Source organism: Callospermophilus lateralis, chromosome 3 (genome assembly GCF_048772815.1).
Source record: "Callospermophilus lateralis isolate mCalLat2 chromosome 3, mCalLat2.hap1, whole genome shotgun sequence".
Classification (NCBI taxonomy): Eukaryota; Metazoa; Chordata; class Mammalia; order Rodentia; family Sciuridae; genus Callospermophilus; species Callospermophilus lateralis.
In genome coordinates, this window is record NC_135307.1 from 93,989,632 (window position 1) to 94,133,810 (window position 144,179).

Below are 144,179 nucleotides of genomic sequence, written 5' to 3' on the forward strand. Positions count from 1 at the left end.
ATACCATTAAACATCAGATCCTATGCCTGAAGACTTGAACTACTTCATGAAACACACAGGCACACAATCACAACATTTTAATCTATTAGAATGCTTGGTAAAATGCTGCAGTTGGGGTATAGCCTACATTGTTTCACAAACACAACAAATGCTATTGTACTTGCTACAAAAATTGTTTCTCCTCAGTCATCTCTGAGACAAAGTATTTGGAGTAGTAGAAAGGGCACTGGAGTTTGGCAGAGTGAATGTTCGAGCCCCAGTTCTGCCACTTCTGCCTGTAACTCCTTCTCAATCTCTCTTCGGGATAAATAAGGGCAACAATACCTGCCTTGCAGGATAATATGAGAATTAAAAGAAGTATTTTATGTAGAGCTAAGTGCTGTAATATTACAATTTTTTATATCTTAAGGATCCAGCAGGGTTTTAGTCAAAAAGAAACCAGGTAATGATCCTATGATACTAAAATTTAAGTACTTTCAAAATATTCATCATCCTGTTATTCTTTTGTTGTGGTTGAATTTAACAATGAAACTTGATCTCACAGTTCCCAGTCCAGTAGATTCTTGCAAAACTCCTTTAATCAATTTAATTCAATATTTTTAAAGAAGTCTTTATGCTTAAAACAGTAATAGATATATAAGGAACACAAAAGAAGTAGAGCTCTGCTGGGAGAGGACTTTTTTAAAAAATACTTTTGGTTGTAGGTGAACACAATACCTTTATTTTATTTATTTATTTTTATGTATTCTTAAGGATTGAACCCAGTGCATCACCCCTACAAGGCAAGCACTTCACCATGGAGCTACAACCCCAACCCCAGGAGAGGGCTTTTATAAAAAGCACTATTTGAGTGCTATAATAGACTATAAGAGCAAAATATAATTAAAAACTTATTTAGAAAAACAAGAGACTGGACCACATATCATAGTGGGCCAATTAAAATATTTATCTTGATTATTGAGCTTTGGGGCACTCCCTTTAAATTTTGTGCCTAAGACAAATGCTTTACTTGCTGTATCTTAGTTCTGGTCTTGATAAATGCAGGAAGAACAGAGGTAGTTCCTACTGTGGAATCATCAAGTGCTTACTAGAAGAGCTGGCTCCTGAAAGGTAGAGAGAATTGGGGAAGCTTCTGATGAGAAGATAAATTGCTCTATACATTAATCTATATATTGATTTCCTTTCTCTCTTGCTATTAAACTAAATCTGCAAAAGTTACAAAAATAGTTATTAATAATCTATTGCTGAATCCAATTTCTACATTTTCCTCCCCTCCCCAATGTTTTGTTGTTATTTTACTGTATGTATGCACACTGAAAACTTCTTAAATAATGCTTAACTTTTTTCACTTCCTGAAGTTCCCACTAAAAATTGTTTTCCTTTACAATTTCACAAAATGTATTCTGGTACAGTGTCACCTAACAATTTAGTTTTCTTTCTTACAAATTGGAATGTGTGTTTATGAGAGAGGGTGGAAAGGAAGAAAAGAGAGAGACACCATGGCATTGATCAAGAAATTTAACCCTAAAATTCCAAAATCTTTTCAGTTCAAACCTTAATATATGCATCATTTAGGATTTATGTGTTCACCTGCTAGTAACAGTGACTGGAAACAAAAGTTTCTTAAACAAGATACACTTTATTACTCTCTATAGTAAAAAAAAAAAAGTGCAGAGGGAGCACCCCAGGGAAGGTATAATGGCTCCATAGTCATCATGGACTCAGGTTCCTACTTTCTTCATCTTCCATCATTCTCTTGCAAACCTCCCATCATTAAGTTTGTGCCATGATCCAAAATGGCTACTGGAGATGCAGGCATCTTGTCTGTACTGTAGGTCAGAAATTGTCCAAAAAAAAAGAAGAAAGCATCTTACTTAGAAGTCAAACATAGCACTTCCAGTGATGGACTGGAATATAGTCACATGACACATTCAGCTATAGGGGAGGTTGGCAAATAGTTTTGTGGCAAGGCTCGTAAAGCTTTAAAAAGACTTTACAATTTTTAAAAATACTATGGGGTATATTTGAACCCCATTTGGATTTCTAAGAAGTTTATTTATTCTATGATGAAAATGTGGATATTAGCTATTAAAAGAATAATAACAATAGAGAGAAAAATCTAATCTTATTCTGACAATCAAATCTCTCTTTTCTCTGTCTTTTCCTCATTCCACCACCACCACGCTGCTTAATTTAAGAGTTTTTTTTCCAACATTCAGAATTCCAAAAATGCATCCTAAAGAAAGGTCTCTATCAGCCAAATGATTTTAGAATTAAGGCAATCATCTGAATGATCTGGGCTAAAGTCACTTTCACTTCAGTTATTCAAGTACTTCAGATGATCCCAAGGTTACTGCTTGAATTCTTTAGGTTATTATTTTGTTTTCAGATTTATAATCCTCGCATCATTACCCAGTAATAGATTCACATTTGATTTTTGTAAGCAATAATAGTACATATATTTTTCTTTGAAGATGAAGGACTACATAATTCCTAGATATTTATTTGAGTCTCCATTTTTTAACTACTTTCTAATTTCCTAGCTTAAATAACCCTGCCTTTTTCTCAGTCTCACCCTAGTAACACAATTAATAGGCGGATTAGAAGAATAAATTTCTAAGAACCCTGCTCTATTTTTCTTCCTATGTAGCTATGCCCTCCTCCTTAGTAATCCTTGAATTGAACATTTTCTGTTCAAAGTCATGGATATTGCAGCAGCATTTTTAAACTATCTTCAGTTTAGTATCCTAACTCAAAGAGTATTAAGATTTTGCTTTATGTCAAATATTGTTTTTAACCTAAATAATTACACATCTTAGCAACATTATTCTCCATTTTCAATTATAATATTTGAGAAAAAATAGGTTTCTTAAAGTGATGAATTAATAGGGTTTAATCTACATACATTCTGCATATTTGAAAATAATCCTATATGATGATGACAGAGAAAATAACAGACACACTCCATCTTCCCCATTTTATTTGGTGATTGGAAACCAATTTATTTATAAGTGGTGATGAATATTATTAAACTCCATATTTCTTACATTCACTAGCCCATGTGACAATGTTCTTGCCAACAAGATATAAGCAGAGGGGCTGGGGATGTGTGTGGCCTGCGTTCCATCCTCAGCACCACATACAAACAAAGATGTTGTGTCCGCCGAAAACTAAAAAAAAAATAAATATTAAAATTCTCACTCACTCACTCTCTTACTCACTCACCCTCTCTTAAAAAAAAAAAAAAAAAAAAAAATCTTTAAAAAAAAAAAAGATATAAGCAGAAATGTTGTGAGGACCATGTAGGAGATTCCTTAAAAGAAACTGACTTAGCTTTTAAGAACAACCCCTTCTCCTCCTTTGCCTCCTGCGGTTAGCTTAGAGTAGAGAAATGATGTCTATAACCAACAGCAACCAGGTTGGACCATGAAGTAAACTTGTAATGGAAAGCTGTGCTACTGATGGTAGAGGAAAATAGAATCCATGAAACCACAGTAACAACCCTGACATTTTTATCCCCAACTGGTTTTCGCTCTGGATGCAGGGTTTTTCTATTATACACAGCTGAACTTAATGCTGATGACCATCATTTTTAATCAAATGATTGACTTGCTTAATAGTCCCTTCTATACTATGTCAAAAGCAAACACTACTTTTTAAAAGTCAGGTGTGGTGATGCATGCCTGTAAGTTCAGTAACTGGGGAGGTTAAGGCAAGAAGATCACAAGTTCGAAGCCAGCCTAAGCAACTTATTGAAGCCCTGTCTGAAAATAAAAAGTAAAAAGGACTGGGATGTAGCTCAGTAGTAAAGTGTCCAATCCCTACTACCAAGAAAAAAAGAGAAGAAAAATGTCTGAAGACATCATTTACATTTGTTTTTGTTTGCTCCTTTGCTTTATGCTGTAGAACACTACAATATATATATATATATATATATATATATATATATATATATATTTTTTTTTTTTTTTTTTTTTTTTTGTCTGATATCCATTTTTCTTATTTTCTTTACTAACAGAACCACAATTTTGTTTAGGGTAGAAATGTGCCTAGCTGAAATACCAGTAGTGACCACAAGACACAAATCTAATGAGTTGTAAGGAGTATTATACTAGGGATTCTGGAAGGTGTTTGCTTTCTGAGTAAGTTCTTTTTTTTTTTTTTTTTTTTTTTTTTTTTAAGAGATAGGAGAGAGAGAGAGAGAGAGAGAGAGAGAGAGAGAGAGAAAGAATTTTTTAATATTTATTTTTTAGTTTTCGGCGGACACAACATCTTTATTTTATTTTTATGTGGTGCTGAGGATCGAACCCAGCGCCCCACGCATGCCAGGCGAGCGCGCTACCGCTTGAGCCACATCCCCAGCCCTCTGTATAAGTTCTTTGCCTGCCTGCCTGCTTCCTATGAGGCGCAAAGATGGATAATACATCTTGAAACCTTGAGTCAACCAGTATAAGGACAAACAAGCTAAGGATGACAGAGAGGAAGGTAAGAAACTGAAAAACTGATGACATCAAAGAGTGCATAAGTCCTGGACTGCCCATAACCAAACTTCATGTTTGGTAAGAAAAATGACTTCCATTGCCTTTAGGCAATGCTGTTGGATTTCTGTTATTTCAATTCCAAAAAAAAAAAAAAAATTAGTTTATTATGCAAACAGAAATCAGTTTGCAAACTGGGAGATCTCAAACTGAAAATGGTAAGAGGAAACTCAGAGGCATAGCATTAGAGGCTGGTTTATAAAAACAAATGAGAAAAAGGTTTTGTTATTTCAATTTCAAGAAAAGTGAACCTTTTGCACTATTGCAGTCCTTTTCAGCAAGGACTGCACCATTCCTGATGGCTGCTTATCAGCCTAGATTTTGGAAGTAGTGGTTTTTCAATAGTATAAAAATGTTATTTATTTACATTGCAAAAGTATAGACTGAAGAAATTCATGTCAATATACTTCAATTCACAAACTGTTAAAAAGTGTTGAAAGTATATGCTGTACATATAATACATATAGAAACAAACTTGATAACATATATTTTCTTGTTTTTTACTTCTTACTTTTTAAGTAGTCAGAGATGGGGGTTGCCCTTAAATTCAATCAAACATTTATGCATTTCATGTGAGAAAGGATTTAATGCACAATGTTTTAAAGATTTTTATAACAATTAGACTGGGAGAACCACAGTCTAGGAGTTATTGCTTGATTTTAAAAAATTTACAAAATACGGGACTCACAAGGAACCAGCAACATCAATTCATGTGACCAGCAGCAGCAAGGTAGGTCTCAGGACTCCTGATATCCAGAAAAGGCTGGCAGAACGGTCCCATCTGCCATTTGCTGATACCTACAAAGTTACCTGTGGCTCCTGCTGAGATTAATGGTTTCTCCTTCTATTCTTCCTCCCAAATTTTGCAACAGTATCTCTCATTGACAGAATTTAGGTTGGAATACAATTGATAACAGATTTTGAGAAAGGTCTCATAAGAGAGAAAGCATGGAAGTGTAAGGATGATGTTGAGTATCGAGAGTTAACATATGGCATAGTTCCTAAGTCATTTAGCATACTTTCTGAGGTATTCAAACACAAAGGGAGTTATTCTATTCAGTTGTTCATTTATCCTGTCAAATAAAACAAGATCAAATTTTAAAAAATAGTTTATTATGCAAACAAATCAGTTTGCAAACTGGGAGTTCTCAAACTGAAAATGGCAAGAGGAAACTCAGAGGCATAGCATCACAGGCTGGTTTATAAAACAAATGAGAAAAAGTTTTTGTAATTTCTGTTGTTTGCTGTGTTGGGAATCAGACCCAGGATATCACATATTGCTAGACAAGTGCTTTCCCACTTAACTGTAACCCCAGCCCAAGAAAGTTTTTTCAATCATTTTTGCAATGATTGGGTATTACCAGATGGCAGAAGATTGGTTAAAAGTGATTTTATTATACATTGTTGAAAGACAACTTAAGTTTCATTTATGATTATCAGAGCCATTTACAAGAAACAACCTAAGTAATGTTTTGTTTAGGAAGTCAAACGGGTCTTCTCCAGGGATTCTCAAGCCTGGTCTCCATTATACTTTGCTATAGCCACCCATTTATTCATTGTGTCTTTTAGATTTAGAAATGAATACCTGCACCTTCCAGTAAGGTAAAACATGTAACAACACTTGTGACCTACTATTCTCTTAAGTGCACTAACAAATCTCTAGTGAGTTCCCTGTAATATCCTTCAGGTCACTAAGGAGCTGGCAGGGTAGCACTAGTAGGATAGATTCTCCAACAGCCCCTGAGTCACAGAGAAAAGGTAGGTACTAGTTGTCCACGTACTTCAAACCAGACCTCTGCATGTGCACTATTAATTTGTCTGAAAACTAGTGTCAACATTTCTGAAATCTCAGACCTTTTCTACCCAAGTTTTTATTGCTTTGAGAATCTGCTGAAGTCCCAGGGACAGTCATGTAAGAACTACTGTGAGTATAGAATATTTTATGACAGTTATGAAAATTAATTGGTCCTCAAAACATTAGGTTTATAATTTCTCCTCAAAATTGTCATATTTTTAAATGCTCTTTTAAACAGTAGCCAATAACTTCAACTTATTTTATACTGATTTTTAGATAGTATTGAATGATGCCCTTTCTTAGGCCTTTTTAATTGTCTTCTATAGTTACTTCAATTAATTTTGTATCTTACTAGATAAGTATTAATGTAGCTTAACGTTGCTTAAAGTATGAGAGTGTTATATGACCAGTTTTAGAAAACTGATATCAAGTACTCAAATGTTTCTTCTTTAACAATGTGCGCATTCCTGAAGAAGGGGGAAAAAACCCTCATATTTTACAAAATCATGTGCTAAAAATAACCCAAAATAACAAAATGAAAAGACAAGCCATAGACAGGTATTAAATTCTTTACAAAATTTATATATGTTTTGTTGTTGTTTTCTTGAGAGGGGGCGAGGTTTACCAGGGATTGATTACAGGGACACTCAACCTCTGAGCCACCTTCCCAGGCCTATTTTGTATTTTATTCAAAGATAGGGACTCGCTGAATTGCTTAATGTCTCTCTGTTGCTGAGGCTACCTTTGAACTCATGTTCCTCCTGCCTCAGCCTCCTGTATGATCCACCTGCCTCAGCCTCCTGAGTCACTGGGATTACAGGTGTACCACTGTCCTGGCCCAAATATATAAAGAACTTTTAAAACTCAACAATAAGAAAACAAATAACCAGATTAAAAAAATAGGAAGAGATCCAAACAGACTCACCAAAGAAAAGGTATAGATGAAAAATATATGAAAAAAAATCATCAATCTCATATGTCACTAGGGAATTGAAAATTAAGAGAACAGTGTGATCTGGAATTGAAAATTAAGAGAACAGTGTGATCCCTCTACATACCTATTACAATGGCTAAAATCCAAAACACCAAATGCTGATGAGGCTGTGCAGTGACAGGAACTCTCATTCATTTGTTGCTGACAGGAATGCAAACTAATACAGCCACTTTGGATGACCCTATGACATTTTCTTACAAGGCAAAATATAATCTTACCATATAATCCAGCAATCACTCTTTTAGTTATTTTCCAATGTGGGTTGAAAACTGTCCAAACAGATGCCTGCACACAAATGTTTATAGCATCTTTATTCATAATGGCTGAAATTTGAAAGTGACCAAAACATCCTTTATTAGGTGAATGGATAAACTGCAGTATATCCATACAATAGAAGAGTATTGAGCAATACAAAGAAATGAGCTTTCAAACTGTGGAAAGTTATAGAGGAAGCTTAAATGCACATTACTAAATGACCAAACCCATCTGAAAATGCAACAGAACCACTATGACTCTAGAAATACATCCTAGAAAAAACAGAACTATGGAGACAGTTAAAAAAAAATAGTTCAATAGTTTCCAGGTGTTCATGAGGCGAAGGAATGAATACAGCACATTTAGGGATGTGAAACTACTCTGCTTGACAATATTATGGTGGATATATAAAATTAGGTATTTGTCAAAATCCATAGAACTGACCAACACAAAGAATAAACTCTAACATGACCCACAGAATTTAGTTTATAATAATGTATCAGTATTGGTTCATCAACTGTTAACAAATACACTATCCTATTGCAAAATGTTAATAATAGGTAAAACTATGAGGGAAGGGGAAGCGAGATACATGTGAACTTACTGTACTCTCTTCTTGACTATTCTGTAATCCTAAAACTGACCTAAAAACTAAAGTCTATTTAATTTATAAAATAACTGAAAAGATTTTTTTTGGGAAAATCACGATGGAGAAAAAACAATGTTTCAGTCAGTTTTTTCACTGCTATTGTAATGCCAGATTTGTGGGACCCCAATAGACCTCCAGAAGCCAAATCCGATGCAATCACACAAGAGTCTTTATTGCAAGCTCAAGCCTGGACTCACAACCGTTTCCTACGCAGCAGTCCCAAGGAGTGAGTCCCGGTCCTTTGTTCAGTGAGATTTTATAGGTTTGGGGGGAATACTCTATGTGTCACAACATCACACAGCAGATCATTTCACACCACAGGGAAAATCAAACAACAGCTCTTAACATTGATTAGCACATTCACTTGCAGAAACAAGTTGGGTAGATACCCTATCATATGGTTAGTACAAGAGGGGGATTTGTTTGAACTGATTGGTTTAATCCGGGAGGGGTGTAATGCTAAACTACCTGGTTTCCTAAATGTTATCAACCACCATAAACTACTGGGGGGTCATCTGGCATCCCAAGTATTTTCCCTGTCTCATGCTGATTGGTGGTTGCTAGGGGGTTGCTATGGGCCCTCACCTAGCCTAACTGAGTCAGAGACACCTGGTGCCACAGATCTCTCCTATTATTTGCAGACAAGCAACTCAGCATTGGGTTTTTCCAAGGACAAGGGTCACACCCACCTCCCTCTGGACAAGCCTTGAGGTAGAAGCTGTTTTCAAAAATGGAGTCACATCAGTTTCTCACTGTCACTAAAAGACCCAACCAGAATAATTGTAAAGGAGAATGAGTTTATTTGGGGGCTTAAGGTTTCAGAGATCTCAGTGCATGAACAGCAGGCTCCATCATGGCCGCAGAGTGTGATGGAAGGAAGCAGCTCACGTGATAATCAGAAACCAGAGAAAGGGACTCCACTTGCCAGATACAAATGTATACCTCAAAGCCACACCCCACCTGCCCTCAGTTACCACTCAATTAATCCCATTAGGGGATTGATTCACTGATTGGGGTAAGGCTCTCATAACTCAACATTTCTTCTCTGAACCTTCCTTCTTGCATTATCTCACACGTGAGCTTTTGGAGGACACCTCACATCCAAACCATAACAATGAAAAAGCTATGCCACATCACAACCAGAGCACTACAAAAACATTTACAAACCTATTAAAAGTGCTAGCAAAGTTAAGAATAAAAGTTCAAATATAATTTACAATATATGTAAAACTTTGAAAATTTGTTTTAGTTAAGAACAAATGAGAGGAAAATATAAAGACTGAGTAGGAAAAAAAGGGTAAATAAACAAAGATCAAGAAGAACCTGCATTTTGGGGGGCTGGGGATGTGGCTCAAGGGGTAGCACGCTCGCCTGGCATGCGTGGGGCCCAGGTTCGATCCTCAGCACCACATACAAACAAAGATGTTGTGTCCGCCAAAAATTAAAAAATAAATATTAAATTTAAAAAAAAGAAGAAGAAGAACCTGCATTTTCAAGATAGAGCATGTGCCAAGAGATAAAAAGGGGAGTAGATGGGCATTGGGTACAAAACTGCTTTCTTCCACAACTTACTGCATTAGCTATCTTAGTGGACTTGGATTTCAGCTGCTGCTGCTCGATAATCAAAACATTATTACACTGGGAAAAATGTGCATAAAACAATTGATTTCCACATTCTATTCACATTTCTATTTTTCAATTATGTATTAACTGACTCATATTACAAAAGAATATGTTGCAACAGAGTAAAAAAATAATAATTGCTTTTGTTTCTGTTTCTTTAACCAAGCAAAATAATTTAAGCCAATTTCTATATATTATACTGTGGTGACAACTCACGCATTTGTGGACATTGAGCTCAAGATACCCTATCATATGAATTAGATTCAACAGTGAATGTGGCAGAGGGTTTGAAGTACACTTTTAGGAAACAATTTAAGGATTATGTGTCGTAAAATTGAAACCAATTAAATGAAACTTATTTTAAATAGGTCACTCTGAAATGAAACACTTAGGGTATTTTTCTTTGCAGAAAAGTTTACCAGCAAAACATAAAATCTCATTTTCAATGGAATTCATCAAATAGTCCGGCATTAGATCATTATCTGCACTGAAGTGTCATCATGCTCAATTCACTTATGAGTCCACTCACTTAGATAATTTCTTCACTGTTGACAAAATCCAGCACAGTCATTTTCTAATCATGTCTAATCATGCTATTACCACCCTCTCTAATCCTATTTCAGCACATTCAGCATTGGCTACTCTTGAGATATGAGTTTTGTTTTGTTTTTTTAAATTGCTCTATTACTTTTATGTTTTTCTTCTTTTTCTTAAAACAAAACAAAGGACTTTAAACCACTCTATATCTAAATTCAAAACTGAGAATAAGATCATGGTCCATTCATTTTTTTTTAATATTTATTTTTTAGTTTTTGGCGGACACAACATCTTTGTTTGTATGTGGTGCTGAGGATGGAACCTGGGCCGCACGCATGCCAGGCGAGCGCGATACCGCTTGAGCCACATCCCCAGCCCCATGGTCCATTCATTTATAGAAGAAGTTTTGAAGTGTTCTCTTGGGATTATGTTGGATTACAGAAATGAACTTCTTGTGGGTGGTGTCCATGAATGCCTGAGTTTTGAGCAAAACATCTGTATGTGTGTATTTTCAGAGAGGTGGCATATACTTTTTACTAAAATTTCAAAGTCACTTTTAATCCCCCCCCAAAAAAGATTAAAACCACATAGGTGGGAAGAAGGCATGGGTAGCTAAAAATGACACTCAAAATAGGAGTGCATTCAAAAATATAAGCAGTCAACTTTTTAACTTAGCTAATTGCTTAATGTCATCTAAAGTCAAATAAACACTAGATTGATTCAATCAGCTTCTGTGTCCCTGTGATTAAAATATCCAGTGAGAACAACTTAGAGGGCGAAACACTTATTTTGGTTCACAGTTTCAGAGGTCTCAATCCATAGACAGTTGACTCCATTGCTCTGGGACTAAGGTGAAGCAACACATTATAGAGGAAGGGTATGGTGGAGGGAAGGGAAGCTGCTCCTCTCATGACAGCAAGGAAGAAGACAGAGAGAGAGAGAGAGAGAGCTCGTGCACAAGAAGAACAATACTTCTAGGGCTGCCCCCAGGGACTCACCTCTTCTAGCCACACCCCAACTGCCTACACTTACTAACCAGTCAGTCCATTCAAACTTGGATGGACTAATTAGGTAGCAGCTCTTGTAATATAATCATTTTACTTCTAAATATTCCTGCATTAATAGGAGCTTGAACACCTCATATTCAAATCATAATGGTAAGTGATATGTTGACCAAGATTTAGTGACAACGTTGTAATAGACATAGAGAAGGTTGTATAAACTGGGACTTGTTTTATGTAGAATATTTGTATATAAACTAAGAATGTAATGACAAAACAGAAGAAAGACAATTCTGTCTGGGAGGTTAAAACAACGCACATATTTACCTTTCTAATAATTTGTATTGCTCTGAAAATAAATCTTAGACTCTCTGGAAGTATAAATTAAACCATATGTGCCTTAGAATAACATTCATATAGTTCATACATTTCAGAAATTTTTTAATAGAAATTGAGCAAGCATTTGAAATGCAAGCAAGTGTTCTATGTTTTATCTTTATACAATTCTTCATCGCTACTTTAGCAATGGAGAATAAAATATAAATTGCACATTAATTTCTGTGTTTCTATGAAGTTTGTAAAACTTGCCATGTGGGTCTACAATGTATCTCAAGGGCAAAGAACAAATCTCATTTATCTTTGAATCCTAGCACCTAGCAAAAGAAGTAGAACATAATGGATTTCTTAATCCATTATACTTTCCTGACTTTTGAGAACATTGCCACCTTTCATGTAGCTTTAAAAAGGTGAAGGTCATGCACTAACACGAAGGAGCCTAATTTATAGTTAAAGCTTTCCTTTGGCATCAATTCAAAATTATTAACTGGAAGAACAACATAAAGTGATATCGTTACAGATTTTTTTAAAAACACAAAACATGGGGCTGGGGTTGTGGCTCAAGGTTAGAGTGCTCACCTATCACATGCAGGGTGCTGGTTTGATCCTCAGCACCACATAAAAATAAAATAAAGGTATTGTGTTCAACTACAACTAAAACATTTTTTTTAAAAAAAAAAAAAGCACAAAACTATCCAATAGAGCAAACTTCAAAATCTATGTATGTGCATATGATGTCAGTGACTTAACAGATCAGTGTTCACACTAATTATTTATGAAAAACTAGCCCTGTTCCTCTTTCTAAACCAAGTGAGAATTAGGTATGTAGTTTCTAGATTTTAAAAAATCAACTTATGGTAATTTATCATGGGACTGTATTTAAAGTCATAAAATGATAATTCAAAATCCCTAACCAAAGTAACAAATTCTTGGAATGGGGCCCATAAATCAACAGCAGAATCATGTAATTTGGCTCTGTTCCCTTAAGCTAGAATTCCAAAACGAATAGATAATTGCAGATCATAATATGGAATTATAAAATGTAGTCAACTGTAGCATGGGTCCAAGCAGTGTCAAAATCAAAACCCAATAAATCAAACTCATAAACAGTTGTAGCTAGCAAAAATACTTCCAGGATTAACTTCTGGAGTGGTTGGAATGGCTTATTTTTGATACAGTCTAGAAATGTAGAAAAGTAGATAGAAGAAAATTACTTTCTTTCTCATACTGTATGAGTAACTTTGTTGCCAGAATACATTTTCTAGCATTTTCCTAGTTGAAGTGCCCCAAGACTAGCAACATCACCTACATCACCTACAATGTTGTTAGAAATGAAGAATCTGAGACTCCAAAACCACACCTACTAAATCAGAGTCTGTTTTTTAGCAAGATTCCCCAGGGGATTCATTTGTTCATTAAATTTCAAGAAGCACTGTCCTCGCCCACAGTGCTAATAAAGTTTGTGGCCCTTAACAAGTTCATGAAACCATAGTAAGAAAAAATGTCACTAGAAAATGATATTCTTCTCTCTTTCATGGTAAGCAATGACATCACCTATTTTTCAGGATTTTTAATAGTCTTAAATGAAAAAGAACAGGATGATGTTGTTGTTGTTTTGTTTTTTTTTTTGTTTGTTTGTTTGTTTTTGTTTTTTTCCAGTATGGCCTTTTATGAACTCCCAGGTATACTTTGCCCAATTTTTTAAGACTATTACATTTCCTAAATTATTAAATACCCTAAATAACCATTAAAATGTCTTCTTTTTTTAATTAAAACTCACTACACATTATATGTTCTCAGTTTTTTAAAGAATTATTATTATTAACATAGCTTATGTCCTAATTCTGTATCTGTATTTTCCCCCAAATGCCAACAATTTACTAGATCATAAGATTAATAAATTGTAGGGCTGGGGATGTGGCTCAAGCGGTAGCGCACTCGCCTGGCATGCGAGGGGCCGGGGTTGGATCCTCAGCACCACATACAAACCAAAGATGTTGTGTCCGCGAAAACTAAAAAATAAATATTAAAAATTCTCTCTCTCTCTCTCTTAAAAAAAAAAGATTAATAAGTTGTAGGAAACCTACAGGTGCTTGCAAATTGTAGGTTCTGGATATAGAGCAAAACAGGAAAGAAATTGGAAATGTTAAAACTTGAGTTTGGAGAAACAAATAGAGACCTAAATCAGGGATAAGGGAGATTTCTGTTTAAATTTGTTTTGCTTTGCTTTCAAGGCAGAGTGCTTGCAATCTACATATTCAACACTGTTTAGAAAACGTGACTCTCGGCTACCTAAAGATTTTATTGGAGAGTTCCTGACTACTATTTTGGTGCTTTCTAGCTAGTATTTAGGAGGAAGGTCTCACTACGCAGTATTTCAGGACTACGGACAGCGCCTAGGCGCCTACTCCTGCAATGGGAGGGGATCCGTTTGGGTTTGTTTCTCGTAGAGAAAACCGAAAGGATACGGGTAAAAACTCCAAGTGACGCATTCAGTCCCCAGTTATACCAATACACCCTTCACTCCCGTTTTTCCTTTATCCGATGAAATGTAATGTAAAAATCTGGAGACTACCGTTCCACGGTGACTGCTGTCATCAGGCGCAGCAAAATGCCCGCGGCATAGCTGGGGCTGCAGCAAAGAGAGAAAATCAAGGATTTTCACAATAAATTAATGAAACCCTCACGGCCTTAGGAAGCAAAAATGATGATGAATCCTGATTGCTAACCTTTAGGATGTAATGTGGGGAAAAATGAGCGCCTGATTCCTTTTATTTCCTTCTTCTTTTTAGCAGACCTGAAGAATAGAGCCTGTTGCTGCTGTAGCTGATGCCCTTCCCCCTCTCGTTTCCACCTCCTTTCAGTCTTACACACATACACAGACGCTGTCACATTCACACACGCGCGCAAATATTTACAGTGACACACCGAAGAAACCAACACACATTTTCCTACAAAGCGTACGCGCGCACACGCGTACTTCGGCGAGCGCCCACGTCCTCTCTCACCGACAGACACAGGCATTTACACACGTAGGCCAGGAAAGCGCTAACCACGGTCCTGCGACTCCACGCAGGTTCTCAGAATACGCCTTTTACATTTTTACTGAACCGATCAGCGAACGCAGACAAACCTGCCAACACTTGAGTCTACTCGCTGGATTTCATCTCCATGGCAACAAGCATGGAAGGTGAGACATTGCTGCCTGCGAAGTAACTTTCTCTCCCTTCTCCCCGCATTAACCGACAGGGTTCCAGTACCGGTCCAGATGAGGAGCATGTCCTCATCCTCTTGCCTTTCTGAGGCAGGAGAGCCAGAGGAGGGTGGTGGGGGGAGCCTGCGGGTCTGGTGAGTTCAAATTCTTAGGAGGAAAGGGCCCTAGTGCTTCTGGAGCTGCTGATGCTCTTGTTTTTTAAAAAAAAAAAAAAAAAAAAAAAGTGTGTGTGTGTTTGTATGGATTGTTGATGCTTTTCCCATAATATTTGGTAGGAAGTTTCCATGCTTCTTCAGTTTAATATTTAGAAAGAGAACTAGAGACAAACAACGTAGAATAATAATGATGGTCTAGGTTTCTCTAGTGAGACATTTTGAGAATTTCAGAGCATATAGTCTAGTAATTTGGAAAGAATGTCAAAAGAGCCATCCAAAAGGTCTCTTAATAAGAGAGAGAAATTCTCTTAAGATTGAAATCTGAAGGGTTTGAGGGTGAATTCTGGAAGATCCCAAGGTTTGGCTCTATGGGAAACTCTGAAATCTATGCACCATGATGAAGACATCTGGGTTTGTAATTTAAGGTTTTCTTTCAATTCCAACACATTCCATTACTAATGATTAGCTAGCTCCATTCAAAAGTGGCCTCAATAATGCTTCTTTTTCCTCTTTTCTTTTAACAGGACTTAATAATCTTTTTATATTTAGTGCAGGGTGTGTGTGTCTATGCATGGAAGGGCTCATTTTTTTAAGCTTGGGTTTTCTTATATGTGTCATTTCATGAAATTATGAATGTCATATCATTGGTATTAGAAATTATTATCCAGAACATCATATTTCACTTTAATAATAACTATTTCAGATATGCTATTTGGAATACCATTACTAAATAAATAAACAAGAGGAGGGGGAAAACCTGTTGATTAAAATGAAAATACTGGATGTGATTCTTTTTTTTTTTTTTTTTTTGATCCATGTTTTTACCATTGGCTTCCACAATTATGTATTGCATGCAAGTTTAATAACTATGTTTCTGAAAAATGAATTTTTGTCTGCTTATCAGTAAATATATTTCATAGAAGAAATAAACATCACCTTCAATATTCATGTATATGAAAGACTAAATATCTATAAAAATATTAACATTGCTTGACCACTTACAATGATATGATTTGTATGACTAATCAGAGAATTTAGGGTTTTTTTTTTTTTTTTTTTTTCATTTGGTGATTTGCAATTATGAAGCAGCCTCCATGAAATTTGGGCCTTTCGATATCTACAGGTATACCCTTGGCCCAATCCTATGACTCATCAGAACTTCAAATGTCATTTCCTGACATTTGCCATGAAAGAAATGTTGCACTTGCAACCTAGTTGCTTCTTTCAAAAGTGCCTAAACATTAATTTCAATGAATATGGCTCAAAGCAGTAGTTTATTATTTCTAGTAGTATTACAAAAATGTATTAAAACATTTTAATCAATATATGTAGAAACCCTGATATTTAAACTGTGCAATGTTGATAATTTTACATTTGATCTTTTTTATTCATCAAATTTTCTCAACTAATTTTTCTAATATTTTTAAATTTATGGTTTTGTTACTTCATAATCTGAATTTCTCTTATGTTTTTTTTTTTTCATTTTTCTATTTCCTAGTAAACAGGATGTTAAGATGATGTTTCCTCCTGAGGTAGGCATTACAATGTTTGTTGTGCAGAACCTAATGATGTTTTGCTTTCCTATCTCTTTCAGCAACTAGAGAAAGTAAAAATGTATCTGACTTCCATAGTTGTCAAATATTTTGGATTCCTTATTTAGTTTTAAGAAATGAGTGTTGTAATTGAAGACTTATTTATGTTACTAACAGTATTTTTATGTTGTATTGTGTTCCATATTAATAGAAAGGCACAAAGCTGACCCTGTTTACTAACATTTTCTCAGAAACTGTAGACTTCATGCTGAAATTAGACAAGTTGCTCATTTCGTAAGTCAAATAAAATGGAAAATTTGGGCAATTAGTTGAAAAATTTAGACCTCAAATACAAGTATTTCAATTGCTATATACTTAAAATACCAAGAACATCTATTTACTGATTTTATTATTAAGCAAGTGTTTAACTTTTTACTTTTATTTGTTTGTGTAGAAGCAGTGTGAAGCAATGGCCAGACCTTTTTTCAACCTTCGAATATTACTTTTCAATTATTTTCCTTGATCTGTATTTTGTTTTCATCTTTAGTGTGGAGTATAATTTTAAGATGAATATAGAAATATAGGTTTTTCTTTTTAAGGTATTAATAAAACATCTGCTCTTTCCCAACTCAATTTTTTGTTAAAAATGGAAATTTTATAGCCCTTTGAACTTTAGGTGCTAGACTTTTTTTCCCCCCTAGGATTAGACCTGGAATCTCATGTATACTAGGCAAGTGTTCTACCACTGAGTTACATCCTAGTGCTTTTTATTTTGAGACAGAGTCACACCAAATTGCATAGGCAGGCCTTGGACTTGCTATCCTCCTGCCTCAGTCTCCCAAGTAGCTGGGAATACAGATGTGCACCTCCACAACTGGCTTTGTTTTTCTATTGAAAACTGAATACATGATCATGTCTTTATTATTGAAAATGATAAATCTAATGATTTAAGCTTCTGCACCTTTAACTTTTGTGCAAGTAAAACTTATTTGGTCAAATTTCCTCCACCAACCTGACTCCATTCTTTCATTGCTCATCATGCCTAAATACCCTTCAACTTAGTGTCCCAGCATTAGAGAATACTGTTTTGTTTTGTTGGTACTGGGGATTGAACCCAGGGTGCTAAGCTACTGAGCAACAGCCCAGCCCTTTTTAATATTTTATTTAGAGACATGGTATCTCTAGGTTGCTTCAGGGCCTTACTAATTTGCTGAGGCTGGCTTTGAACTTGAGTTCCTCTTGCCTTAGCCTCCTGAGCACTAGACTACAGGAGTGTGCCTGGATCTCTCTATATTTTGTTTATCCCCTTGGAATCTCTCTCTCTTTTTTTTTCATCAAAATGTTGAAGATAATATCAACCACATATGGTTGTTGTGTGGATAAAATAATATATGTAAAGTACTATTTGATACGCTGTCCATGTTGGATACAACTTTTCTTCCTTTTTTTATTGTCTTTGTAGAAACCTGCATTGTTTTATTCTTGTTTGAGCATGGCTCCTCTCCCTTCCTGGTTGGAATGTCTTTGAGTAGAGCTATCCTTCCTAGTACAACATAGTAGCAATGCAATAAATATTTGGGGGTAAGAGTATAGTGCATATATATTATTTCATACTTGCCTGACTGAAGCATAATTACAGTATTGCTACTTTCTATCATTTGTATCTCCATTCAATTTAAGACAGCATTTATTGTCCATGGTGGTGGTGGTACTGGATATTGAACCCAAGGACCCTTTACCACTGAGCTACATGCCCAGCCCTTTTTTAAAATTTCTAATTTTGAGATAGGGTCTTGCTAAATTGCTTAGAGCCCCATTAAGTTCCTCAAACTTGCAATCCTTCTGTCTCAGCCTCTCAAACTCCTAGGATAACAGGTGTGTGCCACTGCTCCTGGTCAGCGTCTGCTTTTTAAATAATATCCTCAGCTTTGACTTATACTAGTATTTGATACTAGTATATTTGATAACTTGCAGACTTATTTCACATAAACGGCCAAGCTGTGTCTCCCCCATTTAAGAATGATACCTCTTCCTTCCTCCCACATAAACACAGAATTTTTAGAAATGTTAAATTCTATTCTCTGGTTTCAACCCAGAATTCTTTTCATCAGAATTGTTTTTTGAGTTTTGATTCTGTGAGCTATCATATAGTTTCAGCTAAGAATTGTATCAAATTTAATAATCATCACTTCTAGGTTTTCAACCTACTTACTATTCAAAAACACTTAAGAGGATGTAGATAGTCCTTTGAGATACTACACTGTAGACCTATCTCCATGATTATAGAACCAAATATTTATTAGGGTAGTACACTGAAGTATGAATCTATATAAAAAATGCTATTATTCAGGAATATCTCCCATGTTCCTTGCAAAGATCATGGGAGACTGCTAAGTGCATTGCCAAAAATTCTAAATCATGTTCATGCTATTTCCCCGACTCACCACGCTGGTAGTAAAATTTCCAAAAGGAAGTGAATTTGGCATTTGCTATAGTTTAGAGCCCATTTGTCAACCAAAGGCCCATGTGTTAAAGGCTTGGTTGCCAGATGGTGGGCTTATTGGAATATGGTGGAACCTTTAGGAAGTGGGGCCTAGTGCAAGGAAGTTAGATCATTGGGGGCAAACCCTTTGAAGAAGATATTGGGACACCAATGCCTGTCTGTCTGTCTCTCACTCCCTCCCTCCCTCCCATCTTTCTGGCTATCATGAAATAAGTATTTTGCTATACCAGATAATACCACACCCAAGAACAATGGAGCCAGCCAAACATGGATTGAAACTTTTGAAATAATGAAATAAACTTTTCATCCTTTAAGTTGATTCTCTCAGGTATTTTGTCACAGCAATGGAAAGCTGACTAAAACAGCATTACTTATTAAACTCATATTAATTTTAGTGCTTCCTTAAATTCTGACAAATTAGATTAATTGTACATTATTAATATATAATTTTCATAATTCTCCCTTACTTCTTTTTTTGGAGGGTATGGGGATTGAATCCAGGAGCACTTTACCACCAAGCTACAGCCCAGCCCTTTTAATTTTTTATTTTGAAGCAGGGTCTCACTAAGTTTCTTAGGGCCATGATAATTCACTGAGGATGGCCTTGAACTTGTGATTCCCCTACCTTAGCCTCCCAAGTCACTGGGATTATAGGCATGCACCACTATGCCCTGATCCCCTCTTTTGAATATAGAAACATTTGTCTGTCCATACCTATAAATGTGGCAGCTCTCTTATAAGTCAGTAACTTCTGAAAGTTCTTGAAAATATATTTGTAAGTTACAAATCATCTGAACTTGGAGTTTAAACTCATTTAATGTGGTTAAACATTATTCTTCTACATTCTTGCCCCCTACATTGTTTGATTTTTTTATATTATTTTAAAAGTTTATTCTACATTGGTTAAAAAGAAAAAAGTAGATAAAAATATTTCTGTCTTTTCTTTGTCACTTGGTACATTAAACTATCTGTACAAATAAGGGATTTAATCCTGTATCAGTTAATTTCTTGATCTGAACATATCATATTTGAAATCTCCCCTCCTACTTCAATTCTTTTGCAATGGCTATTTCCTGAAATTTCAATGCTCTTCACCCCCTGTATTTTCATGTCTCCTTCCTTGACATTATTCAAGTTTGAGGTCAAATATTATCTCCCTAGAGAGGCATTTGTAACCCTTGAAACTAAAAGAATGACCTTTGGTCACTACCACAATTCTTTTACCTTTTAACTTGTTTTTCTTTCTTTCACATTTACAACTATGACCACCTGGCACAATATATGGATATAGATATATAGAGTTAGATTTTTTTAAATTGTGTTCATCTTTTCCACTGGGATGTAACAGTCATTATGGCAGGTATACATTGTTATCAAGTTCATGACTATTTAGCACCAAGGACCGCACTGACACATAACAGATACTCAACATCTATCTGTTCAAAGAATAAGTTTTAAAACATATTATATGTTACCTTAAGCTCATTCTACTCTTTAGAATTCTTGAAACATTTAAAATTTTTGGTCACTTTTCAACATTTACCCTAGTTACACTGCATTTTTTCTGTATTTGTACCAATAATAGAGATTGAGTGCTTATAAATATACATAAAGCCATCAAATAGCCATTTATCTATTCCTCCAAGGAATAACAAAACTAGTGGCTTTATTTATTTACTACGTGATTCTGTATACTCATTTATTGTTCATACCCTTACCTGATTCCAGAAATTTTGGAAGTATCGTACAATAATCCTCTTGCCTAAGGGTAAGAGCCAAGTATTATAAAGGACAGGGCAAACAAAGGGAGGTACAATTATGCCAGAAATCTATGCTAACCAAAGTTGCTACAATAGAATGCCTGGTACAGATTAACACCAAAATAACATAATGACTACATACTTTTCCTTAAAAAAAAAAAAAAAAAAACACAGAAGAACACTTACAAAGTTATTAGGAAAGACTTACTTTCTCTACCTTTAAAAACTAAAAATCACATTCTGTAAATGCTATGTTAATCAATTTGATGGAAAAAAGCAGAAACACTGAACTCTGAAAAAGCTGTTGAATTTTGATATGAATCTTCAAGACCATGTTTTTTTTTAGTAGTAAGGATTTAACTCAGGGGTACTTTACTACTGTGCTACATCCCTTGTTCTTTTTAATTCTTTTTATTTTTTATTTAGAGACAGTATCTTGCTAAGTTGTTTAAGACCTCACTAAATTACTAAGGCTGCCCTTGAACTTGTCATTCTCCTGCCTCAGATCCCCCAAGTCATTGAGATTATAGGAGTACACCATCATGCCTGGTTTCAAGATCGATTTTTGAAATTAAATGCAAGTTCTTTCATTTTTTTGTTTTATTTTAAACTAAATGTTTTTGTGTGCGTGTGTGTGTTTTGGATATTATAAAATTAGATTTTGGTGGGGGGGTACTGGAGATTGAACCCAGAGGCACTTAACCACTGAGCCACATCCCCAGCCCTTTTATTCTTTATTTTGAAACAGGTTCTAGTTGCTTTAGGGCCTTGTTAAGTTACTGATGCTGGCTTTGAACTTGAGATCGTCTTGCCTCAGCCTTCTGAGTTGCTGGGATTATAAATAAGTGTCACCATGCCTGGCCTAGATTGATTTTTAAGAATAATTTTATACATCAAGCATTATGTTCCTCAATGTATTTACTTGAATTCAGTTCAAATATTTATTAGGTATCTATAATGTGCCAAGGACTGTAGTCAGTACTTACTTACGAGGAACTATAACTTCAGTACATATGAAGTACTTATTTTTCCATTAAAAATGCAACTTAGCAAGGCATTAAGAAACTTTGGAAGAAACTGTCTCCAAAAATTGTGGAAGTATCTTACAATAATCCTCTCGCCTAAGGAGATATATATATATCATTAATTCACATATTGTCTAAGACTATAAGAATAGAGCATTATCTGGTATATGTTTAATTTAATAGAAGTAAATGAGATGAGTGGTTTTTTGCTACATCTAGAAAATGCTTCTTTTTGTTGGCTTGTTTGTTTTGTCAATTGGTAAGTTTTACTTAGAATGTTAGAGTATAGTTGATTAATTACTGGCCAACAGATAACTGACTTAACTCTTCCAGTGATTCAACTCTTTCAGTGACCCTGAATTTGAGTCTGTACTATGATCTTTTAAAAACATTTAAATAAAGTTAGCTACTAGTATAAAAACAATCAGTTTAAGCTATTTCTACATGATAGTGAAATGAACTAGCTGAAAATGAACTGATATTTAAAAACACCCAGGTGGTTCAATAGTGCAGATTATTATGTGCTGGGTTCCCCAGAAACCAGACCCTGAGACAAAGGTTAGTGTGCCAGAGGTTTAACCCTGTAGAAGCATGGAGAATTAAGCAGGAGTGGACAGAAGCTGAATTGTGATGTGGACCCGGTGACAGACTCAGCTGATCCCATGTGGATTTTCAGCACTGACCCTGCCTTTGAGTCAAGATGGCCATGCCTTCATACTATCATAGCAACCAGTCACTGAAGATGGCCTTCCCTGGACATGGCCAGGACCTAAGGTGAGGTAGACTCTGAGGTTGACACAATCCATGAAAGGAGCAAGACATTGAAGACTGTTTGCTAACAACATTTCCGGCTGCTGGGCAATGAATCCGTCATTGAAGAGAATCTATTGGGTGCACCACAGTTTCCACCAATAATCCATATTTATTTTCTCTTCTTACCACATATACCCTGAAATATCAAATAGCAAGGATTTTTTTTCTAATGAAAAAACATTCAGTCAGTTATTACAATGCTTGGTCTACATCTCCATGTAGAAACATTCTCATTTTCAATTTCTCCATCCATTAACAAATGGATCAGATTATTTATGTGTCTCAACAAATGACCTTTAACTGACAAAAGCAGAGAGAGAGAGAGAGAGAGAGAGAGAGAGAGAGAGAGAGAGAGAGAGAGAATTTGTCACAAAAAAATAGTTCTGTTAAGTCTCAGGGTCATTAGATATTCAGTACACTCTCTTGTGCCTTTTACACAACAGATAATTCAAGAACTTCGTCTTTTTGTTTTAATATTTATATTTTAGTTGTAGTTGGACACAATACCTTTATTTTAATGTGGTGCTGAGGATCGAACCCAGAGCCTCACACGTTCTAGGTGAGTGCTCTACCACTGAGCCACAACGCCAGCCCCAAGAACTGGTCTTCTGAAAGATTATTCTGAACCACTTAAGTGAACTAAATTTAAAAAAAAATTATAGTAATTTCATGATATTCTTATCAGGGCATAAAAATGATTTGGCAGAAAAATTCAACAGAAGAGTTTGAAACATTTTTTTCTTTTATTAAACAAAGGATCAAATAACTAGCATACTCCAGAATATATTGAATATTTCCGAAATTTAAGGTTTGAAGATAGTGCTCATTTTTAATCCAAATCATTATAAAATACAATACTGATTGAAATAAATTGATTGCATTATTTACTAAATACTTTTGGAAGGCACAAGTCTTGCTGTTATTACTCTCTCCATTCCTTATCTCCCATTGCTTGTTCTCTCTCAATTATTTTCTGAAAACTGAGTCCAAAAAAATATTAAGGTCAGCCATTAAAAATAAACATAATTTAAAAAGTTGTCAGAAGAAGCAACAACAAAAAAAGAGGACACTAATTCCATCATTTTCAGTTATTGCAAGACCAAGATATTTGGTGACAATCTTCTTGAAGGCAGGAGTTACTGTACATTCGTAATCATTTGACTTAATTAACTATTTTAATTTGTGCTCATTAATTTGATTAACATTAAGATGTAAAATGTGGGGGCTGGGGTTGCGGCTCAGTGGTAGAGCGCTTGCCTAGCATGTGTGAGGCATTGGGTTCGATTCTCAGCACTGAATATAAATAAATAAAGTTCCATTGACAACCAAAAAGTATTTTTTAAAAAAAGATGTAAAATGTGAAAGAAATCCTATTTATCTTCAATTCAGCATATATTTCCTGAATACTTTAGCTATTCTTTTAGAATCTCAATATACTAAGGGCTTACAAGTAGAAATCTAGTTGGGACTTGGGAGTATTAAAGCTAAATTTGTTTAACTTAAATTTATGCTTATTTAGGAGGTTCTGAAAGTTAATGGAGAAGATGGGGAGGTAGCTTAATGGCTCAATACAACTGCTGCTTGCCTTGTACAAGCTGATATGTTGGGCACTGCTGGTATTTAACATAATTTATTTAACATAATTTAATAAACACAAGTTCTCTAAGAAATTCACATTGTAGGGAATACGAAAATACAATTACATAAGCATAAAAGTTAAAGGGGTGAAAAAGAAGGATTATATCTGTTTAAAAGAATTGGGATTTGTATCAGCAAAATGGCACTAGAGATAAACCCTGAAATATGAACTTGAAACAGCATGAATAGCATATATCTGTGTTTATGTATGGTATTATCTACACATGCAAAAATGAAGTGAATTTAGATGACAGTTCAGAGCAAAGAAGCAATGACAACCTTCTAGAAATTAATCCAAAGTTTTTAGGGTTGAGTTTGAATATCCACCTTCATGCTTGATTTTATATTTAAATATATAGAAATGGTTTTATGCATCCTAAATAGTAATTCTGTAATTATTAGAAATTACTAGAATTAGTAGAAATATCCATCTCCAATGCTAATTTGGTTCTGATCCATAGCTGATAATGTTGTCAAACATCCTTTGCAAGTTAAGTCAAGAGAGTTTGAAAAATGACAGATTTTATATGAAGATTTCATGTCTGATACAATACAAGGGTAAAACTAAACTGAATTCAATTTTATACCTAGGCCAAAAGTTGACTGCAGCAGGAATTTTGAAGAGCCACAACGATGTGCCAGTGAATAATGAGTAGCACCTACTGTGGCAATTCTTCAGCTAAGATGAGCGTCAATGAAGTTTCAGCTTTCTCATTGACTCTGGAGCAAAAAACTGGCTTTGCTTTTGTTGGGATTCTGTGTATCTTCTTGGGACTTCTAATTATCAGATGCTTCAAAATTCTCTTAGACCCCTATAGTAGCATGCCTTCTTCTACATGGGAAGATGAAGTTGAAGAGTTTGATAAAGGGACGTTTGAATATGCACTCGCCTGATTTCCAGCTTTATGCTTCTCATGGTTGTGCTATTGGGACATGTGGTGGCTACATTTGGGTATGCTGGGTAGGCTGAAGAGAAACTCATTACATTCACTGAATTCAATAAAGATCTATGATTGATTTATCCACTGTGCCATGTAGATGATAAACCACTCTTAGGATTACTACTTTTCTCTGTCCCTTCATCAAGGTATCTAATGAATAGAACAAAACATGGCTCCACTTACAAACCATTTTTATTTTTACCTTGAACATTTGCCTTGAATTTCTGTTCTCTTCCATAGGCCCATGAACTAGCTGGAGGCACCCTCCTTCCTCTTCTCTGCAAAGTCTAAATATCCTCTTCACATTCCAGATCCAGACCTCTAATTTAACTTTAGAGAATCAGATCGTAAACATAAGGGACAGTCAAAAGAATAAACAGAATATGGATTTTTAAAAATGATAATCATAAGTCAAAAAGGTTCACAGGTAAAAAAAAAAAAAAAAAAAAACCTCAAAAAACTAACACCTAAATCCCAAAAGTTTCCACAGGCCCTAAAAGCTTCCCAAACTTGCAGAGCCCTGGCCCTTCTAGTCTTATTGTAGAATCTTTTGCAATAAAGTTCTATAGCTTGGGATCAAAGTGGTCCTGCTTCATATTGATATTCTCTCCACTACCCCTTAGATAAATCACATTTAAGAGGGAGTTTCCAGCAGGATCAGAGCATTCTGCCAGAATAAGAAGTCCGCTCTCAACCCTGCCACTATTAGAGTTATGCAACCTTGAGCAAGTCATCTTATCTCTGTGTTCTTGGTGGGGAAGCTATCCAGAATATTGTTAAGATCCTTAGTGCCATAAACATATTTCAAATATGACATGAAACCCAGAGGTCTAAGAATGAGGATTTAAGGGTTCATGAAAGTTTTTCAGATTAGAAACCTAAAGTCAGACTTGGATTCTAATATTGGCCCCCAAACTAGCTTTTTGGTCTAGAAAGTTACCTAAGGGTAACTTATTTTTTGCATCTTCTGGGGATGTGGCTCAAGTGGTAGCGCGCTCGCCTGGCATGCATGCGGCCCGGGTTCAATCCTCAGCACCACATACAAACAAAGATGTTGTGTCCGCCGAAAACTAAAAAATAAATATTTAAAAAAAAGATTAAGAAACCCATCCTGCAGATCCTGCAAGAATATTAAGAAGACCAATGAGGTATATTTACTGTGAAAGCACTTTGAAAAACATGAAACACTGTTTCAACATACCTTACTATCACTATTTAGTATCTTCATGAGTAGTAGCAGTAATAAAAGTGCTCAAACCCAAAGAAGAAATGACTTATTCAACCTCTCCAGTATTCATTCTCTTCATTTGAAAAATGAAAAGATAGAATGACATCATTCTAAGTCTTTCCAATTACAAAATTTTGACTCTCTGTGATCACTGAATGAAGATAAATAACAAAAAAACATTGGTGTCTCCTGAGACCACAGAACAGCCAAACATACCAAGAAGGAATAAGACTAACATTTACTGAAAACTAGCACTAATTTAGGTGCTTTCCATTAATTTGATACTCTTCTCAATCCTTTGGGACTATTATTTTCATTTTATTTTTATCTCAGTTTCACAGAAGAGGAACTGAAGTCAATGTAATGTAATGCCCTAAGGTCATCAAGTAATGTCCCAAGGTAATCAAGCTGGGGGATGAATATGTTTAGAATTGAACTTGGGTAGACCAACATTGACAGTTCTCCCTGATACTGTCTTTTGCATCTTGCATACATGAGAATTTCTCAGGTCTATGACACTCAAAACCAGCTGTCTCAGTGAGGTTCCCTGATTCTCCACATCACAAATATTTAGAACATATTTGTGATGGCTGTGGCTCTTCTGGACCAAACCCTCACCTCAAGAAGTCTCTTTGTACCCAGTTGATACAAGATTGTAAACACAAAACACATGATAGCCAGGTGGTAATTTAACCCAAGAACACCTCACTGAGTCAAGCTCGGCTGAACTTGCTGAAAACTGTATGTATCAAGACATTAGCATCTTCTTTGCAAAGTCTAAATATAAATACATTAGTAGCCAAAATGTAGAGTTTTGTGAGTGTTCTACGTTAGTAGCCAAAATGTAGAGTTTTGTGAGTGTTTTCCCAGGGAGAAACAAACACAACAGTCGCCAAGTTCCAGGCGACTGTTTGTCTCCCTGGGAAAACACTCACAAAACTCTACATTTTGGCTACTAAGGTATAACAAAGCCAGATATTCGGTTTAAAAAGAGACTCCCCCGCTCCTCAAAAATGCAAGAAAACTTCATGCAGCATGTGCATTATTCCTGAAATTTCAACTCCCACAAACTTCTCAGATAACAACTTCACCACAATATTAGTTTCAACCCACTAAAGAAAACATTTATTAACCAAAAGTGTCTTTACCCATAGCTTTTATTCATAGCCTGTTGTGTGCATTTTATCAGCAGGAATACAAGAGGGGTTATCGTCTGTATTTTCAGAGACAATACTAAGAATAATACAATAAATATAAAATTCTGGTTATAGTATGGATACAACATGGAAATTTCACAAAATGCTAATTCCTTTAAGGAATAGATGTCCAGTGTCAGACCTGGATCAGCGCCTATTACCTCTTCCCTGGATCTTTGTCAGGCAGAACAGGAGGGAAGATAGAAGTACATATCTCCAGATGGCTGGCTTCTGCTACTTTCCTGTCAGAAAGGCCTAAATCAGGTTCACCTTTCAAGGTTGGTTTTATGGATGGCATAATTTCATCCATATCCCCCAAACTGTCTCCCATCTGCTCTAGAAGGTCTGAATCCCCTTAATAAAGAACAAAGACGTTCATTTCACTGTTAGAGATAAAAACCTTAGAATGAAAATGTCTGGTTGATGTAATACCAAGACTAAAACTAATTCACACTACACTGTAGTCAGGCAACAGGGAGAAAAAAGAAATTGACTGGGATTGGAGATACACACCACTTTTGATAGAGGAAAAAAAGTTTAAAAACAAATAGGCACATGGGGTGCCATGGCACACATCTATAATCCCAGCAGATCAGGAGGCTGAGGTGAGAGGATCGCAAGTTCAAAGCCATCCTTGGCAACTTAGCAATATCCTAAGCAAGTTAGTGAGGGCCTATCTCAAAATAAAAAATAAAAAGGGATGGGATATGGCTCAGTGGTTAAGCATCCCCGGTTTAAATCCCTGGTACCAAAAGAAAAAAGAAATAGATGGGAATTGGATGATGTCAGTTTCTGTCCTGGTCTAATAAACAGAATTTGTTTTGGGACCCAGCTCTGTCCTAGTAGTACCCAGTCCTGATCTAAACAACCTACCCCATCTAGCTGAATCTGAAATATGACTAATTTCTACACCTGAAAGCTTTCTTCATTGAACTTAGTACCCTTTGTTGAACAGATAAATGACTGGTATTAGTGGCCTTTAAGAAAATATTGAGTTACATGTTCATTCTTGTAATTCTATCTCTATTTCTGATATAGCCTCATCGAGTTAGCCTGACTGATTAACATGGCATTTACCTGACTAAGAGCATCCAAGGGGTTTTACATCGAGTTAGCCTGACTGATTAACATGGCATTTACCTGACTAAGAGCATCCAAGGGGTTTTACTTAGGTATCTCCAGGCCGTTTCTCTATATCTTTTTACCAATTTACCTTTCCCATTATTCTCACAGGCAGAATACCTATCCTGACTTCTAATGATTAACCTCAGAATTTCAGATATGACTAAGTGAACCACAGCCAAGTATAAATATTGCTAAAATAGCAAAACAAGGACTATGTACTGTTTTAAACCCTAACACAAATATACCCATTTAATCCTCATAATGACTCCTCAGGGTAGGTACCCATATTATTCACATCTACATTTGCAGATGAAAAAAATTAAGGTGCAGAAAGATTCACTTCCTTGAATTCACACAGATAGGAAGTAGCAGCGCCAGAGTAAGTACAGCATTCTAACTCCAGAGTTGACTCTTAACCATGATACTACACTACAACCAAACTACACAGGCAACTGGAAATAACTTGGATAGTTTCATATAAGACACAAGGAGGACTTGTTCGATCATACTTGATTGAAGACCAATAACAGAATCTGCAAGAAGAGCCATTTGTGTTGTCTTAATAATCACCAATCCACAGATTTGAGTAAAACCTTCTCCTCAACAAAACTAAAAAACCAAGTTTGATAAAATGTTTTCCCAGGTGGAGACAAAATGGCTATTTAGTAGTACCATTGGGAATGTACCCATAGCTCTAGTTCTGCTTAAAATTTTTTTCCACTAGATAGAAATACTTTGGCGAATAAGAATCAAAGTAAGATTTACTATATGTAAGACAAAATAATTTCAAATAACATTTTCTATTTACAAAATATAGGAATTACCTCTGGAGGGCTAACAATAAGAGGTCACTAGGACTCATCATTAAAAAACCATGGGACTCAATTAATCTAGTGCCAAACAATTGAAGCAATATTTTTTGAAGGATTGCTGTTGAGCAATCTAATTCTCCTTATGAATTAAAGAAACTTTATTTTATATCCTGTCTAAAAGGATTAATGGTTTACTACTAGTTACTAGTTGATGTGGTACTTAAGGTTCCTCAGGGCTAATGAGTGGGTGGGGCTTCTCGTAGTATTCCAGACCAATCATTGCAAAGTCATCTCTTTCAAGAAAGGCTCTAACCAATAAGAAGAAGCTTCTTGTTCTGGGCTGAAAGCTAAGTGCCCCATATATGTCTGTGTGATGCTGGAGCAGGTTACATTTCCTCAGAAGGCAGCTCCTTGGTGGTAAGTTAAACATTTCTGGGCAGGATAAAAATTGTACTTAATATTATGTCATAAAGTAGATTCTAAGGAGTGGAGTAAAGGGGTGTCAAGACTTTGAGAAGACTTTTTCTTCTTTGAGAAGAAGCGAGATGTTCTGTAAAAACTACAAAGATAATAAGCATCACTTACAATTTCACCAGGAAAGGTTATTTGAATGTTTAAGCTGGCTTCTTTTTAGTCAAAGAAATAGCTTTAATATCTGTGTGAAACAGACAAGTTTTATTTGTATTTAACTCGTCTTACTAGAACTTCCCTTGAAAAAAAACAAAATTTAAGGTATTGACAAAGAAATATTATTCTAAAAAAAGTATTTTAAGATGGGTTCATACTGTAGAATTTGTAAAAATTATTGTTGTAGTCTGTTCATTTCATAGTCAAATATAAATCTCTCAATTATTGAGAATATTTTATAAAAGAGAGTCCGAAGAGCATGATTATTTTACCTAAATAAAGCATAGGACTTTATTAATAGCTATGATTTATCTCCTATCCCAAATACCTATATTTTTAAAGGCTCCATAATGGCATTTATAAAAACAAACAAATATATGAGCAAATGAAACATTCTGAAGGCTAGTAAAAGGGGCGAGAATTTACAGAGACATCATTTTGAAAGGTTGTATTTTTTTAACTGTCATTCTAAAATGTGATTTTCCACTTGTTGCACAGGAAACAAAATATTTTTGAGACAAATTTATTACTTGACAACAAACACATTTTTTATGAAGTAGCAAGAATGCCTTTTTAAAGTTTTCAATATTCATTTTATTTTTCTTATAGGATATATTATCAACAATCATTAAATATTTTGCAGTTTCAGAATTTAGTACTATCAATGAACTATATTTCAGGCTGAGAATATTCTTATCTGTCGTTACTAAATACAATTGGTAGTTCTTTTCTAAAAATCATGCTGGCTCCGACTGCATGAAATCCAAGCAAATACTACAAACACTGTAACATTTTAATGACTTCATTGGAAATGCTGTTTGCTGAAGCAAGTCCTCAGTTATTTATTATAGGATTTAATTGCTCAGGTGACAAAGGTTTACGCATAAGTGATTTTTAGTGAAATGAACTTAAGATTGTATGTCTTATAAAAGAAAACCCTTCCCTCATTCCCCAACCCTACTCCAATATATTTGTATTCTTTGAAACAAGTTTAATTTTCTTTTTCAATGACAGCTTTGAAGAACATTCTGAAGATTATATAGGAGACAATATATCAAGAATCTATTTATTGAGTTCATCTAGAACAAAAGCCAACAGCTACCTAATGTAACCAGATTAGAGTTTGTTTTGAGGCAGAAATTTATAGTTCCTTTCTTTTCTTTTTTTAACAACTTTATAGTAGATAGCTTAGTTCAAGAAATCCATTTTGGAAGATGTCGTTGAACAACTCTTCCAATGTATTTCTGGATTCAGTGCCCAGTAATACCAATCGCTTTCAAGTCAATGTCATAAATGAGAACCATGAAAACAGTGCAACTGTGAATGACAACAGGGACCCACCACATTATGAAGAAACCTCTTTTGGGGATGAAGCCCAGAACAGATTGAGAATCAGTTTTAGGCCTGGGAATCAGGAGTGTTATGACAATTTCCTCCAAAATGGAGAAACTGCTAAGACAGATGCCAGTTTTCATGTCTACGATTCTCACACAAACACATACTACTTGCAAACCTTTGGCCATAACACCATGGATGCTGTTCCCAAGATAGAATACTACCGCAACACTGGCAGCGTCAGTGGGCCCAAGGTCAACCGACCCAGCCTGCTTGAGATTCACGAGCAACTGGCGAAGGTAAGCTTGAAGCCATAGGTAAGTGTCCCCCGTATTCATGCCTCCAGGTCATTTCCTTCTCTTTAGTAATAGTCTGCAATGTGAAAGAATCAAATGTAGAGGTCTGTTCCAGACCATCCATCTTACTTACACACTGTCCCTAGTTCCCCATAACCAGCAAATGCACAAAGAGTGCTTCACAAATGTTTGCTGACTTGGGATAGAGAGCTAAAGAATGAACTCTGAAAGTTAGGCAGTAAGTCACATCTTGTTTACAATTATAGATATTCAGTTCACACTTAGTTAAACATGTCGAACTGAATACTAAACTGCTTCCACCTCAGAACTAATTCATCCAAACCAATTGTTTTTTTAAAAAAATTATTATGGTTGCTATATTTTCATTAAGGGGTGCCAGCCTCCAGTGGGCATGGGTTATTTTTTTTTTATTCTTTACAGAAATAGCAGAAATTTATGATTCAGCATTTATCCCTTCCTCTTCAAAACTTTGCCTGAGGCTCCCGAATGCACCTAGACATATAAAAGTAACTGAATTCAATTTAAGTACAGAGGCAGCAGAAGCGAATAAACTTTTCATTATTTCAGGAATGTATCCAGGGCTCCCAAATCTGCTAGAAGTATGAAGCAGCACTGTTTCTAACCCTGTAGCACATCATTTGGAAGCTTAGTATATTTCCTCTTTTATAACTTGCTCTAAGATATATAGATGGACTTTACCCTCCTGCTCCTCCATTACACAGTTTGCAATGACTACCATTCTTTATGGAACTTAATTTTCTATAAGAATTATAATTAGATTCACATATTCAATTGACGTTGAATGTACTTTACTCTTGCTCAAGTTTTGAGAAGAAAAAAAAGAACAGCTGGAACAATTTCTCTTATATTCATCCCATCCATTCAAAAATTCTTTAAAAAAATTTTTTGTCGTCAATGGACTTTATTTTATTTATTTATATGTGGTGCTGAGAATCAAACCCAGTGCCTCACACATACTAGGCAAGTGCTCTACCACTGAGCCACAGCCCTAGCCCTCAAAAATTCTTTTAATTAAATGATTACCCCCTCCAGAGATTCTAGGAATACTGCTGTCAGGAAAAATGCTAGTAAAGGAGAAGATCTCCTTTTAGTTTCTGCTTGTCCTTCTTTTCACAGGAATACACATCTCCCTGAGCTGCTTAGATACCCAACTTTGGGACCTACTACTTCCTGAGGAGGAGCTCATGTTCTTAACTCTGCTCCCTCATCCTTGCCCCATACAAAGAAGACACAAAGAGTTTCCAAGATGCAGAGAGGGCTGAAAGAGGAATCAGGGCAATAGATTTCAATTTATAGGAAGCAGCAAAATGAACCAAAGGCCCCCACCCACCCAAAGAAAACCCTGAAATTCTATCTCACCATACTCTACTATAATACACATAATTTTTAAAGCTGTCTCTTTTGTTAAAGTTGGTACCAGAATTTAAATATTCTCATTTATCTACTTCCTTATTTACAACAAAAGAAAATAAGATATTAACCCCCGTGAGAAAGGAAATGGAATAAACTCACATTTTTCTTAGAACTGACATTCCAGAGACAGAAAAATAGCTTATTTATAATCTCTAAGCCATAGCTTATGTAAAACTTTAAATAAAGAGAGAAAAGCTCCGAAGGACTATTTTCTTAGCAAACCATCTAAATGACCACACAGTAGGAGAATTACAGCTGCATTTGACAGATTTGGTAGCTATTTGGGATATTATAAATTAGTTTTAAGCTTTATGCCCCGAATGATCATTTTGAATTAGTAAAAAAAATACTTTTTGATGAACTTCACCCTCACTTGAGGGATCTCAACTTGATTAAATCATGTAGAAGTATCCACACAGTCAGGTATGGAGTAAAATTTAAATGCAAACACAGAATCTTCAGCAGGCACATTCCTGTAGCCAGGACATTCAAGTGTCACCGAAGTTCTATGGACCCGTCTGCTTCTCCTCATGTGCTGCTTTGTGCTCTCCATCCATGGCAGACAAAGCAGTCTGGGTCTTATTCAGGTTCTTCTCTTCTTTCCTATTAATCAAATTGACCACCTACTCCCTGTTTTCTCTCCCTCAAATAAGAGATGAAGACCTACAATATATTTTATCTATGATGCCACTTCCTTGATACTGTTTATGGTAATTCCTCAAATCACAAGAAGAAGTGATTTATAGAATGAACATATTATGTAATGTTTATTCAATAATATATTCATTCTATAATACTCAGACACTTTACAGATTTTGTATGCAAAAATAAAACAATAGTATTTAATTAAATTATTTAAAAATGGAAAGACACTAGCATATAGTATATGTTAGGCAATATTTTTTGTATTCATGATTATGTTTTCCAAAGCCATACAGCAATGCTACATCCATACTGAAAGGTGTAACATATTTAGTCAGGAAACCAGTTCGATTTTGTGCAAATCCTGGTTAAAATTTCCAAGTCCGGCCAGGTGTGGTGGTGTATGCCTGTAATCCTAGTGGCTCAGGAGGCTGAGGCAGGAGATTTGTGAGTTCAAAGCCAGCTTCAGCAACTTAGCAAGGTGCTAAACTGTCTCTAAATAAAATATGAAAAAGGGCTGGGGACGTGTCTCAGTGGTTAAACGCTCCTGGGTTCAATCCCTGGTACAAAAAAAAAAAAAAAAAAAAAAAATCCATGTCAGAAAGAAAATTATGTGACAAAAGTTGTCCTAATAGGTAAAATTAAAAACAGTTGTGAAAGACATTATTCTAAGTATCTGCCTTAAATGAAACTCCAGTTGTGATAGATATTGACAGAATTTGTAGTCTCAATGATTTGAGATCATAGTTGAAAAAAATCCTTTAAATTTTCTATGTAATAAAGGGTAAAATGCCTATATTGGTAGCTATGAATTATAGATTTCTGAAATCTCTAGTTAAAAGCAGAGAAAAAGACCTGTCCATTACTTGTTCTGCAATATTGTACAAGCTACATAACTTGTACTTATCTTGAAAAATGCTTATGAATATTGGCTTATAAGCATATAAAGTCTAGCACACCAACACAATGGGCAGGGAGTCAATAAATATTTGTATTTCTAACTAACTTTCTGTCTGTATTCTTTTTTCGAACATGCATGGGGACCTATTTTACTTGTTCTGTACTCTGCTGTTTTCACCAAGCAAGATACTTTGGAGATCTTTCCATATCAAAACATATATAATGATTATTTGGCATCTGGCAAGGTTTACTCTAGTATTTTTGCTTTGTAAAGAGAAATCTATTTTCAATATCCAGCCTCATTCTTGTGGGCACGTTTTCATAAACAATCCCTAACTATAGGGCTAACTGAAATGAAACTTCTTTTCAGCCTAACTAATCACCATTTCTGTTAGTTTTTCAGTAAAATATAATTATAAAGGATTCAGCAAAACTATTTAGCCCTCCTATCAAAGCCATGTGTTCTAATGTCATTGAAATCAACTATGGAAAGTATAGAATACTATAATATTATAAAAATTAGAATGAAAGGTTATTCTTAAGGAAGCCAACTGTATACAAACTGTGCCAAATGAAAACCAATGGAATGGCTTCATATTTGGGGCATCAGTCTGTTTGCAATTAAAAATAATTTGTAATAAAAGTATTAAGATTAACTATAGTGTAATAATAACCAACTTTTAACAGAGTTTTTTATGTGTTAAACACCATGCTCACACTTGAAAAATTATTTCAATGTTTATACCGATCCCTCAAAATAGATACTATTATTGTTGCCATTTTATGGAAGTTGAAAAGTTTTACCTAATGCTATGGTCTTTTAGAAAAGTAAACAAAGATTTAGATCAGTAAGCTTCCAAGGTCAAGAAGCTGAGGTCACATGGCTGCAAGTTGAACCCATGATGTCTTAACTCCAGAGTCCATGCCCTATATCACCGCTCTCCAGGGTCAGTCTGCTCTCCAGTGGCACATTGCTTTGGCTCATTCAACTGCCACAGAGAATGATGGAACTCAGGCACAATGAAAAAAATCTTACATCAGTCACGAGGAGCTGACCAGAAAGTCCTAATTCATTCCTTGTTTCTAGCTGGTACCGACAGATCATATTTCTTCTACTGAATTAATTACAGGTCTCAATCATTTTCATTGTCATCATCAAAAGCACTTATTAGTCATTTATTTACAAGAGCTGCTATGTAAAGTGAGTTGAAGAGATTTGACCTATATTCTCTGGAATTTTATCATATAAGTCAAATGACATTGTTATGGCTAAAAATAAAGGACAGGTAATCAAGCCAAATATTAAACCACATAAATCAGTGTATTAAATACTTAGACAAATAACGATGTACAAATGTTTTCTCTAGAGAATAATCTTTTCTAAAAGTGTTTTCAAATTCAAATTTGGAACTTCAGCATTAAAATTGGGGATACCCAAAGTTAAAAATAATCACTAAACTAACAATAGTCGAAGAAAATAGTCATTAAAATTGATGCCTTAAAGGACAGTGATGATCAGAGGCCACTCCTAAAATAGTTGCTGGAGTGCAACTCTGTAAAAAAGAGTTCCTTCTGATACTTGTTAGAGTTTCTAAGTACCCAAGGCCAGTTTCCTGGGAGCTCTTGCTATTAAAATAATCTGTGAAAAAAATGATTAATTTCCCATTATTTATATATAGTTTAGTAATAAATAATGGGTAGAGTGAGAGTTCTCTTAAAAGTATACTTGGAAAATATTTTTAAAACTTTCAATTTTCTTTTTCATATGCCAGTTTATTGCATATAGTCAACTTTCTGCCTAAGTTATCAAAAACAAGTCAGTTTATGTATGAAAAATGTTTTCAGATACAGCAAAAATGCTATGATTATAAATTGTGACTCTTGGTGATTTAGAGGTATAGTTTATAGTACCTTAAAACAAGAAAAAGAAACACTCTCATTTTCATCATTTAAAATACACTCCTTTATCACAAATGAGTAAAAAATGTATAATCATAATAAGATTGCTCAATAAGATATGAAATATAGTTAGAACCATACTTTTTTTTTTTTTTTTTTTATTCTGAGATGAACCTTAGGACTCTGGTTCTTACTTGTATTAGTTTTAAAATAATCCTGTGGCAGGGGAGTGAGGGATTTAGAAGGGATAGATTCACCATATGTTGATAATTATTGAAGCTGAGAAATATGTACATGAGATTTATTATATTATTCTCTATACTTCTTCATATGCTTGAATATTTAAATAATAAAAGAAAATTTAAAACAATGGGGGATCATCTAGGACTAAATATTTATGAGAATTCTATCACCTTGAGATTAAAGCTCAAAGCTAGAGAGCATGTATAAGTAGCCAACTTACCTAATTGGAATTTAAAGAATAAATATATTTAATTTCCTCTGTTTTGATGATATCTACAAAGACATTTTAGGGAAACTGAAGACCCACATTATATATTAAATAAAATAATCTGTCATTATCTGGAAGAATTTATTAGTGATATGTCCCTTAAACTGCATGTGATTGAAGCCTCACCAGTTTATTGATATTGGAGGAGGAAAAATCTTTTATCAAACACTCTTTCTTTTTTAAAGGTGTATTTAGTGCTTTAGGGGGAAAAAAAAAACTTACCTGTAAAACTCTCAGTAAATAAATAATCTTTCCCTAAAGCTATATAATTTAAAATGCATTTACAAAAGGTTATGGGTCATCATTTATGCTAATGGAGTGTGAACAAACAAATTAATTCAAAGTATAAAGGAAAAAAGCTGGTTTCAGGGTGCAATCATAAAACTTTTGATCTCGGAGAATTTGATTTCAAGAACATATACCAGCCAGGAGGCTATGAGCCACTGGGCATAGTTCATAGCCATCAAGGCCCCACAAACACTCAGCCCAAAGTCAGGTACAGTATTTTGATGATGCTTTGAGTTTATCAAGGAGGCATTTATTAAAGAGTGAGACCAAGTTTAGTTTTGCCATGTTAGAACAGAAAGGTGACCGACATAGAGGAATGATTTTGCCTTAGAGCAAATTATTTCCAGATAAGATTTTCAGAAAACCCATTGGATTTATTCTCATTGGCAGCTTCCAAGAAAAGCTAAGTAACTTACTGGAAGACACGCCCTAAATTAATTGCACTGTCAAAGCTAGTTTCCAAGTTTCCTAGTTTATAAGATGTAGGATTTTTCAGCTCCAACAGTAGAGTAAGCAATGAAAATGGCATCTGTGCTTGTATTTGTACTATCAAACCTTACTAGTGGGGCAAAAAGTATGCATTCAGGTGCCCCCTCCAGCGCCTCCAACAGTATGCATAATGTAAATGTATTTAAAACTTTGAAACTTCAGCAGGTTGCAATATTTACCTAAAGGAGACTTGAAACCCTACATTGGCTCTGTTTTTGAATAATTTAGAAAATGATTGCTTTACTGACTTCCACATGTGGTTGTTTTTCTGTCATGCCCTCATAGAAAATTCGTTTTATATCATATTGTGACGTTCTAAAGATAAATTAAGAAACTGCTAACTAAACTGTGACCAGGAAGGAAATCCATCAAGAAGAAATGTTCATTTAAGGGAAATGTTGAATATCCTATTCATCCTTAAGCTTACTTTGTATTTTTTTCAGTCATTGGTATTCTCATTAATCCAGACCTAAGGGTCACAGTCGCTTTTGGTATTCATCAGAGAGCAGAGCAATTTCTTGGACCAAATCCTCAAGTTCAGTTTTAGTCAGAAAATATGGTTCTAGTCCCAAGACTGCCTTTAAAAAACAAGTGACTGAGACTATGTCTCATGGGGTCTCCAATTAATCCAGGCAAAGAAAATCACCTTCTTTCTGAATGAATATCTGCTGATGATCTGGTCACGAGACTCTTGATTCGATAGAACACTGATAATTTTTTTGGAAATTGTTTTCAAATTAAGTGGAATAAATTAATCCCCTAACCAAATAATCCCTTCAACATTTATGGATATTTTAAAACATTCCTAAATTTCCTGCCTTTAATGATTATAAATTTCAGTTATAAAGAAAGAGTTACGTTTGACCCATGTAGCTGCTGCATCTATAGAATTTGTTAAGAAAAAAAACAGAGTTTGTATTAAATTGAAAATAACATCAGATGTTTAATCCAAAATTGACTGCATTGTATAGATATTTGTTGTCCAATATGGTAGCCATTAACTACTTGTGACTAGTGAACAACAGAAATGTCAGTAATACAAGCCAAAATGTGTTGTCATGGAAAATATACACCATATTCAAAGACTTACTATAAAAAGAATACATAAAATATCTTATGAATATTTTATTATGCTGATTACATGTTTAAATAATACTTTATATTCCATTAAATAAAATATTGTATTAAAACAATGATTCAGTTCCTTTCCACAAGGTAAGGTGCTACTACTATTAACAAATATTTACATAGCAAATGCTAGAAATATAAAATGTGATTTTCATATTATATTTAAGAATTAAATACATCTTTAGATTTTTTAAACTCTTTAAAACATAGCTATAGGGGCTGGGAGTATAGCTCAGTGGTAGAGCTCATGCTTAACATGTGCTAAATGCTAGGTTCAATTCCTGGCTCCAAATATAAATGAATGAATAAATAGATAAAAGTAATTACTAGAAAATTTTGAATTACATACATAACTTGCATTTGTAGCTGGTATAGACCGCCAGTTTCTGCCCTGTGAGGTTGGCCTCAATTTCTTTGAATGTTATTTATCTCTATTTTACATTGGTCTGAATATATTGGTTTTTCATCATCTATGCAAATAGGAATTGAAGATGCTTAAGATAAGATATTACATCGGTAATTCAAAACTAAGTTTTCTTTGTGCTGCTTGTTTTGTGAGATTTTTGTTTGTTTGTGTTTGATACTAGAAATTGAACATTTTACCACTGAGCTACATCTCCAACCCTTTTTATTTTTTATTTTGAGACAGGGCCCTGCTAAGTTGCTCAGGGCCTCACTAAATTGCTGAGGTCATCCCAGAATTTGAGATCCTCCTACCTCAGCCTCTGGAGTATCTGGGATTACTGGCATGAGCTACCACACCTGGTTTAACTGTTAATTTTAATTTCCTCTATTGTTAAAATTTTTTCCCCAATACTGTCAAAAAATAATAAGATGAGCTGACTTGAGATTTATTTTCTTCCTCTCTCTTTTTAAGTGTGGCCTGCACAGAGGAAATGGACTTATAAGGAAGAAAAAGCAAAAGAAATAGGAGATTAGAATGGATAAGAAACTAAGACATCTGATCCCAAGGGGTGGAGATCAGGGAATTTAGGTCCACTTTACAGATTCAACATCATTTATTAGGGCCTTTGTGTGATAAGCCCTTTATTGATGTTGAAGAGCAACGCACACTACTGTCCTTCTCTGATTCAGTTGTCACAGAGTGACTCCTATCATATTATATTTTATTAGTTATCTAAATGTCACACTAGTATCATGAATAAAGTCCTATAGGGAAGAAAGTTAGATATGCATTCTTATTTACACAATGAAGGAGAGAACATGCTGGAAGATAAGAAGTCAAATTCCCTGGAATTAAATAGCCCAAATTAGAGTCAGTTTACAATAGTCAGACTAATGGCATGCAAAAGCCCAAAGATCCAAGAGCCCTTGAGTACGCAAGGCCAGAAAGTTAATTATTCCAAAACAAAGTTTTTTTAATAAAAACTAAATGTTTATTATACACCAGTCTCATTTTAGAAGGAAAAAATAGTCCCATCAAGTTTTCTTAGTGCCTGGTATGGTGGCACACCCCTGTAATCCCAGCAACTCAGGAGACTGAGGCAGGAGGATGGCAAGTTCAAGGCTAGCTTGGGCAAATAAGTGAGACCCTGTCTCAAAATAAAATAAAAAAGGATGAGGATGTAGCTCAGTGATACAGAACCCTCAGGTTCAATTCTTAGTACCAAAAAAAATAAAAACAACCCCCACTTCCCCCCAAAAAAGAAGAAAACAACAATTTATATAACTAAACTAAAATAAAATTATCCCATAATAATGATAATTCAGTCCTGGATCAAAGGGGCTTCTTCAGTGATTTCAAAACCGGTACTGGAAAAGTTGCTTTGGGGAAGCTCAGTGAGATGTAGTTTACCGAGTAAAGAGCCAAGCAGGTGCTAGATAGACTAAATTAACTAGAAGCATCTGAAATTATTCAAAATCATATCTAGAAGAGCTATTGGAGATAGAGAGCTTTTTTAAAGCTTGAAACAGATATTTTCTCCCCATTGAACTCAAAGGTTATCACTCTAGAAAGGAAGGTTTTTTGTTTTTTTTTTTCTTTCCCAAATTAGGTCACAGAAAAAAACTGCATAAAGGTTTTAATCATTATTTTATACTTCTTAGTTTTTATTCTTAGAAAGTCTTTCTGGTAGTTAGTTGGTTATGAGACCTTTTACCTTCTACACAATGCTAGTACACTCAACAATTATCAAAGACATCAAACCTATAAGAAACTAGTCTTACATGTGGATGTTTTTTTGTTTGTTTTTTTTTCCCACTGAATCCTCTTAAAGACCTTCCAAGGTGAGTAGAGAAGTTTTATTGTCCTTATTATCATTATCTTGGGTGATTAAAATGGAGCATGGGGAAAGAATTCCAGATACTCTGCAGTACTGAGGAAAGTTATTTTTCTGGTCCTTCCAATAAGCTGCCCCAAAAATTCTAGTTTAGTCTTACTAGGCTTCCTTCCTTTCATCTCTTCTCTTTGTTCCTTTTTTTTTTTTTAACTTATCATATTTAAGGACATAATCTCATTAGTGGGAGGACCATCTAGGTTCCTTCCGGTTCACCATCCTTGTAGGTTTAGCCTAAAAGTCACTGACAAAAGGAACACATCAGCTGGGCAGGGGGAGGTGAGAGTGAGCTACAGAGAGAGCTATTTTGCTAAAATGACCAGAATGTTTTTGTTTTTGTCTTGTCTAAAGTTTGATTTGCCTTTGAAAATTTTATGGAATCATTTGTTGACTTGATGCTTTTACTCTCTGTAAAAATGCAGAATGTGACAGTGGCCCCAGGTTCAGCTGACAGGGTTGTTAATGGCGATGGGATGCCTGGAGATGAACAAGCAGAAAACAAGGAGGAAGAGGATACAACTGGTGTCGTGAAGTTTGGATGGGTGAAAGGTGTGCTGGTGAGAAAGCTCCTGTGTTTACAAATGAAACCCATCCACTCTATGATCTAGTGTCACTTAATCACTTTATGATTAAGTGTCAGCAAGGCCTGAACACTAGAATTACAAAGATGACTGAATTTTTGCCCCATATTTGCTTCTCAGGTCTCTTCAATGTCCCTTTTTTATCCACAGGTAAGATGCATGCTGAATATCTGGGGAGTCATGCTCTTCATTCGCCTCTCCTGGATTGTTGGAGAAGCTGGAATTGGTAAGCATTGTCCTCCTCCTAAATGATTTTTTAAGTAACTTTTATTTATTGATTGATTGATTTATGTGGTGCGGAGGATTGAACCCAGTGCCTCACATGTGCTCTACCCCTGAGCCACAACTTCAGTCCCTAAATAATTTTTGATGTAAATTATAAACCCAGTGAGCAACTTGGTTTCACCTTTAATACCAAATGTGAGATGAAGGTTACAGAAATTTTTTACACTTGAGCTCCTTTCACTTTGCCTCTTTGACAGTGTTTGTTGGAAAGGACAAGTAAGGAGGGTTAGCTCCTGCAAGGCTGGAATTTTCCAAATTGCCATGCAAGTAAATGCTCAAGTCAATCTATCTTTTGACAGTTTAAAGCAAAACAGGTACACAAAAGCACATTCATTTTAGATAATAATATTCATATTTTGGGATATATTGACATTTGCCCTTTATTTGCTGAACAACATCCCTCTTATGATGATTAGCAAAACTTCACTACATGAAAACTACTTGTGGAAAGACTGGTGAAAATGTGACCTAACAAAAGTGCTGAACTATTGAACATTTTCCAGAGAAAATAATTGTGTTACCTTCAGGTACCAGCAGTTAGAAAACAAAGGTTAATAAGATATTACCCCATATAAGCTTAAAATGATGGAGGAAATGACTAAGATCATGTCTATAACTGATGTTATTTTTTTTTCTAAATGGGAAAATGGAAGACATGGATATTATTCTAGGAGTGATTATTTAAGCTTTTAAATTGCTGTGTTCCATTTAAAATATGTCTTCTGGCAAATCTTTTTGGTTGAGAGCATATTATTAAGATTTGTATAAAAAACTTATTTGAATGTTATCAAAGGTTCTGATTTAATGTAATAAAAAGCAGTGATGTTGTATTCTGTATATATGAAATACATTAGAGTCACTTTTTAGGGAAGATTTATAAAGAGTGAGTGTCAAGAAGTTCAGAGACTACTCCAGAAGGTATCTCAATTCATGTTTAAAAAGTAGTTGGTGACTACTGTCTTTGCTCCTCAAAACTCATATAGAACCACCAGAAGACTAACTCAAAAGAAAGGGCTAAGCTGTAAATTGAAAAAGTGGAACCAGTTCCCACAGTTTTTCCATGTTTCATGTTTGGCAACTGCTAAGTTCCTGACAAAGGGCTGCTTGCCGGTTTTATGATGCATATCAAATGAACGAGTACAGCCGCAGGGTCCAAAATAAGTATATGCTGTTCCATGGAAAATCTGCATCTTAATATTGCCAAGGTTTTGCTCCAGGGTTTCATGCAAAATTAGGTTTTTAAGGGCAGTTTAGTAACTTATTGAGATCATCAAGAAACATTACTTTGTTTGGAGGTGTGAGAATAGCCAAGGGCAAGAGTAATTCTTTTTAATGCAACTTATTTAACAGCCATATGTTTGGGCAATAATCTGAACTTTAATCAGATCTTACATTACTCTTCACAGCCCGATTTCAAGTTTCTTACAAAATTGTAAAATATGAAGAATCTTGTTTTCTGCTGAACAGTTTATTATACTTTCAGACATTAGCGTTGTTTAATAAGAGTATATTACTAAAGGTGTTTAAATCACGTATTCAAAGTGATTGGAGTTCTACCCAATCGTTGTTCAGTGAGGCTTCCTTTGAATGGAGGCTTAGGAGCTTTGTTTTGTTTCATGTTTTTCTTTTCTTTCTTTTTTTTAATTCTCAGAAAATAGATTTTAGGGAGTAGTAGAAACTTCTTATCAACCATGCTGTTTCACTGGCCTTTGCTGTGAATCTAAAGTTAAATGAGTTAAGTCACCATTTATTCCCATTTGGGTTCTCTGTACTGGAAAAGAAAAGAAACAAACATATGTAGTTTCTTCTTGCTTTGGGGTAGCTTGGAGAAGAAACCCGCCCACAAAATATTCAAGCCCAGATCTTGTGGATAAAGCCAGAAGGAATCTGGAACCGGCAGCAACAGTAGCTACAGCCCTGGGGTAGCCATTCAGGAGCTCTGAGATTTGACTGCTTTATTCCTAAAAGCAAATGGAAGGAAGGAATGATAATGCCATCTAGCTGTTCTTCTCTTTTTTAGAGACATTGGCTGGGGCAAGATGGTTTCCAATAAACTTACCCATTTGGCAGGGGAGATGAGTGTGAAAAGCAGGCACCACCTGAAGCAAGTCACTTAACCCTGTGAGCTTTACTTCTCATCTAAAATCTAGGGAGCTGGGTTAATTCTTTCCCAATCAGTTCTTTGAAGATAAACCTAAAGGACCTTGCTGAACAGGCAGACACAAGTTGAGATAAGCTGAGGGTAGCTGAGTCATCTTACTGTAAGGTAGGTAAGAATTATCTGATAAATTTGATTAGAAAATTGCAAAATTCTGGGATTCACTTTTGAAGATCCCAACTCAGTAGGTCCGGGCATTTTTAATAAGCACCCCAGGCATTTCCTGGAGCAGGTGGTTGGAGGACCACACTCTGAGAAAACAATAAACTGAAAGTTTCCTATGCTACCTTTCACCCAGGGATTTTATATGTAATTATGAGAAGGAGAGAAGCAATCCCTCGTTGTTTAAGAGTATAAAACATTGTCCTGAGATTTCAAATGGCTTACAGAAATATACATAATATTAAAGAATAAATTAAGAATTTTTGGGAAAATAGAGGCAAAGGGAAAATATGGATAGGGAAATATGGATAGAATAGGTTTAATGCCAAGCAATGCAAACTATATGGTCCTGTTACCATTTCTGGGTATGTTAAACATTCAATCTTAAACTAACTTTCTAAAAACAAAGTCAAGAGAAAAATAATGTGCAGAGGATAAAAATAAATCACATGTAGTAGTGCAAGAACCTGAAGCCACATAGTATACAGAAGTGATGCTCTCACCACAGGATCCTTGCAATAGTCACATTTAGTGCAACTGTTTCTTAGAAACCCTAGCTTTTAAGAGTCTACAGAGACCAAAGCAGTATAATCCAAGTTTGCAACTTTTGCCCCACAATTAACCTATTGCCACTGCACTTTATCCTGCACAATAGTCTAGAGACTCCTGCTAGATCCACAATATATCTGGGAGCATCTCAGTATTTCTGCCTTTAATCACTCTCCACTTCCCTTTTATTGGGGCATGGACCAAGACATCCCTGAGGTAAAAGAGCCTACCATCAGCAATTGTAGAGCATCTGCTTTGTGTATGGAAACACCAAACAGTCCAGGCCAGACCATTCCCAATGGAACCAGAGGGAGTGCAGAGGCTGTAATCCTACAATCTTCTCCCTGAACTCTGGGTCAGCCTCCACTGGACAGGGTATTGTAGGACAGGGAAATAGTGTTTCCCTCTACTCACCTTAGATTCATTGACTGTGGCCTTAAAAATTAAACTATTCAAAGCCAGATTAACCAAAAAAAAAAAAAAAAAAAAGAAATTTATTAACATGTTCATGGTGCATACACATGAGCACCCCAGTGATAAGTGATTCAAAAGGGCCATTAGAACATGAGCTTGTATATCATCTTAGCAAAAGAACAATAAAGCTGTGGGAGGGTGGTCAGATAGAGGAAAAGGACTTTGGGTTTCTGGTGTGCAAATTGCAGGAAGCTAAGTAAAGGGGAGGAGAAGTACTGGAAGATAAAGTGTACGCATTCTTGTGATGCCTTCTGTAGGATAAGCAGACTCTGAAGTTTTGTCTCTGGTCTTTAGTTTCTGTCCTTCCTGGTAACTAGTCAGGACGTTTACAAATGTATATCTTGCATTTAGGCAAAGAGGAAGGAACAGAGAACTTTTCTGGTGTCCTCTTTTTGTTATTTGTCTTTAAAAGAAAAAATTCTTATGCCAAAGCAATATATTCTGGCAAATTCTGTCATCTTTGAGTGTCTAAGTAGTCAGGCCTTGCTCCAAATTCTGGCCTCTACCACTTTCTTCCTTTCGTTATGTTCATTAACCTTCTGAACAGTTAGATCTTCAAGGGCAGCTTTTTTCATTTCATATTATTTTTTCTTGAGGCTCTCACACTACCTACCACACAACTATATGGCTTTTAATAAACAATAGCCTTTATGACTGTTGCAAATACAGTGAGAAAGCTTGATTATGTACTGTGTTCTATGCACTTTGGTAACAACTTAACATATGCATTCTTTCTAACTCAATTGCCATCTTTGGCTCAGAAAATAAGTAGCCTGCCAGAGGTCACACAGCCAATAAGTTAATGTAGTTTGATTTGATTCTTTCTACCTTACCCTTCTGTCCAATGAACAGTTTGTTATCCTGTATGTAATTTTCCACCCCTACAGGACCAATGTACAAAAAAGCAAGTTAACTAGGAGGAATCACATTTGATCTACAGGTATATTAACAGCTTGGGATAGTATAGATTCGTTTTTTGTTCATTGGTTTCTAGAATGCCATTAACCCCAGGGTTCGCATTTTATTTTGACCCATTTCAGTTGTTCAGTTGCATGCAACATAGCTTTGCACATTTTAGCTCTTGAGTTTCTTGGAACCTGAGCTACTACAGACAGAAAATTTCAAAGTTGAACATTGATTGTTTGATGATTTCCTGGCCAACCTGTGATTCTCAAATGTGGTCCTTCAGTGATGACCTTAGGTTTGTTAGCTATATTTATGCAAATGACCCAATAGATTGTTCCACCATTTAATTGCCTTTATTTTTCCTCTCTCAACTGAGGTCTTGGTGTGATTATCATCGGCTTAGCCGTGACAGTGACTGGTATCACTGGTTTATCCACCTCTGCTATTGCCACAAATGGATATGTCAGAGGAGGTAATTAAACTTGTGACCCGCAACATCATTTGTAAGGTAAAGGCAACACAGGCTCAAATAGCTCACCACTGACCTTTCTGGGAGTGTTTTCAAAGGTAATACAAGTTGGTTCCTTTCTTTCCCTCCCCATCAGCAAAGGGATGCAAGAAAAATGGAGAAGGATTTAACCTTTGTCAAATCCCCAACTTTCTCATTCATGTTCCTCTCAAGCAAGAGAGAAGGTCAAATGTCATGTTTTCTCTTTTCACAGCCAGGGTAGTTTCTCTCCCAGGACACCAGCATAAGTCAACTTTTCCTTTCCAGCGCTGCGTTTTAGATTGTGTTTACTTTTGGAAACCATCCTTCATCATAACGAGTGGTTCTCAGACTTGATCTTTATGCCAGGCATACCAGTCTCTCCTCAGCACAAGAAACCCCATTGGGGCCCAAGACATGGACTTGGAAACTCAAATTAAAAGCTGTATAGTTTGCAGAAGTAAGGAAACCATAGGAGAAAAGTGAAATGTAATATCTTCTATCTTTCATTGCTAACAGGTCTTGGAGTTCTCATAATTCTTCTTTCCACCATGGTAACTTCTATTACTGGGTTGTCAACCTCTGCAATAGCAACTAACGGGTTTGTTCGTGGAGGTAAAATCTCTAAGATATCTAATACCCTCATCACTTGCTACGGGTATGCAAAAACTTTTTATATACTTATTTTTGATGGGAACAAGGAAATAGCTCTGTGTTCTTGAAGCCTGGCTAAGTGTCTGGAGGATCTGGATGCAGAGGGAAGCATAAGGTATGGTGAGTATAGTCCAAGTCTCCTCTGGTCAGCTCTGGTCTCCTTTCTCATGGACCTCTCTGGCACATTGCAGGTCAAGCTTCACAGATGCACAAATGCCTCAGATAAACATTTTATTTTTCAGGCAAGTCTGCACACCTGTTGCTGGTGTTTCTTAGAAACTGACTCCTCCACATGGCTTCAGTTTTAAAGTTTAGTACATTTCAGGTGCTTCCTAGACCTCCATGGAATGGGGATCTTTTAGAACATTTCAGGTTTTCATGGGGAGATGGATCCTTCGCTGACATTCAGACTGCTGCATCCTGAAGTCCTGGTGACTTATCTCAGTTCTGGAGCCAAACACCTTTCTTGGGGGATTTTGCAGGTCTTGGAGTCGTCATCATTGGCCTGAGTGTGGTAGTGACAACACTCACAGGTATTTCTATGTCTGCTATTTGCACAAATGGAGTAGTACGAGGAGGTAAGTCAATTAATTTACTTATGACTAGGAGCTTAGGTTACAGAGCAATTTTTAAAGTGGTCTAATACTGGGAGCAAAATTTTCATGTTGCTAATTAGCCTCCAAAGTTTAAAAAAAAAATTTAAACAGCAAGGCAACATGCTTCTCAACTAAAATTAGGGGATCTCCAGAAAAGACCTCTTTTACCTAGTTCCTAGGATAAAACATGTTTTTTTTTTATAGAGTGACTATCTGTTTAGTAAAAAAGTATGGAATACAACAAAATATGAGGTCTATTTTTATACAAGGAAGATTCCTGCTAGCCTTCTCTTAGGTCCCTTCAGGATAGGTCTTCTCTAGCACCCTAGCTGACACTAGTGATGATTCCCATTCAGTAAATCATCCTGTGCCCAGCCTTCAAGGTTGACCCCAAACAATATGCTCCTCATGGCCAACAGGCATGAGAAGATAATCAAGAAGAAAATAAAAACAAAAAGTTTGCAAGCTATCCAGCAGCAGGTAGGCCTAGATAGAAAATGAAGTGGATGAAATTCATTATTGTTCTTCTAACTTCTTTTCTTCCTCATTGTCTTTCCCTTGGCCTTTGGGGTCTACTTTTTTGGGGACCAGATCTTCTTGATCAGGGCCTCCTAAAACACCATCCCACCCACAAAATACTTCCTCTGCTAACTTCTGCCTGACTCTCATTTCGACCAAACCTAGCTATTTAACTGTCTAGCTAACTTGTTTAATGAAACAAGCTAAAGGAAATAATGTGGATTTGCTCTAACCAGAAAATACATTACATTTTTAGAGAAAACTTTGGTCACTTAACCCACAGCAGTTACTCTAGTGAAAGAAATTCCTTCTCAGTAGAAGGTGGTTTTCCTGTTTTTCAGTGCATTTGTTCAATGTTATTTCCAAATCCACTGTGCCTACCTCCAAGACTAGTTCCATATAGAAAGTTGTTGTGATGGTCTTTTAAATAATCAGGGCTCTCTCATATCGCCTTTTTTTTTTTTTTAATGCATCACTAACTTGCTGTAGGTACAATGCAGGCTGTTGGCTAGTCAGCTTAGTCTTTCCTATACACAGGAGGACACAGACATGGCCAAGGAAGAGGCAACTGATCCAAATCTTTCCTGCTTTGCCTCCCACTTGGTCCCCAATTATGGTATTTGGCAATAATCATGCCTTGTTGAGCTAAAAACATAAAAACCAAGTCTGATTTTTAGAAGGAATAATATGTAGCATTATATTGATACCTTGTTTTATACAACAAGTGTATCCAAGAGCATTTTATGGATAGAAAAGGAAGTTGAAAGAATAAAGACCAACTTCTTCCACTTCATTTTCTTTCTAGGCCTGTTCGTTTCTGAAAATTTTGGACATAAAGTTTTATTTTACTGCAATTACATTATTAATTTGAATACTACAGTGATATTTTTTAAAGACAAAGCATTTTTTGATAAAAATTTCTTGCATAGAGCATTTTTTTGCATTTAAGTTTCAATAAATTGAATTCATTAAGTTAGGATACTTCTATTGTAGATGACGTACAGAGTGCAAGGAATGACTAGGTTATTCATTATGATGACACAGGAGCCCTAAAATTATTAGAAAGCTGTCATGCTTTATTAGAATAATTAACATTGAAAAATTTTCAGACTTTCAAAATCATTTGATCATGTAAATTAAATTCTTGGCAATTACTCAATGTAAAACATGTTCCTTTCTTATTTCAGGTGGAGCCTACTACCTTATTTCCAGGAGCTTAGGGCCTGAGTTTGGTGGGTCAATAGGCTTGATCTTTGCTTTTGCCAATGCAGTGGCTGTTGCTATGTATGTGGTGGGATTTGCTGAAACTGTGGTAGATCTTCTTAAGGTAAGTAAAGTTTTTCTTTATACAGTTAAGCAAGATAATTTATTTCTTTTTCCAGGGTTTAGGGGGTTATGGGGATATTATTATGGCAAGATGAGAGGGGGAAAGTTGGATATAGGGAAAGGAGCCTCAGACACGACCTCAGAAGTTCTGGCTTTGAATTCCAGCTCTCACTTTACCAACTGGGAGACTTTGGACCAATTCCACTATTCATCTGGAGTGTGTTTTCCAGATCTTTACAATGGGTTAATAATACTGTTCTATGTGTTTCATGGTAGTATGGTATAGATCAGATGAAATGACACATGAAACATTGTGCAAAATATGAAAAATCAGATAGTCATACTTCTATTACGCTTACAGATTTCCAAAGGAAAAGAAAGTTCAAACATTAGAATAACCCACTGCAGAAAACTAGGTATTTCCTCATTTTAGATGCCCAAACTAGAATGGTGTAGGGATAAGCACACTAATTGGCTTGTGTACAGACTAACTTATGATCTTTGTCTTGTGGTAACAATGGTGCACACTGAATTCAATTATAAAATGACCTGTATTTTAAAATTAGATGAATCATGAGCATTTACATACTTTGTAAGGCATGTTATCTTCAAGAAATGCATTATCAGGTTTGTGTTGTCTATTCTGAAATGGACTTTTAAGAATAATTTTCCAATATTCATTTTGTTAAAAAACTCATTTGTATTCCTCTAGGATTCCCCCTGATACCCCAAAATAATTAATCATTCTTCTGAAACAAAGCACAATGTATGTATATATGCTTTTACTTAGTGCTACAGTAGGCTTTAAAAGCTGTGACTATACTGAATCTCTAAAATTTCTGACTCCTAACCTTGGCTATCCAAGGTCTATTATCACAGAAAAAAAAAGGTAGATTCTTTATCTTCTCAAATTTATGAGCACTTCATTTTTCTATTGTCCTAATGACCCCAGGCATCAGTGTACAAAAATCTCTTCTTACTGTTAAATGTTACAATAAGATATGCAAAAAGTTGTATCTATATCTATGTGCAAAAAGTTGTATCTCTAATCACTGGTGATTTTTTACCCTTAGGAAAGTGATTCAATGATGGTGGATCCAACCAATGACATCCGGATAATAGGCTCCATCACAGTAGTAATTCTTCTAGGAATTTCAGTAGCTGGAATGGAATGGGAAGCAAAGGTGAATTTCTCAAAATGATGTTACCAACTGCTGGTCAGGTTCTGAACAAATTGCAGAAATCGAGAGAACCCCATATTCAAAAAGAATTGCTATTTGCTATGGCAAAAGGAGCCACTTAGTAGTGCTAGGTGGAACCTCCAGCCCACAAAGCACCAAGTCTCGTCATGCCTCACAGCTCGTGTGTTACATTGTCAGCCTGTGCTTGGCCCTTTGTGTCATCCCAGTGACACAGCCACTAAAGTTGCTTCCATCTTCATGCACAGACCCCTGATGACCCTAGCCACAGTGCATACTAGAAGCCCATGTTTCAACCACAAGCCCTGGTATTCCCTTTCAAGCTGCCCATGGGTGCTGAAACCCCAAAGAAGTGACGGTGCGTTGGGAAAAGGTAGCAGAGGCAGAACTGTTATTTTCCTCTTAAACCCAGTATTTCATCAGTAAATTTTAGTGTGTTACAGGCTTTGGAACCAGAACACATCTGAATTTAACTGGCAGATTTAAAGCAGAGAGAGAGTAAATTTCTGAATGACAGGGAGCATGTCTTTTGCCTCTTTTGTAACTCCACACAGGAATTAGTGCTACTGAAAATATTCTGCAAGCCTGGAGACACTGTAACTGGTTCTCAAGTGGTCACCAGAAATGGAAAGATCGTCAAAGCCTCCCACCCCTATAAGGGAGTAGGAAACATTCCAACATGGCATCTATTTCTGGGTTATATACTCATAAGTTAAGCAATATTCACACATTAAACAGTGTCTGCCATGTGCTGGGCCTTCTGCGAGGTGCTAGAAATTCAGTTGTGACCAAAACAAGCATAATCCCTGTCGCAGTTCAGCATCTGGCCTATGGATAGATGAGTAAGTAAATAGAAAAACAAATAGAAAATGGTAAATGACATAATATACTATCAAGGAAATAACAGGACACTGGGATATTAGAAAATAACAAGGGGGCTGGGAGTATAACACAGTGGTAGTGTGATTGCTTAGTCTGTACAAGCCCTGGGTTTAATCCCTAGGACCTGGAAGAAATAAAGAAAGCTAGCAAGCAAGCCACAAGCAAAAGGAGGAAGTAAAAGGACACTGGTTTTAGATTACTTTATGCCCCAAGGGAGACAAAGTAGTTCCACAGCAGTAGAGGGTAGCATTTAAAACTTCACCTTTGTAGTTAGAATGCCTAGATTTGAATCTGATTTATATCTCTGTGACCTGAGTAAATCATTTAACTTCAGCAACTTAGTGAGGCCCTGTCTCGACAAAAACAAATAAAACATGAGGGAAGGTTAGGGATATGTAGCTCAATGGTAAAGCACCCTTGTGTTCAATCTCTAGTGCTCCCGCTCAAAATTAAAATTTAAAGCTTCATCTGTTGCATTATAAGCCCTCAGTGAATGAGGCGCTTGTAGTTCAGATCAAGTAGCAGGAGAGGGCTCTTTGAGGAGGTCACAGAGACCTATGGGATGCAGGAAATAGATACTTGAAGACTAGGGTGAAGTGAGATCCTGCTAGAGTACATACACCAACAGTATATGGTGATGTCAAGCAGGTACACCATTTGAAAAGTTTCAGGAACTGAAGGAAGACCATTTGGCCAGTAGTAGACTGTTCACAGGAGCACACATTGGCAGCCTGACATTAAGGGCATGAAGGAAATTCCATGAACCCTTCTGTTCTCTGGTAGGCCTTCTGCAGTAGGAAGAGGAAGAATTCATAGGTACTCTGCCTGGAAAAGAACTCAAATCTGTACAAGTTAAACCTTCTGACTCCAGTTACATTCCTGGAAGTATCGTGGTAGTTTCCCACTTCCTACTTGAAATGTTCTTGAAGTGTCACCTCCAAGTACCCAAGCACATACTCCAACTGAAAATGCAGCCGTTACATCTAAGTAGAAGAAGGTCTGTTAAGATGATAGTCCATAAGGATGCACTTATCACTGACAGTGGGGAGCAGAGCCTTATTGAATAAGCAGAGAGTCTTTCTCCAGTGGACGATAACTTCTACAATTATGTGAAAAGTTGTTAACTAAATCTAATTTGATCCCCTTTCATTTTGCCATTCCAGGCTCAAGTGATTCTTCTGATTATTCTTCTCATTGCAATTGCAAACTTCTTCATTGGGACTGTCATTCCATCCAACAATGAGAAGAAATCCAGAGGCTTCTTCAATTACCAAGGTACAGATGAAAAATTAGTTTCTCCTCAATCCATGTTGCTCCCCACATCACTGTCCCTATCCCCCAATTGCAGCCAACAGAATTCCAGCATAGCCCAGGAAAGAGACCACATACTAGAATTGGATTTGGAAGAGACAGGGTTGAATTTTAAATCCACTGTTTATCAGCTGGACAGGTCACCTGATGTGTTTGGGTCTCAGATTTTCCTGCTAAATGTGTGGGTGATGATAATAATAACTTCCTGAGGGGATTTTGAAAAGTAAATGAGATAGTTGTTATGAAAGTGCCTTATAAATCTTAAAATGCTGGACAAATTGTTGCTGTCAAGTAGTGGGAATAGAAATTACATGCAGGGAAAGAGAACACAGCTTGAACAATTTGTTCAACCAGTGCAGAGCACTAGAGTCAAACAAAGACATCTTTTTTCCCTTCCTGGTAGATTTTTTGGCATCTTAACCTTGCTGTGGCATAACCTAGTTGAACATCAGTGTCAGGTTTTCAAGCATGAAGAATTATAGGTTTTCTTAATGTAGCATCCTGTGATAACATCACCAAGCATGGAATTTGACCTCTCTCTCCTATTCTGTTCCACATGCCCACTTGTTCCTACCTTTCCACCCTGGAATCCACTGCTAAGTTTGTTTTGTATTTCACTTTATTATTTGTTCAGTTGTCCATATTTGTTTTCTTTAAAAAAAAATCACATTACCTGTATCTTCCTGAGTCTCTTTCTCTGTGAAGATTATCTTGTTTGCTTTGGACATAAACATTCTTTTCCCTCTTTCCCATTCATATGGTTTTTTTTTTTTCTGATGTCTTAAATTTTCTTTCCTCTTTGCATCTGATTCTTTTGTTCATGATTTTCTTCCTCCTTTTCTTTTTCCTTTCCGTTTTTCTTCTAGATTGTTTCCTTTCACTTAAGTAATATGATGGCAACCTGTGTGATAGTCTTACTGTAGGGACAAGGCACTACTCTCTTACACATGAGAATTTGGTATAAGGATCTAAGATCCAAACTCTGGGGGCAAGAGGCAAAGAGATTAGAGAATTAATAATAACATTTTCAAGTAGCCTCACCCACAGAATTCTCCTATCATTTAAATTAAAAGCATAAAAAAGGTATGTATGCATATGAGTAGGTAGTTGGTGGGGGGACATGGTATGTGTGAATGTATATGGTATACTTTGTGAATGTGCCAGTATGATGATAAAAGAGTTTTTCATCTTCTCTTTCAATCTCTTCAAGACTCAAAGAAGTCAGGCATCCTGGGTCTCTGTTAACACAAAAAAATTACTGATTTTTCAGAGCTATGTCATAGAGCTCTGAAGTCTTATGATATACATTTTGACTGTTGGCAAATACTAACAAATCCATCAGGAGTACAACAGCATCTTTCAGTTCATCCCAGTTAGACTCTTGAGATATATTTGCATTTAGGGTTATAGAAGACAAAAGTTTTCTACTCTATGAAAAAAGTCTACATGATAATTTTCTTGTAATTTGTGTTGTAGCATCAATATTTGCAGAAAACTTTGGACCAAGCTTCACAAAAGGAGAAGGCTTCTTCTCTGTGTTTGCTATTTTTTTCCCAGCAGCTACTGGGATTCTTGCTGGTGCCAATATTTCGGGAGATTTGGAGGTACGCTGTTTTCTCTGCTTTGTAGTTCATGGTAGTGCAGTTGATGGACAGCCCAGGGAGCTAAGAGATTGAATGTGATCCCATTTCCCTACAGATTCAAAACTATAAAATTTCTGCAAGTTTTCTTGGCTACTTAAAGTTCTCTCTTTTAATGCTCAATTTATATTCCTATTCCAGATAGTTCTTCCAAAAGTCTTAATTAGTGATATCAGAACAATTGAGTGTATTGACATGATGTCAGTTTTCCAATAAAATGAATATAGTTCAGTGAGAAACTATCCAAACCATCCCTTCTCTTTTCAAGCCATAATTAATAAGAACATGGAACATTTAAGGAAAAGCAAAAACATAACAAAAAAAACCCAACAATATTGTTACTTTGCACTCCATTCATATTATCCTACTAAATACGGAAAGAATTGTTATATTAAAATTTTAGTTTTAATGTTTTATTAAAGATAACAAACAGTGGCCAAAATAAGATAGAAGTTTGTTTTTTGTTTTTTGTTTTTTGTTTTTTTTTTTGTAAGTGCATAAACACCTGAGCTCATAGGCCATTCATTTAAAGAAAGGTCTGCTTTAAAAAGTAGCCCAAGAACTCAGATGAGCTCTCTTGTTTCACTATTACATTAGGATTTACCCTCATTTGCAAGGTCCAGGATGACTAATCATTTCCAGGATCACACATTCCAGGCCACAAGCAAGAGCATAAGGAAGTAGAAACAAGCAAGTCCCAAACTTTGCCCAGATCCCTTCTACTGGCATTCCATTGGTTAGAATTTGGTCTCAAGACCTTCCACAGTTTCAAAGGAGTCTGGGAAATGTAGTCTTCAACTGGGTATAATGTGCCAGATAAAATTTGAAGGGGTTCTAGTATTAAAAGGAGGAAGATGAGGATGGATATTAGGGAGAAATAAGAAGCACGTCTAAAAAAAGAGAAGGAACAGGTTTTAACTCACACACAAATGATTCAGATTTTACCTCAATAAATTTATAATCAACTTCAGAAGATAAGAAATATTTTCAAGAATCATCAGGAGATATGTATAAGTGGGAAGCGTATGCACTGTCTTAGTGGATCATGACATAAAAATACTGAACGATTGTTCAGTTAGTCAGGGGTGATTTCAAGGAGGTAATTTTTGAACCTGAAATGAAAACCAAGACTAGCTGCTGACTATTGGTGAGGAAATACCAAGCAATTCCAGGCAGAGAAGACAAGGATGGTCAAGCATGAGGAAACTGTGGGAACAGTGAGGAGTCTATTTCAATGGGAAAAATTCTGTAAGGCTGGAAAACCTTGGGAGGGACTTGAGGGAGAGGTGCTTCCCATAAAATGTGACTCCCTGCAAGTGGAGATTTTGCCTTCAGTTTATTCACTGCTGTATTTTTAAAGCTAGCTTTGGTAAATATTTATTGAGTTTAATGAGTTAAGGCATTTAGATTTGTTATGTTAGGGACCACGGTGCTGTGATAAATTCTTGAGCAGAGATAATGACAGAAAAGATTATGATGAAGCTCAGAAAAGTCAAGAAAATTATTCAAAATGATTCAAGTAGTAAGTATTAACACCTAATGAAATTTAATTATGGATGTTCAACTTCTGGTTTCTCAGCACTGGAAATCAAAGGTCACTCATTTAAATTTCTGCAAACTGTAAGCATACTTTCAAATTAAAGATTATTATGCTTTCCTTATACTTCTTAAAAACTAGTTTGTATCAGATGCTTGGTAGTCAGTTCAGCTTAGCTAGCACTAACTCAGTGCCTGAATTAAGACTAAGCAGGGGAAAAGGATCAAAGGGGTAAACTTTAATTTGAGTTGGGGGAAAGAAATTGAAAGAATGTATTACAGTGATCCACAATAAGAAAACATTATACATCATAACCAAATGCACACTTTAAAAATTTCTTTAAATGGTTCTTCATTTCTGATAGTTTCACATCAGTTCTATTCTATTGTATTTTTTTTTAACACTATCGGAATTTTTTGAATTGAATTCATGGCACAGTAGTTGAGGAAAAAGAAACAACATGGCCATTGAGGTTGAAATGGAAGGATAACAGTGTGGAGATGTCTTAATAAGTAGCTAGATTGATGAGCCTAGAACTCTGGAAAGGAGAGAGGGCAGGACTGGAACCACAACCTGGATGAACTCACCCAGGTATGTGCAAGAGGGAGGAGTAAAAAGAGGTCCAAGGCAGCACTCAGGGAAACACAGACATTCAAATTATTAATGGGTGAAAGGAAATCCATTATGTAAAAAGAGAAAGAGCTTTCTAAGAGGTAAGGGAAGCCAAGAAACACTGGCGTCATAACAGTCAAAAGAGGGGAATCCTGTTTTATACCTAAAGGACTTAAAATCAGTATACTATAGTGATGCAGCCACATCACTGTTTATAGCAGCTCAATTCACAATAGCTAGATTATGGAACCAACTTAGGTGTCCTTCAATAGATGAATGAATAAAGAAAATATGATACACACACACACACACACACACACACACACACACACACACACACAATGGAATATCACCCAGCTTTAAAGAAGAGTGAAATTATAGCATTTGTCAGTAAATGGTTGGATTTGGAGAATATCATTCTAAGCAAAATAAGCCAATCCCACAAAACCAAAGGCCGAATGTTTTCTCTAATATGCAGATGCTAATTCACAATAAGGTGGGGAGCACTAGGGAAAAATAGCCTTACCTTAGATTAGGTAGAAAAAAGTGATGGAAGGGGAAGGGAGGGGATGTGGGGATAGGAAAGATAGTAGAATGAAACAGGCATTATTACTGTATGTATATATGTGACTAAATGACCAATATGATTCTGCAACGTGTACACTCAGAAAAGTGAGAAATTATATCCCATTTATGTATGATATATCAAAGTGCATAAATGCATTCTACTGTCATGTATAACTAATTAAAACAAATTTTAAAAATTTAAGAAAAAAAAAGGGGGATCCCTCAAGAAGTAGTAATGTGGCCAAAAGCCAGAGTAGTAAAGTATGTTATGTACTGAAAGGTGACAATATGCTGGGAAATAACAAGGAATCATCAGTACTTATGAATATTATTCCTATCTGAGTGTGAAACTAAAAATAATAGATTCAGGTCAATTGAGTAAATATTTATTGTTCACACAAAATAGGGAGATGCAAAGTGCTTACATCTGCTCAAAGTCTCAGAACCCTTCTCAAGATGTCCCATCAAGAGTTGGCACGAGGGGACTGGCGTTGTGGCTCAGTGATAGAGCACTTGCCTAGCATGCATGAAGCACTGGATTTGATACCCAGCACCACATTAAAAAAAAAAAAAAAAAACTAAATAAACAAAAGTATTTTGTCCATCTACAACTAAATATATGTATGTAAAAAAAAAAGAGTTGGCACAAGGGACACTACAGAGTTCACATCCTAAGCCTTTCATTTGCTAATAATACAATATAGATGGTCTGTAAATACATACCTGGGAGAAGATTTATGAAATACCCAAGTCTAATCAAGAGAGTTAAGATATGATTTCAGAAATGCAAAATCGGGATGTGGTTTTCATACTCAAAAAGCAGCAATATAGTAGATTATTTATATTCAGTACTAGAAAAGAATATGATGTTAATGAAAAATGGTAGAAGAAAGTTAGATTTGGGGTTACTGCTAAAGGAAGGAAATTAATATTTTAGAGTGAAAACTAAGAATTTTTCAAAGTTGCAAACCCTGTCTATAGGTATCCAGTCAAGATAATTCAATTTTTTTCTGATCTTATAATATAGAATCATATATTAATATATTGTCATCATAATTTATGCCTTAACATATAAATCAAATTTGACCCTCATGTAACTTCTATTAAATTATTTTAAAGCTTGTAATAGTCATAAATAAACACCAAGTCTTTGTCTTTTAATTACAAAACTGCCTTCCATCTTCACCCTTCGTATCCATGTACATTTTCTTTCTTCCCACTTAAATTACATCACGTTTCACTCAGATCCCAAGAAATCTCTAATCAAATAAGTAAATTTGGAGACTGGGATTGTGGCTGAGTCGTAGAGCACTTGCCAAGCACATGTGAGGCACTGGGTTTGATTCTCAGCACTACAAATAAGTAAATAAAATAAAGGTCCATAGACAACTAAAAAATGTTAAATAAATAAATAAAATTTGAAATATAACATAAACAAGGAAATTGAGGCCCATAAAATCCACAGATACCTTCTTATTTCTTTGAGCTTCTCCACTGCACACACCTCCCACACTGACTTTTGCAAACAGTAGTGTGTGCTGATATTCATAGGAGAGTGTCAGGGGTAGGGAGAGGTAGTGATCACAGAATGGTTCCACAGGCTGGCTTACTCCATGTGAGAGCAGGTTTGCTTGGTTCAGTTGTGGTTTCCAGGTGTCACAGTGAGTCTACCTTCACTGTGAGTAACCTTTTTGATGGACTTAATCAGCATAATTTAAGTAAAAAAAAAAGTCTCAAACTTTTGTTTGACTGTATTGATTGCTTATTTGTATTGATGAGTTTTCTTGTCCTCTAGTGGGAGACTAATGCCTACTGGGATTTTACTTCCCCCCAATTCAATATTTATTGACTCCTACTATATGCCAGGCACTGTCCTGTATAAACAACGAATGCATTAAAATCTCTATTTGATAATTCTTGTTAAGTTGAATTGAATATAATTCAATATGCTACTTGGAAATTGATTTGATATGATTTAGCCCCCCAAATAGGATATAAAATGGTAAATTAAATATGATGTGAACTCAGCTTAGTGAATGTATATACATTTATGAGCAAGAGAGAAGCCCATTTTCTGGTATAAGCTTGAATTTGCCCTTATTTATGCCTGCTTATGGAAATTAAACATCTCCCATTGTGGTTATTTCTGAACTAGATTCCAAATGGGGATTTGAGAAATTGAAGAATTTGGTAGATCATGCTTTTTGCTCACTCACAAGTGATTTCTTTTTAAAGGCAAGCCTAAGCTCAATATAAAACAAACACACACATGCAGGTATCATCAATGTTTTTGTATATTGTTCCCTAATGCTTTAAGGTCTGATGCAGCCACACAAAATCACAGGAGACAAAGGGAAGGGAAAGGCCTTGGTAAGTGAACTACCTAATGTACTTTTCTATAAAATCTCCCTCTGGGGCAGTGAGTGATGTCGTCTGTTCAGCACAAAAGTTTTACAGGATTCATAATTTGCTCTAAGCACTTTGTCTTCATCCAGAAAAAGTTCAAGCTCGCCACCTTGCCATTTTCTCCATCACTTCTTTAGAATTTGTCTTAGGAAGTGTATCTTAAAAATTTGAAAATACAGAAATAACTCCAAGCAAACTATGTTTATTATTCTGCCCTGTCTTCTCTCCCACTTTATTTTTTGAAAGGACCCCCAAGATGCCATTCCTAGGGGAACCATGCTGGCCATTTTCATCACCACGGTTGCCTACATAGGGGTTGCTATTTGTGTAGGTAAGTTGTATGTGTCTGGTATCGGAATGTCAGAAGTACAAGGAGCCCAGTCATTCTTTATGTCTGGAGGGCTTTCAATGGAACCTGAGTTTTTTTTGTTTGTTTGTTTTTGTTTTAAGGCAACAATTTTACTTCCTTTCTTGGTACCTAAATGTTAATGGTTTGGATCTTTTGGCTTTTAATGCAATAGAGCTGTAAAGCAGGCATCCTGGGTCAGTGCAAGAGCAGAGCTAATCAGATTGTCATTTTGCCTGAGCCCAAAGAGGGCCCCATTCTGCTCCCATGGGTGATAATTTCACTGCTAAGAAAGCCCTCGGCTTCCAGCACCCATCTCCGTTGCCCTAGGAGGAAGGTAAAGAACAGACTGAAGCAAAAAAAAAAAAAAAAAAAAAAAAAAAAAAAAAAAAAAAAAAATCAAACTAAAACAAAACAAGAAATGGCCTTAGGAAAGTATGAAAAATGTAGAATTTATAAGAGTATCTCATCTTTGTACTGCCATGTCTAATATGGAAATGTCACTGTCACCAATTGGCAGGAAATCAGAATAAGACCCAGCTGCTGGCAATGTGGGCTGCCAGCCCCTATATTGCTCACTGAGCAGAAAATATGTGTATTTTCCTGCTGTTCCTGAGTATGACTTCAGTTCCACCTGCTGCCTGCAGTCACACCTATTCCTGGTTGCCCCACCCGCTTGCCCCATATTTAAGCCATAGCAGGAAAGAAAGAAATTTGGCTTCCTGAGATGCAGACAAGAAAACCCTTTTCTGTATGCATTAGATAATACAGACCCAGGCTGGTCGACTATGGAGGCCTGATGATTGTTTTACCAAAGTGGATTTCTCAGTGGTTCTCTGCTTCCTGTAGGGGAAACTGGGAAAACACATAGAACTTAAGTTGGTTTCTGAAAGATAATGAAAAACAAAAGCAAAACCCTTTGATTCTTGCCTATCTCACTGCCTCTTATTTGGGAAAATTGGATAACATTGTTAAATGTATTGTTGTGTCATTTCCAAGTTTAGTTACATGTAAAGAGACTTTGATTCAATGCTTTAGAAAATCAACACACTTTTAAATGACAATGAAATCACCTAAAGTTAAATTTCCCCATTTTTTTTTCAGACATAATAAAGATGAGGAAATGAGCAAGATAGAGATCTGATGTCAGAGATTCTTCCTGTTTTGGCCCCCCTATATGTAGGGGGAGGGAAATCTGCATTTCTATATTCTTCCCAGGGCAGCCATGGAGTCAACATCCTGGTTGTTTCTGTTATTGCTATTACTGTTGTTGTTGTTAATTCAGATAATGGCTCATGGCCTGGCTTCATGAGAATTTGGAGAGACCTATTATGCAGAAGTTAAAATACATGATTCATAAAAGTCAGTTTGACATAAATGAACAATGCAAAGAGGTAAAAATTTAGAATGAATAATTTTGCTCAGTAATCAACAGCCATAATTTGGAGTGTGTAAGCAGAGGCTGGCAGGCCACTTCTCAGGGTTATGATAAAAAGGATTCACTGATTATTGTTAGTGGCTCCTTCAATTCAAAGATTCTATGATTATTAAGTCTTTCCTAGGCTCAAAGAATGTGAATTCCATGCCTAACACTGAAGGTTCCTGTTATTAGTTCCTGACACTGGGACCTGTCTTAATTAGAACCTATTCTGGGTAGAGTGTGAAAAGCGATGTAAGCAGCTTTATTGGTTGGCATTTCATTTGCATAATATTTATCCTTTATGTAATTTTTTAAAGTTTATGTATTTTTCACACATATATTCATATATTTCAATGATCCTACCAAATACAGAATGGTAAATACAGTCCAGAAAAACTCAAGGAAAATCAGTAGTTAAAATATATATCAAGAGTCTTTAAAATGGTCAAAATTCCATTTCTGAGAATCTATCCTAGAGAAATGTTTTGAAATAAAGAAGAAAAATTTACACACAAAGATATTTATTATAGAATACTTGTAATAGGAAAAGAACAAATACTCAAATGATGTGTGAAAATAATAAAATGGATTAACTGAGAGAGATGTTTGATACAACATTTGACCATAAATATTAAATTTAATTCCATAATGCTTTCCCTTGTTTCCCTCACTGACAAGGAAGTATATCCTTCTACTTGAAAAACATGTGGTCAGTAGCACTAAGCCAGAAATATGAATTGAGTACATTCTATGTGCAAAATGTTGCCATGCATGTTTTCAGAGATCAAAAAGTAAGTCAGTCTCAACCCCCAGGTCTCTCAGAGTAGCTGTTGAGAGCTAAGACTTAAACCACCCAAGACAGTGAAGATGTCAGCCTATTTTCTGACAGGGCCACTCCCAGGACTCAAAGGATGGGAGCCTCCAGGAGCCACATCCCAAGAAGCACTGGCCATGAACAGAGATTGGGAATAATCCTTTTCAGACTCAAAGTCAATTTAGTGTTTTTTCACAAGAAAATCATAGGGGATGAGAATCCTTCTAAAGAAATGACAAGCCACAATTGTCTCCACAGCAGCCTGTGTGGTCCGCGATGCCACTGGAAGCATGAATGACACCATTATTTCTGGGGTGAACTGCAACGGGTCAGCAGCCTGTGGGTTGGGCTATGATTTCTCAAGATGTCGCCATGAACCATGTCAATATGGGCTGATGAACAATTTCCAGGTTTGAACTGCCAAAAAATAATAACAATAAGTATAAAATGGTTTTTGCTGTTGTTTTTATTTTTATAATATTAGAGATAGGGAAACTTCTGAACCTGCAACTGATTGATTACTGATTGATTTGTGAATTCAGTGAGAAACAATTTGTGTGGCATGGAAAAAGAGTGATACAGGCATTCTGCGGTAGCAATTCCTGGGGTTACATTTACTGTGGTAGGGAGACAATAGGCAACTGTATGAAATAATCACCAGGAGAGAGTACCACCTGGCTCTAGGTACCTTTTGATCAGTCATGCAAGATTTCACTGGTAGAAAGAAGCTTAGATCAATTGGCACTTGGAATGCATTTCATCTGTGGACTTTGGCTTAGGAAAACCCTGTGAGGAGCCCCTGGAGTACCCAGAAGACAAGAGAAAGAGAGAAATTGTGAAAGGAGGGAGAAAGTGAGGAGGAAAGAATAAGGGAAGTTAGAAATATGTAGGACACGAAACACTGATTTATCTGCATGATTGGTGAGGAGAGGAGAGAATGAAATGTGTCGCAAAGTCTTCATTCATCTATTTTAACAACTGGTGCAGAGAAATTAACTCAGCTGAAGTCATTATTCCAAAATATGTCTTAAATTGATAGAATCTAATCATGTCTCAGATCTAAAATTATGTTTAGTCAACACAGAAAAAGCAAAGGTTTGAAAAGGCTCTGTGTGCAGAAAGACCTAGAAAAGCCTCTAAAAAGACTGGTAAACAGCTGAATCCCTTCCCAAACCTTACTAAAATACCACTTTCTGCTGGATAGAATTTTTCATCATCAAAGAAACATATGACTGGCCTGGAGTTGTAGCTCAGTGGTAGAGCACTTGCCTAACATGCTGAGGATCAAACACTGGGTTTGATCCTCAGCACCACATAAAAATAAAGGTAAAATAAAGTAAAATAAAGGTATTGTGTCCATCTACAACTAAATAACCACCAAGAATAGAGAAGGGGAAAGTGCTGTCAAAACCCTTGAAACCATTTACTTCTTTATTTTTTCCAGTATCTTCTAAAAATATTGTAGTAAGCATTTATTATTCTGTGTATAACAAAAATGCAAATTCCATTTTGAAAAAAAAAAAGTAAATATTAAGAATTATGGGGTGGGGTGCAATCTCCTTAGAAGTAATTAGTTATAAAAGATTCCAAATCACAGAAAGTGGAGAGGGAAGCATTTGCATTAAAATGGAGCTAATGTTTTAAACATCTATTGGATGAGTCTCCTTACTTGGCCCTTTCTTCTCAAGGTCATGAGCATGGTATCAGGGTTTGGCCCCCTCATCACGGCTGGAATCTTTTCGGCTACACTTTCCTCTGCCCTGGCCTCCCTCGTCAGTGCACCCAAAGTGTTCCAGGTAATACAGGCATGAAGGAGCTGTGCTTCTCCCTGCTGCTACTTCCACTGAATGTGGATTGAGCTGAAATATTCGTTCTCGGTGGCAATCATTTTCCATCATTTTCTGAAACAGTTAATGTTTGCATCTGGCTCAAGAGCTCTGTCTGCCACATAGTCAAGATCGATTCAAATAATATAAAGAATGACAAACTGCAGTGTTAACTTGTGCCTCATATTGTGTATCACTTAATCTTTCCCCAAATCTTCTTGTTTGAATCACCTAGAGAAAATGACTGTGCATAGATATAAGTGACAAATTTCTCCTCTTTTTTTTTTTTTTTTTTTTCCCCATTAGGCTCTGTGCAAGGACAACATCTTCAAAGGCCTGCAGTTCTTTGCAAAGGGATATGGGAAAAACAATGAGCCCCTGAGAGGATATTTTCTCACTTTTGTGATAGCCATGGCGTTTATTCTTATTGGTTTGTAGTTTTCTTGTTCTTACTGAAAGCCAAAGAATTCTTCTGATTACTCAGAATTTACCCTTCAGTTTGAGAAATTACCTACTTTATGATTAAGATTCCATTTGGGAATGTTGGAGTCTAAGAAAGAAATGAGAAATCCTTGTGTGTAGAAGCCCTTTGGGAAACTGGAGCTAGACTCTGGACTTTATCTGTTCTTTGAAAGTGAATGTTGGAAACCCATCCAACCAAACACAACTGAATCCTTCCTCCAAACTGCCTGATATTATCAAACCTCAGTGTTTCCTGCAGCTGCCAAATCTCCCACCCTGACAGCAGAACTGAATTGTCTGTGTCAGTGTTTCTAAAAATAAGGTTCATTGGCCAACTCCTCAGAATCACCAGGGTGTTTGTGAACATGCAGATTTTTCAGGCCCAACTCTAGAGTTAATGAGTCAGAGTCTCTGACGATAAGGAATCTGCATTTTTACAAGCTCCTCAAAAGACTCATAGACCATTAATATTTGAGAATCCCTTAACTGGATTATACTCATGGCTTCCTCTCCTCAAGTAATAAAGAAGCAGCTCTGTGAGCTTGGAAAGGTGCATCCCTCAGCTGTAGCCTGCACACGCCTCACTCCTCCCCAAAGCCCCACCTTTGCTGCTGAGCACACTGGAGGATAGGAGGCAAAATGCAAAGTTCAGATGGGAACCACACTTAGGCAGCTGCACCTTCCTCAGCACCGTGGTGCTGAACTATGGTTGCTCCTCATCATAATGCATGAAACTCTGGGAGCGATAGTTCATGAATCCACCTAAGATCTCTATGAGGTTGAGGAGGGGAATATATAACTCTCTGTTAGATTTTTTAAAAAATTAAATTAAAATGATTACATATCTCTAAAGATGTTCCAATTATGTAATTTAACCTTTAAGGCCTCAAATGATTGCCCCGTGCTGAATTTAAATGATTCTACAGTCAAAGTTTAAACATTTGTGTATAAATTAAATGCTATCCTTTAAAATCACTCTTTCAGAAAAACATGGATTAGCTCCATATGCAGATTTTATGGTAGCATTTTTTGCATATTTCCCAACTGGTTTCTGTGTTCTACAATCATACCCAGTTGCCACCTACACTCGCATCATTGAGGATTATAAATGTCTGAATCTCAGATTAATGAGGAAGTCTGTATTTTTTTCTTGTATCATACAGTAAACAATCTGGTTAGCATTAAATCATACCATATATTTAGCCACTGAGGTCAAAGTATTTTAGAGATGCAGAAAAGTATGAAAGAGCCAAAAGAGTCCGGAAAGTCATAGAAAAAATACTGGAATATGCAGAAAAATTTTCAGTTGGTAGTTTCTGGTACACTGGTATTTAACTAATCTGTCACTTGGTAGAGCCTTTTGGTTATTTACATAGCAGACAAAAATCATGATATTTGTTGGTACCTCCAAAATAGAGTATGCTCCATCCCCAAAACTTCTAGGTACAACTCTTGATTGCCTATTTTCTGATTGGTAGGTTTTTCTTGATCTCACTTTATAGAAACCCGGGCTAAGAGTATATATGTTATCCCAAAGAAAAAATCACTAAATTTTTAAACTTTGACAGATGCTAGCTATATTTTCAATTTCCAAATAAAGTCAGGCTTCCAGGCTATAACAGCTGTTCAGCCCCCGATCTCATCACTCAGACGTACATGTTTGATTTTGCTTCTTTTACAGCGGAACTGAACACCATTGCTCCCATCATCTCCAACTTTTTCCTGGCCTCATATGCACTTATTAACTTCTCCTGCTTCCATGCTTCTTATGCTAAATCTCCAGGTAAGATGACATTTCAAAACTGGAGTCAGCCTAAGCAAACAGTTAGTTTGTCTCAATAAAATGAAATAAGTCAGTGAAAAGTGCTCAATCTGTGTTTATATGTTTTCATATATCCTAGTGGGCAGTGTAATCCACTTTACTTTGGTGAGTTGGGGGATGGCTTCTAAAATAGAAAAAGAATCATTTGAGCAATGGCCTTTTTGACCAACCGTAAAGTCAATTTTCTCCTGTGGCAATAAATTATTCATTGCAAGAGAAACCACATTTATTTCAGCAGTAGAAAAACACCACTATTTATTTCCAGGGTGAAAGTGACCACAGAAGTGGAATAAATGTATATATTTGAGACTTCCTTACTATCAATTTGTTTCCTGCCCATGGTGCAGAAGAGAAGGATGAGTAGCTCCCATAATTACCTGCTGAGTGCAGGCAATGCAGATTCACGTTGGGCCCCATGATGTTGATGCCAGCGGCGTCTGTGCACTTTGGGGGCTAGGTTTAAAGTCGTTCCGAATTTTACACCAAAGAACTTTCCCCTACGCAGTCATCCCTCATCTCTTTTTGGCTTCAACTGGCCAGTAGAGATCCTCTGCCTTTCCTCCAAAAAAATACAGTCTTGTCATCATCAACCCTTAAAAAGTTCCTCACAATGAAGATTTTGTCAAACAGATCAAACACTGCCTTAGGGACTACTGCCTTCCCAAGCCTTTGGAAAACCTGCTAGCAAGAAGATGAAAGATAAATGGACAGAGAACCCTTATCTACCCAAGGCTTCTGGATTGTAGGAGATGTAGAAAGACCTTTTGTTTAGTTTTGTTATATTCTTTTAACACAAAGAAATATTTGACCTTATGCCTTGTTATAGCCATTTTTGAAAAACAAGGCGGAGTTATAAAGGCTGGTAGGAAAATGAGTGAAAAGGAAGAAGGGAAAGAGAGAGAGGAAAAATAGAAAAAACGTATAGAAGGAGGCAAACACACAAACTCTTAAAATAAATCAATATCTTTCTCTCTCTCCCTCCCTCCTTCTCCCTCTCCTTCTCTTCTTGTCCCTCCCTCCCTCTTTCTCTTTAACACAAACACACATACACACACACACACACACACACACACAGAGAGAGAGAGAGAGAGAGAGAGAGAGAGAGAGGGAGAGAAGCCAGACTCAGAAAAATAAAGGTATTTCCAATGATGTTTTCGAAGTGCTATTTCCATCTTGTGGTTATTTAGGAAATTACTCCTGGAGACTTTTACAGTTGTGTTGTGTTTTGGCAACTGCAAATGTAAAATATACTTCATCCAAAGACCAAGTGCCCTCCAAATCAGAGTTTCCCCATCCTGACCATACTGTCTCCTGGCTTTATTCATTTCAGAGAACTAATAGAACATGGAAACCTATGTATTTAGGAACTGTGAGAAATATTTTCATTACAAAATGTGTGATATATTAATATATTGGGTTTAAGAAGTCATTGCTAGAAAAATCTCTCCTTCTTTTTTCCATGAATTATTGTTTCTGAAAAGACAGGGCTATCCTCTTAGGGTTATGGGAGAGCTGCCAAGAAGTCAAGCAGATTGACTCCTGCTGACTAAGAATAATCATGTGCAAAAGCTGAATGTCTTAATCCTCTCTCTCCTGGATAACCAGGAAGTTCCTCCTCCCACTCTTTCCATCCCTCCTGCCTCCTTTCAACCCCTGGTAGCTTAGATTTTAGATGCCTAAGCTTTGGGAAGCACAATGGGGTATACAGGAAGAATGAAGGGGTCTGTGAGTAAAATTTTCCAAATGCTTAATATTTCCCAAATTTTACAGCATCATGTTTGGTATAACCACCACTTTCATAGGCCAGGGACCCAAGATTATAGAAAAAAAAAAAAAAAAACAGAGTTAGAAAATGGACCTCAAAGTTCTGATTCTTTAAGACAGAAAAACACACATTACCTGCATTCTTATAAAATTCAGTAGCCTAATAACAGTAGTGTGAAAAACTTGTGGATTTTTTTTTTTCCAGGATGGAGACCTGCATATGGGATTTACAACATGTGGGTGTCTCTTTTTGGAGCTGTGTTGTGTTGTGCAGTCATGTTTGTCATCAACTGGTGGGCAGCTGTTATCACCTACGTCATTGAGTTATTCCTCTATATCTATGTGACTTATAAGAAGCCAGGTAAGATAAGGACTGTCCAGGATGGGGTTTCCAAATCTATCCATTCATTCAGCATTTATTAAGAAGCTTAGGTGTGCCATGTACAAGGTAGATAGTAATAATGTAATGTAATGTAGAAATAACAACAACTATGTCATATAATCATTTAATCCTCATGATAGTGTTGTACATTAGTATTACTCTCATTTTACATACAAAGAAACGAGAGTTCATAGAGTTGACCACTTGTAATGGTCAGGATGTGTTAGAGCTGACATCTTAACCAGAGGAGTATCATTCCAAATCCCAGAAGCTTTCTATTACAGCACCTTCTGCTTCTATGTCCCAAATGAAATACATGTCCTGTCCTCAGGAGCTCTCAGAATAAACAATTAATTATGATACAATATCGTAAGCACCATGAAAATAAGAATAATAATTTGCTAAGAAAAGGGGAGGGAAGGAGTCATTTCCTTAATTAGAGTTGTCTAAGAAAATTTGGGGGTTCATGGCTTGAGTTCTCAGGGTCAGGCACTCTGTACAAAATAAGTATTTGTTGAGTGAACAAATAAATTAGGTTATAAAAGAAAACAATAAGCAACTAAGAGACAATTCATGGAACAGAGTCAGGGAATGACATTCTAGGCAGAAGGACAGCAGGAGTGAAGTTAAGGATGCACATAAGCTGGTGGCATTTTGGGGAAGCTCCAAGGCCTTAACACATTGATTTGTTTGGTACTAAGGAGAAGGGACTTGATGTGAAGTGAGAGGGGTGGGCTGAGGCCAAGGAAATAGGAAATTTACATGGCCTATTGGAGAACAATAGAAAGGTGCCATAGGTGTTCAGTTGGAGAAGCATAACTGGACCTGAACTTTGGATGTTGACTTTAGAACCAGTGGGAAGGGTGAACTGAAGCAGGGAGTGAGTAGGGAACAGGGGGTACTGAGGCCCCCAGCCACCATAGAATTCCCCTTTCCTCACTTTGCCGGTGAGGTAGAGATAGTATAAAACAACTTTGGATGGATTTGTTTTGTTTTTCTTTATATATTTTCAACATCAGATATCATTTACATATGGTAGTTGTTCATCCCTTTTTGAGGTACATTCCACAAGTTTTGACAAACTTATACAGTCCAGTACCTACACCATAATCAAGATGGAGGACAACCCTAAGGTGCCCTCACACCCCGTGTCTTCAATCTCCTTTCTCTAGAACTTGTCCCTGGCAACTACTTTTCTAATTTCTGATTCTATACCTTAATCTTTTCCAGAAAAATCCTATAAATAGGACCATATAATAATAGCCTTTCACTTAGCATAATCCTCTGGATTTATCCATGTTGTCACAGGTATAAGTTGTTTGTTCTTTTGTATTGTTGAGCAGCACCCTATTATGAATATATCACAACATTTTAAAAAATCTCTTCACAAGTCAATGAGCATCTAATTTATTTTCAGTTTAAGATGATTATGAATCCATGTGCTATACTTATTCATACACATGTCTTCATATGGACCTGAGTTTTCATTTTACTTGAGTAAATATCTAAGATTTAGATTTCTGTTTATATAGTAAGTATATACATAACTTTAAAAGAAACTGTCAAATTGTTGTCCATAGCAGCAATATCATTTTCTGTTCCCACCAGCAATGAAAGAGTCCTAGCTAGTTGCTTCACATCTTTGTCATCATCTAGAATTGTCAGTTGCTTTTTTAAAAAGCCATACTAATAGACGTATAGTGCTATGTCATTGTGGTTTTATTTACTTTTTCTCAGTGACTAATGATGTTGAACATCTCATTTGCCATTCATATATCTTCTTTAGTTAAGTGTCTGTTTCAATCTTCTGCTCATTTTTTTCCAATTGTTTTCTTATTCAATTGTGAGAGATTTTTGTTTGGTCTGTTTTTTAGTTTCTTGTACTAGGGATTGAATCTAGGAGTGCTTTCCCATTGAAATATATTCTCAGTCCATTTTTATTTATTTATTTATTTATATTTGTCATGAGATGGGTCTCATCAAATTGCTAAGGGTCTCCCTAAGTTGCTGAGGCTGGCCTTGAACTTGCAATCCTCCTGTCTTAGCGGTCTTAGCTGCTTAGATCAAGTGGCTAGATTTATATGTAGGTGCCACCATGCCTGGAATGACAATTCTTTATATATTCTAGATACAAATCCTTTTACAGTATGTGTTTTACAAATATCTTCTCCGGGTCTGTGGCTTCTATTTTTATTTTCCTTATAGTTTGTTTTGAATAACAGAAGTTCTTAATTTATATGATGTCTTAGTCATCTTTCTTTTTTTTATTTATATGGTTTAGCAATTTACATCTGACTTAACTTTCCCTAGTCCAAGGTCACAAACTTCTACAAGTTTTAATGCTTTGGTGATTTCATTGGGTCTAATATCCCCTTGGGGTCAATTTTTGTGTAGGGTGTGAGGTGTGGTTGAAGTTTCAATTTTAGGATATAAATGTCCATTTTACTAAGGGGGTTTTATTCCTATAAAAATGAGTTGTCTAAGATAGGCTTAATGCCTAATGCATTGTCAGTACTTGATCAATGTTAACCTATTTTTTACTTCCAGTTAATCATCTCCAACTCACTTTCTAACTCACCAGAGCAAGAGTGGAGGGAATAGGTTCCTCCGTCTTGGAATGAGTCTGTGCATTTCTAGCCTATTAAAGTCCATTTAATATTTAAATTTGTTTTTGAAAAAGAAAGGAAGGAAGGAAGGAAGACAGGAAAGAAGGAAGAAAGAAAGGCAGGCAAGGGATGGTAGTGCTGACTTCCCTTGTTATGATTGTGTTCTAAAAGATCAACCCAAAATGCTAGCTTTGATCCTATTCATGGACATCTAGAAGCATAAATCCCTGAACTGCTAATTTTAACTATTCAAATATAAAGATGACTGCACACTATCTGTATAACTGAAATTGCTTTCAATTTAAGAATTTGTGAAGACCCCTTGAACTTATTCAGGGCTGACCATTTTCCCCAGTCCTTCCGCCTGCAATGTGGTTATCACACAGTCTCTTCCACCAGGCAAGATTTCTGAGACTACAGCTTTATAGGCTGATCCTTAGCTGGAAAAAAGTCTTGTTTCTGAGGATTCACATAGTGTTCACAAAGCTCTTTCTAGGAAACACTGTTGCATTTTCTCTAATTTGGGCACAGATCTCTGCTTGCATAGCCAGGGAAAATTATATAAGTGGATGGCTTGTAACAATTTTATGTGTGCCAATTTCCTCTTTGGTCCACAGATGTGAACTGGGGCTCCTCCACACAGGCTCTATCCTATGTGAGTGCTTTGGACAATGCTCTGGAATTAACCACAGTGGAAGACCACGTGAAAAATTTCAGGTAAAGTTGGCTACTCAGGCATCTGGTGTGTTCCACATCAGAAGAGGCTTTTCTTTTGTGCAAGAATAATTACAAGCTTTGTGAGTATGTTCCAAAAATGAACAACTGCCATACTTTCGTAGCAGCACTTCCTACAGATGAGTGTTTCTTCCTTCCACACTGGGTCATGCCTACCCAAAACCATAACCCCTTATGGTGCCAAGTGTCACCTTCCACGCGTGGAGATGGAAAAGTGGCCTAAATGACATGATTTCAGAGAGATGTCTTAATTATTATTAATTAAAATATAATTATTAATTATCTCCATTCAGCTTGAGCTTACTGAGTTCCCTTCAGAGCAGTCACACTTGGGCTTTTCTTTAGTTATGTCTTATTTTTTTATAATATTTATTTTTCGGTTTTCAGTGGACGCAACATCTTTATTTTATTTTTATGTGGTGCTGAGGATCGAACCCAGCGCCCCGTGCATGCCAGGCGAGCGTGCTACCGCTTGAGCCACATCCCCAGCCCAAGTTATATCTTATTTTGAATGGAACCTCTCAGCACAAGCTGGCAAGACAGAAGGAAAAAAAGAAAAAGAAAAATAGTGAACAGTGACTAGAGAGGGACAGGTTTCCTTGATATTTGGGGTAGAGCAGTATCCAGACCATAAAAGGCAAGTGGACCCCAAACTGCCTTTTCCCGGCTTTACACTTTTGCTGTGACTGACTTGACTATGAATACAAAGATGTTGGTGGGAAACCCAAGAAATAATCAGGGGAGAAGCGGTTTCGTTTTTCATAGCCTCTGTCCTGGCTGTTTCCAATGGGGCATTTCTGCTTCCAGCGGCTTCCTGTAATGGCCAATTCTATATCTTCTCTTCTTTACTTTCAGGCCCCAGTGTATTGTTCTAACAGGGGGACCCATGACAAGACCTGCTCTCTTGGACATAACTCACGCCTTTACCAAGAACAGTGGACTTTGCATATGCTGTGAAGTCTTTGTGGTAAGAGACTCTTCATCTATGAAAAGTGCTTTTTTCTCCCTGCTCACCTTGTGTTACTTAGGCCAGCAGGGAAGGTACGTGCAATGATAGAAAAATAACAAAAAAACTCTGGACAAGAGCCCTCTTCCTTGATTCATAGAGCAAGGACAAGCAAGAGCCTGGAATCCTGAATTTTAACTGGTAGTTGAAATGTTTTTCTGATTTCATAGGAGACCAACTAAAAGTGATAAATATTTCTAAAGGATGGCCTTTGAGTCAAGAAAAACAGAACTGGCTTGGAAATAAAATGAAAGCATTTGGGGTGATAACTGTCCTTCGAAATGTGAAAGGATGGAAGGAGCCAGAGAGAGCACTATTATAAAGACTAACTGACGAGGAGAGAACCAGACATAATGGCCTTAAATGACAGCATGTGGAATTTAGATGAAATATTTGGGTAAACCTGATGACACCGCAGATATCTAGGGAATTAAAGCAAGTTTTCCATGTCTTAGATAAACAGTCATTGCTGAATGAATTACTTTTTGTTTAGGGAATATGTGGTAGACAAATAATAATTACTTGGTGATTTTCTAAGGAAGTATTCATATAGTGGTTGAAATTTTAACCATAATTATTCTCAAGTGGGGAGAAAGCATTAAAATTATTATTTAAAATAATAATGTGTAGGACTGGGGCTATAGCTCAGTAGTGAGTGTTTGCCTAGCATATGGAGACCCTGGGTTTGATTCCCAGGATTTAAAAAAAAAAAAAAAAGGTCCAAATCTTCCAAACTAGCTCACTTCTACTAGTATTCCCATGTCATTCCCTTTCTCTTTTCTGTTTTTCTTGTGCGCGCAAACACACACACACACACACACACACACACACAGAGAGAGCTAAAAATCCTCATCTATTGATGTATTTTTGTAGTACTTAAGTGCTTACCTATTCTTCCAAGCATTTTCCTAGTTTTTCTTGTTTGATCCACGTAACAGCCCAATGAGGCAAAAATTAAACAAAGCTGTGTTCTCAATTTACTGACTGGGAAAGTGAGACTCAAGAAAATTAAATTAATGCTTATAATCACATGATAAGACAGTGGCAGAGTCAGGACATCAACCCAGGCCCCTGAGTGTGCTCTGCATTACACAATGTGGAGAAAACCTCAGCAGACTTGCATCCTTGGGAGCACTGTTAGAATCAGGTACCACTACTTACATTTCCAATGTCAGCCAAGGAATAGGCCATCAGGAGGCTGTGTGACCCTGGGGCCAGTCAGCTCCGTGATGATGCAGGGGCTAATTTACCACATGTCACCATGAGCAGCATTTAAGCCTCTTTTTACACCTGGCAATATTCTAAAATCTATATGAAATGAGTTGGTCATATTCTCCTTCCTCTCTGCACTTATATGACAGTAATTCAAACAATATAACTAAATGCAATTATCCTATAGTGGGAGGAGAGAAATCCTACTGAATACATAAGATTGACAGGTTAAGTAACTGCCAGCTGTGACTCCAGAGGATTTTTAAAAAGCTTATCAAGAACCCTTCTCTCATATTATCAACTTTGGTGCCCTGGATTAGTGGATTTCATTTTGGCCAATATAATATAGGAGTTGGTTTTGATGGAATAAGCAGTTTGAGGTGTTTTTCTTCTCTAGCAATTTAGAGAAAATTTAGTTTAGCAGGCAATAAAGTATCTTCAGAACTAGAGAAATGAACTGGGAATATAAACTGTCATATACTGACTGGGGAGAAAAGGTCTTCTACAGAGACAAGAGATATTGCTTTTAATTAACCCTTTGCTGCTTTAACTGTAATAAAGGAGTATGATGCTAGAATATCATTTCATTTGAAGTAAATACCTAAGTCTGTGACCTTTGCTGTTTGGCATGTATATGGGTGACATTGTATATTACTGTGTTGGTCTCTCCATGTAGGACCCAAGAGTCTTGTTCCTAGGTGCTACAGTTCTCTTGGGGACAAAAAATAGTTACTGAATCAGTTAATGACTTTCCAGTTAGTTACTTTCTACGAATTCCTGTGGTTACAGATGCTGTTACCATTTTAGACTCCAGCTGTCAATCATTTTTGCAAAGAAACAGATGGAAGGCAATATGGGGGGAGTCAGCATACCCTCAGAATTTTTTTTGAAAGTGTATGTGCATTGGTTGATGGTTAGGCCAACCTTGTGGAAAATGTTAAATGGTGATGATAAGAGAATGACAGTTTTGTTTTTAACCTTAGGAAGCTGGTGCTCTTGGGCTTTTGTGACTAATAGCCGAATTCTGAATCACTGTTTTGCCACCTATTAGCTGTAGGTCCCTTCGGCACATAATTTAGTCACTCTGACTCAATATTCTCAGTTATAAAATAAAACTAATAAAAACACCCCGTATATTGTAAAGTTAATATGAGAATCATATAAGATAAGCTTTCAAGTACTCAGCTTGGTGTCTGTCAAATAGTAAATGCTCATTTAATTTTAGTTTTATTATTATTGATCCTGCTATTGTCATTATAGTTATGTTTGATATACCTGGCTGCCATTTTCATTTCAGAAATACAGGGCAAAAACAAAGACCTAAAGAATCCTCTCTTAAAAAACTAAGCCGGGCACTGAATTTTGAACTTTTGGGGTATCCAGCTATTTGGTCATGATGGAACATTGAGATATGTTTTCCTACCAGACATGAGACAGGTAGCTCTGCTACATTGTTCTGTGGCCTTCAGCCATGAAGCCCTTGTTTGAAGTGCTCATACTACAGAAAGGAGCAAGACCCACAACTCACTGGCTTTTTGGTGTTGGTGGGTAGTTGAGAGCTTGTGATCATAGTTGCCATTTCCTGAAATCAAGGCTGTTTTTTCCTCCTCTGAGGTACTGGGCCTCACAACATGCCAGACAAGCACTCTATCACTGCCTTACATGCCCAATTCACTTTTTATTTTTATTTTATTTCTGATATCAAGGATTGAACCCAGGAATACTTAGATACTAAGCTAAATCCTCAGCCCTTTTCATTTTTTATTTTGAGACAAGTTCTCGATAAGTTGCTGAAGTTGACTTTGAACTTGAGATCCTCCTGTCTCAGCCTCTTGCGCCACTGGAGATTACAGATGTGTGCCACCACACCTGGTGTTTATTTTATTTTTTAAGACAGGGTCTCACTAAGTTGCTCAGGCTGGCCTTGAACTTGCAGTCTTCCTGACTCAGCTTCCTGAGTAGCTGGCATTAAAAGCATGCACCACCACACCTGGCTTAACTATATCAATTTTTTTTGGACTGGGGATTGAACCCAGGGACACTCTACCACTGAGCCACATCTCCAGCCCTATTTTCTTGTATTTTATTTAGAGACAAGGTCTTATTGAGTTTCTTAGGGCCTTGCTAAGTTGCTGAGCCTGGCTTTGAACTTGCAATTCTCCTGCCTCAGCCTCTAGAGCCACTGGGATTACAGGTATGTGCCACCATGCCCAGTTTAACTATGGCATTTTTAAAGACCTAGAAATTATAGCCCTTGAAGCTGCTAAAAATGAAATAAAAAGAACTTGATTTTTTTCTAGGCCCCAATTATCTGACTAACTCCTATACTAACCCACTGAAGCCTCTTTCTCCCTCTTCTTGCTTTTTTCTTAGTCAGCCGTAAGATTTCAGATAAACAAAACAATCTTGATGATCCTTTCAAGAAATCCATCTTAGAATTTTTTAAAACATTGTCTGGTCTTCTCATTTGAACTATGCATAACAAATCAGTGACATCTTCTAATCTCAAGAGGCTTTATATCCAACATGTGAATAATTTTGTTCTTTTGTACTTCATTCCTATCACCACGGAAAGGCAAGAGTGAGTAGGACTCACCTTCTAGTATCAAATCACAGTTTTTAGCATAGCCAAGTTCAGTGAGTTCAGCAAGAGGCAAGTATTAAGTGTTGCAAATCTTTTTAAAAAATATTTATTTTTTAGTTTTAGGTGGACACAATATCTTTATTTTACTTTTATGTGGTGCTGAGGATCGAACCCAGCGCCCCGTGCATGCCAGGCGAGCACGCTACCGCTTGAGCCACATCCCCAGCCCCAGTGTTGCAAATCTTAACCTCCACCAATTCCACCCTATGTACCATGACAAACGTATGTACTTTTTTCAATTAGTTTCTGTGTTTATGTCATTCATAGTGGATAGATACTGCAGCCAATCATTACAAATAATTTAGTTTGAGTTTATATCCCCTTAACTCTCTGGTACACTGTGCTCTGTCCTAAAATCAGGTGGGATTAGCTCGCACTGCATTGTCCTGTGCAAGAAGGCATCACATGACAGAGATCAGCAGTTCTTCACTTATCTACCTCTCAGTTTTACATCAAGACAGTGTTCTTTTGAATAACAGATAAGAAACAGCTGCTTTTGTACAATGAAAGTTGAGTCAGTTGATTTCGGATTGAAAATATAAATCAGATAAAATCATTCTTGCAAAAAACAAAAATGTACCATTCACCTCTTTTCTAAATTGTGTCTGTCTTAAAATTGCAGAGGACTTTTGACTCTATTACAGTATATATATATATATATATATATATATATATATATATATATATATATACACTTTTTTTTAACCACATACACTGTGCCGTGCTAGTGGCTAAAAAATAAAGATTTTTATCCAAGATGACTTCTATTTTTTATTTTAAAACAGTAAGAAAAATGACAGACTGAATCACACAAAACTTACATTTTTGTTGATCAAAACTGTTTATGCCAGCAACTTTATATGATTCAACAACATAAAATTACAGGGAACCATTCCACCTCTCCTACTTAAGAACGGTTGACACTTCTATCCTTTTGAAATGAAATAACCAGTACAGATCAAACTCAAGTCCCCTTTATCACCAGTTAGACCTGTAGCTCTCTATCTCCAGCAACAATGTATCTGAGTTTTATGGATATTTTTCTCTTTATTTCACATCTGTGTGCCAGGATGCAAAACTATTTTGGTTCCTATTTTCCCTACTCTTTAATACTGCTTTAACTTTGATTATCCTTGTCTTCCCATTGTGAAGGAGGAAAAAAGATGTTTTTTGATGAGCTTCCTCAAGTAGACCCCCTCTTAATGTTTCACCCCTATTGTTACCCTTTCTCTTTTTCTTTTTCTGAAAATTATAAAATCCCTTAATAAAATCCAAAGCTCTCTTTGAATTTTCTCTTTGAGAAGTTCTCAAGAAAACTCAACCATCTCCTAACTCTATGGCGTAATGGAAGACAATTGAGCCCAGATAACCCTGGGGAAACCGAAATTCTTGTTTTTTCTTCTGTTTTCAATCTTCTCCTAATCACAACCTTCACGCCCACCAAGAAGAAAATGCATTCTTTTGAGATGCATCTATTCTCCTTTTGTCAGTGACTCTCTGTCATGATGTTAATAAAATAGTGACATGACCAAATACAGAAGGAATGAAATGACCTATGAATGGGCACTAGGATGCATGGCGAGATGAAAAATGGACCAAATCAGAAAGGGAAAAATCTCTTTTTCACATTTCCAACCAGAGAAACAATGACAACAAAGGCAGACAAATAGGACTCTCAATGTTTTAAAAAATAAAAGTTGGAAAGAACATTGCACTTGGCCTACATTCCTCTATTGGATCCTAATGGTGTTGGAACTCCTTTGCAAAACCCTTTTTTTATAATATTCACTTATTTGAAGCAGTGTCACATCAGATTCTTCTGGACTCAATAATTAGAAATTCTTTACTCCTTTTCAAATCATTGTCCAAGTTATAATATATACAACATTTTTAAAAGTTTCTTTGTTCAAATCCTGAATTAATTTATGTGTTCCTGTTTTCTATGCCAGCTGAAGCTAATCTCTGTAACACATTAATTGGGTGGGGAAATCCATTTTAGGGAGTATGACATATTTGAATGATGAATAAGTGTATTCCAGTATGTCTTCTCTAGTTGTTAGTTTGTTTTATCCTTACTACGTTGGCACTGCAGCCTCGCTACACATTAGTAAGTGTGCTAGGAAGATATTATAATTGCTTTTAGCAAAAAGAGATTCTGCATGAAATATTTTTATGACTTCTCAGTAGGGGAAACTTAGTCATTAAAATAAATCTTCTTGTCACAATTAATGTTCAATCTAGATTTTTATAATACTAACAGACATACATTAGACTGTATTTATTTAAATAAATGCCATTTTCCCCAGGGGTTCAGAGTCATCGAGGTCCCACTCAATATCCTGATGTCCCAACGTCTTTCTTAGCTACTGGTGATTCTTCACTCCAATGATTGTTGTTACTGTTGAACTTCCCTCAGTAAAATATGCTTTGTTTCATTTGTAGTAGGTGGAGTCTAGACTGCCCAAGAAAGGACTGGCGGTTCAAAACGCATCAACAGTCTGGAGACCTGAGCTAAATTTGATCCATAATGACATACCTTTCTTTAGTCTTGGCCTTCTGGTTCAGTAACTATCCTCCCTATGCCTCTGCATTTTTTTATCTTCCGTGAAGGTTTTTTTTTTTTTTTTTTTTTTTTTTTTAACTTTAATATAAATCAATAATTGGAAAATTGGTAGGTTCTAGAAAATATTCTGCAAAATAATTAAGCACATAAAGAACTTAATCCAATTGAAACAGAAAATCAGTTGGGTGCAGTGGTACGTGCCTGTAATTCTAGCAACACAGGAGGCTAAAGCAGGAGGATTGGAAGTTTGAAGCCAGCCTGGGTAACTTAACAAGATCCTCAGCAATTTGTCAACATCCAAATAAAAAATTTAAAAAACTGGGAATATAGCTCAGTGGTAAAGTACCCCTGGGTTCAATCTCTGGTTCCTGCTCCCCCACCAAAAAAAGAAAGAAACAATAATATGTGACACGTTGTGTTTTTTAAATTTTTCTAATGGCCAATCAAAGAGGTAAAAATAAATTTTTTAAATAATTTATTTAACCCAGTGCATCCAAAATATTATTTCTATATGCAACCAACATAGAAATTTTGAGATATTTTACATTTTTTTTTTTTTTTTTTTTTGTACTAAGGCTTCAAAATCCAGTATGTATTTTAAACTTTGAATATGTCTCAGTGTAGACTGGGCACATTTCAAAAGCTCAATAGCAACATGTAGATGGCCTGGCACATGGAACAGCGAGGACTTAGGCAGTTGCCTTATTTTCATAAATAACAGAACATAGTTCAAGAGGGGACAAATGATACAACCAAGGTTTCAGCCAGTCAATGTTGGAGCCAATTCTGAACCCAAATTCAGTGTCCTTTTAGCTCCAATATTGAACAAACACAGTGGTAAATTACCACTAAGTCTGGGGCTCTAGTGAGATTGTGAACATTCATTTAAGATCATACATATCAGTTTGGACAAGCATCTATCACCTCCCAGAGAGAATAGGTATCTTATTATTACTACTTAAACCATGAAAGAAAGGGAGTTTATCCCCATGTCTAGAATAAAATTTCGAAGCTCAGAAATAATCAATTACCTCCAACATGGCCAAGCTTAGATTTTATACTAGTTCTGTCTGTCTCCAAAGCCTGAACTCTTTTTCATATATTATCCTCATGCCTTTTCTCTCCCATCAAAGTCCTTCGAAGACTGTCACTCCAAGTGTGGCCTGAGGACCGGCAGCAGTCATTTGACCTGGAACCTTGTTAGAAACGCAAGATCTTGAGCCCTTTTCAGACCTAAGACTGCGCCTCATCAAGATCCCAAGAGACTCATATGAAATCTAAGACATCTGAACAAAACACAGATCTCTCTATGAATTGAAAGAATTTTCATGAAAATACTAGATTTGTCTAGGGGCACACGGTAGATTAATCGGAAATGCCATTTGAATTGAAATGAAACATAAGAAGAAAAAAAGCTAGCTTGGACCTTTAAGGAAGGAGAAACAAGAATAAAAATTTAGTTAAAAATCTTGAAATTATGAAATGCCTTCACTACCATTACAATAAGCCTCCTTGTCTCTTAACCTTTTCTGCTTTTCTTATGACCTAGATATGTGAACTTTTGTTCCCACCACATTCACTGAGTGAGAAGGAAATGTGAATACATTTGAGTAGAAGCCTGTCAACATTATACAGGGAAAAGTGGTACAAGGGTATTCTTGCCACACACACAAAAAGCAATGCCTCAGCCTAACAGAGTTATCAAGATGTGCAGTTCGTGACAGAATTTGCACCTCACCATGGTCCGATTCCCAAGAGCTCTGTCCATTTCTTAAAACAGGGCTCTAGCTGAGATTTCTTTGGTGTTACTAAAAGTGGCTCCCACTATGGAGTCAAAGGTTGAATTATGCATTTATCCTGAGCCTCTTCAATCACATTTGGAGTATTTGCTTAAGTGTCATGATGCCCTCTGCTTTCTCTTTCTTTCAGTATGATGCAGTTAATTAAGCAGGTGTTAATAAGCTTAGACATTTTGGGTGGAAAGTGAATGTGAGCAACACAGGTCCTCTCCAAAAGGTTGAATCCGTGTGATCTCTGTTTATGGAGGTGTTTTTCCCTCTTCCGCATTTCTTAACTCTACAGAGCATTGCTAGCTATTTTTGTCCTTTAGAAAAACAACAGCAGTGTGATGTACAATAGCAGACTTCTAACCAATATTTCATTGTGTCGTACAGGGACCGCGCAAGCTGTGTGTTAAGGAGATGAACAGTGGCATGGCTAAAAAACAGGCCTGGCTTATAAAGAACAAAATCAAGGCTTTCTATGCCGCAGTGGCAGCAGACTGCTTCAGAGATGGTGTCCGAAGTCTCCTTCAGGTAAGGCTAGCACTAAGGGAATGAGCACAGAGACAAAAGATAATTAACATTCCATGTTAATGAAGCTCCTGAAGCAAATGGCTGCAGTCAGGCAGCCCAGCATCAGAGATTAATGCAGATGGGTAAGGAATTCATTCCGAGTTCCTGGGGATAGACAAAGCTAGAACAAAACCCGAGAGGTTCTATTACAGTGAACTAGGAAAGATACGCTGGAAACAGAAACCCAGGTTGCCTTTGGCCACCGGCACACATTCTATCCCCACACTTATTGAAATGTAAATTTGTTCTGGTGGTTGACGACATTCAGGATCCTATTAAAACTTCAAACTATTTTTGCATCTCATACTGCATATTGCAGTGCTCAAGTCAGGCATTCTTTTCTTTTTCTTTTTTGCAAATGGTGTGAGGGCAGCTGCTAGACTCAACTAAATAAATGCATGGTGATCAGGGTGGAAAATCTCCCTATCCACCTGAATTATTCCAGAATGTTGAATAAAATGTAATAATCTCTATAGCGCAACATAAAAGCCCACAGTTATCTACATTTTCCCCCTCGCTCTTCCCTTTTCCATCTCCTTCTTTACCTCTTCCATAGTAAGTACATAAAATCTTTCCATAGTTCCCATCTCTGCAGTGTAGAGTGAAAAAAAAAAAAAAAAAATTCTAAAACCAATCCAAGAGACTCTCAGAAGTGTAGGACTTGGCTTTCTAAACATTTTGACTGTAATACAATTGAAAAACCCCACTGTATGGATACCAAATGGAGTGTTTGACTTTCAGAGTTGCCATAGTTAGGAGTGTCAGAATTCAAGAATGTATCCAGGTAACTCTGATGCTTATGTGGGCAAGGAAAAAGAAAATACTTGTTAAGCAATAATATTTTGGAGATTAAGGGCATTTGATGCATTTCTGACTCCAATGCACCCAAAGAGCAATTGTAAAGTAGCTGTACATGCAGAGAAGTCATTTCTAAAAGGCCTGTTATCCACAATAAGCTTCTTTTCGTCTGTTATTAATTTGCTAAAGTATGGAAATAGGTATTGTTGCAAAATGCTGATTTTTCTTTCAGTAATGAATTACTTTGCAGTAGCTCTTGGCTAAATATATTGAGAAGGTTATACATTTAATAAAAAGTAACCACAGAATATTTGTAAAATGATAAAAACTTTCAACCAGGAATGGGACTACAAGCAGGTATAGAATAAGAGCAGGGAGACAAAAGACATAGGTATGGAAAAGAATTCTTAGATTAGTCCAGAATGAATGATAAAAATCTGAGCATGCATAAATTCACATGAATTTCTTTAAATCAAGGTGGAGTACAGAGGGGTCATGCCAAAAGGGCAAGACTGAGTGGCACTGAAGTTAAACACTGCCAATTACAACATTTTGAATAAAGTTTTCTTTGTATCTAAGAAGTTACAGTGCAGATGACCATATCCCCAGACTGTAGCTATGGAAAAGACAATATCCATACTGCTGTATATGTGCCAAGGGCCAAAACAAATGGCTCCAAGGAACTCTTGGGCTATCTGTGCATTTCTAAGAGCAGTATACCAAATGCATTAGAGGCAAAGCTTGATTCAGGGACCCTCCTTTAGTACCCATCTTTTTCCTCTTACTACTGTCTCTTTAAAAATGTCCAACTCTAGTCATTTCTCTAACTCTTCCCACGTACCAGAATGGCCTTCTTTACTCCCACTGCTGTCCTTATCTTTACTGGTCAACATCTAACCAAACTCCAAGACTCAAAGCAAATGCCACTTCTTCCATGAATCTGCCTGTGAATCATTGGCTGGAATTCAAGTTTTCTTCCTTTGGCTTCATTATGCAGTCCCTTCTACATTTATACTTATATTACAATTATTTGTGCATATCTTGTTTCCTCCACCTTATTCTAAGTTCCTTAATGCCAATGAAGATACTGCACTATTCTCTCACAGCACCTAACATACCACTCTGCAATTAATAGACACTTGATAATATTGCCAAATTAAATCTGATTAACTGGGAGCCATATCCTGTCATCTAATGGGGGGAAATGAGATATCTAATGTGGAATGTAACTATTAATGATATCATCATGCAAGAGGATTAGATTTTGGAAACAAAGTTCAGTCATTCTTCAATAAATAATATGAGAAGTCTCAGTGATCCTTGTATATAAGAATTTCCCAAACATGAATTTTATTGCAAATGACATTATGGATATAACAGGTGGAAATGAGCTTTGAACCACTAAGTTATAACATGCATACCAACAGTTAAACTGGCCCTTACTTAATTTTAAATTATTGAACCATTTTAATGAGTGTGTCAGAAGAAATGCAAATGACTGCTAATTTAGAAAAGCTACATTTCTGTCATCTAAAATCCATTTATGGCTGAGATGATTTAGAACTAATCTTTCTATTTTATGCTTGGGTACGGGCATGAAGGACATGCACTAAAATGTAATCTAATCTTCAGAATCTTCAGAACATTACTTCAGTGCTCTTTGGACATTATTTTTCATTTGTAGTGGTAGTTTCCTGGTGCAGTAGGATTGGCCATGTGTTTATGTCCTCTGTTTAGGCCTCAGGCTTAGGAAGAATGAAGCCAAACACTCTGGTGATTGGATATAAAAAAAACTGGAGGAAAGCTCCCTTGACAGAGATTGAGAACTACGTGGGAATCATACAGTAAGTGATGGCTTTCAGGAAGAGTTCTTGTTTATAATGCACTAACCAGGGTAGTACATAACCTGTACTGCACAGAACACTGTTTGTGCCAGATTAAATTGTCTGAGAAGAGCACTTGCTCCTGGTCCTTTCAATTATTTACCAAAGTTAAAAACAAAAACACCACCAATAAGAACTGGAGAGACTCAGAATGTCCCAGGAGGCTGGAGGGAGAAGGGTAACGGGTGTCAAAGAAAAAGGTAACTGTTTAGAGCTACAACCTTAAAGTTTATTTACAAGATTAAAAGCAAAAGACAGTGAGAAAAGGAAGAAATTTTTCCTTCAGAACACCTGGAATCTGGGGTTGGCTGTTGAACTCATTTCAGACATCATGTTCTATGCCTTGTATAATGTGTTCACTGTCTCAGAGCCCCAGATCTCTCTCTCTCTGTTAGAGAAATCACATATGCCAGGTGCTTCTGCTACCAGGTAGCAGCATTGCTTTATGTAAAGAATGTGAGTTTTAAATGGTATGTGACAACTAATAGCCAAACATTTCAAGAGTCTTGGAAGAAAAATAATGATAGACCTGAAAAGACAAGCAAGCTCCAGGCTGACATTTTTAACTTGGACTTTCTCATTTAATTCTCCTAAGAAACCTTTGAAATAAGTACATTCTTGTTCCCATTATATAAGGAAAGACACTGTAAAAAAATTAAGTAATATGGTGGAAAAAAAATCACAGTTTAGTAATTAACCAAGGTGAGCTTCCAAACCAGAATCATACAAACTTAAAGTTCAAACACAATGATCTCAATGCTATGTAGCCTCCAGAAGTTCATGGACATCCAGATAGTACTGGCTTGGTTTCTTCTTTTGAGTAAGAGAAACAAAGGCCACAAATACAGAGAGATGCACTCTAGAAAACTGAACCTTTACTCTAGGCATGAAAATACATAATCAGACAAGAGGGGCAATGTGAGAGATGCCTAACAGCCATCTTTTGCGTCAACAATAACAGTGGAAGGTTTCCTGTGTCTGGGATCAGGACAGGCTCTGACTTCATACCCAAGAGGTACAGCTGCACCTAGACATCCACTCCACACAAGGCAGAAATCCTCACCCCTTCAAAAACAGCATGTAATGAGCTCTGCATTTTGTCATCATTTCAGGCAAATTTATAACAAAAGCATTCTGAGTTCTATTGAAAAGAATCATAGGAAACTAGCTTTCATCTTCTGAAATTATATGCATTACTGACCAAACAAATTCACTCAACAGTCTTTCTAACGTAAGGCACCTATATATTAAATACATTGTATGCCAACATATACAGCCTGTAATCCATAGGCTGCCTTCTGGCCCCTGCTGGTACTCTTAAATTCAGTAGGTAATGGCTAATTCAGGAGTTTGGGATCAGATTTTCTCCAGAATCAGCAAGCAGAATTTTTTAAATTGTTTTTTTAGTTATAGATAGACACAAGACCTTTATTTTATTTATTTATTCTTATGTGACGCTGAGGATCGAACACAGTGCCTCACATGTGCTAGGCAAGCACTCTACCACTGAGTTACAGCCCCAGCCCAGCAAATAGAATTTTGATATATTTAGAATCACAATCAGTCACCTGTGGAACATTTTTGCAAATGGATTGGATCTGCCCTTTGATTATCCAGATTCCTCAGTGAAATTTCATATATACCTGGGAGAACAAAAGGGATAGAGAGAACAAAAAAGCAAATAAGAAGAAACGTGTGTCTTCAAGGAGTTCATTATTTGATGCAAAATTATTTGAGATTGTCTTCCAACTTCCCTGCCGTCCCAAACATTCTAAGACACCAAAGGGACCAAAACCCAGTTGACCTACTGAACCCATATCACTGAACCGAGGAGGTTTCTGGCTTTTACAACAAATTAGTAATTAGTGTTCTTGGTAATAAAATTCAATATTAAGGTAGTTCACATCTGTACTAGTGTAAACCTGCCTATGTTGTAAAGTTAAGGGACTTCACTAACACAGCAATGGGGTTAACATAGAAGGAGGACAATCATGCATTTCTGTATTGCATTTCCTTTTCTGATTTTTTGGTTGATTAAAGTATAGTATTGTATTATTGTTAACACCAGGCTACTGCTACATGGGTGTAGTATTTTTATCATTTTTCTTTGAATAAAAGATTTTAAGTGTCTATATAAACATTCTTAAGTATGGGTTAATTTTAATTAGAATCTCTTTTAGTTTTTAGGTCACCTTAACAAATTAACTCAACTTCATCAGCTTAATACCACACAGTTTTTGGCTTCATGTACCAAAATCAAAGTGTGGACAGGCCTCTGTTCCCTTCTGGAGGCTCTAGAACAAATTCTTTTCCTTGGCTTCTCAGCTCTAAAGGTTGTCCACCTGAAGGGGTGGTTCATGGTCTCCTTCTTCAGTCTGCAAACTCAGCAATGACTGTTAAATCCCAGTTGCATCTCATTATTCTAACCTCCACTTCTGCCTCCTAATTTCATTTTTAACTACCCTTGTTACCATAGTTGGCTCACCCGGGTAATTGAGGATAATCTCTCCAGCCAAAGTCCTTAATCTAATCACATCTGCCAAGTCTTTTTTGACATGTAAGGAATAGATTTAAAGATTCCAGGGATTAAAACATCCTTGGGATGTAAAATGCTTTAACAAATTATTTAAAATTTCTAATTATCCAAAAAAAAAAAAAAATCCTTGGGGGAGGGGACATTATTCTGTCTAAGACAGAATCTAAAGATATTTTGTGAGGCACATTGTCTATTTTTTTTTTTTTTTAATAATCAAGCATGGTTAGAACCAAGATTTGTTTGTGTGGAATTTACTTTGTGGCAAATTGTGTTAGAATTAACCTGTTTTGTTAAATGAATATCATCTATAGTTTAAATTTTGAGTGGATACTTATATTGCCTTGAACTTATTTGTAACAATGTCTGAACATTTAGGTTGAATTTGTTTATTGGAAACCTGTTTGCATATGGTGAGACAATCACAAGCTGCATTGTTTCTGAGAGAGGGTTGCCAATGGTAAAAGATTCTGGGTTTCAGCTCAATAGAAGATTGAACAAGGAAACTCCCACAGAAAAAAATTTTAGATGACTCAGATGATTAATTGATTCTTCCATATTTTCAACCAGTGGAAACATATGCTGCAAGAGCAGAGATAAAGGAAGGAGCCTTCAGTTCTCTTCCAGATGGTCCAGTCTCACTGGGTTGGATATAGAGAAGGCACTAAAACCATCTTCAACTATTTAAGATTGCCGTGAAAAGTATTGCTTCAAATGACTTGTCCAGAGCCAATGGAAAAAAGTTCCTTGGAGGAACTGGAGAGATTTTTACCCATGAACTTGGTGCCAGAAATGTAATCCTCATGAAAGGGAGGGAGGCTAAGAATTTCAAAGGTTCTTTGCAAGCAGTAAACACTCTGTTCTAAATATATCAGTGATTGTTTTGCTCACTTTATAAAAGATTTAGTTATATTAAAAGTATGTGACAGACTCTTATGCAAAATTCTAGTTACTAATACTATTTGAGTTGGCTGCAGAGCTAATGATTTGGTTACCGTACCCAGAATGTATTTTTTAAAAGTAGAAGAGGAGAATAAACAAAGAGAAGAAGCATCAGCTTTTGGCTGAATTCTAAAGTGAATTTTGATGGTTTCATGATATCAAAATCCTAGAAGCAAGGGATTGTTTTTGTTTGTTTGTTTGTTTGTTTGTTTTGGTACCAGGAATTGAGTTCAGGAGCACTTAAGCACGGAGCCACACCCTCAGCCCTTGTTTATTTTTTGAGATAAGGTCTCACTGAATTGCTGAGACTGGCTTTGAACTTGCAATCCTCCTGCCACACCCTCCCAAGCCCCTGAGATTACCTGCAGTTACTGTGAACTACTACACCAGCTAAGATGCAAGTTTAATAATATTCCAAAGCTTGAATATTAGAGGAGCCATTTAAAACACTAACAACTTTGCTTCTTCTTTCAGTGATGCGTTTGACTTTGAAATTGGCGTGGTCATAGTCAGAATCAGCCAAGGGTTTGACATCTCTCAGGTTCTTCAGGTGCAAGGTATGTACCTACCTTCTTTATTCAATCAACAAATATTTAGTAAGCACCTACTATGCACCTGACATTGTTCTAGGTGGTGGGGAAAGAACAGTACACAATATGGACAAAATCCCAGACTTCAACTCTGGGCTGATTCATGTGTGCACACTTCCTCAGTGTTTTTCCCACTTTTAACACAAGTGGCCTTTGCCCTGTTAATCATAAATGTAGGATAATTTAGGGTAGTCATCAATTTTTTTTAATCACAAAACCACAAAGCCAGCATCAAGGAAAATAGCACCTTCAGTAAAATAGCCTGCCAAATTAATTTCTGCAAGATGTTTTAGAAAATGAAGATTAATTCCTTCCTCAGAAAAACATATATTTTCCTTTTAAGAGTCTATGAACTGGTGTGTAGCTAACATGGAAATGAGTCTGAATGTATCATGCTGTGAATCACTAATCTAAGTCAGAGGCAGAAACACTAATTCAGATTAGTGACTATTTTTTCCCTGTAGAGAATTTGGTATACTTGTTTAGTCTCAGATTTTAAACATACCCTCTTTGTGTTTGAAATAAAGAACATATTCAAAGAATTACTAAAAAAAATTAGGACAGATCATGAATTCATCTCTTCAACTGAACTTTAAAATAGAGCCCACTGATGATATGACACAAAGATATGGGGATATTTTGGGGTATGTATTATATGGTAGGCATACTGTAGGTGAAGATGCTGGGTAGATTAATAACTTGGTCTGGACCCCCAGGAGACTCACAGCCTAGTAAGGGTAATGGATAATAGGTATAAATAAAGCATTAAGGAGGGTGGGAGTTAACCCCTGAAAGGCTCAAAGGAGGATGTTTGATTTGAGAATTACAGGTTGAGTCAGAGATAATTAGGCAATGTTGAGGGAGAGAAAAACAAAGAGAGGGCTTGGGAACAGCATTCTTGGCAAATAGGAGAGCATCAGTAAAGGTTAGACATGAGAGTACAGCAGAATGGGATACATGGGCAACCAGAGACAGATTCGTGTTACTGAAGTGAAAAGTATATGAAGTAGACAATAATGAAATATGAGGCTGCCCCCCATAAAGAGGATCCAGACTTTAAAAGCTTCATTTGTCATCTTAAAAAATGTGGGCCATATTCTGTAGATAATGAGGACCATCAAAGAAATTTAAGGGAGGGAGTAATATGGTCCAACATGGGTTAGAGTTCATAGTCTTTCAGTTATATGGCACACGATTCAAAGAGGATTAGAACAGAAACAGAGAGACATATAAAAATGATTTCTGCAATAATCAAAGTGAGAGAATGTTTTAGTCAGCTCTTTTGCTGCTATGACTAAAAGACCCACCAGAACAATTGTAGAGGAGAAAAAGTTTATTTGAGGGCTCACAGTTTCAGAGGTCTCAGTCCATAGAAGGTCAACTCAATTCCTCAGGGCTCTATGTGAGGCAGAAAAACCTGGCAGAAGAAATGGTGGAGGGACGCAGCTCACATGATGATCAGAGAGCAGAGAAAGAGATCTCCATTTTCCAAATACAAAGATATAGCCCAAAGCCCTGCCCCCAAAGACCCACCCCCTCCAGCCACACCCCACCGACCTCCAGCCACCACTCAGTTAACCCCATCAGGGGATTGATTCACTGATTGGGTTAAGGCTCTCGTGCGCCAATCATTTCTTCTCTGAACTTTCTTGCATTGTCTCACACGTGAACTTTTGGAGGAGAACTCACATCCAGACCAAAACAGACCAGGCAACAGCGTGAACTACAGATGCCTCCATAGAGATGGAGAGAAAAGGACAAAATTGAGAAATATTTCAGAGTTAAGAAGAGCAACATGAGGAACTGATTGGATGTGTAGGAGACAGGAAAGGGAGGAGGGAAGAAAAAGTCCTTGGCTAAGTGAGTGAGTGGTGGGACTACCGATAGAGATGGGGAACACGGGGTCAATGAGATACCTGGTGCAATTTCAGACAGCATCCTATGGGAAAACCGGCTGCAAGTGTCCACTAGGCAGTTAATAGTCCCAGTCTCCAAGAAATAAACTTAGCCTAAAATACAGATTCAAATGTTACTGACTAAATTGTGTCCCAGGCCCAGCCCCCTACCACCAAATTCATGTAGAAGTTCTAACCGTAGTACCTCAGGATGTGACTCTATTTAGAGATAGGGTTTTTTAAAGATGTTATTAAGGTAAAACAAGGTCATGTTAGTAGGCCCTAATTCAGTATGACTAGGGTCATTATAAAAAGAGTGTAGGAGACAAACGTATGAGTCACCATGTCCTTACATGGTGAGACGGTAGCCACCTTCAAGCCAGGCAAAGTGCTCAGAGAGAAATCATCTCTGTGGACACCTTGATCTTGGAATTCTACCTTCCAAAACTATGAGAAAATTAATTTCGATGGTTTAAATCACCCAATATTTGGTATTTTTAAATAGCAATTCTAGCAAATTAACTAAGGGGACATCATAGAAAAGGTGGATATTGAAACCATAACTCTGAAAAAATAGAGCCCAGAGTGTGTGTCTTTGAGAGCTCCAAGGCATATGAAAAGGGCCCCAAAGAAGAAGCAGGGGAGGAGAGGACAGAGGGAGCAGTTTCTCTAGAGAAATACTGTCAGCACCCAACTCACAGTGGGTGGAGGAGAGACTATGAGATAACTAAACAGAGAATCATGACTGCAGCCAAACATTTTGAGAAGGTAGGATGTAAGGGGAGGAATGAGATTGAGGTGGTTTGTTATGGGAGATCTATAGACCTTAAAGCGGGAGACCTAGCATGTGTACAGACTGTGGAAATGGGCACAAGAGAGTGACAGAGATTAAAGATAGAGGGGAGAAATGGACAACTCATGGAGTAAGATTCAAGAGAAAGAGATAATCAAGAGAAAGGCATGAAGAGAAGAGTTGGTCTGAGTAACAAAGAAAAATGCTTCATCTAAAATTGGAGCAAAGGAAGTGAGCGTTGATGATAAGATTGGCAGATTTGTGCGTAAACCTGGAAACCAGACCTTTGTCTGTTTGAAGCTGCTATTCTGCCTTTTAAGAAAGAGAGCTAGAGATAGTGATGACTTCCATAATGAGAGGCAATGGTGATATCTGAGATGTGGGCATAGGGCAAGGCTGTCTTCATGTACTCCTTCAAACGTCCACCATGGGGGCTGCCCGTCTCTGGTAAGACAGAACTGCCTTGGAGGGTGATAACAAAATCTAATATTCAGAAACCTGCTCTGTTACCACCTCCCTACTTTTTATTTTAATTTTTTTCTGGCTTTTGTGCTATAATGCTTTTCCACCTAAAAAATAAAAATGAAAAACAAACTATTTGTATTTAGATCGCACATTTGCTTTGAATGTCATATTGATTTCTTCAAAGTGAAAGATGCAATGTAGCTGGCAAATATTACTTCCACCCCTCATTGCTTTGTTCACCAAAATACACCATCAATTTATTTCCATAATGCAACATAGCCACCAAATTTTGTGGCATTTCTTAAAGAACCCTGGCAGTGAACTGCATCCCTTTTTTATTTCCCAAGGGAGGTATCCTATTTAAATCAACTTTGATGTTTGAAATATTTCTGCTTCTTAGTAAAGAAAGGGAAAAATATGGTCAGATGCTAATAAAATAATTATAAGTAACAACTATTGAGGGTAAACAAAAGAAAAAGCAATGTTACACAAATAAATGAAGAACATGAGGAAAAACAACAGAATAATGATAGAAATTAACTCCACACTGCAGTTTCATGCATTATTTTGAAGTTTGTGCAATTTATGACCCAAATCTCATTTTAGATTTTGAATTGGAAGAAATAAGCTTGTGTTTCATTATATTATGCTGTAATATAGGGCTTAATAAGAGCCTGATAAATCTTAAGTATTGCATTATACTATGTTAATGATTATCATCATAGCTTTTCCAATGCAGGCACAACAGTGTCATCACAGATTATAATTTAAAGGAAATATTAGCAATGCAGAGCGCCCATATACTGTAGTTAATAAAGCAGTGAATAGAAATCAGCTTTATAGGTAATTTACCCACTAATGACAATTATTTCTATGCCGTGTCACAGGCTTATATGAAAAGGATAACTTTTCATATAAATAAGATCAGTGCACATAACATCCTAACTTGTACACAGCTGCATCTCCCCTGATATTGATGACTGATAGTTTCTCTTAATAAATTAATTCATTTTCTGACAACACACAAAAAATGCAGCATTTCATATTATTCATTTCCCAGGGGTATTTAGCAAGTTTGCCAACTACAACAAAGAGTCCAAATTGTACTGATAGGAAATGAAGTGATGAAACGTGATTTGCAATATGTTGTGGTCAAGTATTCTGTGTAAGTACTGCACGATTTATGACCATCTCAGAGCACGGTGATACTGCTGTGTCTGATCGAGTGGCTTAGCAAAATAAAGACAGATGGCAGTGTAGTAAATAATTACTTGATTGGAAGGCGACCGCTGCAGGATTGCTTCCTGCCTTCAATTCAACTAGACTTCACCTGGGGTTCGGCACGTTGATTCTTATGGGCATTTATGGCTTTGAGTTGATTGACCAAGGAAAGAATCATGATTTAATAATTAATAAAGAGAAAGGATGCTGTAAAGTGGGAGAGGATATGATTCCCCAGTGGGTTTCTCTGCTTTACCTTCTGTTGTCAGATAATTGACTGCTCTCTGTCCTTAAGATTTAAAGCAGATGGTAATTTGAGGCCGCTGTCCATTTCTAAAAGACATCTTTAAAAAAAAAAAAAATTAAAAAAACCAAAAGACTGATAGAGCATTTTGAGGCAATTTTGACAAGGAAATTGACTTTCAAAATATAGGCACTCCAACTGGTTATCATACAATCAATTTATGAAGCACTTGAAAATATAGTAACTACTGTTCAAAGCAGTTTGGGCATTTGCATCAAGACAGGGCTCAGGAATCACTCTTTGTTCTCTCTGAGAATTGAATTTAAGAAACTGGACTGAGAGACCATTAAGATGTAAGTTTTGCTTCCACCATTGTTACCTCAGATATTCTCTTAAAATCTTGAAAAGAGAGAAGAACAAGCAGATGTTTGGTCAGGGCCTACCAATGAAGAAGAAAGTAAAGAGGGGTACACACTAAAATTGGAAGCACATGGCTTGGTTAACTAGCTGTGCAGCCTTGAACAAATCACTTGAACTCTCCGAGCTCATGTTTCCTTTTTAGCAGAATGGAGAGACTAACACCAGCTCTGCCTGTACCCCAGTATAGGTATCAAATGAGTCACTAGGTGGAAAAATGCTCTATAATTTGTGAACATTAAAATGCAGTAGTGATGGGGGAGGGTTGTAGTAATGGAATAAATAATCTTTGTCAGCCTAGTAAAAATCAATTTATAATCTGTCTATTCATTACCCCTTGGCTTGCTCTCCACATGATTAAGGGTATATTTTGTGAGTCAACTGGCCAGTATTCCTGTTGAAAGAAACATTTTGACAAAGTCTACTCTTGATTTCCCATACAAACAGAGGTATAAATTACACCAGATAGATAATTCAGAAGAACAGATAATCAAAACATCACTTCTATTTAGCGCTGAAATGTGAAAAAGTGGGAAGTGCACAGAAGGAGGCCTTAGATCATCTACAAAGTGAATAATTAAGAATTAACTCTAATAAGAACTTGCAGAATCACTGTGCAAGTGGGAATCACACCACTGTGTGGATCTGAAAATCCAAGATGGCAAAGCAAGTCATTTCAGATTCTACAGTAGACTTTGCCTGTCAGCCCCTGTCTCTACAGCCTTTGAGAGAACCGTTGAATCTAAAGCATTGAAGCAAAATTTGCTTTTGTTGCTCAGGCCTGGGATCTTTCCGTTTGCTCTGGATGGGCTGTGGACATACCTTCAAGCAAACTGTTGGAGCAGCTCCCAGTTTGCTCAGCCAGCTGACTCCTTTACAAAAGAGGATTTATCTTTTTTTTTCCTTCTTTGTCCAAACTAGAGGACAAAGAGCATGGCAATTAGTGGCTAATCACAGGGTATGCTAGAGCCTGCCAGAAAAAGAAAAGAGAACTCCCTCCCCAGGGTAGCCCTTACAGTTGCCCCTAAAGAAGCTCATAAATAAGTACCTTCCAGAGGATTGCAGAAAGGTTACCCCCACCACCCTGAGCTGGGCCCCTCTCTGCAATATCCCAGAAGGCTGGATTACAGCGAGGGTGCAGTCAGAGCAGTGACAGCAAAGTCTGACTGCAGATGCTGCTGCTCTGGGGCAGTTTCCTATATATATCCACATCTGTAGAGTCCTCCTTTTAAAATGACACGTTTGAGGGGTTCTCATTTTGGGTGATTAGCTTGGCATTACACTCTGCTCTTGAAAGTGTTTTAAGTTCATCTAATGATGAAGAGGGGGAAGTTAACAAAACAACTGTGAAGTACTAGTAGTTAGCCACAAGAAGGTCGTCATGGTGGGAAGCATAGATTTGAAGTCAAGCTGATCTCTTTGCCTTTGAACACTATAATGTGCTAGGTGATGTCAGGTGAGTTACTTTACCTTTGTGAGCCTCAGTGGCTTCTTCTACAAAATGAGGATAATAACAGTAACCCTCTCTGAGTTGTTTGGGAAGGAATAAAATTCAACACAGTCCCTGTCCCCCCGCCCCCAAGTGTATAATAAATAGTAGCTCTTAATTCCCAGGCTTTTGAAAATACTCCGTTTGCTTTTCTCGAATAGGGTCATTTCCAGAAGTTGCATAAATATACAACAGGATATAGCTATTGCTCTGGTCTTTAAGAAGCACCCAAGTGCTATGCAAAAACAGTAGTTTATTCTTTTTTGCAAAACTAATAGGATGAGAAAGGGTTACAATTTTCCATTTCACATATAGAAAATCTGAGGCATAGAAAAAGTAAATGACTTGCCTAATGTCACGTAAAGCCAGCTGCAGAACCATTATGGGTCACGACCCCCACTGCAGTGCAGCTTGTCTTCACCTTTCAACATCAGGGGTAAGCAACTCCTGTCTGTGCTCTAATACCATCAGCCTAATTTCCCAGGTTTTCTCTAGCTGCTGGTCTTGAGATCCTTTGAAGCTTCGGGGAAATCACATGGGCGATTTGACCTTAAATCTCGTGCCACTGGCAAAAGATTAATTGCTAAGACCTGGAAAGGGGCCAGACAATTCTGTGTAGCTGAATAACAGCATCGTCTAGGGATGTGACTGTCCTGACAGATTTAGTTAGTACATAATTGATAAATCTAGAGTTTGTATAGCTTCGCTTCACAGATAGATAAGGCACCAGGCTCTGAGGGTTGACATTTACAGAAGCCCTACCAGTGTTTTGTAACACTGAATCTAGGTTTTCTACCCCTTCCCTTGGAGCATCATTGCTCATTTTCTAAGTCTCTATGCTCAGCAGGCAATAAGAAGAGGAGATCTGACAAGAGTGCCACCTTGCCCGGTGTAAGCAAGAAGCATCCTCTGTTTAGCACTGTCACATGAGTGCTTTTAAAATCGCATTTACCTTGGTCCAGGGCAGGTTGAGGTCAAAGAGGGATTCGACGTATTACATACCAGTGAAGAATTTTTCATTTCAATCAGAATCCAATAAAGATAAAAGGCAGCCAGACACAACATCAAAGCTTGGAGAGTGGGCCGAAACCTTGGGCAGGAAATTTTGCACAGCTTGACTCTTGTTTCAGACTCCAGCGTCTGAACTCTGACAGGCATAGAGAAACCTCCGCTTTTATTGTTATGACTTTGGTTACCTATTCCACAAAGCATTTTACTTAACAGAAGCAATTGGTGCTGGATGTTTTTCACTGCAATTTGTATTCAAAGGTCATAGAGGTTTATTATGAGATTTGATTATCTTATGTTAACTCTTGGTCTCCAGTTCTTGTGTTTCAATTCAGATGGCATTGTTAGATACCTGTCATATACCCAGTGGACTTCTGCAATTCTGTCACTTTCAGTTGTAAACATCTGGCCTAGTAGCTTAGGTCAGTAAATCAGTGGCTTACAGTATAGAAGATCTTATACAGAATGGATTGGGTTATTTGTTTTTAGATGGCAGTAAATAAGGAGGACCTTAATATCTATATAGAGAGATAGAATTTTTTTTTTCTTTTGCACTGGTTATTGAACCCAGGGACACTTTGCCACTCAACCACATCCCCACCCCTTTTATTTATTTTTTTTTTTATTTTGAGACAGGGTCTTGCTAAGTTGCTTAGGGCCTCACTAAGTTATGGAGGCTGGCCTCAAACTTGCAATGTTTCTGCCTCAGCCTCTTGTGTTGCTGGGATTATAGGTATGTGCCACCATGCCAGGCAGAAGGATATTAAATTCTCTCTCTCATATCTACAAATAAAAACCCAATGACTTCATATATGGGGCTATTTTTCCTGAGCCAGTTGCTATTACTTTATGAATGCAATTTATTGGAATACACTACTTTTTAGTAATCCTTCAGAAAAAAAATCATAGTTGTGTGAATGAATAATCATTTTATTACTCATATGCCATTTGAAATGCTAACGTTGGTTATAGGATTATTCCTACAAACTTTGTTACTGTGAGTTAAGTAGCTGATTCTGCCTCCTTTATCATCAGATGAATTAGAGAAGTTGGAACAGGAGAGGCTGGCACTGGAGGCCACTATCAAAGACAATGAGTGTGAAGAAGGAAGTGGGGGTATCCGAGGCTTGTTTAAAAAAGCTGGCAAGTTGAACATTACTAAGCCAACCCCTAAAAAAGGTAAGTTCTTTTAATGATTTAAAAGATTTTGAGATGAGCCATTATTTGAGCATCTGTAAAGAGTCAGAAATCTGATTCTAAAACTTGCTTGGCATTGAATATAGGGAAGAACTCAAAAAGATTTCTTTCAAGAAGGTAGCATGGATAAAAGGTAGAAGCCATTGTCATTATCAACATGACTAAGTAATTTGTATAATCTTGCTGCAAAGAAATTATTTAAAAATAGTAATATTTGGTCTTTGAATTAAATAGTACTTAAGCAAATTGAGTAACTTAAAATAGAAATGTCTTAATTGAGATGGAAAGGATATAGAAATTTCAGAACCAATACCCAAACTATTTTATATATATCCACCTTACATTGTAGATATTTCAGTGGAATTAAAGTTGGCTTATACAGGTAAATGAGGGACCCACCTAAAACCCTAATTTCAAAAGAGACATTTTTATCACAAATTATGACCATATACTTAGAACTTCACTGATACTGGTTACTATCTGTAGATTTTGGATGAGTGGCAAATTTATCTCTGAGTGTCTGGTTTGTGTCACAGGGACAGAGGACCAAAGGATAAGTGAGATTGTTATAAATTTTATAAATAGTTGATTTAAAAGTCTAATTCTTTTGAAAATAGTTTGCTCTCCAAAACATTGCAGGTTTGAGTTTAATGAGGTCCACAGTGACCTCTGCTGGTAGAAAGTCAGAATTTAACATGCCTTTCTTTTTTTTTTTTTTTTTTAAAGAGAGAGTGAGAGAGGGAGAGAAAGAGAGAATCGTTTTAATATTCATTCCTTAGTATTCTGCAGACACAACATCCCTGTTTGTATGCGGTGCTGAGGATCGAACTCGGGCCGCACACATGCCAGGCGAGCGCGCCACCGCTTGAGCCACATCCCCAGCCCTAACATGCCTTTCTTTATGCACAAATATCTCTCTGGGAGTATCTCCAAGTCAAATAGCAGGATTCAAATTGAGACTTAGCAGGCTCTGGTTCAGATTGAAAATAGCCAACCCTTCAAAGTCAGGCCACCTTCAATCCTGTAAATGGTTTGGTTCTATTTGCTTGTTTTCCTATTATAGCCCAAGGATGAAACTTCATCTGTAATATAACATTTTTATATGTTTACAGAAAATGATGCAAAATATAAATATAATCCCTCCTCAAATACTAGAGGAACTCTTGGATTCCTGGGATATCCCAGGGACATGGAAGCACTTGCTACTTATTACACACACCTTTAAATGACATTTTTCACAAAAACAATGTGTTTGAGTCCAAAGTTGGAGTTCATTAGGATTTTCAGGGTGCAAAAAATTAGAATAAGACTTTTATTGAATGGTAACTACTACTATCTTCTTTCCTTTCCTTTTCTTTTTTCTTTCTTTCTTTTTTTTTTTTTTTTTTTTTTGTACCAGGGATTGAACCCAGGGGCGCTCAACCATTGAGCCACATCCCAGCCCTTTTTATATTTTATTTAAAGATAAAGTCTCACTGAGTTGGTTAGGGCCTCACTAAGTTTTTGAGGCTGGATTTGAACTCATGATCTTCCTGCTTCAGCCTCCTGAACTACTGGGATCACAGGTGTACAGCACTGTGCCCATCTTTCTTTTCTACTATTTGATTTGTTGGTGACAAAAGTAAATTACTCTTTAAATATGCTCTATTAAATGGTGTAGTCTGGAAAAGCAATGGAAAATTCAGACATCAGAGCCAATACTGTCCCCTTTATAATCCTGAGGGGGTAGTGTTGATGTCCTCATTAATGAAAGCAGAACCTGTTATTTACTCTGGAAGCCTGTTTCTACATCATAATACTTGTTTTGGAAAAAAAAAAAATGTACTCTGCTGAAAATCAACATGTCTCAGTGTTCAGAAAAGCAAAATCATAATGTTATGCACTACTTTCGATACCTGAAAGTTCAAACGCAGCTCTCAAGTGGGCCCATTCATTACTCTGGGCTTTAGCTGGCTAACAAATCTTTGGAGTTCTAGATCAAGACCAGGCTTGCCTCTGGGTACTCATAATGACTCCTACGGTTGCTTTGATTTGTATGTAAGAGAGGGCAGAGTTTGGTCCATTCTGCAAATAAATTTACTTTCTGCCTCAGCAGTCCTAGGGATATAGAAACAATATAAGATAATTGCTTCAGAACTGACAGGTCCAAAACATGGAAACAGAAAAACAGAACAAGCATTTTCAGAACCTCTTAGATCCTGGAGGAAGCTCTGACGAGGCTGTCAGGTCTACGCTAAACACTACACTGACACCACCTCTCCACCTCTTTGAAATGGAACAATGAAGTCACAATTTTCAAATACAAGGAAATGAGAAATAGTGTATACAGCATGGCCAAGAAACCCCTACTACCAGTCTCTGGCATACATTCACCGTATCCACGTTAGGACAGAAATTGTATTTCAAAATTGTTTTAAGTATATGTACCCTTAAATGTAACTCAAGTAAGGCTATATTTTCTTTCCATGTTTCCTGGCTTTTTTTCATCTCATTGATAAAGATTCAAATAACTCAAGTGACTTTACCTTAGCTTTACAAGACTCCTTGAAAAGAACACAGAAGAGTAAACCAAGCCAACCATGGAACCAAATAAAGAGTTTAAGATTCACATCATCCCTGGCAAACCTTATAATCCAGAACCTCATGGAATCATCAAAACTGCTTAAATGAATGAATTCTCCAACAAAAGAATATTTCTGATGTCGGTGCATATTTTTAGAACACCCAATCACCACATGTTCTACTTTCAAGTAAATTTGAAAATATTATTTAGTAGATTGATTTAGCAAAGTTGGGGTAGTTTGGTTACTGTATCAAATTATTTAGCACTGACACATATCTAAATCATAATTTCACTCTGAGATAGATTCTAGGGGTCTGAAAATAACCCTCTGCTTTATAATGAAAATTATAATAATTTGTTTTGCTTTTTGTGGTGCTGGGGATTGAACGCAGGGCCTTGTGCATGCAAGGCAAGCACTTTGCCAACTGAGCTATATCCCCAGCCCATGAAAATTATAATCATAAAACCAATATCAACTTTATATTTTACTATGGAAAGTGATTTAAATTGTGGGATTCAACTTTTTCTCTACTCCTTGGAAAATAGAATTCACAATTTATCTGTAAGTATAAAAAAAACAAAAATTTGTGACCTTTCCTCTATTTTCATCAATAGGTTTATTTACAGGTTATTTTGCTTATGTCCTCAAAAGATACCACTCTCTCTTTCATTTCAGACAGCAGCATTAACACAATCCAGTCGATGCATGTGGGAGAGTTCAACCAGAAACTGGTGGAAGCCAGCAGTCAATTTAAAAAGAAACAAGGGAAAGGCACAATGGACGTCTGGTGGTTGTTTGATGATGGAGGTAAAAACTTCCCTAGGGAGCAGAATTCCTTTCTCAAAATATTTAACAAACTGATGGGAAGATATATGAAAATGGTCCCTGTTACAGTAACAGTTTTGAGTTCTCAGAGATTGTAAATTATTTAAGAGCTGTATCATTAGATATACCCATCCTTTCCATCATAATTTATTCTTTATTCCAGGGTTAACACTTCTTATCCCCTACATCTTGACTCTCCGAAAAAAATGGAAAGACTGTAAATTAAGAATCTATGTTGGAGGGAAGATCAATCGCATTGAGGAAGAAAAAATTGCGTAAGTAGTTTACCGCTCACATGTTTGGTCCTTTCAGATATTTATCTGTTAATTCTTTAATTTTAAGAGCTTTAAGTATGCTTGAGGCATAACAGATTTAAAAAAAAAAAGCCATCATGATAGGCCTCATGTTTGATTTTTTGGCCAAAAATTATTTGCATAATTTTTCTAATTACTGTCTTCAAATCCTCTTATGCCCTGCCACAAATGCCTCCAAAAGGGAATTTGGGAGTGTCACTATCTTGAATGTGTATTTTGTTCTGACTAGTAAGTGCATTCAAGAAATTTTATGTGGTACTGGGGATTGAACCCAAAGGCACTTGGCCACTTAGCAAATTCTGCAGTCCCTTTTCATTTTTAATTTTGAGACAGGGTCTCACTGATTTACTCAGGGTCTCACTGAATTGCTGAGGGTAACCTTGAACTTTCAATACTCCTGCCTGGGCCTTCTGAGTTGCTGCCACCACACCCTGCTAAAAAAGGGAAATTCTAAAGGAATGTATGTGCAGGTATTTCTTATGGAAGAATTCAAACCTACTAATTCATGGCAACCAGTCTTAAAACAGTAAGAGAACTAAAAACTTAAAAGAGAACTAAATTGAAAACATACACATGGGTCCTAGCCCCAGCCTTCTACCGAGGAATTGCAAGACTTTGCAACAGTCACTAAACATTATCTGTGTCCCAGTTTCTTGTTTATAGTTTGAAAAAGTTTAATGGATGACTGTTGAAAATCCTCCTAGTTAAAAAAGAAAAGTTCCCACAGTGTCTATTTGCATATTTTCAGTAATTTAGCAACTGAGAGTTGATGTAAGAACCATCTTGCCTGGAACATGGGACCTCTAGTGGAAATCTTGAGCATCATCTTCAGCAGCTTTTGGTCCTTCGTGGCGTGTTTGAGTCCTGGGCCCTGGGACTTCCAGAACTCACAAAATAATGACAGGACATTTATACAGTAATTTTCATATTTTCTTCTCCTTTTTAAAAGGATGTAATTATGATATGCATATGCATTCATATATTAGTGAGTATAAAAATATATTAATATATTTATTTTCAATTAAAACAATGTACATTAATATCACATATTTAATTTTTCTTACAAAATCATGTTAAAATGGAAACTAATATGTCTATAATAATTTATATTTCTTAAAACTTCTAGTACCTTACTGGGACGATTGATAAAATTTGAAGATGGTTTGAGGATTAAAAAGTTATTACATTTTTAAGGTTCAAAAAGTATACTCTGGGGGCTGGGGATGTGGCTCAAGCGGTAGCGCGCTCGCCTGGCATGCGTGCGACCCGGGTTCGATCCTCAGCACCACATACAAAGATGTTGTGTCCGCCGAGATCTAAAAAAAATAAATATTAAAATTAAAAAAAAAAAAAAAAGTATACTCTGGCTGGGTGCAGTGGCACATGCCTGTACTACCAATGGCTCAGGAGGCTGGGGCAGGAGGATTTCGAGCTCAAAGCCAACCTCAAGAAAAAGTAAGGAGCTAAGCAACTCAGTGAGACCCTGTCTCTAGATAAAATACAAAATAGGGCTGAGGATGTGGCTCAATGTTTGAGTGCCCCTGGGTTCACTTCCTGGAACCCCCCTCAAAAATTGTATTCTGGCTAGGGAGGCTGAGGTGGGAGGATCACAGGTTCAAAGCCAGCCTCAGCAATTTAGGGAAGCCCTAAGCAACTTAGCAAGACCTTGTCTCAAATTAAAAAATAAAAAGGGCTGGTGATGTGACTGATGGTTTGAAATTATTTTAAAATAGCAGATAGATGAAAAGGAAGGAAGGAAGGAAAGAAGGGAGGGAGGGAGAGAAGGGGGAGGATGAAGGAGGGGGGAGGGAGGAAGGAAGGAAGGAGGAAGAAGGAAGGAAGGAGAGAAGGAAGGGAGGGAAAAGGATGACAAATCAAATGGGGCTGAATATAAATAAAATCTGGAAGTTCTTTGAACTATCCTTACAACATTTTTGTAACTTTAAAATCATATCAGTTTTCTGAGAGAAAACTACCAGTATATAACTATGCAACATGATAATTATTGGTTTGTCAGTAACTCCTATATTAATTATCAGCAATAGTGGTTAATAAGTATTCAGATTTGCTGTCTTTATTTCAAATAATTAGGGCATATGAACAGATTTGCATTATTTTCCCTAAAAGATGAATACAAAGCTGGACTTGCTCTTTCCAGTGTCTCAGTGTCTGCACCTGCTGGAGTTTCTGTCTGCCTTCAGTGGAATAGCTTGGTCTACACTTAACATGTTCAAAAAGTACTGAAGTGAAAATCAAACCCCAAAAGCCTTGGACAGCTAAGCCGAAATACGACATGATTGCTTTTGATATCTTAACTCAAACACAAAAACTCTTTGATTGAAAATAGTTAAATATGCAATGATGAAGTGTTTTTCTCTTATGTTTTCAGAATGGCTTCTCTTCTGAGCAAATTTAGGATAAAATTTGCAGACATCCATATCATTGGTGACATCAACATTAAGCCAAACAAAGAGAGGTATGAAACATTTAACAGGATCCATTGATTATCCGTGGTACTCTCTCACTCTCTTGTGTGTTGATTATCAAAAGGTAAAAATGTTACCCGTTTACTGCAGTGAATTCTCGATAGGATATAAAAAAGAAGGGCCTTCAAACAATCATGACAGAACTATCAAGTACATTCTAATGGGAAGAAAGGTTTTATGATGAAGGTGAGCCTGATGGGAGAATTATTGAAATACAGGTCAGTCAGTGATTTGGAATTGTCCTTCCTGCTCTTGGTTTCTAAGCTGGCAAAAGTGACAGGAAGCAGAATGTTGTACTATTCTGACCTGAGCAGTTAAGGTGTTTCTTTATTTTAAAGTTACTGATGGGGCCTCTTGGATGAGAAGTGCTGATGGAGTAGTTACAGCTTCTTTGGCACAGTGGACCCTCAAGGGCCATTTTAGCTTTTAGGATTAAAGGTTCAATGCTTATGGAGGGATGGAGGGAAGGGAACTATAAAATTAAAGCATGAAAAGGAAAATATATTGGCTCCAAAATTTTTAAAAAATGAAAATATTGAAAGAATCATTTAAATATTTTCAAAACATGACATCATTTTAACTTTTATTGTCAAATTTATCGACTCTGTTATTGTGTTATCTCAGGCGGTTTTGACAAAATACCATGGGTATGGATTAAACAACACAATTTTATTTCTCACGGTTATGGAAGCTGAGAAATCCAAGATCAAGGTTCTGATTAATTCAGTTCCCATTAAGGCCAATTTCTGTTATGTAGGTGGCCACTTCTCTCTATTTTCTCAAATAGTGAAAAGAAAGAGAATTTGGTCTCTTTCTCTTATAAGGACACTCATCCCATCATAGGGGCCCACCCTCATGACCTCATCTAAACCTAAGAACCTTTCAGAGGTCCCACCTCCAAATGCCATCATCCTCAGGGACAGGGTCTCAAACTATGAAATTTGGTGAAACACATTCAGCCCATAACAATTTGAAAACAATTTGTAGGTTAAACCCTCATAAGAGATCTCAAAGATGCAAAAGGATTGTCCAGAAGTGATAGCCAATGATAAGTTGAATGAACTCCTTCAATTTGTAATTTGATAATTATAAAATGTTTTCAATTATTTATAATCCAAATCATATTTGCTGTTGCATTCAGATGCAGTTTAATACCCTTGATTTAGGGTGGAGTTGAGCTTCTAAAGTTAAGGGGACATGAAGGTTTCAGAATGGTTTGGGTCTCACCGTCCTTTTATTTCCTCTCTTTTCTGTTGATCACCATTTATACTTCCCCTTACAATTCTTTTTTTTTTTTTTTTTTTTTTTTTTTAGAGAGAGAATTTTTTAATATTTATTTCTTAGTTATCAGCGGACACAACATCTTTTGTTTGTATGTGGTGCTGAGGATCGAACCCGAGCCGCATGCATGCCAGGCGAGCGCGCTACCGCTTGAGCCACATCCCTACCCCACCTCTTACAATTCTTGATGAACTGTAATGTCATAGTCCTCATGTCTTCTTGCCGCTTCCTTTTTCTTTAGCTTATTTTTATCCCATATAAACTTAATAACTAACTTAAAATATTCATCTTAAATCTTATTAATTAGATAAACTTGAACTTTGTATTCTTTGAGGGTATTGATGTCTCCTTCAGAGCTATGGGTTAGTTAAAATGGCTTTACGAAATACCTCAACTGTGATAAGAAAGCTAAAATTAACAGGGTTAACTTGGTTATTGCTTTGTAATATTTTCTTCCATTATATGTATTTCTAATGCCTTGTATTTTTTAGTTGTTGATGGACTTTTATTTTATTTATTTGTATGTGGTGCTGAGAATCAAACCCAGTGCCTCATGCATGCTAGGCAAGCATGTTACCACTGAGCCCCAACCCCAGCCCCAATGCCTTGTATTCTTAATTTCTGCAGTTATAAATATTAAGAAAAATTAAAATCACATTTATAATTCTCTTTGGTAAATGGAATCAGAATTCTGATAAGAACTGGATTTTTATACAGTAATCTCTATTCGCCTTCCATCTTTTGTTTGAAGAATTTTAAAATCCTAAGTCATTGCCTCTTAACATTTGCAGTGATATGATCAAAAGGCTCATCTTAGGGCTCTAATTGGTGGAGACACATTCTCTTTCATAACAGAGCAAGTCCACCAGTTCCTTAGCATGTGCCACTTAGTGACATGGTAGACCTCCTCCTGCTCTGCAAGAGGGGGCCTTTTTCTGTTGTATAGAGGGTGGTCACTGTGTCTCCTACCAACATGGGGTTTCCTATAAGCCCTGGCTCAGTGAGTGGTACAAATAGTAACCTACTTCTTATAGCCAAATTCTTCTTACTGTTGTTTATCTTAATAGCTAAGGACTATTCCTGCTTGCTGATTATATTGTTCTTATATTCCTTTGTCTCTTTACCTATCAATCTGATTATCTCTACCCAAGTCCTTATTTCCTTCTCTTTCTTTCATACTCGCCTCTGTCCAGTTGCCGTGATCACCATCCTGCATATTCTTCCTTTCTAAGCTGTCAGCTACTGGGAGTGTTGATGAACTCCTTCCACTAACCAGGTCTCTTCATTCTTTGTGTACCTGTCCAAGTGTGGGCACTCTTAATCCTACTATCCGAGTTTTGTCCCATGCTGTCCTCTTCTCAGAAAGTAAAACTCTGTGGGCAGTGGGAAGAAATTAAGTACTCAGTCATTTTGATTTTTGTCTTGGCATCTAAGTTTGATTTTAGACACCATTTAACTTGATGCTTTTCAATGTCCTCATTATCCCATAAAGAAGAAAATCACTTCCCACGTTTAAGATACAAATGAATTTGTGTTCAAAATTTTGCAGCTTTTTCCTCTCCTATTTCAAGGTCATGAAAAAAATGAATTGACTGAAGTCTATCCTTCCTGAAATAAAAGAATTCTTTCAGTTAATGTACCCTGGATCAAGGGTAAAAGGCCATCCACCAGAAGGGGGTGCTGGAAGAACCATTCTCTTCTCTTCAGCCTTCTGCCATAACTGATGTCATACTACTTTATAAAACAGTCACAATGGCTATTCCAATATATGAGAGTAACCCCATTTATAACAAAGAATGGTCATCGGGTATATCTCACATTTGGCCTGTGATAGCACATCTGGCACGATTATGTTAACTGAAATAAGGCAACTCTTCAGGGTACAGAGAAGGAGATCTCTTTTTCTGGGGTGATACAGAGCTAGGTCCAGGGGCTAAGGCTTGGTGGGTAGAACATTGGCTCACTTTTATCCCTCTTATGGGCCTTCTTGTCCAGGCAGCCCTTATCCACCATCAACAGCTATCCCCTGGTCACTCTTCTTTCTTAGGCACCAGGTGATACAAAATGGGGAAAAGAGTTTGTCTATGATTTCCATTTTGGAGGTTAATGTTAAATGCCCAGAATTTCCATTAGTAAACCCTTCAAATACCCATGGAACATCAATAAGTCTTGGCAGAGGTATTTTGTCATAGACACGTTATCTATAAATATGGTAGGCCAAGGGTGAAAGGGAGTACAAAAGCAGAGTTAACAAGAAAATAATTGAGTGGGAGAAAATGAGGAGCTCTTGCAGATAAATTTCAATTTTTATTGTATAGAGTGAATTAAAAATCATAGACCAAAAAGACAATTATCTGTATATGAAAATCAAAGAGCAACTAGAAGCAATTAACTAGATAATTTAAAGATGTTAGCGTAGTTATAAATAAAAGTATAGTACATTACTTTGAGAGAAGAAATCTTACATGAACTGAGGAGAAAGTTTTATAGAACTAAAAATTTTAAAACTTCCTTTTGAGAGAAAGGATGGGGAATATAGGACAGCTATTAATTCAAAAAATTGAATTAGGGGCTGAGATTGTGGCTAAGTGGTAGAGTGCTCACCTAGTATGTATGAGGCCCTGGGTTTGATCCTCAGCACCACATAAAAATAAATAAAATAAAGATATTGTGTCCAACTACAACTAAAAAATAAATATTTTTTTAAAAATTGAATTAATCATCATTTATATGTAATAATACATGCTACATGGCTTAATTAATTAAAGCATTATATGGAAAATCAGACTTAATCAAAATAGAGACTCAAAATAGTAATCTTGGGTTACCTCAGGATCACCTAGTAAGGAAAATGGAAATGGCCAGTTCTTGAATGAGCATGAGAATGAAGAAATGAAAGAAGAACATGGATAAGGAACAGTAGGAGTTCAAAGAACAGGAATAGGCAAATCCAACTTCTCTATACCCTCCTATTGTGTCACTTGGCACATTTCAATTGCGATTAAAAAAAAACCTCATAGTGACCTAGATGATAGAAAGTATTGTCATACATGACTAAACAATACAAGTATAATTTGATTTTCAGGCTAATCTTGTTCTAGAAGGTAAATTTTGTAATCAAGAACTAATTCTCTTTCGTCTCCTATTCTAGCTTCCATTATGAAGTCATCAAAGTTGATTAAACTTATAAAAGCATGTCTGCCAGTAGCAATCAGGACTACATACTTGCTCATGCATGTTCAGTAGGAAAGAAAGTTTGTCTCTTCCCTGGTTGTTAGAGTCAGGTATGGGGCTGCATTCAGGATGAACCAGCCTAAGCAAGTGAGCCATTCGTGGTAGTCTGCGTAGCATTGGATTCCTATTGGTTCAAGTCTGCTTGAGTTAGGTGTCTTATGTTGGCTAATCACTTTGGCAGAAAGCACAAAATTATGTCAGGGCTGGTTGATCTTGGGGATTAAGTCTTTCCATCCAAATTACAATGGGAAAACATAGTATGAATGCTGAGGAGACAACCACAACTTCCATCTCATCTTTTCTTGGGAAATCATTTTTCTACTGTGTTTTCTAGGATCTAGGCTGAGGTGCAGAGAAACTCTCATCCTGATCAAAATAAGTATATGTAGAGGGACTTCCATTGCTAGCCTTAATCTTGATGATGTTTAGAAAAGTGAATGCCTCTCTTTTACAAAACCCTGTATGCTTCCCAGAGCACTGTCATTCAGATTCTCACTCTGTCACACAGCTCCAAATAACCACTGTCATTCCCCTTCTACAGGCAGGCTTGTCCAGGCCAAGGATAATAATGAAAGAGGTCAAGCAAGTACTGTGTTCCCAGCCCCCCACCTTTCCCTTTTCCTGACAACTGCCAAGGCGCTCTCTAAGGGCATGACACTTTCGGAAATAATATCAAATAAAAGTATTCCAGTTGAAAGAAGAATAGGACACATCAGTCTCACTCCTTCCCTGTCTTCACCTACCTTTCTAAATAAGTCAATACAATAGCAATCTACTGCATTAAGTATCTCTTCAGTCCCTTAACAAAAGCTCCCTAGCAGGGATGGTTTTACTCCTTTGTCATCTCTGTACTTTTATCTGCAAATCCAAAATCAGGCCAACTGATGAGATAATTAAACCCATCACTTCATATTTTAATTTCTTAACCTAACAGCATATGGATTCTAATTATCCTTCATTCCACTGTTACTAAATTATAAGTAAGCTACATTATATAAAACCAAAGAAAATTATTCATACATGAGATCATCTTTAAGTAGCATCCTGAAGAAACTGCTACCATAAATTGTAAGTAAAGCTTATTGTGCTATTGTTTTAAAAATAAATTTTATGAGATTCTTATGTAAGACAAGAATGAGATTTTTTGCACAATTTAAAAAATGTTCTATAGCTCTTAGACACTGCTTCTCGTCTTCTCCTCAATGATTTGTTTTTAAATGCTCTAAAAAGGCCTCAGATTTGTAGACATTACAATGTTATTGATTGTTGTTCTCTCCCTTAACATGTCCCTGAATAATATTCATTTGAAAAACCTCAGACAGCAACATCAAACACCAGGACAAGCGCAGCATCATTTGCAGCAAACATCCAAATTGTTCTAGAACCATTCAACTTGTGAGAGCCCTTGCTCTTCTCTTTGTACCTTCCCAGAACCTCCTCATATGGATGGGAGTTGCCATGTGGACTAAAAGTAAGGTTAGCCCTATCTGAGAATTTCCAGAAAGCCTAGTTCATTCATCTCCTTCATTAATGGACTAATGTCTCCCATGGAGCCTGTCTGATAAGCGGATGGAAACTTATTTATGGGCTAAAATGTCTACCGTGTAACTGTGGTTTTGACTATATTATGTAGAAAATGTATTTGCAGAACAATTACTTCTATGTGCTTGTTCATTAATACTGAAAATCTAATACATAGTAAGGCCTGAAACACATTAAATCCCATCCATGCATAGGGAGGGAGCACTATAACCACGCTTTTACTCACAGTAAATTCCCTGCAAAGATAATTCGTAAAAGATTTGCATGACATTCAGCTCTGATTCCACAGCCAGCCGAACCAGTCATACCTGGAGTATCTGTGAAATAATGAGTTAGTTTCCCACTGTGAAGCCTCCTTTACAATTCCAATTTTAGCTGGAAAGTCTTTGAAGAGATGATTGAACCATATCGTCTCCATGAAAGCTGCAAAGATTTAACAACTGCTGAGAAATTAAAAAGAGAAACTCCATGGAAAATTACAGATGCAGAACTGGATGCCGTCAAGGAAAAGGTAAGGACTTGTCTGCCTTAATTTTTACTTTGCTATCTAACTAGCTGAAAGCCGAAACAGTGGTTGATTTAAAGATCAAGAAGTAATGTATCTTTTACTGAATGGCATTATTCAAGATCCAGGGTTTCTGCATTTGTCTGGTGTTTTTCAATTACATGACTGGACATTAGGATTTAGAAAACTTTTCATTTTTTTCTAGAAAGTAACATTTTTTTAAAAGTTAAGAAAAAACCAAGTCATTGATACATATTGTAAAGTTTCCTTTCAAATTTTATTATTATTAATCTGAAATAATTTAAATAATATTCATGCAATACAGATTAAGGTAAATTGGCCCTTCAACACAATGACAAAGAATTTCAACCTGATGAAGATAGCTGTGAGAAACTAACAAAAGTATCTGAGGAAACTTATGATGCGCTTAGAACAACAAAATGTTGGATCTGGCAAATGTAAAATGAATGTTGTCGAAATCAGCCCTATTAATAATTACTCAGAGGCGGATTGTCTTTAAATATAAGCGTATATTCGATTACACCAATTATAAAACAATGCAAAAAGTGTTGAGTGTGCTGGAGCACCCCAACTAGCATTTAATGCACACTAATTAAACACCATAAGCAAATCACACAATCCTAGAGCAACTTCGAGCCCCAAAATACCTCTCATGCCACGAAACTTCTCTTAGCCAAAGAGCAGATGTTGTTCTTGTCTGGTGGTTCTCTCCAGGCTATGGCTGGACGTCAGGGAATGGTGGAGTCAGGGATGGACAGCAAGGCAGTCAGTCTCCCTGATGTCCTTGGAGCAAAACTCTAATGTGGCAGGACCAGCAATTTAAATAGAGTTCCAAGTTGGTGGTGTATGTTGGTAATTGGTTATACCCAATGAAAGTCAATGTCTGTTGGTTATGTCCAGTGAGGTGATGTAATTGCAGCGGGGCGTGTTCTTTGCGTGTGTCCATGGAGCTGTGCTCCCTATCAACTGTAACCAGTCATTGCTTAGCATGTCTATGGCTAGTGCCCCTTACAGCTCTTTATCAATTGCAAGCAGACATGACTAAGCAGTTCAATGGCTGCTGTTCCTTATGGCCGGCAACCTAGTGAGTCCCAGCATGTCCCAGCATGTCTATGGCAGATGCTCCTTTCAATGTGAAACTGTGAGTTTTCCTAGACAGCCAGCCCATCAGAAGTTACTCTCTTCTGGCCTGAGCTGAGTGAAGTTGGTGATATTGAGGATAATGAAAAGGACATCGATTCGGAATGAGGAATTGATATCTGAATTGGACACTAAGGGAAATGAACCACAAGAACCTCTAAACTACAAAATTGGAATAACCTGTATTTGGAGCTGAGCTTGGAAAAATTAGAGGAAGAAATACCAAAAGTCTTTCAGATTTAGTGAAAGTAATACTGAACAAGAATCATAAATTCTGCATATAATAAACTGTCAGTTCCAAAGCAGTCATACCATCTAATTGAGCAAATCACATGTCTGAGGCTCAGGTTCTAACATATAAAAATAAATATTACTTTCATTACCCCAAAATAGTTGTCCAAGTGAGTTTATTGGTGTTGTTGTTTTTTTTTTTTTTTTTTGAAACCACCCCCCTAAGCTGATCAAATATTCAGAGAACTTAAAGAAAAAGAGAGTAGGAAATAATCTATTTTCTTAAGATATCAAATCGGTAAGAAGCTTCGATCAATTTTCTTTGGCTGAAAATCAGTTCCCCAAAACTTGTCTTCTTTGGGTTATTATCCATGCTGTTTGTTTTTTTCCCCTAAAACTTAATAAGCCACTATAATACAATGATACTCTGGTCTTTTTCTTTATGTTTCTAAAATTTCTCAAGAAATTTTAAAACATCAAATTTAAAATTTTTAATAAACTATTTTTAATAACTTTTTTTAAAATGAAGCTTTTGCTAATCTATGATTTGAGGTAGGAAGATAAATCCTCATTCATAATTTTGTTAGAACTACACACAACAAAATTTGAATGTTGTCCACAGAGTTACCGCCAAGTTCGACTGAATGAACTTTTACAGGAGCACTCAAGAGCTGCCAACCTCATTGTCCTGTAAGTATCATTGTGGGCAGTAAAGAATGGTAGAGAGAAGTTTTAGGTTAAATGAGTTAATAGATCAATTTATAAGCTCATGACTTTTCAGATAAGAAGTTTAAAAAAAAAAAAAAAGTTGGACCATGTAGGATTTTGGACAGTAAAAGATGCTACCCTGAGACCCTGACAACTAAGATCCATGGGCTTTAAAGGGCCTTGCTTAGACTTTGTGCCAGTCATGTTATTCCTATGGGGTCAGGGCACATGCCCACCTAGAACACAGGCTTCCTTCTGGACTATGCTCTAGAAACCTGAGGCTCTGGAATTCCCTAGCAACAGCCACAAGTTGACCACCAGGGCTCAGGCATCTTTCCTGGGTGGGTGTTTCGGAGCCACCGCATGTCCATGGCAGACTCATGGTCCCCTTGCAGTGTGGCAAGAGGCCACAGCAGTTAACAGATGGTTAGTTTTTCCCCTTTTCACTCTTTACCCTTCAGTCTTACAAATGTCAGAAGTGGGCCTACTGATAATATTAATATTAATTTAATTAAAGATTGGTAGCCAAACATGGGGAAACATTCAACTATTTCATTAGTACCTCATGAACTGAGTCCTAGATATAAAAACAAACATCTTTAAGCATGGTCTGGATTGGTGGATGATCCAAGTGATAAGACACTATAGAATGACCTCCTGAACTGGATGGTAGAATTACAATAGCTAGTTTCTAAGCTACCTCCCAAATACATGTTTTAAACTATTGGAGGAAAATAATGTCCACTAGAGGGCATGGATGAGTATGGGTTGATCTTTTCTCTTCAAAGAAAAGTGAAAATTTATACTTTTATTTTGTCTTTTTCAACGTCTACGTCTGTTTTACTGCTTTATAGATATTTGTGTTATCTAAAAAATATCAGTTTAATATCTACATTTGAAAAAATTGGGGGGACATAATAAAATTTTCAGGTCACTGGTTATTAAATAGTTCAGAAACACTAATGACCATCTGTAGTAATTTTTACTTTCGTTTTTATTTTTCTTCTGCTACCAGGAGCCTTCCAGTGGCAAGAAAAGGATCTGTATCGGATTTGTTGTATATGGCTTGGTTGGAAATTCTCACAAAGAATCTCCCTCCTGTCTTACTGGTTAGAGGAAATCACAAAAATGTTCTGACATTTTACTCTTAAAACATGAAAGATGAGGATACATTTTAAATTAATGTATGGATAATTAAGAGACCTGTTTCCATACTTTCTGTTATAAAATCTGATCTATGGATAAACAAACCTCTGGAGACTAGCCTACCAAATTTTACATAAATTTTGTCTTTTTCTTTTCATTATTAGTTAATGAGAGCTCCCTCCACCCCATAAGCCAATGCTACTCCTAGAAAAACATTTTTGTCATTGCTGTTGATGAATAAGAAATTAATCAAATCCATGCTGCCTTATGTTCATGAAAACCACCAATTTGGTTGTAAGCTCCTCTAGGCAAACTTAATCTTTTGTTTCTAATGGTGTTTGCTACTAGGCCCTGGTGCAGGCCTCAGCCCCACAGCAGGTTCTCCATAAATGCTTATTGACAGGCTGGTACAGTGGCCATGGGTGGTTATCAGAGAAAAAGACCAACTGAGTAGGAGGCGTGATTATGCTTGGCCTCCTGAGAGGCTTATGCCTACAAAGAAGATTTAAAAATCAATAACTGGAAACTTTAAGAAGTACTTGAGTCTAAAAATGTTTAAAGTAGTTACCTAAATAAGGTTTATTTAATGTAACAGATAATATACTTAGAGTTATCTGAGTGATCATTGATAACATATGGCTTGAAATTGCTGCTGACTCAAGTGTATTAACTAGATTAGAAGCATATATTCCAATTAAATGAAATATATTCTATTTTTAACATATAAACATTAATTATCCTCCCTGCTAAACATTTTGAAATTTCCATAATGATATTACTTTGCATATTTTCTTCTAATTAAGTGGTTAGTACAGATGAAATCTATAGATGTCTAACTGAAAACTAAGTACCATAAATTTTCAAACCACTATTAACAAATATATTCAGAATTATATATTTAGTTACTTTCTATAGTGATTATATGGACTTAAAGGAATAATTAAAATGTGAGTGGAGAAACTTGCATAATTTGGAGTGTACAATTATTGATTTTTTTTCATTTTTATTAGTGTATCTACAGTATTTAATCACATTGGCAAACCAATAAAAATTGTTTTTCTGATGAATGGTTTGGGTTTTTTCCTGACATATTTTGACTGTTCTGAGAAAACATATGGGGAAAATGAACCTGAAATAAAAGCAGCGTAATTCATTTGCTTTGGCCTAGGTCATGTTTTTACTTTTCCGTCACTAACATCACTGCACGATGGTATATCAGATGTGAGCGTAAACATATCATCAGGGATCTTGCCTGCAGTTGTTCAGTGCTGGAATTCAAGATTAGGGTTGCCAAACCCAGACTTCCTGCTCAAAAGGATGACTGGAGGGAAAAAAAAAAAAAAGAAGAAGGTCAGTAAGGCTTTACAGCTGGGTATCCCTATCACAAATCCAGGGCCATTTCGCTTAGCCCTAAATTAACCCTCTCTTTTGAGTCCTATGTACCTGAAATCTATGAGTAATCAACCAGGTAAAAGGGCCCTGATTCTTCTGGGCCTAACACTTCTCTAAAATCCTTGAGAGGGTCTCTGGGGAAAGGGAGGAGTAATACAGCTTCTGTGGTGGGAAATTCTGGCTGCTGTTTCTTTGCTGAGCTGTTACAGCCTGGGTTCCCCTGGAAACTGACTCTGAGATGCATTTTATCTGTGCATAGTGCCTGGGAACCAACACCTGTGGGAGAAAGAGGGCAGAAGCTGGAAGGGCAGAGAAGGAAAGTGGTGAGCTGCTGCAGGCACAATGACAACCTCACTGGGAGCTCTGGAACTAGAATGTCCCTTTAGAATAGTTCCCAGAAAGGCAGAGGCCACAGGCCTTTGTGCTTCCCCACTGATCAGTCACTCTGGACAAGGGCTCCACACCTAAGGGGCATGGCCTTGGGCAAGGCAACCTGTGAAGCTGAAGCCTGAGAGCTGAAGTCTGCCTGCTGACAGCTCTCCTAGCTTCAGGGGCAACGCATTTTTATGAAACTGGATGGGGGTGAAGGTATATCACCATGTTTGCCAAAGGGGCTATCTCCTTATGATAGTGGTTAAAAAAGAAAATCAGATGGGCCTGACTTCAAATTTTGGTCCCCAATTATCAGCCGTATGACTTTAATTATTTAATTTTCTGAGGACTATTAGCTGGAGGGTGACTGAAGTGACGTCCCTGGGGATCCAGGGACAGGTTAGGTGGCAGGAAGAGAGTGTAAGTTTGGGGATCAAGAGCCACTATATTGGGAATAGGTAAAAGTAGCAGAAAACTGAAAAAAGGGGCTATGCTCAGATAGCAGCAGATTTTTGATAATTGTTAGTGTCCGGCCATCATCCTTTGCTTTACTCAACTCTATTAACCCAACCACCCATCATCTCCAAGTCTGTATTTGAATTTCTAAGCAAGAGGGAATAAGTTCTACAATTGTGTGCAATGTTCAATGTTTCAACTGCTGTCCAACTTTCTCTGTCCCTGCACTTTATATGGTTTCTCATCAACATCCCCTCTCTTTCCTCGTGACTTTTCAAATCTGCAGCACTTTTTCAGTTGGTGATGTTTTTCCCATCCTCACAACACATCCATGGTCATAAAGTCACAAAACTTTCTTACTTACATAAACAGGGCCATGATGGGAGAATTGTCATATGAGTCCTTCCCTTAATATTCAAACTGAGGTCCTGGGTTCAATCCCAGAATTGGAGACAAAGAAAGGAAGGGAGGAATCGAGGGAAAGGATGGAAAAAAAGAAAAAGAATATCTGGGAATTATGGGAGACCAACCTCGTACATGTGACTGAGTTAACTCCCCTGCTGGGTGATGTGGTGTCAGGCACTCATGCTGCTAGACTGCCCTTCCTGTGTCTTCCTGCCTGGGCGTGTCTTGCTACAGCCCCATGGGTGGAGCTATGCTCACCTGTTCCTTTGTAATATAACCCCTTGCCCTGTTTAGGATAGAATCTTCCCTGGAAGTGCCTTGTGTGTGTCCCCTTCTCTTACTGTGCCCTTGGGTGTGGCCTACCCAGGTGTCAGTCAACCTGCTGACAGTGGACATCATGAAGATAGACTCAGCCCCCTAAAACCTTACCCCTTGCTTCATTTGAATAGCTTCTCCTCCATAAAAGGGGTCTCTGTCTCTCTCTTCCTGCAGACCCTTAAGGTCAGAGAAGCCGTCACATCGACCCCAAATAAAAAGGTATTTGTGTCTCTTGTGTGGTTATTTTGCACAGCCCAGTTAGCCCAGTTCAACTGGAGTGACCCCTGAGCCTTTTAGTCATGAGAACAGAAACCCAGCAGGGAATGAAACCAGGGGTTCTGATATTCTAATGATCTGCAAGATTTTAGTACTACTGTTCTAAGCAGTCCCTCCCATTCCTGTGATTTGACTTCCATCATATCTCTCAAATTTATCTTTTGACCTTAGGTCTGTTCTATGTCTCAGGTCCATAAACTTAATCACTGATTTCCTTGGTGTTTCTGCCTGAATGTCCTGACACCCTAAATGCAGGATAACTAGACATTTGCAAAAATATGGGTACGTGTCCATGCATGCACGTGCACACACACACATACACACACACATATACACACACACACACACACATACGCACACATACCCACACACACTGGAGCAAAGGCTTCTCCTTCCCCATTACTTATCAGATCTCCCCTGAAATGACCAAAGACACATAAAAACAGGAAAAAAAATCTGTATCGTGGTCGGAAACTATGGAAGGATGCCATCCATATAATAACATTTTTAGAAACACAATCAAGTTATAGTTTATGTGGGAGGAGATTGGTGGAAGATATCAAAGATCAGGTTATAAGTAATGATCCTGAGGGGGAAAAAAAATTAGGGAATATTTATAGAAGACCCTGGGAGTATGCCACCAATCCCTCCCCCTTTTGAAGCCAGAGGTGAGAACAGAGAGGAGGACAGACTGCAGCACCTCCTGGGGCTCCCTTCTGTGATGAGATACTGAGAGTGCTCAGAAAGAGCTTCCTTGTCGGGATGCCTGGTGTACTTGGTGGATGCTTGAAGCAGATCTGAGTGTTGCAATAGAGCATCTCATGGGTGCCCGTGGCAGCAACACCAGGAAAACAAGCAAACAAAATCATGTGTCAAGTGCAATACCCAAAAAGCATAAAAATTGGAAAGATAATCCAAAAGAGAAAAGTTTTTTGAAAATTCTCATTTAATAAAAAATAAAATCAAACTCTATCTGCAAGCATCATATAAAAACAAATATCAAAATAGCTTAAAAGCCCACATTTGGAAGTGGGGAAGCAAAAAGCTAAAAGCAAAAGTATAACCAAAAATGTATATTAACATTCTAACAAAAAGAATATAATTGACAATATTAATTCCAAAGTTTAAGACTAAAGGAATTAGGAAGGACAGAAGAGTACTATTTTATATTAAAAAACTATATATAGCCATGATGCAAAGCTATAATAACAGTGGAGCTTTATGTAAACAAATAGCATAGTAGTCACATAAATAACACAAGAATTATTGGAAATAAAAGGGGAGTTATATAAAGTCAATTTTCTTAGGAAACAGCTCACTTATATCACCATCTTTGACAGATCAAATATAGGAACAATTTAAACTATATTAAAAAATGGATTTAATGGGTACCATAGTGCTCACCCATAGAAAATACATCATCTTTTAGAAATGTATAGAATGCTTATAGTAACAAATTATATATTAGATAATGAAGAAAAATTCAGTAAATCCCAAAATGCAGAAATAGTATCACATTTTTGTTATAATACAATAAAACTGACATTATTTACAAATCTATAAACAATAATTTCCCAAAAACTCAATGGGGAGAAAAAAATTCTAAATAACTCAGGTCAAAAAAATGCAGTTTTAGACTATTTAGCAAAGAATAACATTGAGAATTCCATATAGTGAAACATTTTACGCTGATAAATAGGACTCAGGAGGTAAATTTACACAATAAATAGATTTATTAATCAATAATAAAATAAAAGTTAACATTCAACTCAAGAATTAAAAACTGCACAAAGTCACTAAAGGAAAACAGAAAGAAGACCTTGAGGAAGAAAAGCAGAGTAATAAAATGAAGAGCTCAAACTCTGGGGTCAGAGAGGAGAGAGAGAGAGAGAGAGATAGGAGTTGAATTTTAGTTCCCCATCTTATGAATAGCAGGATCATTGCTTAGCCTCCTTAAGAATAAGTTTTCTCACATGTGAAATGGGGATTTTAAGAGGGCCTACTCCTTAGGGTTGTTATAAGCATATGATATAATATGTATTAATTGAACACAAATACTTAAATGTTAGCTTTTTTTTTGGTAGCAGGGATTGAACCCAGGGGCACTTAACCACTGAGCCATCTCCCCCAGGTCTTTTTAAAATTTTTCTTTACTTTTTAAAATTTTGAGACATGTCTTACTAAGTTGCTTAGGATTTCACGATCCTCTTTTCTCAGCCTCCCAAGCCACTAGTATTACAGGCGTATACCCAGCTAGACATTTCTTTCATTTTTTCCCCCCCAGAAAAGACAACAGCAGTAAGGATAACAAGTCCACTGTTATTTGTTACTTTTTCTTAAAAAAAATATAAAAACATTGAGATTTATTTTGACATTATTATAAAGACATGAAATTTAAAAAATTCTAAAGGAACAACATCAAATAAACTTTTTAACTTTAAAAAGATAAAAGAATAAAATATGTTACAAGTAAGCAAGGGACTATGGAAACAACTATGGAGAAATATATTCTTAAAAAGTCTAGTCTGATAAATTTTTAGTTCTAAAGAACATATCAATTTCTAGTAAAATATGAATTACTCAATTAACTCAAGAAGAAATACCTGATAAAATCTAATACACCCAGAATAAATGAAGATTGTCAGAGATGCAGTTCCAAAAAGGTATTAACCCAAATAACTTCTTCCAGTTGACTTCTTTAAACATCCAAAGAAAAGATCATTACCATTCTGTGTAAGCCATTGCTGAGCAGGGCAAGAGAAAACCCTTTCTTTCCATTCCTCAGTTATTCTGAAAACTAGCACAAACTTGATTCCAAAATATGACAGACCACAAAAATTGGAAACTGTAAGTCAATTTCTTGTATGAATAAGCATTGAAAAATCTAAAATAAAATACTAGCAACATGATTTTACTAATCAATCACACAATAGAACTTTAGGAATATAGTTTACTGTTTGGAAATCGGTTAATTTAATTTATTACATTTAGTGAGCATGAGTTACCAATTATTTGTTCACGTTGAATTGAATATGTATTTGTAAATGTGTAAAATAACTCCAGATAAATGCATAAGTAAACAGGAAGGATTAACTCTAGAAATGAGTTGGACAAGGTGAATGAAAGGTAAGATAAAGATTTAATTTTTACTATATACCAACAATAACTATTCCAAACTAATATTTTAAAATTTAGATCCATAAATAAACTACTTGCTTACCCAGATGTATTTAATTATTAACTCATAGTTAAAATGGTAATAAACTGTGAAGGTTGTATAATAATAACCTTTAAAAAGTATAATTCGGAGCTGGGGCTATAGCTCAGTGGTAGAGTCCTTGCCTCACACATTCGAGGCCCTGGGTTTGATCCTCAGCACCACATAAAAATAAATAAAGATATTGTGACCATCTACAACTAAAAATAATAATAATAATAATAATGCACTTGAGCCAGGCATGATGGTGCATGCCTATAATCCCAGCAGCTGGGGAGTCTGAGGCAGGAAGATTGCAAGTTCAAAGTCAGTCTCAACAAAAGCAAGGCACTAAGCAACTTGGTAAGACTCTGTTTTTAAAAACAAATACAAAATAGGGCTGGGGATATTGCTCAGTGGTAGAGTTCAATTCCCAATACCCGCCCCTCCAAAAAAAGTATAATATACTTGAAAGTATAAGATATTTCACCAGCATTATTATTCTATTGCACTTATTTATAAAATAAGTAACTAAAATAATCACTGTAAGCATTAAAAAATTTGACCTACTACGGGCTTAGTTTTGTTGTTGTTGTTGTTTTGTTTTGTTGTTTTTCTTTTATTTCTTTTTGGCACTAGGGATTGAATCCAGAGGCCCTGTACCACTGAGCCATATCCCCACCCCTTTTTATGTTTTTATTTTGAGACAGAGTCTCAGCTAAATTTCTGAGACTGGCCTTAAACTTGTGATCCTCCTATTTCAGCCTCCAAAGTCATTGGGATTACAGACATTCACAAGTGTTTTTGATGGTTTTTTTGTTTTTAAACACAAAATTAAAAAAAAAAAAAAAAGCATATGGTGCTCTCTTGGGTAAATAAAGTGATAGAGAAGAGAAATGTTGGATCAGATTTACTTCTTTAGATCTACAAACATTAGGCTTGCATTGTGTTTTTTATTTCCTGAAGCTAAAGAATGGACATATATAATCTGAATAGGTTTTGAGTTTTATTTTCTGTGCCAAACAGAACTCAGAATGGGTATTACCTTCAGTAGGTGGGAATAATAATAAGATGATGATGATGATGATGATGATGATGATGATTGAGTTTGTATGAATCCAGGCTATACAGGTATAGAATGTTCTTTCATCCTTTTGAACATAATTCTCAACTAGGATGTTATATTATCTTTCTATTGTTTCTTAAGAAATCATCACAAACTTGCCAGTTTAAAGCAGCACACATTTATTATTTCACAGTTTCCATAGGTCATAAGTGCAGGCATATCTTAACTGAGTGCTTGGCTCAGGATCTCACTATGGCGTCCTCAACATGTTGGCTGAGGCTGCAGTCTCCTTTGAGGCTCAATGTCCTCTACCAGGCTTAAGTGGTTGGTGGCCGAATTAATTTTCATGCTGCTGTAGAACTCATGGCAGCTTGCTTCTTTTAATACCAGCAGGGAGAAAATCTCTTACCTATAGACCTTAGGTTAAAGGTATCACCTGATTCTGACATGCCACCCTGGTCAATCTCCTATATAATTAAAATTAAATTCAAGTGCTTAAAGATCTTGATTATTATTTGCAAAATCTCTTCATCTCTTTCAGATAAGGAAACCTAATGACATAAGGTGCAGTAGTGCAGGCTTTAATCCCAGCAGCTCAGGAGGCTGAGGTAGGAGGATAGCAAGTTCAAAGCCAGCCTCAGCAACTTAATGAGGCCCTTTCTCAAAATGAAAAATAAAAAATAGAGTGAGAATGTGACTCAGTGGTAGAGATACACTGGGTTCAATCTCCAGTTTAAAAAAAAAAAAAAGGAAAACTAATTATTGGAGTGGCAGTCTACACGGGCAGATGCCGCCCTCTCTAGGGGAGGTGATTCCATAGGGCAAGAAAGTAAGCGTGTAGGAGGCATCCAGGCCATCTTAGAAACCTGCCTTTCACAAATACTATCTCACATTTGTGCATAGCACCTATGAGCTACTAAGAACCATGCTGTAAATCAATTAACAAGCTAGAAATGTTTCATGAAGTATCCAAATAAAAGCTCCATTGTCTATGCACACTAGATAATGCCCATTTGTTGGGAAATCTAGAACCACAAAAATAAATTAATACTGAAAAGGACCTGGGAATCCCCTAGTAGTAGAACAGTATTCTCAGAAGATTTGTGTACAATTCTGGATACAGGGTTTCAGTCAACAGAGTGTTTAATGAGCTGTTAACTAGCAGTAAGTGACACCAGAAACAATGTAGTAAAACATCAAAAGTATTTAAAGGGAATATAGGCTTCAAAAATGCAGCAGTCTGCATCACAAATGGGGAAGGCAAAGATTCAATGTCCTCAACAGAGTTGAAGACATCAGCACTTCGTGAGCAATAAACTGACAGAGAAACTCCATCTTGTTCTGTGCAACCTGGTGAAGAAAGTAAGAATATGTGCAAAACATGCTCAGAAAAGTTCTGTTTCATGTGGCTCACATCAAAGATGGAGATTGGCTAAGATTCAGTTATCTGGCAAATTAATTTATGTGGAATGATTATCTCTATAGTTAAACAGAGTATATAGAGCTCTTGCATAAAACCTAAACAGGGGATTTTTGGATAAGTCGTCCAGATAGGAATGAAGAAAGGAGAACTTCTCAGAGGTCAAGGCTAAAATCCAGGTCATAAATGTCATCACTTCAGAAAACATGACAGGCAATGATGCTTAGTGCTATGAGCCTTCTATTATTCCTGAGCCTGAAAGATATTGCAGCAGAGGGCAGTCTAGGGGCAAAACTAAGCAGTCAACTTTTGAGAGAGAGATGGCTAACTGCCTGGTTGTAGGCTCAGCTATGATCTGGGGCCAAAGCAAAGGCTTCCCTTCTGATGCACTCTTTCCCTGAAGGCAGTGGTTTTTCCCAAGCTCTCAAACTTGGTCCATCTGCTCTTTGGGATGCTGGAGAGATCAAGACAAGAAGACTGGCTTCTTTCCTATTATACACTTCAGTTTTCTGAAATTCCTGTTGTATTTCTGCCCCAAACAAAAAGGTGGTAGAATTATTCTTAGGGAAAGTGAGAAGTTCAGAGAAGTAAGCAATAACAGGTATAGAAAGATACTAAATCATGCCAGCTGCTAACACAGCCAGCTTTGGAGGGAGACAGTTGCCATTCTGTGGTTTCCTAATGCTCATAGGTATGGTTACAAAAAGAGTGGGAGCAGGGAGATTAGTAGCACCAGTAGGAGATGATGCTGGCCCCAGAATATGGGAAGAAAACTAGTTATATTTAGATAAAGAATCAACAGAACTGGATGAACCGGATCTACCTCTGTAAGGGTCATAGTAGAAAACAGAAAGTGCAGAGTAGGCTAATTAGAGAAAAGTTCACGAGAGACTATTTATAAATATCTGGCAAGATTCGAGATATCAAAACTATAAGGGAGAGTACAATGCCCGAAGCAAGTAACAATGCAATGCTTCCCCCATTGTCAACCCGGAAGGGAAAACAGGAGGAGAAAGTCATTTCCAGAGCTTGGAAGAAAGGGCAGCTTTGACAAGGGAAGGGGTCTGCAGTGGAGGGACAGTCGCAGCCAGAGAGTCCCCTGATCTTACCCTCCAGCTCTGATCTCCCACTGGGGGTCTCCATTGTCCAAACCCAAATGGAAAATAAGGGAGCTCATTAACGAAATTCTTAAAAGACAGACTTTCAGGGTGGGGAATAAGGTGCAGAAGGACAAAGAGTAGGTCTACAGGGAAAAAGAAAGATGTGTAGTAGAAATGGTGTGATAATTTCAATTTATTAAAGAAAATACAGAGACTTGAAATTTTGGTGGGGAGGGGGGGTCACTGGGGATTAAACTCAGGGGTGCTTAACCACTCAGCCACATCCCCAGCTCTTTTTACAGATAGAGTCTTGCTGAGTTGCTAAGCACTAAATTGCTGAGGCTGGATTTACACTCACAATCCTCCTGCCTCAACCTTCCAAGCCACTGGGATTACAGGCATGTGCCACCACACCTGGCCAGAGACTTTTATTTTAACATAATTTTCTTCTTCTTTCTCCATGTGTGTGTATGTGTGTGTGTGTGTGTGTGTGTGTGTGTGTGAGAGAGAGAGAGAGAGAGAGAGAGAGAGAGAGAGAGAGAGAGAGAGTTAGTTAGTTACTGGGAATTGAACTCAGGAGTGCTCTACCATTGAACTACATCCCCCCAGCTCTTTTTATTTTTTTAAATGGGGTTTCACTAAATTGCCAACACTGGCCTCAAACTTGCAATCCCTGTGCCTCAGCTTCCCAGGAAGCTGGGATTACAGCATGTATATGGCTACATAATTTCCTTAACACTCAATTTCACTTAGCCTTTGTGTGATGGTCAATCTGAATTGTCAATTTTATGGATGAAGAGATGCCTAATATTAAGAGGCTTCTGGGTGTCTCAGTGAGGGTGTTTCTAAGAATAATTAGCATGTGGGACAGCAAACTGATGTGAAGACCCACTCTAAGTGTGGGTAGCATAGTCCAGTAGTTTGGGGGCTTGGATGGAATAAAAGTTGGAAGAAAAAAGCAGCAGCAGTTCCGTTGGGTCTTTGATTGCTGCTGTGATCACCAGAAGACATCAGACTCCAGCTCCTTCACTCTTGAAAAGCACGCTTTGCCCAGTGACTCTCAAGAGAGTTTACAGGCCTGCAGTCTCCAACTGGAGCTACATCATTGATCCCTCTTGTTCAGAGATTCCAGCTTCTTGTCTGAGCAGCTTCTGGTTCCTCCAGCTCTCCAACTTGCAGACAGCCATTGAGCCATTGTGGGACTATCCAGCTTCTGGTTAGATAAGTCAATCTAATAAATATCTCCCTCTAGAGAACCCTAATAGACATAAAAAAAAAAAAAAAGATCTCTTGCCTTCATGACTTTTCCTTGAACATATACAGCTGCTATTTTTTTCTTAAAGAAATTAGAAAAGAGTGATCAAAGTACTTATAAGGGCTAATGATATTGTCGTCAGTGAAAAAGTTGTTTGGGAAAAAGCATAACATTTGAGGAAATGTTGGCGTGTGAAAACTGGATAACATCCACTTTAGTCTAAAGAGAATTGAGTTTGTGCAGGCTGGTAAGAAAAGGTTGTTTCACAGAATATTGAATCACAATCAACAAAAACCACAGTGAGCCTGATTCATAACTCTCCCTGCATGGATACCCATATCTTACCATTGTTTCAGTTTCCCTTGTTATTTTTCTTTTCTTTTTTGTTATTACTCGGGAACATAATTCAATTTGCATTGCACATTTCCTCACGGAAATTTTGAATCTAATGAATATAAAAATCATGGACTTGACCCAATTTTGTTTTAATCAGTTTTTCTGTTTCCTAATTCAGGATTAACTTCCCAGGATATATGCAGAGATTTAGTAGCAACAAGAGCAACAGTGTGCTCATTAAAATATGTAGAATTTCAACTGCAATTTGAATTATGGTAATTACTGGATTTGTTTACACATAGATGAAAAGCATAACCTTTTTGTTCCTGTCTTCATTTCTTTTTTAATTTGGAAAAATCAGGTGCTACCAACAGAAAGAAATCACATAACAGTTGGTTAATGTCATGGAGGAAATCAGGTGCAACCAATGAGACTGAGAAATAAAGAGATCAAAACCGTCTAAGGCAGTGACTTAACTAGGCTTCCTTTCTCCTGGAGTCAGAATATTGAGAGGCTCTCCTGCTTGTAATCTATTCAGAATAAATGCCATAGCCTTTGCCTGCCCCCTTAGTCCCCACCTGATGGATACCATCTATACATACCAATTCCCATGTGGCCCCAAAGTTTCCACAATCATTCTCTATACTTTTCTCTCTGATCCCATTTGTTCCAGCCAAGAAGTGGGACTGACTATAATGGGGCATGTACAAGGGAAGACAATGCCAACAGAGAGACACCATTGTTCCTAGGGAAGGTAGGAAAATAAGCCCATCCCTGGTATGTCTATCAGTTTTCTGTCACTGTGGCAAAATACCCGAGATAAACCAACTTGAAAAAGGAAATGTTTATTTTATTTATTTATCATAGTTTCAGAGGTTTCATTCCATGGCTAGGTAGCTTAGTTGCTTTTAAACTGTGGCAAGGCAAAACATCATGGTGGAAGTATATGACAGAGGAAAGCTGCTCATTTCCTAGTGACCAGGAGAGAGAGAGAGAGAGAGAGAAGACACTCTCTTGAGTTTTTTGGGTTTTGTTTATAACAAAGCCCCTCCCTCAAAACCATGAAGTTATGAAGCCATAAACGGATTCATTCATTCATGAGGTCATAGCTCTGTCAGCATCTAATCACCCCCTCCAAAGGTCCCTTCTCTGAACTCTGCTGCATTGGGGACCAAGCTTTCAACACATAAACTTGATTTTATGAAGGCCTATTGATTCCAGATCTGGAAGCTTCCCAAAGATTCCCAGATTCCTGCTTTCATACAGGGACATTACTCAAAAGGCAGACAGAGAGATCGTCTTACAATGCTTGAAAATGAGTGAAATTACCCAAATGACTAATACTTGATTTCTATGTCTTCTTGCACTTCTTCTACCCACTTCCATATCAAATCAACTTGTTGGGCAACCAATTCAGCTGAAAGGCAAGTCCTTAAAATATCTAAGTCTTTGTAATAGATTAAAAAAAAAAGTTCTCAAAGATGTCTATACTTGGATCACCAGACCCTATGAATATATTATCTACCTCCCATGGCAAAAGAATCTTCACAGATGTGGTTAAGGTACTGATCTTGAGCTGGAGAGATTATAATGGATAATCTTGACTGGGGAGCAGAGTGAGGATTCTAACCACTTGAGTCCACAGAAGAAGAGAGCCTTGGGCTGGGGATATAGTTCAGTTGGTAGGGGGCTTACTTTGCATGCCCAAGGCCCTGGGTTCAATCCCCAGTACCACAAAAAAAAAAAAAAAAAAAAAAAAAAGGACTTTTCCCAGCTGTAGTCAGAAAACTAGACAGGTGGCAGCAGCAGCATAAGAACTCAATCTCCTGTTACTGGTTTTGAAGATGGAGAAATGAGGGATGGAAAGGCTTCCTTCTTACAATTTCTAGAGGGATGGAGGCCTAATTAACACCTGTATTCTAGCCCATAGAGACCTATGTCAGACTTACGACTTGAAGAGCTACAATTTTTTTTTTAAAAAAAAATTGTGTTAAGCCATGAAACCTGCAGTAATTTGATAAAGTAATGTAAATTTAAAGTCTTCACCTGTCAAGCTTGGATTAGCACAATGGAAAAGTTCCAATCTCTCCAGCTTCTCTGGTCTCTAGGTCAGCTTAGAAATGTTATTTCACCAAACTCTTCAAATATCACTCAGCCCATTCTTCACTCCAATTTGAGAGCCTACAAATGACATTTCCCCTCCAAACTCAGCACCTCTGAACATTAAAAGATCTGTGGTGTCCCTGGACCTGCCAAGAGGTGAAGATGGGAGGCTCAGGGCACACTGCTTCCATTTTAATAGAAAAAACTCTATTTTAACTTGTTCTACATATGTACTTTAGCATAAAATAAGTTTAAAGAACAAGTTCCATTGCTTTAAAAGTGTTTGACCTATAACTTCAAATATAAACTCTGCCCAATTTTTAAGCCTGCCCAATCTCATCCTACTCTACTCATCTGGTCAACTTTAGTTCCTAGAATAAACTTCCCATCAGCCAGAACAATTGATTCAAAATATCTACAAATAGGTTTGTTCCTGTTGATACCCACACCCTGGATGGTGCAAATACTGAAGCTTAGACTCACTCCTAAGTCTTCTCTCACCTAGGGGTAAACCTTTCTCTTCACCTCCACACTCTTTTTCACAGAGAAACCAATCCAACTCCTCTAGTATCTCTCTACCAGGTAAACTCTGTCTCCTCCATCAGGGAGCCTTTAATGACACAGAGCTACAGGAAGTCACTGGGTGTCCTAGATGAATACCTCTCCCACCCCATGGCTCTCTTTCCTCCAATATGAGTGCCAATTTGTCCTAAAGTCTAATTTTCCACTGCTGCCCAGTTTCTTTTCAGAAACACACCCACTCCCTCAAATTATTGGTTGCTGAGTGGCTCCTAGGATGTTCAATGGTACAGTGTTGTCAACATTAGGCTAGAACCAGAGGGGGTATGATCCTTGGAGAGCATATTATCATTTTGTGCTTTGTCCCTTCATAGCCTAAAATACCACTAACCCTGAATGCCGCATGCTTGAATGAAGGTTTGGAAGAAATGAAAGGGATAATAATGTAGATTAAAAACAAAAATTGAAACAAAAAATAAGACTTGATGCTAAATTTGACCAACAAACATATATCAAGCTAAATTATTTTAAAAATCACCTTAATCGTAAGGTTTCCATTGCTTTCTGCTCTTCCTGAGGCTTGGTGGTTCTATTCCAGAATAAACAATATACCCAATTGCTCCTTCCATAAATGTTCTTTTTTGATGAAGCTAGCTCAGGTTGGTTTCTATTATAAGCAGGAGACTACTAATATATCCTTAAGCATATAAAAATCTTTCTGTGGTCACATGTTTGGAAATGTTACAGAGCCCATAGCCAAATCCTGGCAATTCAGTATTCTAAGACTCTGACAAGTCTTTAACTGTTAATCCATCATTACCACAGCTATGTGCCCTGAGCTTTTGTGAATATGAAACTTTTTTATTAACATTCTGAAGAACTAATATCTCATTTCAAGGAATACATAAATATAATGCTTAGAGGCACTCCCATTGTTACTCCAAAAGAATTTGCCATTAGCTTGGCCACATTCCATGCAGCATTCTATGAATCACCTGCATTAAGAAACTGACTCAAAGCAAAAGGGATAATGCTTTTGAAAGTTCCTTTCTTAACCTAGGTTCCTCCCTCCCCCCTTTATTTTATTCTTCAGTGTAAGAGAGGACAAGATTTATAAAGAAAGGAAGATGTTAAAATAAAGGACAGGAAACAATAGAAAAGAAAAATATGTCAGAGAACTCCAACAGAAGATCCTATCTTTCCCTTGCTATCTTTCCCTTCTCCTCTGGTGAAGGACTTCCTGCACCCGCTGTCTGACAGGGTCACAGCATGGGGGATGCTGCGGCAGGGCCACACCATCTGGAAACTGGAACCATCAGGAATGTTAAGTGTTTTGTTTATGATACTCATGATATGGATAACAGGGCATACATCAATCAATAATAAAAGTACATATTACCTGAGATTGCAGGAAAATTCCCGGAATGAGACTGAGGATACAATTGAGATATGCCATGCGGTGTGTTTCAATCTCTCTCAGGATACAAACAATAGTGTATTCCTCAAGCCTGAACACCAAGAAATATTTATCCCATGTTTAACAATTAACACTACGGACCCCCACAACCCCATCCTAAAGCCACAACCTGTACAACACTTAGCTACAGAAAAACAATTGCTGTGCCAACAGTACAAGAGCCACCATATGTAGCTTGTAGTATCCCACTGGAGGATAAAAATAATAAAAATAAAAATAATAAAAATACCTTCTCCCCACCAACACACCCTCCTTTGCCTTACACAGAAACTTATGATGAAAATGGAAAATACATAGTTAATATAAATGATGAATGGGTTGAGGTGTAAAGCCTTCCCTTTAGTTAAAGATTACAAAGACATAAGAATTGATGTGCTTTGACCAAGGAAACTCTGTAAGAAAGCTGTTAAATAGGTCATATGAAAAAAGGAAATTACCTTGGAAATTAAAAATAAAATAATGTAAAATTAACATAGATATATTTTAGAGGCACTTCAGAGTAGCAGGCTTTTTAAGTAATATACTTTCACTGTTTTAAATGTGTTTTATTGGGATTTTAGTTTAGAAGTAAGAAAGCTTACCAATAATTGTAAGTATACTTTAAAGTTAAAGGTTAATGAAATAACTATAGGTATGCTTTAAAGTTAGAAGTGAATAATAGGTCAGGAGACATGTAGTCTAGTTGCATCACCTAGCACCTAGTGACTGAGGTGAAAACATAAAAGCTTAATCATGGTTGGCTAAGGTTATAGAAAAAAATATTTCGAACAATGTGCTCAATATCTTAGGTAATCAATATATGTCAGAAAAGATTGTAACTCTTAAAAATTATGTAAATCAAAGAAGTTTCGGGCTTTGAAGCTTTCCATTAACTACCTGAAAAAATACCTGTAAAAAAGGTATAAAAATAAAGGTCCCTCTCGGGGCAGCAGAATTTTCTCTGGAGGCTGCTGGTAACTTGCAACCTGTCGTCCTGACTCTTTTTTTCGCCGACACCACTCCTCCTTCAGGATCCCCTAGACCCTCACTCCTGCCACCACCACCACCAGGGCTGGATCCCGGCACTCCTCACATCTCCTAGGTCAAAAACAGAGGCAACAGAGGCATTTATTATTTTCTTAGGAAATTTCAAGCCCTTTAAAGAAGCCCCACATTACAGAAGTATGTTTGGTAGCCTGGTGAACATATTGCAAAATAATGTGTACTACATTGAGAAATAATTAAGATACTTGACTAAGGATGCATACTGATTTTCCAAGAATATTCTAAAGGAAAATATCTTTATTTCTATTATGAATTAAATGTTTGTCCTCTACTCCCTCACTCCACCAGACTCATATGTTTAAGTCCTAATCCACAATCAATGAAATTTGAGATGGGGCCATTAGGAGGTAATTAAATTTAAGTGAGGTCATAAAATTTGGTTCTTAATTCAAGGAAAATCCATATGAGGATACAGTGAGAAGGATACAGTGAGAAGATGGCCATATGAGAAGTGGGGGAAAGCCCTCATCAAGAATCCTAACATCAGATAGAGGATTAATCTCCAGGATATATAAAGAACTCAAAAAACTTAACACCAGGGCTGGGATTGTGGCTCAGCGATAAAGCGCTTGCCTAGCATGTGCAAGGCACTGGGTTTGATCCTCAGCATCACATAAAATAAATAAATAAATTAAATAAAGATATTGTGTCCAACTACAACTGGAATATATATATTAACATCCCTCCAAAAAATAATTAACCCAATCAATAAATGGGCTAAGGAACTAAAGAGACACTTCATGGAAGAATAAATACAATTGATCAATGAATATATGAAAAATGTTCGATATCTGTAGCAATTAGAGAAATGCAAATCGAAACTACACTGAGATTTCATCTCACTCCAATCAGAATGGCAATTATCAAGAATACAAACAACAATAAATGTTGGCAAGGATGTGGGGGAAAAGATACATTCATACATTACTGGTGCAGCCAATATGGAAAGCAGTATGGAGATTCCTCAGAAAACTTAGAATGGAATCACCATTTGACCCAGTTTATCCCACTCTTTGGTGTATACTCAAAGGTCTTAAAATCTGCATACTACAGTGATGCAGCCACATCAATGTTTATAGCAGCTCAATTCACAATAGCCAAACTATGGAACCAACCTAGCTGCTCCTAAACACAGAAATGGATAAAGAAAATATGGTATATATACACAATGGAATAATACTCAGCCTCAAAGAAGAATGAAATTGTGGTATTTGTTGGTAAATAGATGGAGCTAGAGAATATCATGCTAAGTGAAATAAGCCAATCCCAAAGAACAAAATGCAGAATATTTTCTCTGATATGTGGATGCTAATTCACAATAAGGCAGGTGGCTGGGGAAGAATAGAGGTACTTTGGATTATACAGAAGGGAGTAAGGGTGGGTTGGGATATGGGGGTAGAAAGGATAGTAAAATGAACTGGACATTATTACCCTATATGCATATATAATTATATGACTGGTGTAATTCTACATCATGTACAACCAGAAGAATAAGAAGTTATACTCCATTTATGTATGATGTGTCAAAATGCATTCTACTGTCATGTATAACTAATCAGAACAACAAAAAAGAATCCTAACATGATGGCATCCTGTACTGACTTCTACTCTCCTGAACTGAGAAAATAAACTTCTGCTGTTAAACTCAGTCTACAGTATTTTCTTGTCCCAGTCCAAGCTAAAACATGACTAAGTATTTTAACTATCATCTTGATTCCTGAACTTTCACAAAATGTGCAAAAATGTTCCTACCTACTAAATCTTTATTGTAGCCTAGTCCTCTTTATTTACAATATAGACTTCTGGGCTGGGGATGTGGCTCAAAAGGTAGCGCATTTGCCTGGCATGCGTGCAGCCCGGGTTCGATCCTCAGTACCACATACAAACAAAGATGTTGTGTCCGCCAAAAACTGAAAAAATAAATAAATAAAAATTCTCTCTCTCTAAAAAAAAAAAAATAACAATATAGATTTCCAGCACATAATTGTTTTGGACATTGGGTTCATATTTACCTTGCTTTAGATTAGTATAATTATAGACAGGGATGTTGCCTGAGCTTCCATCCTCATATTTTGAAATTTATGAGCCAAAGATCAGCCTGAAAGGTGAATCAATATTGCTGAAGATGACCTGAAAAGATTCCTCAGAGAGATTGATCAATAGAAGTTGCCAGGAAACTGCCCATGGTAGCACATGCCTATAATCCCAGCAACTTGGGAGTCTAAGGCAGAAGAACTGCAAATTTGAGGTCAGCCTTGGAAATTTAGCAAGATCCCATCTCAAAAAAAAAAAGTTTTCATGAATTTTGTCATCAAACACATTTAAAATCAATAATCATAGTACAGTGGGCAATTTAGTTAGCAAAGTCTCACAATGTTTGCTCATTACACTGCCCAACTGATAAAAATAGTTGACGTGTTAGTGTGAAACCAGTTCTGCCACTCTCACCAGATGGAAACATCCAATTAATCTCTGAACCCGGGCCAGTCAATAAGGACAATCTACAATATATGGCTTATTTTCTAGTCCAATTTGATACTTTCCAAAGATGAGAAAGGGAAGTATAATATGAAAGAGATCATATGAGCTAGAAAAGACAAAGGAAGCCTAGAGGTGACTTATTCTTAAAGTTCTTTTCAGTTTAGTCTATATAATCCTCTTCTGTTATGGTTTGGATATGAGGTGTCCCCTGAAAATTTTATATATTCAAAATATTAAATGTAACAATGTTCAGAGTCAAAATTATTAGATTATGAGAGTTGTAACCTTGTTGGCAGATTAATTGATTTGATGGATTAAGAATTTGAATGGACTACTGGGTGGCAACTGTGGGCAGATGGGGCATGGCTGAAGGAAGTAGGTCACTGGGTTGTGCCCCTGAGGATTATATTTTACCCCTGGCTCCCCCTACTCACTGCCTACTTTCTGGCTACCAGGAACTGAGCAGCTGTCCTCCACCACACCTTTCTGCCATGATGTTCTGCTTCATCTAGGGCCCAGAATGATGGACATGGCCAACCATGGACTGAACCTCTAAAACTATGAGTCAAAATAAACTATTCCTCAAGTTTTTTTGTCAAATATTCTGGTTACAGTGACAAAAAAGCTAACACGTCCACTTTGTCTAATCTTACAATTAAAACTGCCAAATATTATCAATTACTTTATTACTCAAAATTTCACTTTGTATTTAACAGTAAATTTACGTCTTTCAGTCCCATTTAATAGTTTGTGGGATAGCTTTTGTGATTTGCTTTAATTATCTCCATTCAGCTTAATTAAGAAATAAGCAGATATTCTGAATACTGCCTGGCCTATAATTATTCTTATTAAAATCATACCACAGATTTATTGCTAAGAACAAATGCCCTGGCCCTGTTCCTATATTTAAGTTAATTGAGCCTCTATCAAAAATACTCAGTATAGTAGGATTGGTAAAGCTAGTAATATTGGTTAAATGTGAAGGAATTCTTTCATTCATGTGTTGATCCCAGCAAATTCTCTAGGAAAAAAATTCCCAAAGCAATAGTCCTTAGCCAGGAGTGGGCAATAGATTGCCCTGGAGATTCTGAATAGAAAGTTTGTGGTGGGGTTTATACATATGCATTTAACCCAGCTCTTTAGATAATTTGCCTTTGTACTCTCACTCTTAAACCATCTGTTTTTATTTTATTTACTTCTTAAAAACTCAATAATGCTTTTAAATGCAATAACAATAATCTATCTCTGGACTATAATTACAGATATTTTGTCTCCCAGTGTTTTTACCAACTAACATAATTCAAGTCAGTTTTTCATGATGATTATATTAGTTTAATGAGATTGGGTATTCGGTGTTTCAGAGAGAACTATATGTTCTGAGTTTGTGTGATAAGTATTCTAATCCTCTTGAACTACTGTAGTGCAATGTGGCAGTAATTTATGAGTTAATCCAAAGCAGTTTTGTAGCAATAAATGCACATTTTTATTATCTTCTAGGCTGTTTGAGCATCTTCTAGCTTCTCACCTATTAATCACCTCTCAACTTCGTGTCAATCTACTAAGCTACTTCTATACTTAAGATTCTTGTGCTAGTTTTATGAAACCCAAATCCTGCAAATACTTACCTGATCTTCATATACTTCTCAAAAGCTCATCAGGAATATTTTTGTGGGTTTCACAAGATAAACATTAGTTTAGTCTATCTCCTACCATGAATTTGACTACATATACTGCTGGGTAAACAAGATTTTCCAAGAAGTTTCTGATGATATTTAGGACCAAAAAGGGTTTTTTTTAATTTAATTTTATTTTTTTATTGGTTGTTCAAAATCCTACAAAGCTCTTGACATATCATATTTCATACATTAGCATACATTAGCTTCAAGTGAGTTATGAACTCCCTTTTTTACCCCAAGTACAGATTGCAGAATCACATGGGTTACACATCCACATTTTTACATAATGCCATACTAGTAACTGTTGTATTCTGCTACCTTTCCTATCCTCTACTATCCCCCCTCCCCTCCCCTCCCATCTTCTCTCTCTACCCCTTCTACTGTAATTCATTTCTCTCCTTGTTTATTTTCCCATTCCACTCACAACCTCTTATATGTAATTTAGTATAACAATGAGGGTATCCCTCCGTTTCCATGCAATTCCCCTTTTCTCTCCCTTTCCCTCCCACCTCATGTCTCTGTTTAATGTTAATCTTTTCTTCCTGCTCTTCCTCCCTGCTCTATTCTTAGTTGCTCTCATTATATCAAAGAAGACATTTGGTATTTGTTTTTTAGGGATTGGCTAGCTTCGCTAAGCATAATCTGCTCTAGTGCCATCCATTTCCCTGCAAATTCCATGATTTTGTCATTTTTTAGTGCTGCGTAATACTCCATGGTGTATAGATGCCACATTTTTTTAATCCATTCATCCATTGAAGGGCATCTGGGTTGATTCCACAGTCTAGCTATTGTGAATTGTGCTGCTATGAACATCGGTGTGGCAGTATCCCTATAATACGCTCTTTTAAGGTCTTCAGGGAATAGTCTGAGAAGAGCAATAGCTGGATCAAATGGTGGTTCCATTCCCAACTTTCCCAGGAATCTCCATACTGCTTTCCAAATTGGCCTCACCAATTTGCAGTCCCACCAGCAATGTACAAGAGAACCCTTTTCCTCACATCCTCGCCAGCACTTGTTGTTGTTTGACTTCATAATAGCTGCCAATCTTACTGGCGCGAGATGGTATCTTAGGGTGGTTTTGATTTGCATTTCTCTGACTGCTAGAGATGGTGAGCATTTTTTCATGTACTTGTTGATTGATTGTATGTCCTCCTCTGAGAAGTTTCTGTTCAGGTCCTTGGCCCATTTGTTGATTGGGTTATTTGTTATCTTATTGTCTAATTTTTTGAGTTCTTTGTATATTCTGGATATTAGGGCTCTATCTGAAGTGTGAGGAGTAAATATTTGTTCCCATGATGTAGGCTCCCTATTTACTTCTCTTATTGTTTCTCTTGCTGTGAAAAAACTTTTTAGTTTAAGTAAGTCCCATTTGTTGATTCTTGCTATTAACTCTTGTGCTATGGGTGTCCTATTAAGGAATTTGGAGCCCGACCCCACTATATGTAGATCGTAGCCAACTTTTTCTTCTATTAGACGCAGAGTCTCTGATTTGATATCAAGCTCCTTGATCCATTTTGAGTTAACTTTTGTGCATGGTGAGAGGAGGGGGTTCAGTTTCATTTTGTTGCATATGGATTTCCAGTTTTCCCAACACCATTTGTTGAAGATGCTATCCTTCCTCCAGTGCATGCTTTTAGCCCCTTTATCAAATATAAGATAGTTGTAACTTTGTGGTTGATCTCTGTGTCCTCTATTCTGTACCATTGGTCCACCCGCCTGTTTTGGTACCAGTACCATGCTGTCTTTGTTACTATTGCTGTAACATAGTTTGAAATCCGGTATCGCTATACCGCCTGATTCGCACTTCCTGCTTAGAATTGCTTTTGCTATTCTGGGTCTTTTATTTTTCCATATGAATTTCATGATTGCTGTATCTATTTCTACAAGCAATGCCTTTGGGATTTTGATTGGCATTGCATTAAACCTATAGAGAACTTTTGGTAATATCGCCATTTTGATGATGTTAGTTCTGCCTATCCATGAACAGGGTATATTTTTCCATCTTCTAAGATCTTCTTCTACTTCTCTCTTTAGGGTTCTGTAGTTTTCATTGTATAAATCTTTCACTTCTTTTGTTAGGTTGATTCCCAAGTATTTTATTTTTTTTTGAGGATATTGTGAATGGAGTGTTTTTCCTCATTTCCGTTTCAGAAGTTTTGTCGCTGATATACAGGAATGCCTTTGATTTATGCGTGTTGATTTTATATCCTGCCACTTTGCTGAATTCATTTATTAGTTCTAGTAGTTTTTTTGTAGACCCTTTTGGGTCTTCTAGGTATAAAATCATGTCGTCCGCAAATAGTGATAATTTAAGTTCTTCTTTTCCAATTTTTTTGCCTTTAATTTCTTTCATCTGTCTAATTGCTCTGGCCAGTGTTTCAAGAACTATATTGAATAGAAGTGGTGATAGAGGGCATCCCTGTCTTGTTCCAGATTTTAGAGGGAATGCCTTCAATTTTTCTCCATTCAGAATGATGCTAGCCTGAGGCTTAGCATAGATAGCTTTTACAATGTCAAGGTAATTTCCTGTTATCCCTAGTTTTTCTAATGTTTTGAACATAAAGGGATGCTGTACTTTGTCGGATGCTTTTTCTGCATCTATCGAGATGATCATATGGTTCTTATCTTTAAGTCTATTGATGTGGTGAATAACATTTATTGATTTCCATATATTGAACCATCCTTGCATCCCAGGGATGAATCCTACTTGGTCATGGTGCACAATTTTTTTGATGTGCCTTTGTATCCGATTCACCAGAATTTTATTGAGGATTTTTGCATCTAGGTTCATCAGGGATATTGGTCTGTAGTTTTCTTTCTTTGAGGTGTCTTTGTCTGGTTTCGGAATCAACGTGATGTTGGCCTCATAGAATAAATTTGGAAGAGCTCCCTCTTTTTCTATTTCCTGAAATAACTTGAAAAGTATTGGTATTAATTCTTCTTTAAAGGTTTTGTAAAACTCTGCTGTATACCCATCCGGTCCTGGGCTTTTCTTGGTTGGTAGTCTTTTGATTGCTTCTTCAATTTCATCCATTGATATTGGTCTGTTCAAATTGTGTGTATCCTCCTGACTCAGTCTGGGCAAATCATGTCTTAAGAAAATTATCGATGTCTTCACTATCTTCTATTTTATTGGAATATAGGTTTTCAAAATGATTTCTAATTGTCTTCTGTATTTCTGTAGCATCTGTTGTGATATTGCCTTTTTCATCCCGTATGTTAGTAATTTGAGTTCTCTCTCTTCTTCTCTTTGCTAGCATGGCTAAGGGTCTGTCAATCTTGTTTATTTTTTCGAAGAACCAACTTTTAGTTTTGTTAATTTTTTCAATAGTTTCTTTTGTTTCAATTTCGTTGATTTCCGCTCTGATTTTAATTATTTCTTGCCTTCTGCTGCATTTGCTGTTGTTTTGTTCTTCCTTTTCTAGGGCTTTGAGATGAAGTGTGAGCTCATTTATTTGTTGGTTTTTCTTTTTTTTGAGGAATGATCTCCAGGCGATGAATTTCCCTCTTAAAACTGCTTTCATTGTGTCCTGTAGATTCCGATAAGTTGTGTCTGTATTTTCATTTATCTCTAAGAATTTTTTGATTTCCTCCTTTATGTCTTCTGTAACCCCTTGATCATTCAGTAACATATTGTTCATTTTCCATGTGATATAGGATTTTCCCATCCTTCTTTTATCATTGATTTCCAGTTTCATTCCATTATGATCCGATAAAATGCATGGTATTATCTCCACCCCTTTATATTTACTGAGGGTTGCCCTATGTCATAATATATGGTCTATTTTTGAGAAGGATCCATGTGCTGCTGAGAAAAAAGTATATCCACTTGATGATGGTTGATATATTCTATATATGTCAGTTAAGTCTAGGTTATTGATTGTAATATTGAGATCTATAGTTTCTTTATTCAACTTTTGTTTGGAGGATCTGTCCAATGGTGAGAGAGGTGTGTTGAAGTCACTCATAATTATTGTGTTGTGGTCTATTTGATTCTTGAACTTGAGGAGAATTTGTTTTATGAACATCGCAGCACCATTATTTGGTGCATAAATATTGATAATTGTTATATCTTGTTGGTGAATGGTTCCTTTTAACAGTATATAATGTCCTTCCTTATCCCTTTGGATTAACTTAGTCTTGAAGTCGATTTTATTCGATATGAGGATGGCCACCCCTGCTTGTTTGCGAGGACCATGTGTGTGGTATATTTTTTCCCAACCTTTCACCTTCAGCCTGTGTATGTCTTTTCCAGTCAGATGTGTCTCCTGGAGGCAGCATATTGTTGGATTTGTTTTTTTAATCCATGTTACCAGTCTATGTCGCTTTATTGGAGAGTTTAAACCATTAATGTTTAGAGTTACTATTGCTATATGGTTTGTACTTCCAGCCATGTTTGATTATTTGTCTCTCTTTTTTTTTTTTTTAATTTAGTTTGTTTCTCCATGATTAGCTTTCCCCCCTCCATCTGTCTTTACTGAGGAACTTCCCACTCTTGGTTTTGTTTATTGTTTCTCATTTCTTCCTCGTGTAGTGTTTTGCTCAAGATGCTTTGCAATGCTGGTTTTCTGGCTGCAAATTCTTTTAGCTTTTGTTTATCATGAAAGATTTTTATTTTGTTGTCATACCTGAAGCTTAATTTTGCTGGATACAGAATTCTTGGTTGGCATCCATTGTCTTTCAATGTTTAAAATATGTTGTTCCATTATCTTCTCGCTTTCAGCGTCTGTGATGAAAAATCCGTTGTTAACCTTATTGGTTTACCCCTGAATGTAATCTGTCTCCTTTCTCTTGTAGCTTTTAATATTTTCTCTTTGTTCTGTATATTGGATATCTTCATAACAATGTGTCTTGGCGTTGGTCTACTTTGATTTTGTATGCTCGGTGTCCTGTATGCATCTAAAATTTGTATATCTGTTTCCTTTTTTATTTCTGGAAAGTTTTCTGTAATTATTTCATGTAGTAGGTTACACATTCCCTTGGTTTGAATCTCTGTGCCTTCCTCTATCCCGATGACTCTTAAATTTGGTTTTTTAATGTTATCACATATCTCTTGACTGTTTCTCTCGTGATTTTTAACCAGCCTATCAGAGTTGGCTAGACTCTTTTCAAGATGATATATTTTGTCTTCATTATCTGACGTTCTGGCTTCTACTTGCTCCACTCTGTTAGTGATGCTCTCGTTTGAGTTTCTAATTTGGCTTATAATTTCCTTCATTTCTAAGATTATTGTTTGATTCTTTTTTATAATCTCTATCTCCTGATAAAGATGCTTAACTTCTTCTTTTATCTGTTTTTGCAATTCATTCTCAATGTGTTCTTTCGCTGCTTGAATTTGCTGTCTCGTATCCTCTTTAAGGTTCCATTCCATCTGTCTAAGGTATTCCTTGAGTTCTTTATATGACCATTTTTCTGATGAATCTATATCCTCCTGAATATTTAGGCTTTCCTGCATTGTTTGTACTCCTTTTCGTCCTTGCTTTTTCATATTGCTCATATTGTTTCTTGTTCTGTTTGACTACTGAGTTGCTGTTTACTCCTATAAATTTATTTGATGCTTGGGAGGAAAGGTATTATAGGGGAAGGGAATAAGCCACCAAAGAGAATGAGAGTAAGCAGGCAGAATTCAAGGAAGGGGGAATATGAGAATTGAAAAGAAATGCAAAGACAGAAGAAAAGAAGAAAGAGAGAAAAGAAACAGAAAATTAAAAAGAATTAAAAAGAAATCATAATAGCAATATTAAAAATGAAAATTTGTATTAAAAAAATAAAATAAAATGAATTTTAAAAAAATTTTGGGAAAACAACAACAACAAAAAAAACAAAACCAAAAAAAAAAAATTTTAATACATGCAGTCTTAGAGTTCGATTCACTATTCTTCCAGTAGGTGGAGCTGTGCCCACCGGGCCAAGCTTCTCCTCTCAGTAGGCGGGAGCCAGTCACTGTGCAGCAGCTCTTCCTCTTGGACTGGGCGGGTCTCCAGTCCTGAGTGCACCGCTGATGCTCACCACAATATTGGCTACACGCCAAGTCTGCTGCTCCTGTGAGCCCTGTTTTCAAGAACGCCTGGGCACATTCTCCCTGTCTGCCATTCCCTTGGACCCTAAGTTTGTAGAGCTTGGGACTGAAAACCCCCAGCGAATTTGCTTGCCCTCTGGTAGCCACGCCCCTGGAAGCTGGTGCAAGAGACCTCAGTTGTCAGCACTGGTGGTAGCGGTAGCCGGGATTTCCGCCCGCGGGTCCCGCGCCACTCCTGATTCCCCGTGCAAGAGCCGGGCGGGCGGGGTCTTTTGCAGCGCCCGGCAGGCGGGGGCTGTCCACAGGAGCGCGGGGTGGGGGGGTGGGGTGGTCGTTTGCAGCGCCGAACCGCCACAGGCGATTCACAGAGCTGGGAAGGCAGGGCCCAGCCTTTTGTATGCTCGCTGCAATGTGTGAGCAGCGGTTGTTCGACTGTGGTTGGCGGGACTGCGCCCCCGTGGGAGCTGTTCACACTAGCGCGGGGGTGGGGGGGTGGGGGTCATCGTTCACAGCGCCGAGCCGGCGGGGGGGAGGGGGTGGTCGTTTGCCTCGCCAAACCGCCTCTGCGCTAGGCCGGCTGGGGCCCAAGCAGGCTGTGGTTGTTTGTAAGTACACTGCAAAGTGTGGGCAGCGGGAGTTCGGCATTGGCCAGGAGTTCGGCGTTGGCCGGCGGGATCCGCGTTGCCGAGATTCACTCGTCTGGGACAGACTGACCCCTCCAATAGACTTACTAATTCCCAGCAGGTCTCCTTTCAGCGGAATTTTGCTAGAAGTCCCTCAGCAGGCTGCATGCAGGTGATTAATGGGCCTCTCTGCTTCCGTTACTGCGGAGGCTTTGAAAGTGCTGCCTCCTCGCTGGCCGCCATGTTGGGTCCCTCCAAAAAGGGTTTTATATATATATATAAAAAACCCTTCTGGTCCCAAATATATATGTATATATTTAGTTGTAGTTGGACACAATACCTTTATTTTATTTATTTATTTTTATGTGGTGCTGTGGATCGAACCCAGAGCCTCTCACTTGCTAGGCAAGCACTGTGCTACTGAACCACAACCTCAACCCAGGACCAAAAAGGAATATTTTGAAGGAATAAAGTTTCAGCTAGTAAGCATGCATAGGTACTTTCTACTGAAATTGATCTGCAAATATACTATGAGATCTTTCCATCTCCCCTATCATAATTGCCCTTTTACAAAAGGCAATTGCTCTTTTACAAAATAGCATAGTTCTTATCTAACTTGTGTTTTGTCCCATGGTATGCAAGCCTCTGTACTTGAAACAAAGAAACTTTTCTGAATTTTGTTTCCAGAACCCAAAGTATGGCTTTTGTCTTTTGTTGGTGTATACATATTTCTTGTAAGAGTAAACTGTGGCATGATAAATGAGATATTTGGGCCTATGTTGGAATGTTCTCAAATTAGATACAGAATTGTGCAGTTAAGGGAAATGATGACAATTTTCTATTAACACTCTTGCCTCTTCCATTCCTGAATGGTTGCCAAAGAATATAATTCCTCTGGGGAAGAGTTCAAGAGTTTTGCTCAAACCTCAAAAACCAAGAAAGTTCATCCCCTGAAGAACCTCTCCATAGAGCATTAGGGTAGAAGAACAGTGATCCCATATGGAGGTCTGAGATGCAGAAAGAAGAGCAAAAAAAGGGATAAAAGTGTGGATGAATGTGGCGATCCAGCCATGGGCTGTGTGTGTGAACTGTGAGCATTTTGAGCACACAAAGCAGACTGGACCGACAATGCTGCTCTGTCTGGACTGTGTACGCATATGTCCCTTTCTCTTGCTCTGCCTTTGATCAAAATACAGCACATGAGATGGATGTGACCTTCCAAGATGTCAGTCAATCTGCTGTCAGCAAGACATTAGGAAGCCAGACTCAACCCCCTGAAACCTGACCCCTTGCCTCATTTGAATGGCTTCTCCCCAATACAGCCAGGGTTCCAGGCTTCCTCTTTCTCTTTTATGCCGGCCTTACCTCCTTTGTGGGAGCTGCAGCTGAGGAGCGGTCACTGAACCCAAAGACAATGTACTTTCTGTGTCTGTATTATGTTTATTTGGTCCCCAAATTCACTTGGATGGACCCTGACTGGTGACTGATTTAGTCCTGTATAGCACCGGGTAAACATTGTTTCAAATGCTTTTATCACAACAGGTAAACATTGTTTCAAAAGCTTTTCCTTATTGCTGTACTTTGATGTTAATATTATAGAAGCATTTAGAATATACGTGGCATAAAGAAATCAAATGGCTATAAAAGTAGAAATAATAGTAATGCTTATTGAGATTAAAAGATGCACTTAAAATCTTAGACAGTAACAGCATATAAGAAAGAAAGATTAGTTGAGTTAATGCATTCTAAGATCAGTGTTATCTAGGAGTGTAAGGGTCCGGCAAAGCGTCGGAGGAAGAGACCACCAAGAGACTGACTTTATGCAATAAGCAGGAGGGAGTTTATTGAGATTCCAGCATGCTGGGGCTCCGTGCCCACTCGAGAAAGGAGTGCAGCCCAGAGCCCAGAGCAGAGGTCAAGCAGAACTTAAGTACACTTTTTGGGGAGGGCGGGGGCTTTGCATACATTAGAATAAATCATCATGAGGCACGGGAAAATTGAACAACAACTCTGAGACATGATTAGTACATTCATTGGCGGGAACAGATTGGACGGGGGTGATTGGTCATTCCTAAGTGGGGTACACATTCAAACTGATTGGTTTTAGGGCCTAAATGCCTACGTGACAAACTACTCAAAGTTCCAAGTTATTAGACAACCAGGGAGTCAATGGAAATATTTACTGAGCAGTTCGGGTATTGTCTTAACAGCTACAGGAATTTCAAGTTTTGAGGGTAGCAGAGGAATTTAACAATACCTGGTCTTTTACTCTTTAACCCAAGCCTTGTATCTTAGAAGCTTTACAATGCCCGGTCTTTTACACTTTAACTCAGGCTTTGCCGTTTAGAAAACAGCTTAGAAATTTTACCCTTACAGGAGAAATGTTAATTTTAGATTTTAGGCACTGATAAATCAAGCATATATGTTTTAATTTATTTCAAATAACAGAACTAGAGATTAAGACATACAAATGAATATAAAGAAAAAGTGAAATAAATATTTATTCAGTTTAACAGAAGGCAAGAAAAGGTAAAAAGATAAATAGAACATCTGAAAAGAACCCAAATTAAGATATATTTGAATCTGTCATGAAATTTTCATGCTACTTGGGGAAACATACAACTAACAAGTGAAATGAATACATATGTAATTTAATGTAGCAATATATGCAATGAAGAAAAATCAAATAGGGCAAAGTGTTAGCTGGTGTCTAAGGGGAGGCTATTTTTAGATAAGAATAGATCTGAGAGAAAGAGGAGGTAAGCAAGACTCCAAGGATTTTTATTTTGAACAATAAGAGGTTGAGAAGAGAAGAGAGGTCAGAAAAGA

At 36.9% G+C, this 144,179-nt stretch overlaps 2 protein-coding genes across 4 annotated transcripts; both read left to right on the forward strand.

Annotated features, from left to right (window-relative positions):
- Positions 1 to 25,016: 25,016 nt before the first annotated feature.
- Positions 25,017 to 25,262, forward strand: Ctxn2 (cortexin 2). Its single transcript, XM_076848549.1, has one exon. It carries the CDS (start codon positions 25,017 to 25,019, stop codon positions 25,260 to 25,262), a length of 246 nt encoding a protein of 81 aa, XP_076704664.1.
- Positions 25,263 to 31,511: 6,249 nt separating this feature from the next.
- Slc12a1 (solute carrier family 12 member 1) lies at positions 31,512 to 113,821 on the forward strand. 3 transcript variants are annotated; one of them, XM_076848552.2, is made up of 26 exons: positions 31,512 to 31,931; positions 41,960 to 42,094; positions 42,269 to 42,344; positions 47,029 to 47,124; positions 50,096 to 50,235; positions 51,308 to 51,418; positions 53,479 to 53,590; positions 55,103 to 55,230; positions 60,635 to 60,719; positions 63,227 to 63,378; positions 64,657 to 64,764; positions 65,101 to 65,224; positions 66,938 to 67,039; positions 69,048 to 69,203; positions 72,448 to 72,547; positions 73,421 to 73,532; positions 82,165 to 82,305; positions 84,880 to 84,986; positions 88,975 to 89,057; positions 97,658 to 97,801; positions 101,059 to 101,190; positions 101,372 to 101,483; positions 103,912 to 103,998; positions 110,441 to 110,576; positions 112,585 to 112,652; positions 113,686 to 113,821. In XM_076848552.2, exons 1-26 carry the CDS (start codon positions 31,512 to 31,514, stop codon positions 113,819 to 113,821), a joined length of 3,303 nt encoding a protein of 1,100 aa, XP_076704667.2. The 3 variants fall into 3 exon arrangements, with proteins under 3 accessions (XP_076704667.2, XP_076704665.2, XP_076704666.2); XM_076848550.2 differs by lacking the exon at positions 47,029 to 47,124 and adding an exon at positions 47,659 to 47,754; XM_076848551.2 differs by lacking the exon at positions 47,029 to 47,124 and adding an exon at positions 48,276 to 48,371.
- The last annotated feature ends 30,358 nt before the right edge of the window (positions 113,822 to 144,179 follow it).

Excerpts from the sequence above, each read along its gene's own strand:
- Ctxn2 (XM_076848549.1), top strand. The coding sequence starts at position 25,017 with ATGAGTAGCACCTACTGTGGCAATTCTTCAGCTAAGATGAGCGTCAAT.
- Slc12a1 (XM_076848552.2), top strand. The coding sequence starts at position 31,512 with ATGTCGTTGAACAACTCTTCCAATGTATTTCTGGATTCAGTGCCCAGT. Across the intron at positions 50,236-51,307 it reads CTGTGGTAGATCTTCTTAAG|GAAAGTGATTCAATGATGGT; the intron begins GTAAGTAAAGTT and ends TTTTACCCTTAG. Across the intron at positions 101,484-103,911 it reads ATTGAGGAAGAAAAAATTGC|AATGGCTTCTCTTCTGAGCA; the intron begins GTAAGTAGTTTA and ends TTATGTTTTCAG.